The sequence below is a fragment of the Lonchura striata genome, chromosome 9 (genome assembly GCF_046129695.1).
Source record: "Lonchura striata isolate bLonStr1 chromosome 9, bLonStr1.mat, whole genome shotgun sequence".
NCBI lineage: Eukaryota > Metazoa > Chordata > Aves > Passeriformes > Estrildidae > Lonchura > Lonchura striata.
This window is the reverse complement of record NC_134611.1, coordinates 22,612,734-22,734,629: the sequence shown is the minus strand read 5'-3', so window position 1 is coordinate 22,734,629 and position 121,896 is coordinate 22,612,734. Positions and strand designations below refer to the sequence as shown.

Genomic DNA, 121,896 nt, shown 5'->3' with positions numbered 1-121,896 from the left:
CAGCTGTGAGCCTTACTCCTACATTTGGAACCGATTTCTCGTTGCATACTATTAAAACAGGTACCCTCTCCAGGTCTAGGCTGCATCTAGGACCCTTATAGAAAATGGTGATAAAACCAATTACAAATAAATTTAAAAAAAACAGCCCCTGAATGTATCCCACAAAAGAATAGATTATTCAACTTTCTCAAATTATGAGGTTGTAACTCTAAAAATCACCTTAAAAAAAGACCACTATTACAATTTAATCCTACTCTACAGCATCATGCTATAAATAATTGTACTTGTCAGTCTGTAAATCATGAGACTGCAAGTATCTTCCTTTAGAACTGATTTGAAGACATCATCTTACGTTTCTCACCACCACATAAAATTAAGCTCCAGTTTATTTGCCATTTATTTGAATTTAGAAATACAGAACTCTAAAAAAACTTACCTCCTTTAGTATCTGGAGTCCACATCATCCAAATTAAGACCCTTGCCAGGCTGCAGCATAATTATCTTCTTTCATGGCCAGTTTTCATTCTTGTTGCAAAAAGGCACTATATGAAGCCCAGTCTCTCTGTCTGAAGTTGTACTGAGATATTGCTGTGGCACACAAAGCAATGGGAAGTGCTTATGGATCTGACACATTGCATAAGCTTATGTGAATTGAACAAATTTATTATTTGTCAAATATAGTCAGTGGTACTGAACTTTGTGTAATATGCTGAGATTATTATTCATAGGGTGAACAGCTGCCTGTGGCTGAAAGGTTGTAAACAGGACAGACACATAGCATAGATTAAGATTTCAGAGAGAAACAGGTTCAAGGAGGTAGTACACAGAGACAAACGTGTCACAGGCCAACAGAACTGGACAAGTGCTTACAGAAACACAAGAGCCTGGAACAGCACAGATGGCTCAGACTGCCACCTGACAAGCCACAGTCTGCTTTCAGTATTATTCTCAGGTTCACTTTTGTACCACCACACATTAAATCTACTTCAGAATGTGACCCTGTAAAAAACAGCAATCGTTAAAACAATTAGCAGTCAACTCAGTGCCTCGTTCACTGCTCTGGAATCAACACTCCCCATTAAAAATCGCTATGGTCCACTTGGTCACCTGCAATTTGATGTACAATTCAGAACTGGGGAAGCTCTGTTTTAATTTAGTCAGTAACTTCAGAGAAATACCAAACGCACAGGCAAATCTGGCAGAACGCGGCCTTCACGTGGCAGAACGAGAGCTGACGTCTCCCTTGTACTGCTACATTAAGCAACAGGCGTACCAGCTCCCAAGTCGGCACAAACCCCCAGTACATTTTCCTCGTTACTGTTTGCAGGCTCGTTTGAAAAGGAAAACAAGCTGTCAGCTGGGGAAGGCTCCCCCGGTTTTCCTGAGGGGAGCGGCGGGCCGGGCGCGGAGCCGGGCGCGGAGCCGGGCCCCTCTCCGGCTGCCGAGGGTCCCGCCTCGCCTCGCACGGCAACGCGCGCAGGGCTCCGGAGTCCCGACTGCAGGCGCTTCCCAGTTCTGCCAGCTCCAGAGCAGCTTTCAGGAGAAACGTGCCACTCACAGCGACATTTCATCCATCCGTTCCTGGCTGAGCTGCTTGAGGCGCCGTGAGGGCTGAGGTGGCAGCTCTGACCTTACCAACGTCCCCCAGCAGCTCTGGGACTTGTCATTTCTACACTTCCTTACCCATTTTTCAATAGAATATTTACTAAAAGTATATGCAATAGAATGATAAACTTCTTCCTAAAGAAAATGCTTGAATAGAGAACTAGAAAAAAAATTACTATTTTTATAAAGCATGGAATGAAACGAGGACTGTACAAAACATATATGCAAAACATACACATGTATATGCATATATATGTATACCAGGCACCTGAGCTGTGAGACTTCAATTACAAACCAGAGCTGGAAAGTGAAAATGCCTTCTCCATAGTGATAGGAATGTTTACCCCAAAAGTTAATCACTGTATCACTTGGGTATCTGTAAATCAGTTAATTAAGACTGTTGTCTTGGTGAATTTGCAATACTATGACTTAAATTATATAAATATTCATAGCAGAAGGTCTGCTAACCCAAACCCACTCAAACTCAGATAGGACAGCTGACACTGACACCAACATAAGAATCCCAAGTTTATGTTTTTTTTCCCTAATAAGCTGTTGTTTTTCTATTAAGTGTTGTTAGCATATTTTAACCTGAGAGGTTAACAATCTCTCCTCTATGTAAAATTGCAAGAAATGAACAAGTAACATCAGCTGAAAAGACTGACTTTAAAAAAAAAATCACAAGAAAAGGTTAACTCTGAATTAAAGAGTTTTATTTTGTGCATTTCAGAAATGAATAATGACATTTTTTAAAATCAGTTGTGTGATAGACAGACATGTAAAGCTCATGTTTCCATTTTACATTACAACATGCAGTGTGAGAATGATACATTAGTTTACTTGAATTGTCAAGTTAATCATCTTTGAATAAATCAAGAGCTATTAACTGTGTGAACATTGGTGATAGTTAAAATTATTTCAACTGGGAGGAAAATAATTCTTAATATAACATAGATCAAGAAGCACCACCTAGAACACAATGGATGCACAGTTCTTACCGAGTTATTTAGTTTATTTCTATTTTACCAATTATTAGCTTGCATTACTAGAAGCCTTTGAGTATAAAATATAAATGATAATGATACAGCTCAGGATCAGTAAACATAAGTCAGCTATTTTTAGGGGATAATGACTTGATCTATATGGATATCAGCTCATTTTATGTTAGAGTTAACATTGTTTTCTTCCCTCTTCATTTTTAAACTGTCTGGCTTGACAAAGTGTTGAGTAGCTTTTTGAGGAAAAAAAATAAGAAAACCCCCCAAAACCAATAAACCACCCTCCCATAAAGTTAATAACCTTAAATCTTACTTTTGTTGCTACTTAACAGCAAAGTCAACCAATACATATTTTTTCCTATTTAAAATATTTGTCACTAAAACTATGCTCAACAAATCAGTGCAGAAGCAACATTATAAATGGGCATGTTTAGAAGTTTCATAGCATATGTATTTTTGTGTATACAGTGGTGATTTATCTTTCAAATTTTACTATTAAGGTAGGAAAAACCCTAGCAGTGACAAATATGCAGTGTCTAGCAGCAGTGCAGGTTGCAAAACTGGAAAGCAATCTGTACATAGCATAGAAAAATTTCTCATGTTTTTTTTTCCCCAACACTTAAAGAGTGTTACTGCCAATTAATATATTTTTGTTATCTGGTGGAAATCTTCAACAGTTATAGCTCTTAAGCTTCACTTCCAATTTTAAAATGTTTTCATGAAGTAAGAAAAAATTCTTTTTCTGCCATTTGGTTCCTGCTTTCTAAGTTACAGGAGCCATAAAACATACCTTGAAATTATACACAAGAAATAAGTACCCAGGAAAACAGTAAAGCTGGTGAAACAGTAGGACATAAACCTCAATATAATAACCAAGAGTTTTGGAAAATTCAGTGCAGTATGAAAAATACTTTCTATGCTTCTTGCACATTATTAAAAAATTAATCTGTAGCTGACATTTCAGTAACATTTTTGATCAAATGACATTTCTTATGCACTGTGTTGAGAAAATAAAAAAATTTCAACCCATATACTGCAGCTCAAAAGTTCAGGTATAATATAGACATTACCTTTCCTAACTTCTAAGGACTGAACACTTCAGCAAGGGAGTTAAAATCCTTATTAACCTTTCAAACAAATAGGATATGAGATATAGCCACTTACAATTCACCTCCTGAACTGGTTAACTTGCCCTTACAGTATCTACCTGAAATACATCTCCCCGAACAAGACAGCATGTGCGCACTGTACTTTAGACAGAATACAGAAACTTCAATATACAGATATGATAAAATCTTGATCTGTGTTTTAGTGCATTATAATTACATCCTGTATTTATTTTTTGCACAATTAACAGAATATGTTCAGTAACATTCAGAAATAGTGCTTTTGCTTTTCTGCCTTGTGATGTGTGAAGTGTTGTCAACCCCAATCTCTGCCTGTTTATTGCACTAAGGTGGAAAAATTGCATGAAGAGTTTGAGAATTACCAGCTGCTCGCCTCTCAGTTTGTGAACCCTGAACTTAATAAAGACATGCAGGCATCCAAATATGAAAAAAGACATTTTGCATTATATTCACTGGATTGTTCCCAAAGGACACCACACAGCATGCTTATTGTTATTGGTGCAATTTCAGAAGGCCCAGAAGCCTCATATTCTTCTCGGTGATAGTAGGCTACTATGTCTTTCCATTGTATTAAGTGTTTTCACCTGATTAATAGAGCTAGGATTTTCCCAGAAAAGAAGGGCTCAGGTGACCCTATCTCTTCAATAAATTAATCTAATAAGCAGTCAAGCATTTTGGCCTTCCCTAACAAACATATAGGCTGTGCATTTGTATGCACACTTCTTTTGAATTACCCATGGTGAAAACCAGATATAAATGAAAAAACAGGTTTACTATATGGCTCATGGTATTTAAATAAATCTAAAGACAGATTAACATAGGATGTTATCTCATTATTGCTTAACTCTCAAAGTGAAGTTTTCAATATTTTATATATAACTTCAGAAGTTGTTTTATTACAGTATTCTCACACTTTATTTCTGTGGTTGCTTAGTATAGTGGAGTGTTCAATTGAACACATACAAAAAAATCCCCATTATACAGTTCAATGGAGAGATAACATATTATTCCTTCATGATGCTAGAGCACAAAGCATACCAAACTTAGAAAGTCAGAGGTTAGTCTACTCCCTCTTAAGCATGCATTTGCAGAAACATCCATTTACTCTTTAAGAGACGAAGAAAAGAAAAAACATAAGAGCTGTGCTACTTGTTTTTAGCTCAGGAAGGAGCAAATTTACTTGGTTACATTAAGATTTTGTTTTGAATAGGTTAAAAAGCCAAAGCTACTTAAAATTAAGTTTGTGCATATTCTTAAAATTGCTCCTTACTAAAAGTTGCTGCATCAAGTGTGCACTGCAGTTTTATTTTGTTGTCATGCCCTGATTTTCAAAACACCTAAGCCCCACACAGTTACAGGGCACAGAAGCTGCTGGCATTCAGCATCTCTGAAAGTCAGGACACAACTTAAGTGATTGTGCTGAACAGTTAATTTCCCTTGCAGTGTAAGCCAAGTGTTCATTTATGCCCACTAGTAAGACCACAGAAGTTTCACCAAATCAATCAAAATAAACTTTTACATGTCATAAAGGATTTCAAGGATAACACCAATTGACCAGGCCTGAGTTTCACAGCTAAAAGGACAATACTGCCCATTCTCATTGGTTAGTTCTGGAAGTCCTTTCCAGGACGATCTGATAAGAGAAAACAAAAATGAGTATTGTTGTTAGATTATAGATTGGAAAAAAATGAACAACACGTCATTCTATCTGCTGCAATTTTAATCTGTCACTACTTGCCCTTTTTAAAAACAAACTTTGTAAAACATAATATACTTTGTTTTTTTTAAAAAAACGAAATCACTGTCATTTTTTCTGAAACTGATTTCTTGTATGAATTAGGATGCTAATTTTTGTGTAAGATTTATTTCACCCAGTATTCATGTGGATAAGTATTAGGAATTCTGCAATCTGTGAAAGGCACTAGATCTCATCTGTATTTGAAATGTGACTTGAGACCTGCAATTGCACATATCTTTTCCTATCTAGAAAAGAGATCCTGTTTATACAGTAGATCTGTACTCTTACATGGAATTGGATGGCAGATACCACTAGCTTGGTATTTTAATATTTTATATTTGTGTTTGCTGTTACCTTACCTTTCAAGATGAACATAGTGGCGAGAAAGAACATTCTTAATCATAACTACAGTTTTTGCATATATCTCTGGACCAATCAACCTAGAGAAATAAAGTTTGGCACGGAGAAAATATCCAATTGGCCACAGCCATTCCTAAAAAAAGAATGAAAGAGATGATTACCAAAGCAGCTGGTTTGAAAAGATGACTACATTTTTTTCTAAAATTGAAGGAAGTAGCTCTTACAGGTCCTTGGTGATAATTAAACCCTTTGGCTACATTGTAGTTGTCATTGTCAAGAGCATTATCATAGACTCCACAGTACACCATATCACTGCAAGAAACAAAAAATGTATCATGCAAACAAAATCTTAATTAAAAATGATACACAGAAAAGGAAAACAGAAATTAAGCAAAAAAACTGTCATTTACATTTAGTGATGATTAAGTTAGGGAGGTCTCCAACTGGTTCTGTACTTTACATGACAGTGAAATTCCAAATAAAGTTTAAATTTGTAGGAAAATGGTCAGCATCTTGAAAGGACTTAAGAGTCATAATTTTATCCTTTTACTGTAACTGTAGTGCTGTATACTGTATCAAACACTGTACATCCCAAGATGCAAATTCAACATCTTTGGTATGATACCAAATTTGACTTACTTACTGTGAGGCATCCAAAACCACCCCAGCCATTGCCAATATAAAGAAATCAATTATAGACTTCTAGAATGGCAAAACAATTGCTCTGGAAGCACTTCCTGCAGCCTTATTTCATTGGTATAAATGAAAATTTCACACCATCACCACCCCTGCCCTACATCAAATAATTCCTACTGTTGTGTTTATTGTCTTTAGGAATTACCACTTGATCTTATCTCTACTGTACTTACTCTGGGTCCAAGGTTTTCATGCCTAATGGGCCAAGAAGCTTCTCCTCTACTATCTGCAGAGCCTTCCAAGCTCTCTCGGGTGTAAACAACTCAGGGGCCTAACAAAATAATAAAGATTTAATGAATGTTTTGTGCATATACATACATAAGGCTGTGTATACAAAGGCAGAAGACAACAAAAAGCCTGACTTTTTGCATTACTGAATCAACTTCTGAAACCTGAAAGTCAGAGTAAGCAAAAAACCAGAAGGTACCCAGTGCTTTTTCCAATTTTGATTTTATTTTATATACCCTCAACAAATATTACTGAAGCTCTTTACAAATCCAATGAAGACAAAGAATCCTTCCTTTTTAGCCAATTTGATGGGAAAAGCAGCCTCTCAGACTTAGCCATAAAAGATATTCTGAGTACAGTGAACATGGAAAATTGGCAAGTCCTGTCTTGACATAGTTTTAGGAGATAGTCCAAGATGGATGAATATTAAAAGCATGGGAAAAAAAAAGCTGCTTTCAAGAAGTTATTCCATGCAATGTATGTTCCTGATAGAATGTCATGCAGATGGACCTTAAAATTTTCTTTATAACTGAACTAAGCTTGCATTTAAGTGCACAGCCCTCCTCCCACTTCCCCACACTTACCACAACCATTGCTATTGGAAAATTTGGCCTGAGCTGGTAATCACACCATGGACTCGAAGCTCCATAGCTGTCCTTATAAATTCCACGTTTGTGTACAAGATCTGGGTGTTTTTCATTAGGATCTGATGGATTCTCAGAGACAAAGAACAGCTTTTCAAAGTGTCCTTGAATTTTCCTGTCCCACTCATCATATGTGATAATCTCCTCCTTTCCTACAAGATGTCACATATGGTGTTAATTTTCTGCAATAAGCCACGGTGACAACAGCAGAAGTATGCTTCTTGAATTTCTGACACTTAATATAACAAGAACAGACCAAGAGCACCTCTCTCAGTTTGGGATTCCCTACATTTAGGCCAATTGTACAGGTCACAGGAGCAACAGCTCACTGAAATTTCTAGTGAGACTAACACAACATCAAAGTCTCCACAGGGTACATATTCACTTGGGCTGGTTAAGCTTAAAGTAACTTTATAATTAGAAGAGTACTCCCTCTAAAAGATAAGGGACTTCCTGTGATGTTTATATAAATATTCCCAGCAAGGGGTTTTCTGTGTTATGAATACTGGGGGCAGGACAGAAAGAGAAAATAGTGTCCTGCATCATTTTACTTTGCATTCTTGTAATGAATGCTGCAATCATCATCATACATAGTAACCTTATCACTTATACCCATTTTGAGAAAAGGGATTCATCCTTTGAAATTCATTTGTAATCCACAGAATAAACTATTTGAAATATTGAGAAGATGATATAAACTTCTAATACATTTTTATACTAACAAAAGGATTTTGATCATACAAGATACTTTCTCAAGTTTTGCCCTTTTACCCCTAAACCTTCTTCTGAGGTTATATGATTGCTATTTCATTGTTTTAGTTATTTTTACATCTCAGTAATACAATAACGAGATGTGCCTGTTTTTACCGTGTCTTTTTACAGTGACTCCACGAAATGGAAATATGTTTTTCCTAGATAAATCCATCAACCAGCGAACTGACGACTTGCACAGGCCAACTATTTCCACAGCAGAGCCATCTCTAAAATAATAATGATAAAAAAACTCATTATTTACTGTAAGAATGTTATTAAAGTTCAATGAGTAACTGAAAAATTTAGATTCATAAGTCTCTTATTTAGACAATTTATTTTTCTCATTTTCCTACTATTCCCCTCTTCCTCAGTCAGGGAATGAACCTGATTGTAAACTGGGTAGCAAATACGTTTTTCTGCCTTTCTTTGAAGTGGTATTACCATACCCAGCTAATTAGCACAAATGGAAGATAATTTTATACCAGTGACTGTAATACGAAAAAAGGGTCAACCCCAAATATGGTCCTCTGGTGTTAAAACTGTGTTCAATGCAAAGCTTCTCAAACGTACACACACTTCTGTAACTTAGGTCATAGCTCTGCCATAAGAGACTACTCAAGTCAAAAGTGAGGGATTAAGATTAGCACTAAGTGCACTTCTTGGACTTGCTTCTTTTTTCAGGTAATACTCACATAATCAATATATGCAAATATTTCATATTGTATCATACTCAGCTTTACTGTCTACTTGATGGAATTTTCTCTCTCATATCACCAACTCAGGCTCTTTTGGAAAGAACCTCAATCGCTCTTGGTTCCCAATTAAAATGCTTGACTTGTCAAGATAACAGTTTCCTCAATTCTTACCCATGGAAGGCAATTAATTTGAAACTGATACTGTACAAAATTCAAGCAAGGATGCCTGCAACAGTTTGTTAGCACATAATAGAGAGCCTATTTAAAAATGTTTAGTCTCAACTCTGAAAATGTAGATATTGTAAATATTTTTGAATTCAAACTAAGAAGTATTCAGACAACACAATTAACAATAATATATAATTCATATGAGAAGTTTGAATAACAAAGTACTGCTAGTACAGCAAGTATACAGTATTTCCTAAATTACATTTTACTACCTGAATTCAGAAGTCAATTCTTGGCATGGAGCTAAGACTATGACAGAAGCCATGGGCTTCACCTACCCAAAAACACAGTTTTTGACTTCAAATCAGTACACAGAGAACAAATTCCATAAACATTTTAGTAGGTAGAAATGTTTAGAACATTTGAGAGATAACCTCTCAGATGTGTCAATGGAACTCCTAGTGGTTCTGCAGAAGAATTTAAGTTAAAAAAAGAATTAAACCCCCCCTGCCTAAAGCCTAGCTTTCATACCTTGGAGTAGCTGGAATTCCTGTGTTGCGAGCTCTGTCGCTCTCTCCCATTTTATCCATCCAAGTGCCACAATTGAAGCGGTTCCCTCCAAAGACAAAGCCAGTTTCATGGTCAATGCCTGCAGTTACATTAAAACCTGGCAAGAAAAGAGTATCAGTTGTTAACGTCATTTTTTAGGCAAAACAAAACTGCAACTACCCACACTCCCAACCCAAACTTCTAATAAACAAAAAGACCTTCCAACAAGAGACCTGAAGTATGTTTCTGAAGGCAACTGTACTTTAAGTGAAATTTTAAAGGTAATATGCACCATAACATATGACCAGTGGCTAACAATAAACTATTATTGAGGCACTTCAAAAATATTACATATATCTATAAAGAAATACAGTTTTAGTTACAATAAATATATATTGAAAAACATATATCCTCAATAGAGGATTTCCTCGAAGAGGAAATAAGAAGGAAAAGGAAATACAAAATACAATCATCAACTTCTGTTTTGCACAGCAAGTGTTCTGTGTATGTTACCTTCATCTCTCATCTTTTGGTCAATCTGAGGACCAGCATTCCTTTCTCGGAAATTTATGCCTTCCATATGTCGTTGCATTGCTTCCTGTATTACTTCATAAAGTGGCTGATCCTAGATTTATTACATGTTTGGATGACATGTGAAAGGCAAAATGAAAAATTAGTAGAAAGCATTTCTTAAGCCTTTAGTTTATATGATATTCCAAAACAACTCCCACACCAAACAGTTTTTTAAGACAAAAAGCAACAAAAAGATTTAGAAGCTGATGGATTTTTTTTCCTCCTTGCACTTGGTCTAATCAGGTGATGCAAGAAGTGCCTAAAATGTGGAATTCTTGTGCTATTAATAAAATTTCACTATAAACACAAGATAGCAACAGGTTCTTGTAGCTAGAAAAAAAATTACATCCTTTCATTAAAATATAGTTTTGTTAAATAGTTCAATTAGAAGAACTTTTACCACAGTGCCTGCAGGTTGAGGAGAAGAGTCATCTCTTGGGTACATCCTAGAAACAGGACACCTGAGAATGTCTAATCCATTTGGAACAATTTTACAGTATTCCTGGATACACTGAAGCCACCACCACACAGCATCACGACAGTTGTATCTGGCATGTGTTCCCCCACCAAGCAGATTGGGAATGAGACCATGTCTTAAAGTCCCAGCATATGCTAAAATGATGTTTCTAGAACAAAAAAAAAAAATCAGTCTTAACTAAATTGCCTTCAAGGCCATTGTTAGACTGAGTATCAAGTACAAAGCATACAGGGTTACATTAATAGCAAGAAGACAAGCAGCATTTTAAAGACAGATTCCGAAAGTTTGCTGTTGAAAGCTACACATTATCCAATTTATCATGAACTTCTTTTACAATAAAAACCCACCCATTCCCTAACAAATTCCTGAACATGATACATTTACATCAATTTGTACAAAACATACGTCATCTATATTCATATGGAAAAGATAATTTGCTTTTTAATAGGTAGCGATATAGATCCTAAATCCAAATCCCACTGAGGTCACAGGGAAGGTTTTTATTGACCTTGTATATGATTACCCTGGTATCCATTCTGATGGGTGGGGTGGAATGGGGACGGAGGGCAGGAGTAGATGGGAAATTCCTATTAAAATACAGAGAGGTGACAGCAACTGAGGTTATGAGAAGTTTCATCTGAGAACCGTTGCGCATACCATGCAGAAAACATGGATTCCAACTAGCTTTAAAAGGCAAAATAAACATCCTAGTTGACTGCAGATCTCTCTGCATAAGAAAGCTAACAGTTGGCTAAATGTAAAACAGCATATATACATGCTGATTTACACCAAGTAATTTTTATGTTTCTATTATGTGCCAAGCTCCATTCAAATTAATATTAATCAAAATATCAAATCCATCTGGCTTATGTATGGCTCATTTATCAGGTTAAATATTTACAGCTACCAGATTGCAACAATGCACAATTAGCTGATTTCCAGTATCAATAGACAAATACTAGCAGTTACAAAAGCATCATGACAGACCTGCATTCACACTTTTCTGTTTAGAACAGAACTCTTCAAGTTTTTATGTAAACAATTCTGAAATTATTACTCAGTAACAATGATGCAAGTACTAATGAAATAATCACTTTATTCAAGGACAAACAGTAGCACTACTGGAGTTAAAACTACCTTATCTCTACAGATCATCAGCTTTGTATCAGTGCTAAAAAGGCAAAAGACTATTTGAGTAGTATTTTTAATCCCACTTAGAGGGAGCTCCCAAATAGGCTTAGTGCTGATAAAGTTTTATACTGCACACGAACTGTTTCAAACAGCTTGTGCATCAGCTCAAGTTTTGAGAGCACTGTTTTTTCACAACTCCTACAAAACCAACAAGAAGCAAGGCTAGGCCAGTCTTACCTTGCTTCTAGATAGCGCCCAGTAACTAACATTAGACCTCTTAGTGCAATAAAAGTATCCCTTCCCCACGAACGAAAAATTCCAGAAGAAAAGTGAGGTAAACCTGAAAAGAAATGTCATTATTCATCTAATTAATTGATATAGCAGAAATCTCCAAGCACACATGTATAACCAGAAGTAAAAAAAACCCTCCTCATTTACAACTTTTTCCTAGATTAAGATAGTTCAAATTAACTATTTCCTAGACAGAGTTCTTGATAGAACTAAATACACCCTATTCTAGAATAATGTCTTCTAGAATTTCAAGATCACACAAAAGCATTTCTCATACCACTAACAGTGACATTTTAATGTTTATTAAATCATCTGGCAACTGAACCAAAAGTTAATTAAAAGAAACAGAAAGAAAACTAACCAAAAAAACACAACTATGATTGGAACACTTTGTTGGAAAGAGTTTATGCATGAGAGTTGTGGCCTCTCAGCAGCATAAAGAGGTTGAGACTCTTATCAAACACTGTGAAAGACATCCTGCTTCTTTTTTCCAGCAGCTTAGAGATCTAATTCTCCAATATGACCTCCACATCTCTGAAAATTTATAGTACATGGCAGCAGCACTTGAGTGACAATCTGCATACAATTAAAAAATCTCAGGCACAACTACCAGTGAGTATGTGAAAGAAATATTTAAAACCAATCCCTTCAGTATAATTAATCTTTATGACCAGTTTAAGGGAACACTGTGCCTCTGCTTCTAAGTAACACTGAAGCAGGCAAATGGAATGTTTTTAAAATCCAGAAATGAAAGGCAATAAAGCTACACAATAGTGATGGCAAAAAGAAGAAAAGCACTCCACTGAGAGAGATGTCACTCCATCTGTGGATGCTTAAAAGTTTCCATGGCTTCAGAAAAGGAATGACCCAACTCAGAACCAAAATAAACTCATTCTAAGCCACAGAAGATAATACTTTGGACATAGGCAAATGCCCATAGGAAGACTGCCAGATACTGGCAGAACATTTGGAGGTATAAATACTACTTGCTGACTGCTTTTATGCTCTTTCGTTTTGGAGACAGTTTTAGATCAGGAGTTCTTCTGGTCTGATAATGGTTCTTTCTGAGAACTTGTAAACCAAGTTACAATTCAGTTTTTAAATTCACATTTATAAAAGATAAACTAAAACCCCTTACGATAAGTATACTCATCTCAAGCAAATTTCCTGGAAAGGAAAACAACATTTTTGCACATCTCTGTATATGGTAACAACAAATATGGCAAAAAAAGTCTCTAAATAAAGCATTTATAAATAAAGCTCTCCCTCACAACCCCCACGAGTACTACTAGAGAAAACTCCCACACTTTTAATATGAGCAAATCTTTACCTTAAACAGGAGGCAAAAGTGAGTGAAATTGCTACATTTTATACAGTGTTTCACATATGGTTCTTAAACATGATGCAGAAGATTTTAATATAGTTACTAAAAGCAGTTTAATTGTTTTGGAAGACTTCTTTTTATTTAAAGGTTGTTCTCACTTACCAGCTGCCAAGGAAACACAACACTGTTCTTTCTGATTTGTAATCTCATTCAGCCTATAGGGAACATCATGTAAGGAGGGAGACAGATCTGGCAGACAAGAGTATTTTCCTATCCCACATAACTGGATTGAACCCAAGGAAAGGTGCTTAACAAATGTTGATCCATTCTGGACAAAGCTGTAATTCAACAGAATTACATTAAAATAACTTTGCATTCAACAATAGCAGTCTATAAAATGTACCCTTTTACATTTACAGAAGGCTATGACAAGCATTACATGTAAGAATTGTAAAAAACTAGCAATTAATTAATACTAGCATTTTGCACAAACTGATTTTTTATCCAAGATCTAATTTGTAAATCACTAGTTTTCCTAAAGTGGGTGCCCAGTGTTAAGAGCCAAATCTTAATTGATAACTGCCATGGAAGTGTTTATAACATGTACTTCTACAAAACAGTTAAAAACAAAAAGTTGTTTTGGTTTAGTTAATGCCTATACACACACCTAAGATTTCAAAACTATGAACAAAGGTTTGTCAAAACTAGTAAGTATTCTTAAACATCACATTTTTACATATATATACAAAAACTGCGAATCAAAAAATCTGTTAAGGCATTCCCTGAAATAGCTGATCTCCACTCCTGACTAATTGATCTCCAAGCATTTTTTCATAAAATATATTATGTTCCATGATTTCACAGCCATATCAAATTCTATTCCCATTTTAATGCCCGTTTTTACAAAACAGGATCAAACAATAGCGACTTGTTCAGCATATTCACAGCTAGAATGAAGCCTCCATGAAATGAGTTTTTCTTCCCTTTGCAAGAAAAAAAGAAACAGACTCTGAAGGTTTAACAGTTTTTTCAAAAAATAAGCAGAGTGCTCAGATAATGGGGAGTAATAATGGAGAAGCACTGAAGAAAGCATCAGCATCAAATACAATCTGGTATTTTCTTAGTTACCTGAACTTTAAGGAATCATTGCATTGGTACTAAAATTATAGCAAAAAAAAAAAAAAAAAAAAAAAAAAAAAAGCTTCCAAAGCCTGTCAAAAAAGATACTGCCTTAGGGTTTCCTCCTCCTATTGTGCAATCCCAACAGTAGTTATAAATTGAAATCATGGATAGATGTCTGAACACTCAGTCTTCCAAACCACCACTGTTAGAAGATGGATTTGATAATTCTCTACCAATTTTACCCTTCTACATTAGAGGACTATGAATATATTCAAATTACATTCTCCAGCAGATAAAATTTAAAAGGTTACGATGTATACAGATACCTTTACAGCTCTGATAAAACGGCCAAGCATACCTCGACATCTGATGCCATCCCATATCCAGAAGCGTTGTGTAGGCTCCCACTAATATGGCATCAAAGTAGCATGGGATGAGATAACGTGGAATTCTCTTTAGGTAGACAAACATGGCCTTCAACCATTTACCAACCTATTAAAATACAATAGAATTAGAACTTGATCCATCAAAGTTCAAAAGCCAGTGCTTTCAGGATCTATATTGATACAGTTTTTGTACATGTATTACACCCCAGTTATGCTGTGTCCTACTGCTCCACATTTTCTTAGAGTTAATGCCTTTTAGCTGAAGAGTAGTAGAGAAAAATGTGTATTGCATCTATACTAAATGGGCCAAAATGTGAAGTATAGAAGGAGACTGTATTTTGCTAATCTTATAGTCAAAAAGTGAACTATCAAGAAATTGTTATTAAAACTAAGTAGCAAAGAAAAATTAGAACTCCAAGGGCATCACTATAATCCAAGCACTGGAAGGAATTTTTGCATTGCTACAAAGACAGGGCTGAAGAGATGAAGTTCAGGACCAGGAATAAAAAGTTATCAGAGCTAAATTATGTAAAGCCACTAGAGAATATGACTGCAGGTCTGTGTCATGGATTCAGGATTCTAGAGCTTCACATGTTTTTACCACTGCAAAACATTTGACAGTTGAAAATATATTTATTTCCTTCTAGCCCTGCTAAGTAACATTATGACAACTTTCTGTAAGTACCTTAAGATTTAAGCCTTGCAGATAAAGAATGCACAAAACAAAAACATCACGATGGACAAAACTGTAAAGTTTAGTTTCACATGACTTAAGTCTGTGAAACAAAATGAAACATTACAAATTAATAACTCAAAAATAGATAAAAAAGCAATAGTCTTTGAAGAGCAGTAAATGTGGCAAGAATCAGACTAACTTGTTTTTTAGAAAAGCTTGGTTTCACAGGTCAGATTTAGCTTCGCTTCAGTACATAAGACTGTTTCAGCCATTCTTCTACTTTGTATTACTAGACTTCAAGAATAAAGTGAAGCAACAAAGTTAAAGCCTTTATTAATGTATTTGTTAGGTAAGTTACAAAAATGAAGTCTTGTGAAATAAATAAAGCCATGTTATTTATTTTCCATGAAGGAAAATAAACAAAGGACTGCACTGTAACACAGCTATAAAGAAACCCTGAATCTCAAAAATTCCTGTCTTCCAGTGCTTGGCTGACTGCAACTGTCATACTGATGTATGCAGTAATATTTAGGCACTGTCTTGAAAGTACTTTCTTAAAACAAACAAGCAAACAACTCAAAAAAAAAAAAACCAACCCAAAACCTAGCAGAAAGAAAAGATATGAGTAATTTTATTTTTTATTTGAGGAGAAGTAAAACAGAGGAACCCCTGCAAGCCTTCATGCAAGAGCTAACAATACCTTCATGCCCTATATATTTTTCATTTCCCTTTTGCAGTCTATTCTTAAGGAGAAGAGAAGGCATTGAGGGAAGGGAAGGAAAACATATTAATGGTTTAATCTACTAGAAGGAATTGCCTAGACAGGAAATATGTTATAGACAGTCTAAATTAAAAAAATATATCAGTAATTGAAAATGAAAATAAGTAGCATTTTAAAACCCCAAAGCTACCAAATAAGTGTTTTTACTCACTTCTGCACAGGCTCCAGCACGCGAAATCAGACGATTACTGACATAATCAATCATCCAGTCTCCAGATCGTAAATTATCACAAAATGGATGACCCAAATCATTCTTTGGTCTAATGTCTGCCATCACTGACATTAACCCTGAAGATACAAACCCAACTGTGTATTAAAAGACACATCATTATCACAAAAAGCAGCTACAATGTAGGAGCAAAAGGTACATAGCAACAGATGCTTTAACTGGATTGCTTCTCTCCATCTGCATAACAAGTTAAGCTACAACCCAGTTCTAGTTTCATCACCATAAATCCTAGAAACTTATGAAATCATTGGAAATAACTAGCATGATGGAATTTGTATGTTTCATAAATGACAGACACTCTTCAGTAATCTGATAACACCTCAGCTTAGATTAATGCAACTTTTCACTGGAAGCATATTTATTCTCCTTTTATTTTAAAAGTCAAGGCACTGGTGTTAAAACACATCCTGGGCTGCAGTGTTAAGTTTCAAAGCATTGAGAGAGAGGGGTTTTGTTCTAGTATGAGATTTCCTGGGTACAACACCAATTAGTAGCAAGGTCAAGCAGAAAAAAATTACCTTTTTTTACCAAACAATAGCAGCAGCGACACAGCAGCATTATGATGTGATCTAGATTGAGCAGTTATCACTTACTTTTTTTACTTGACAGAAAAAATAATGCTTAAACTATTACCTTGGAGGCCTGCATACTTTAGGGGTGACCAGTTTGGTATATTGTAACAGCCTCCACCATCTTCCTGTTCTTCTGCCTCACATCTATACAGCACTTGATTTAGTTCAGCCAAAGTTAGCTTAGATGCAATTCTGAAAAAATAGGGGAGAAAAAAATAGAACATCAGTAAGGAAAGAGAGAAAGGATTTCACAAACAATTCTCATTTCAGACTTAAATTAAAATACTAAACTATATATAGTTCTCTCAATCCTTTATTTTGGAAATTAGAAGCCTATTTTTTCGGGTGTTCAAGATGCTCTCAGATGTTTCAGTGTTTATTCAGAAATACAGTCTTATGTACAATATCACACACAAACAATCACACCACAAAACTAAGAAGCAGACCATGTTAGAAAGTCTACTTCAGGCAGCAATTCCACAAACTGTGAAATTTTTCAGTATTGGCCCCACTAAGTATTATACATATAAGATGATCTCTCAGAGTTTTCACTGCACTCTGACAATTCAAACCCCATCTGTACCGCCACCACCAAAACTCAACAACCCTCAGTAGATGTACATAATATTCTCTGCTCCCCTAGTAGCTCTCTGGTGCTAAGACAGAAACTTAAAAGACTACTTACGAAGAAAACGGCGTTTTTAATATTGGTGCTGAGTGATCATCAGGAAGACTTCCAGATTTAAAATGAGAGCTGAACTGGACCAAATGATTGCGGAGTATCCCCACAGCCTCTTGTGCCTTTGGGTCCAGACTAACTCTGTAAATAAAAATGCATATCTTGTAGAAATACAGCACTTAGAAGAACTATTCTCCAGTCTCCCATCACTCTCTTCAAACTCACACAGCCATCTGGCAATTATAATAACATACCTGAATACTATTACACTTCCTGGTGTTAATCTTTCAAATTCAATTTCTTGAACAAATTCATTTGGCCCTTTTATAGCAGTTCCAGCTTGCTTTATGATTTTACTGTCTTTTATCTTAAAAAAGAAAACAAATTTGCAACTGAAATCCACTGTCTATTTTCTAATATAAAATGAAACAAAATAAAAAAATATTACATCAGAACATGGATGAAGGAGGCTAATTACCTGGATATGCTCTCTGAGCTCCATTGTGAAATTTGGCAATCCATTTATAAAATGTAGATCTTTTTTGTAAGGACTAGCACTTCTCTCAATAGTCCTTGCCTCAAGTACTACTTCGTCTATTTTTCCTAGAAAAAGTTAAACCATGTTGCAGCTCTTAGGATACTTGAAATTCAAAAAGTGATTCTTTTGAAATTATGAAACAAAAACTAAAATGAAAAAGCTGGATATTCAATATCCAAGTCTTAGTCGTACAGCAGAAGAGAAACATATGGCAAGTATTTTAAAGACCTATAAATATATTCACTACACACTCCTATGCTGTACTATATTTAAAATGGTAATATTTGTTATTTAATAATAAATTAATCATAAAATCAGATAATGAGAGAATAACAACCTGTCTTTTAATGGTCATCAGCTTTCTTAATTTGCCTATTATCTTTGTGCTAGACTGCTCTCCAAATTGCAGATACAGATGGTTTATCTTTAAAGGGTAACAATTTATTATTAATATAAAAATTCTAATTTACTCCATCCTTTAAACAATTCACAGACATAAGGTATGCACATCTTGTAAATAACTTAAACATAATGTGACTGATTTTAAAACAAGCACACAGATGCACTCAAAGAACTAAGTATATTTAAAAAGCCAGTTTGGAAAGCTTCTCTTCAGAGACATGTCCAGGTAATGTATAGAAATCATTACACTGTGCTACTTTAAAGTACAGTAAATACTCCACATAATTAATTATGTCTTGCATACATATACCATGTATTAATATAAGTACCGCATGCATATTGTCTTTACATTAACTTATTCAATACGGAGCTCTTATCAAGATATATTTTCAAGCTACAAATTTGCTATATGTGCTTGAAAGCTGAACAATGGAATAAATAAATAGGAGAAAATTTTAGCCTTTTTCCTCAGTATAACAGAATAAAGAGTAATCCCCCAACTCCATACCATTAACCATCTCACTATTAACTATTACTAGTTCACAAACAAGACCATAAACCTCCCTCCCACACTTTAAGGAGAGCTTGCAGCAGGAATATACTCAATATGAATGTTTTTGAAAACCCTAAGCACTGCAAGTCTGTTATTGGTTCTGTAACCACTTCTAGGACATAGGTCTTACTACATATAAAAGGAGTGTTATACACTGAAAGTTCTCATATGGAATTAATGAGCATGTGCTTGAAGTTAAAAAGCATGAATAACTTGAAATTTTTGTACATGTCAACAGTTTTTGGAAAGAAGTTTCTTTACCTGGGATACACATTTCAGGTACTTCTTTACTGTAGAAACAAGTTTTAGGATCCCTGAAGGCAGTTCGACACACAGCCACCACCGACTGGTGTGTGTTAGGGCAGTGTCTTGTCACTGCAACTATATCTTCATCAACTTGATCTACATACACCTAGAAAAGACATAACATTGCAATTGTGCTCACTCAGAGCACACATATGAAGAAATCACAGTGCTACCCTCACTTCTTGCCTGATTAAAGCCTTTAGCCCCCAGCTCCTGATGCAGCCTGTTTATGGCCAGCCTTCCTGCTAGAATTCCTGTCTGGAAATTAACTTCACCAGAGGTCAGATGTGCTGCTGGATTCCATTTTGCATAAAACCTTTCTTCAGATACTACAGAGATCTGTAAAAAAAAAAAAACAACTTTAAGCAAATATGAACAACTCTGGGAAATAAAAACTACCACACCTTGAGGTCTGAACTGTATAATAAATTCAAAGTTGAACAATCTGAAATAACACCAGACACCAAATTGCTTGGAATTTCAAATGAACAACACTAAAATATGTGTTCTAGGATGAGAAAAAAAGGTATTTTTAAAGGTAGCTTCGGAGTTGAACTGGAGACACGTACCTGGTGTGGTACTAGCTCATCATAACCTTTGGTGCTTCCTGTAGCACAGCATGCCATGGAAACAATCATTGCACTAGGAAGAGCATCATATGCAGATCGGTGCTGCATCAAAAAAATATAGGTAATGAATAGTGAAACCAAGAAAATTCAATCCTTTCAGTTCAGCATACAGAAGATACACTCAATCTAACAAAGAAAGTGCTAATGCCATGGTCATAATTTCTTCAATTACAATACAATTATTGGAGAAAATTTCTGCAAATTAACTAAGAAAAGCAACTTCAGAAAATCATCAAAATAAACACTCCCTGCCCACTACTTTCTTTCATTCCTGCCTGTAAACAAGTTCAGAAGAACAGGTCAATAAGCTGCTTACAGCAGCTTGATGAAAGACTCAAACCAGCTTATTTAGTAACTTTATATATTTCTCCCTTGAAAGACCAATCTTGAATGTCAGAAGGTATTGTTACACACTGTATTTGTTCTAAATATTGTTCAGGTTATCCAGATTGCATCAAGCCCTCCCACAGTTTGAAATGTCACTCCCGAAAATGTTAAAGGTAATTTTTTTGTTTGTTTATATGCTCACCTGAATTGGACATTCATTATCATGTGTAATATCCATAAACAGTGCATGAGCAATAGCTGGCATCAAAGGCCTCAAACGTGGCTGCACGAAAGATCCGACAGGCTCACCTCCAAACCGATAGACCAGCCGCCCCTCTTCATGGCTATTGTAGGCAGTCATGGCCTCTACAGAACAGAATACCTAAGTGTTTGCATAACAATAACTACCACACAGGACAGCACACACAAAGGTGTTAATGTGGCATTTAGAAGTTGTTATTTTGGTTTGTTCAATCATTAAAAAATCAAACACATATAGCCATATTCTCCAGTGTGGAAACTGGAATATTCAATTTACTATAATGTATTAAGGAAGAGAAAGCTAATGGGAAAAAAAGATAAAGCAGAGATCAAACTGATTCTCACAGGCTTTAAAAAACTCATGCAACAAAAATCAGACAAAATGCAGGACTTACATAGCAGAATTGTGCTACAACTCCTTTTTCCTTCACTAGATCAAGAGTAAAACATTTAACCTTCTGTAAACTAACAAAGGAGGCCTTCTCTTATTTTATGGCGCGTACTTTATTTTTTGCCTATTATCAAAAAAGTCACAACACAGAACCTGTACATCTGATTATATGGAGTATGAAATTTAAAGTGCATAATCCAGTAGAAAACTTTTTCTTGGAAAAAGCATGTCATCTATAATCTCTTGTTGGAAAGAGACCACACAAGCAGCAAGCCTACCTCTTATTAAGGAGGTAATGCCCAGCCTATTCACAAAGATATTGTCCAGCTCCTCATTTCCTGTGAACAGTTCAGCCACTACATACAAATCGGCTCGCAATTTTCTAGCTGTGTCCAGCATGTACTGCAAAAAGCACAGCCAAAAAAGCCACAGAAAAGGGAAAGGTATATACAAAAAAGGACAAGTTTCAAAGCTAGGCAGGGATAGGACAATAGGAAAATGCCATGCAGCAAAGATAAATAGAAAGCCAAAATTAAGGAACAAAACAAGTTGTTACACAGAAGAGGACACACAAACATAAGCGAAACCAAGAATTGACATACAACACAGGAGAAGTTAAACAGAACATGAAGAAAAGATAATTGCATAAGCAAAGAACATGAATATATAAGAAAAATAAAAAAGCATACCAATGTTAGTTTCACATTTAAAACTCCAAACCATACATGACAATCCTACATAATTTTCAACTGCTTATTGTACCTCTAATCAGGCTGGTAATTCCCAGGCGGTTGACAAAAACATTGTCAATGTACTCACTGCCCGTGAAGAGTTCAGCTATCACATAAAGATTAGGTCTGACTGATCTGGCTGTTGCTAGCATCTCCTATAGATTACAATACATTTTTAATGCAAGACATCCATTATCAGCTATGTATACACAAAAATTAACATAAATGTTAACAGAACATAAACCATCATTCAATATATGCAGCACATTAAAAATATTGATAACATGAAAGTTTCAGAAAATCATGGTTATATTTTACAGATATTACTTATGGATTGAGTAATTCTAGGAATTTTTCCATAGATTTTAAGCTAACTACTACTTTGTCTTAAAACAAAACCTTAGCTCAAAATACAAGAGCAAAGGTTGGATAAAAGAGATACTTATTGAACTAAGAAATCTGAGCAGCACTTCAGGGTAAGCCTTTGCAGACACCATTCCAAAAATAGTTAACACTGAACAAAAGAATGGCAGAAGTTTTGAAAAGACTGCATTTAGGAGCTACTTACAACTTGAAGGGGCAAATCAACTTGTTTTAGAAAGCTCTTCATAGGTTTAGGTAATGTCTGTTACAAAGTTAAGACTAAGCACTAACAAGCTGCACTACTTCAAACGTATTTAAAGCTAATTTACTAGGCAAGTACAACTCTGGGACATAGTCAGCTCCCTGGGAAACAAGAAGCACTAATCTTAGCAATGCACCTGCCAGATGAAACTTGTTGCAGGAGCTCATTACCAGCTTTTAAATTCTGTGAAGTTAACCACTTCCTGTTTAATTTAGCAATAGCAAAATATATGTGGCAAAAAAACCCCAAACAAACCAGACTTTCAATCAAGCCTTGGCAATGGCTCCAGCTCAAACTGACATACTGGATATTGGCAGTCATTGCACTACAACCACAGCTCAATGAGGGAAAAGAAAGCCAAGCCCATCCACGTCCACAATATTTCAGCTAAAGTAGAGAAGTAAAAGATACAATAACTATACCACTCTACAGTTTAAGGTAACTGAAGCCATTTCTGAACATCACCAGACAAGAAACCTTCATTTTATGCAATGAGGAAGATTCATTCCCACTTAAACTCTGCCACATAAGTCCTGCACTGCTGCTGTGAAATCTGCAGGACCTATTTCACAGACAGGCAGCTGCTTTATAACAAACATACTTCATTTTGCGTACCTCAGCTACATGAATAGGTGTTGAGTGACAGTTGTCCAGACGAACCCCATGGAAATATTTGGCAGTGATTTCAGTGTATTTTTTCATATGTGCCCAGAGGTATGGGCAGTCTTCAGGTTTATTACCATAACGCAGTTTCACACTGTCTCCCCAACAAATGAGCTCTCTTCTCAAGTACACATTTGAACCTGTAAAGGAAATAAATTGACTTCAGTGTGTGTATATATATATATGGAGACAGACAGAGAGCATAGAATGTGCACCAAAATGAAAATGTGGCATTTTCTACTGCTGGAGAATAGAACAACACTGTAATGAACAGTAAAAATCCTAACAAAAACCATATCAACTCAAAAGTGTATAAACACTACACTGATGTAAAATTTCACACTCTTCCATGGGAACATTTAGCTTCTGTAGTGATACTGCAACAATTCTTCAGATTGAACTAAACGCCTTTTAATTCTTCAATGTAGTATAAAAACTTGTACTTCAGAAAACGAAAAAAACATCAAACAAACAAAATCAGTAGTTTTGTTTTTCACACTGGTCAAATTCAAAAAATAACCTCACTGTGTTATCATAATCTGTCACAGCCCCAATTTACAATTTTATCTTCTATTAACAACAGACTGTGATGAATTTCCAAAGCCAGTAAGTAAAAAAAGGGAACTGTAAATTACCACAAATTCCCAAAACTCTCACATAAGCACAGACAACCCTTTTCTTCACTAATAGCAGCACAGCCAGACAGACAGAAAAACTGTTTTCTTTGGATGTTTTTCAAAGGAGCATTTAGAGAACTGACTGCATTTGTTTTGCAATTCCTTTACAGTGCCTTTGTGTACCACATTTTCACATTGTGTTCAGTTAAAATAATGAGTGGCATAAAACAAAGGCATAACACAAATATAAAGCACTCAAAATCCTGTAGCTGAGTTACAAGCGAAATCTCAGTAATGGAAACGAAGAATGCTAACTAAAGCCAGTGACTGAGAGGAAAAAAAAAACAAAAGTCTGCCTAGAAGAAAGGGCAATAATCTGAAGGAAAGTGAACAAAAACACTCTTGAAATATATATTATCTCAATCCTTGAGGATAATAAAAGTAAATAAAATTTAGTGAAAGGGGTGTAGATTACTTTGCAGAAATGAAATGTTTGCTAACTGCAGATCACTCTGGAGTATCACCAGATTAGCTTGTAAAGCAGACTCAAACTTTCAGACAATTTTTAATTACAATTAAACTGGCCTTTGTTTAATTTAGTTTACCAAGTGAATGGCTACTCTGAACACAAGGGTTTTTTGCATTTATTGAGTATCAACATTGTCCCCAAAGGAGTTAAAATGCAGTATTTTACTGCATGGTGATTTCATGCCCTATTTTATCTTCACAAGTAATCTGCATACGTAATTTGGATTAACTGGGTCATCTCTTGACTGCCTGACTGCCACTCAGCAGACTTTTCAAGGATCCAGTTTTTGCTCACTAATGCAGTAAAACACTATTCACCTTTTCATTGCATTAGTTTTTCTGCCACACTGTCATTGTCTCATGGAAATGCCAACAAGCACTGGTGTTGGAACAAAGTACAAAGTAAGCAACAAAGACAATGACAGAAGTGGGGAGGCAGGACATCCCCATTTCAGTGGCAGAAAGCTGGTAATTCCCCTCTCAAATCTTGTAAAACTGTTCCTCAAATTCCAGTTCTTACAGTTCATCTGTATGCTGAATGGGAAATTAAAGTGCTATAAGCTTAGTATCTGCTATGCTGCAGCTTCATAGGAATACATCTGGAAAAAAACACAGATTAAATAAAATCCTTATTGCTTCAGCTAGAGTATCAAATGGTTTGTAAGAATTCAAATTTATTTTACAAACCTGGCTCTGCAAAGTTTCTAAGAGGATCATCTCCCATAACCCAGCCATTATGAGCCATGAAATAACAAGCTTTATCTGGCTGATGTATCATAGTTTCTTCTTCCTCCACAGTTCGCTCTTCAAATGGATATGTAAAATACCTATGGAACAGACAGGCAATTAAAAGAGAAATCAAAGAGACAAGCATCAAACACGTATGGTAACCTAAGCTGCAATTCATTGTCTTTGAAATTAAAGTATCTGCTCTAAACTGGCTTGTACATAATACAGATAAAAAAAGAGAGCAACTTGCATAAATGATGGAGAGTTTTCTATTTTGAAGGAAGCTTTGAAGGAGCAAGAACAGATGGTGCCACTATCTTGGTGTCAGGTGGTAATGTAAGAGTAAAGCCATAGCTCTTTAGATATGAGTGGCATCAAGTACATTAAACATGAAAGGTGTAAACTTTCCTAGCTCCATTCCTCTTCCACCTACAACAGCAATTTGCACTATGTAAGGTTTTGATGTGTTCTGAATATTGTCTCATGCTTTCTGATCACATTTGTTTCTCAAATAGTGATTGCTGTTGCTTAAAAAAATCCTGTCAATTTGCTAAGTGGCATTTGTCCGTGTCAAAGAAAACATATTTCTACATATAAATGTATACTTTTACTGAACTTTGAACTTGCTTTCCCTGGACAGATTCTAATCATTTCCAAACAAACAAGAAAACATGTATATACCTGGTAACCAAGGGATGTTTTCTACTGATAGGTCCCAGCTTAGGACCATGACAAGCGATTCGTTCATAAACCACAGTCCCCACAAGGCAATTGACAGCCTGGAAGTAATTGAATTATGCATTATTGAAATGCCTGCATTTATTTGCAATTTTAAACAATTCAGCATTAAAACAGTAATTTCAACACCTGTTCTTGATGGTGACTAGTTTGTCTGTATTGCTCAGCATTTAGTTCCTCAATCCTCTTGCGAAACCAGTTACAACATTCTTCTATGGCAGCTGGTCCATTGCTTATCAGGAGGACATTAAAAGCAGAGAACAATTAGAAAAAAAAATTTTAAAACATGCAGCATAAATTACTAAAAGGAATCAAAACCTAATTTTTCCTCATGTCTGAAAAAAATGTCTTTTTTGGGCTTTGTAAGTTTAGCTTCACTTAGATTTTAACTTGTAATCAGTAAAGCGGTACCTGTGCGGTATAAATGTTGCCAGTGCTATGTTCATATCTACAGTACAGCCAAGCCGCCTATAATCAGGGTCCTGAACTATTTCAAGATGTTGATTTGGATCAGATTTAGTGCCCATTTTGCCTGAGAATAAAGTAAAAACAGGAATTACATTTAACAGACATACAACTTTTATAATTGTAGCATAACTGAGATGCAGGTGGATGAAGGTATTGAAGGGGTCTCTGAAGATATTCCTAGCCCTCAAAGCATTCCTGTATGCTTAAATCAGCACAGTGGATGTCTCACATAGCAAAAAATAGCATTATCTTTTTTTCTGTCTAACTGTTGAGTTTACCAATGTCTCTTGAATTATAAATATATTATTCACATGCTTCAGCAACATAGTCTTCCTTTACCTTGGGTTAGAAGGGTTTTAAATTGCTGAACAGCTTTGTTAACATCCACTTGGAAAAATTCCCATAGTTTCAGTTTTGGATATATATCTTCATAAATTATTTTACGCAAACACTGTAAAAATAAAAATTGCATTAGTTACTAAGGTTGTTTGTTAATATAATTAAGTTTTTAAAAAAGGGGGGAATAAGGGCTTATTTCACTAAATCTATCTGCAAAGCGTACACCATTTTTTGTGCATTTACACAACCCCAGAGATATTAAAGGTTTGTTCAGCTACTTATGCAGTTCATGAGCTCATACTTAGTTCTCATTCACTTACATTCAAGTGCTGATCATTTTCAATCAAGGGAGGGACCCCTTTGGCAATACACTTTCCATCAGCCACCATACCGGTCAAGTGCCACAGAGCTCTGTCCAGGACCCAAGCTGGCTTCAGGTGAGGAGAATTTACAAGGTTATACCCACATTCAGGATGTATCCTGAGCCATTCACTGTTAGTAGCTTAGTGAAGAAAAGAAGTGGGGAAAAACCAAACAAAACCATAAATATATAAGCTGAACCGTTTGTTGTATTTTGTAAACATCTTAACATCAAGAAGCTGAGGTATTATAGCACATATAGTTCATTCACATTTCAACTGAAGTTCGCCATGTCAATAGAAAATTTTATCTTGTGCAGAAGCATTATTACTTATTTTTTGGTCAAAAATACAACTGCAGAGACTGTAAAAAAAAGTTTTTGTTAGTTACATAAAGATATGCAATAGTATCACCAATTCTAAAACACACAAAAAAATCAAATTATGGTGCAAGAAATACACCAAATATTGAATGCAAAATCCTGATATTCTTGAGGTGCTGAAAGTCAATCACACATCCCAAACTTTGTATTATAAAGTTGTTTATTTTTTAATAATCTTCATCCTGTCAAGATACCACACACAGCCAGAGAGGAAGAGTGCACACACCCAAAAAATTTAATGCAAAATATAGTTAAATGGGCATTTAAGCAAGGATTAGCTGTGATACTTGTGTCCATAGAAAGAAGCTGAGTTGTAGGAAGCAACATCACTCAGTCTTACGCAGCAAGATGAGAGCACTGTCTGGTGCATGCAAATGGAACACTCATTCAGGCCAAACACTACACTCTGTGTCTATCTGCCAAGCTTTCCCTGCAGCATCAACAAGCACCAGAAGATATGCTGAACATTAAAAATTAACTTAGGGAACATAAGGAGCCTTCACTAGAACACAGGTGTTGTATTCTAATATAGACAGCACGCATGCAGCAGTACAGGTAAATACATACACAACACAGAATTTTATTTTGGAAGTGTAATAATGAAGAAAAATACCAGAGTTAATTTCTTTCTATTTTTGCAACTCTTTTGCTACACTGTTTAAATGCAAATAAATTTAATATAGTCTTCTGAATGAATATTTCAAATGGAAATACTACATTATAAAACTGAAAATAAAAAGAAAACCTCACAGAATGCCCAAGAACAAAAACCAGGTTTTCAGAAAAGCTGATAGAAACAGAAGTAGTACTTCACATATGGGAAAATACATAACAAATTATTATATTGAAAACATGAATGTGTCCAGAATTATAGCAGAACAAATAACACTTAAAATCCTAAGTCTGCTTAGTTCAAAGACTTAAAACAGAAAATGTCAAAGTGAAAAAGAGAACTACTAGTTCAGTCTATAATATGAACAGCTCTTCTGAGCACTCTTGTACATTGGATCTCAAGATATGGCAAAACATCATTATAAAGTCAAACCATTTGTGGAAATTAAAATCCTTGTGGTTTAAATACAACCTACTACTAAACCCACCATGTTTTAAAGTTATGTAAAGCAATATCAAGTTAGGCTGATAAAGGCTGTTCCAGGCCAAAAAGATTATTCCCTCCTGCTCTTTTTTCTTTATCCTTTACTAATTCTGAAAAAAACTTTCTTCTGCAAAAAGCAAAACCAGCTTGTTCTATTCTTCTAACACGAACTATAATTTACTACAAAGAAATTTCATAAGTAAATACAAATAATTCTAAAAATGCAACATATAATTTAAACCTAAAGGGTTAGCATTTAAAAAAAGTCATTTATAAAAAGGCCTTCCATTAACTCTGGTACGGAACAGAAGGATGCTTCCTGATCAGAAGGCAAGTTCCAGTGATTCACAAAGTAACACCAAGAGAAATCTAACTCTGCAGAAGAAAAATTATACAAAACATCGCTGGCGATTACATTTCCTACAGCTAAGGAAAAAAGAACATAGCAAAGAGTGTGTGTATAGAATAAAGTAAGCATAGGAATATGGAAACACCAAGATGAGGAAATACAGAAAACTTTCTAAAATTAACTACATTCTTCTTATAAAAACCTGAAATTATTCTCTTAACTGACTAACTAATTTTTTACATGAATTAAACACAAACCTTACTTGAAGGTAAGATTTTTCTCAAGTGCTATATTGCAATTGTACAACAGTAGCCTCTTGGGAAAGAAAAGTAATACATAATTTACTTCACTTTACTTTTACTACTTTATACGATTTATTACAGCCATGGAAAGCTCAGAAAAGAAAAAAACCCAGCTGTCTTTTTTCTGTCTCCTGGTGAAAAGTAAATGTAAACATATTTCTTATTTGAATATTCCCAGTTACCAGAGAGGGTTTGCAAGTTTATCCATGATACTCCTGCAAAGATGCCAAAGGCTCAGGGACATTTTACATCAGCTCATAACTTCACTTTTCAAGTTGAGCCACAGATGCTGCCCTTCATTAGAGCCTCACAGAGATATCCAGAGCTGGTTCCCACTGTTCCCTGCTGTGCCCACAGTATGGGCTTTGCTCCAGGGTGAACACCAAACACCTCAGCTTAATGCCTGATCTTGCAGGTGATGCTGCTTGGCTCCCACAGGAGCAGAGGGGAAGCAATGCCATTATTATACAATGGTCTCCAGTAGAAAGCAGAAACTACCAATAGACAGAACCACTGTAAGCTCAGGGGTCATTAAGGCAACAATGTCATTAAGGATACCTTGCTTGATGATCTAAGAGCCACAATCATCTGAATATTTCTATCCTCTTAGAAGACACCTCTGAACATCTTTTCACCATAGTACAAATGTTGAGTCATCCATCCCAATGAAAATTACATTAACTCTGAATGTAACCTGAAAAAGTCTTTCTACAAATGTAGCAAAATAACATATTTTCCTTCTCAAATATATTCTGGTGTGTAACTATTACAGTTAAGATCTTTCTGTCCATCTAAAACCATTCTCCTTAGTAGCATTCAAATATACACTGTTCAAAAACAAGAGGATCTCAAGCATCTCTAAGAAAAACTGGACATCTAGTTGAAAAGTGTAAGACATTTTTTTATCCCTAGTTGAAAAGCTTAAGCAAGTTCTTATCCAGAATTGGGATATGTTTAAAAGCCTGATTCCTTCATACACAGAGCCAAAAACTATAATTAGTAACTTCTCAACAAACAGACAGGGAAAGCACTGTGTTCAAGGCTGATTGGACAGGAATGTTTGGCAAAAGTCAACACCAAAGAACTAAAGCAAATAAACCTTGAAATTCACAAATTATTTATTTTTAGATATTTTTGAGCCTCAAAAGACATCAATCTAAATAACCCCTTGTAGTAGTCCCTGCTATGAGAATGGTAATTATCTTTAGGATCGCAGTATGTAGTAGAAACTGCATTACAAAGAAAACTCATTCTCCAAATAATCAACAAATTATTAAGTACTACACTTTAAATTTCATCAGGTCACACAGAAGAAAATCCACTGTCCCTCACACAATTAAGAAATGTAACACCTTTGATGTATTAACATATCTATGCTTAAAAAAAAGCTTCCCCCAAACACAAAGCTCTCTTCTTTCTTCCCCCAGGCTGAGCTGTAACATTTTCCCCATTACTTAATCCTACCTTCTTGTCCTAACTCTTTTTCTAGTCTGCACATTAGACCCATATTAGAGCAGTTACTTTTATGCAGCTACAAGCATAATACCCTGTTTAACAAGAAAGTACTTTGTTTATGCTCAAACAATTCATAATACTGACTCTGTTTAAATATATGGGAACTGCACACCACAGATAATGAAGATAGGCATACCATAGAGTATAGTACTATACTACAGATACACAATTTTCTAATTCTTTTTAAGAAGGGCTCTCCTCACTCTTTCAGTAGCAATACTAAGTTCTTTTATACCTGTTACAGACATCTATCAGTTATAAATGCAAGGAGTTGTCCTGGAATTGACAGACTCAAAGACAAAGACAATAGCATTGTTTAAAACAACTACTAAAAACGGGTTCAAGAGGAAGAAGTTAAGGGAAATAATGAAATCTAATTATAGGACACACAAAAGTTGTACCAGTATGATTGTAGACTACATCTGTGATGCAAAGCATATTCCATTCATTTTTCAGTTTCTCCACAAGCGCTCCTATATCACTCCAAGTGCACTTTTTATTATGGTTTGAAAATTCAGGGTTTACTTCCAACTGGTCAGCCAATGAATAACATGATCTAGACAGTCCAAGTGTCTGTAGTGGCGTAAAATGAATCATGTTGTAACCTATGAAATAAAACTCAGTTTATTTAATGAGAAAAAAACCCCAATCAAAGTTAAGTGAAAGAAGCATAATAAACTGCACTTATGTACTTAGAGCTACTGTTTGGAATAACCAATGTAAATTAATCTGAATCTTCCCCTTGAAATTCTATGTAACACAAGCTTTAAAAACCATCCTGTCAGTTTTACAAACTTTCAAGTCTATCTGAAATGAAAACAATAAAATAAGTGGTTTCCCATATTAGGAATTCCCTGAATTTTTGCACTGCTGCCAATATTTTAATCAATTCACTGACTTAATCTGTTAGTGAAATTGAATATAGTAGAAAACATATAATCAACAAAAAATCTATTGTTTACACTGAAGCTCTTCTGTGTAACTTTGAGTTTTGACCATAAAACAAAAACTTCTATCCTTGAATATGTCTATTAGCATTACCTGTTTCTCTTGCCACTTTAAGCCTATCTTCCCATTCATGAAACGGTCCCAGACACTTAGCCAGGTATGTCTGGAGTGTAACACAATCCAAAGGCAGCACATGATTATCAGCTCCAACATGCAAAATGGGATCCACAACTATGTAACCACCACCACTTTTTTCATTTCTAGGAAAAAATAATTTTCATTGGTATAATTAACACCCATTTTACCAGTCTATTTCAGAGAGAGAATTCAAATAGCATAGGTTTTCAGAAACATTGTAACCCAGTACAGGGCCTGGAGACACAGGGGGAACAGGACTGCATGACACATGAAGTAAATAGTACACACTGAAATGTTCATCTCTTATGCATCATCTCTCTGCTTAAAACTCTGGAAAAGTGAGATACCTTTGCTATTTTCTGAGATGGGAGTTCTGGTTCCTCCTTTTGGCATATGGAAACACAGAAAGCACAACTGCCTATCTATTACAATGTAAATCTACATTTTGAGCCCCATCCTCAGGAAGGTACCTAAGCTAAATGTCTTAAGCCTGGAAGAATTTAACCACCCATCATCCAGAAACATAAAATACCAGACTACAATTATTACAGATGGTGGCATTCTCTTCTGCAGCTGTCCCACTAAAACAAAAGACAAAGTAAAGGATCCAAGTAAAGAATGCCAGAACCTCTGTGCTAGATAAAAAACAACCCTCAAAGTCAATGAAGAGAGTACAAAATAAACATTGAGATACTTAGAATGCTGATGAATTTGAAAACTTGTAAAAATAGATCAGTTCTCCAACATTCACAGAAAGTTGATCAGTTTGGTTCTGTGTGTTCTCCAGAATACCTCTGCATCAGAAAGTACTAGACAACCACCAGTTACTGTCTTTCATTGGTGGATTTAATTGGTCCCTTGGTTGCAATTTGAAAAAGGCATGGAAAAAAAGGGGGTTTTTCATGTTAAGATGTAGACCAAGGGAGCAATTGCATTTGGCTGCAGGTATACAAATTTCACTTACCCAAGACTAAAATAGTACTGGTATGACCCAGAAATTTGGAGATCCAGCTTGCAGTATTTGTCAGAGTCATCTTCTTTTCCTGTGGGATTGTGCCATGACAGTGTCCTGAACTTGTGGCGATCAAATACTTCTCCAGAAGCTGGATAATTTGTATACACAGTAACAGGCTTGCCCTGAAGAGTTGGGCCCAGTCGGAATTGTAGCTCAAAACCTCAAGAAAAAAAGAAAAAGACAAAAGGTAAAATCACTTGATCAGGAAGACTAGATATTTCTAGTCTCTTATTACAATTCCTAATTTGCTACTATATTAATAACACCATCATATCTACTAAGAATTTCAGCACAATTATAAGTTTCTACAGCATAGAATCATAAAACATCCTGAGCTGGAAGGCACACACAAGGACCACTCAAGTCCAACTCCTGGCCCTGCACAGGACACTCCAGGAATCACACCATGTGCCTGAGAGCATTGTCCAAATGTTCCTTGAACTCTGTCAGGTTTGGTGCTGTCACCACTTCCCTACGGAGCCTGTCCCAGAGCCCAGCCACCTTGGGGTTGAAGAACCTTTTCCAAATATCCAACCGAAACCTGCCCTGGCACAGCTCCAGGCCACTCCCTTGGGTCCTGTCACTGTCACCACAGAGCAGAGATCACTGTCAGCCCCTCAAAAGGAAGTTGCAGATTGCAATGTCTCCCCTCAGTCTCCTCTCCTCCAGGCAGAACAGGCCGAGTAACCTCAGCCATGCCTCAGTTTCCCCTCAAGGCCCTTCACCATCCTCACTTTGGACAGTCTTTAATAGGTTCAAACTTTATATTGCAGCACTCAAAACTGCATTATCTCTCCCTTCCTTCCTAACACAGTTCTTTACATGTATGCTTTTTCCTTACATGGCACCATTCATCTTCTTTGCTACACAAAGTTTTGAAAATAAAATACAGCAAAACACCATGATCATCAGACTACAGACAATTTTATGTAGATTTTGGATTACATAGTCTTTAAGTACTTAGATGTACCAAGTCTATATAGCAGACATGAAAACATCTGAAAAAAATTAGGAACACATTTACAACCACAAAATATTTCAAATACCTTCATTATTCACTGAAGATTCACTAAACAGGTACATTTCTTATGTTTTAACTGAAGAATTATGTATACTTGTGTGTGATCTACAATATACAAATGGTTAAACTTTCAGAGCTCAACAAACTAAAGGAATCTTGAATGTGTGCTTCAGGTCTCACACACATAGAAAGAAGCTCAAGTTTAAGCTTAAGATACTTGTGATAGTGAGAAAAATTTAAGTTAAAAAATTAGAACATAAAAGCATATGTACTCTACTGAGTTAGACATAAAAAATTATGTTTAGTCAGGAGGTTTCAGAAAGGTATGATGTTCACTATCACAAGTGGCCAAGTACAGGGTTCGTTCAAGTGAATGAAACAGATGTAAGTTCTTATACAGTACATGCCAGTCACGTAGCTAAGTGCAGTAAATCATCTTCTAGCCCTAGCAGTCTACAAAACTGGGAGTAAAAGAAACCTGAGTACTTGCAAAAAAAGGGCAAAATTATTAGTACACAGATAATGAATGTAATGAATGTACACAGCTAATGAATGAGAGTGTAAAAAATTCTGGACACCAAGCTACAATACCTTAAGCTGAAAAAAATGACTTGCTTATTAAGTAGAATAATGGGGACTAATACTAGAGTTCAATATCTGAATACATTTAAATGTAAGTGTTATCCAGCTTTCTGTTTCTCTTATTAACAAAATCACCACTGCACCAAAACCCACCAAGAAAAGCAGCTGTTTTCAGATCTGAATGTCTGTCAGGTAAAATGAAGCTCATTTGAATGTAATACATATACGTATAAAACCAGTTTTGGAAGGTTAACTATGTTCTCTTCAGTACTGGCCTGACATTTTGATACAGGGATTACTAAAATTAGATCACAGGGATATATGCCACTGATATCTTATTTCCTCTAAGAGTTATACTGACAGCAGAAATGCTATGCTCAAAATTAGCTATGCCCTCTCAGAGACTGCTACCAGCAGGGGCACTTTGGATATTTGACAGCCATGCACTTCTGCTTCCCTCCTTTCAAGAAAATTTACACAACTTGATGGATAAGTTAAAAATGGAAATTAGGATCAACTCTGCACTTCTTCACTATTGACATTTCCTTATATTAGGCTGGTCAGAAGATTTTGGAATCAATATAGTTGAAGAAAACTTTTATTCTCAAGAATCAATATCTTGCTCCTTTATGTTCCTAAATTAGTAATACGCCATAAAAAAATCCACAAAAACTCTTACTAAAATGTTTTTCAAAGACAAGGGCTTTAGTTTTATAGTCAAAATTTGCTGACCAGCACAACAGTAGACCAATTAGTGGATGGTTTTTGGTTCTGGACTTTTTTTTTACATATAGACTTAAAAGCACTCTCAGGAAGAAATAACATCAAGTTCTTATATGTATGCAACAAGATACATAGCCCTGATAATATAGCAAATCTGATAACAAGATTTAGGAGGTGCTAAAGAGCTTATATTCTGAAGCACTACCTCAAACCTGCAGACTTTGCAAAATGCAAGTATTACCAATAGATTTCAAAATTGCAATATTAAAACATGGGGTGCTGCATAAGAAGGAAAACACTGGAGACCTTAACTTATGAGGACTTTTTCAGGTCACTGAAGTACAGGCTATAAAAGGAGAAGGAAAAGGCCTGTCTGAAAAATGCTTTGCGCTTCAGTCCCATGAAGACTGACGGCTCTTGGCCAATCTGCTCTTCATTTCTCAAGAGTTTAACGAGTCAGATTAAACTGAGTGTGAAGCCCATAGAGCTCTGCAGTGGAAACAAATCAAAACAAAGCAAAACAACCCACAACCAAACCGAAACCAACAACACCTCCCATACATCCCCAAAACCAAAATTTCTCCGCTTCAGGACGAGTTCTCCTTCCACTACCATGCAAAGACGATGACGAGGTCCTGGCCATTTCCTTCTCACCTAGCCCCAGCATCTCGACCTACCCTGCTCCAGCCTGAAGAGCGTCTTGTCCAGCTTCTCCATCTCGCCGAGGTGCAGCAGCCGCGTCTCCTTACCGCCCGGCATGGCTGCAGCCGCCCGTCCGGCGCTCCCGCCGCGCCGGCGCTCTCAGCGCGGGGAAGGAGAGGGAAGCCCTGCCGTGAGGGAACAGACAAAACCCCGCGGCTCAGCGGAGACCCCCGGCAGCACGCGGCCGCTCAGGGGAGCCTCACGCCGCCGGCCGCGCTTACATGTTCCCCGGTCCCGGGGAGCGCGGAGACGCGGCACTGCAGGCAGGGCGGAGGGGAGGCGGTACGGGACGAGCTGTCAGGCAGAGCCCAGCCCTGCCCCGGCCGGGGACCGCCGCCGGCAGCACTCCGGAGCAACTCCCGTCCCACAGCGCGGCCCGGCCCGAAGCCAGAGCCGAGGGGTGCCCCCGGGAAGGGGAAGCCTGACACCTGTCACTCTTCGCACCCGCCCCGGCGCTGCCGGAGCGCCCCGCCAGGCCGCTCACGGCCGCCCCGCCGCCCTCCGTGGGGAGCGGTGCCCACCGGAGCCGTTCCACCATACTCACGAGCGGGCCCGCAGAGCGGCGGAGGCGCCGCTCCCTGCGGAGGGCGACGGCTGCCGAGGCCGAGCGGAGCCGGGGCTGGAGCTGCCCGCAGCGGCCGCCCCGGCCTGGCTCGGCGATCAGTAACGCACTTGCCCGCAGCCGCGCTAGCACCGCTCCTTTCCTGCCCTTTTCTTGTCTTTTTTTTTTTTTTTTTAACAAAGTTTATTGGTTCCGCGGCAGCCGCGCTCGGAGACGGGCGGCGCCGGCGCAGCTCCCGCGAGAGCCCAGGACCCGCCCCGGCGGCGCTGCGGGGCGGCCGGGCCAGGGCTACCCCGCCGGGGCTACCCCGCCCCTCCGCTCTCGCCCGCTCCCCGGCGGGCCCCGCCCCGCCCCTCCGCTCAAGGCCCCGCCCGGCCTCGCCCCTCCATTCTCGGCCTCGCCCCTCCATTCTCGGCCCCGCCCCTCCATTCTCGGCCCCGCCCCTTCATCCTAGGCACCGCCCCTCCATTCTCGGCCCCGCCCCTCCGTTCCGCCCCGCCCCTCCGTTTTCGGCCCCGCCCTTCCCGGTCCCGTTCTTCCGCTCTCGGCCTCGCCCCGCCGAACCGACCCCGCCCCTTTGGCTCCCAGTCCCGCCCCTCTGCTGGCGGCCCCGCGAAGCGCGCCCTGAACGGAAAGGAACTTCGGGGATACCTTAGGGGTTCCCCAGGGTTCTCCCAGAGATACCTCAGGGCTACCTCGGGGGCTCCCCCCGTGCCGCTGTTGCGGCAGCGAGCGAGCCGGCTGGCTCTGCGCGAGCCTGGCCTTGCAGCGCGGACAGCGCGGCGTGCGGGTACCTGTCTGCTGCCGCAGCCTCTACAGCCGCAGCCCCACCAGCGCCTTCACGCTCGGCTGGTGCGCACAGGCTCGAGAGGTGTCCCTGCGGAGCCCGGCCACCTGGGTGCGGAGCCCTGTGCGGTTTGCCGGGCACTCTGCTGAGGGCTGGGTGGCTTTAAAGGTTGCCCGGAGTGTCCTGGCCGATGCCTCTGAGCCCAGCCGCTCCTTGCGGTGACTGGAACGCCGCTCCGCCGAGTTCCCTCAGCGTGCCCGCCCCGCTGCCTCAGGGCCGGCACCCAGCGCCGGGCGGCCGGCTCCATCCTGATAGGCTGCGCTGCTGAAAAAACATGATGTCAGCCAGAGTTTAAGTGCTATATATAGTGTGTGGACAAGACTACAAACTCCGTGGATCTGTCTTTGACCAAGAGGTAGCATGGTTTTTAAAAAAATCCCAAACAGCAGAACAACACCCCCTCGCCGCCTTGTTTTGCAGCATACTGTCATCCGAAGTGCTGACCCCATGCAGCCCTTACCATTGTTTTGTATTGCAGAACACCTGGGACAATTGCTCCAGGCCTCTCACACTGCACCCCAGTGTAAAGGTCAGCCTTGCAGCTTTGGAAGGTCAGTCTATTTTTATTGCCTAGAAATATGTTTTAAAAAAAGTGCTTCTCAATTTACAGTCACTGTGTTATACTGAGTTCGTTTTTTCTTCTTTTCTTCTTTTCGAAGTTGGTGTACTTTGTGGCATTGGAAGGAGCCTGCAATTTAGACTTTACCGTTTAATTCTAGCCATCCCATCACATACCCTTATAAGTGTATTTTACTGCAGAGTGTTTATCCAATTACAGTGCATTTAGGGAAAGTCCAAAGGTTTTGATATTAATGGAACCACTTCCACTCATTTCAAGCTAAAGTTTTTTTTATAATTTAGTAGCTTTTCTCCTTAATTTTCTCTTTCACTTGCTCCTCCCTCTGAAAATTTCAAAAAATCTATTTGTTCCTCATTACAGTTAATGTTTTTTGGTATTGTTGAGAAAAGTTTTCATGTTGGTGTAGGTGAATAGGTCAACTTGTCTGCCCTTGACATATATTAGGTTTCCTAGACAGAATGGAGCAAAAAGGAAAAGCACCCCTTTGAGTGCAGTTCCCTTAGGATTCACCTCATCAAGGCTCATTCAGATTTGATACTTACAATCTGAGGTATTTCACATGGCTATTTCCTGCCCAGTAGAATTCTCCCATTGTCCTTTTCTTTTCCAGCCCCCTTATTCTTTACTCAGCTTGCTGGCCTATGTTCATATACAGGACAGACTTGCACCCTGGCTCTCCTGGCATGCTGGCTGTTTCCTCTGAATTGGATGTGTCCCAGAAAAGAAGGTAATACAACACAGTTCTTGGAAGCCGTAGAAACAAAACTGAAGTAACTGAAAGAAATGTGGACCATCTTTTTTCTAGGGTCCCTGCAAGCTTTAGTAACTTGAAGTGACTGCAGTCACTCAGTCTGCCACAGAGATTTACACAAGTGTCTTTTCCAGGCCATGCTGTTGTCCTGTCACATAGTAAAAATGGGCTGGGATTTAAAATTTCATGAGCTGCTTACATAGCGAGCAGCTCTAAGAGAGGGAGAGCAAATAATGCCTACGTAGCCAAGTCCTTTGCATAAATAGTTATCCTAAAGTGCATGTTGAATATTTTGTGAAAAGCAAGACAGGAACCAAATGGGCATTATTGAAAGCAATTTCTGTCCTGTTACTAAGTTTTAAAATGTGGCTCTTTTGATTTCCTTACTCCATACAGAAACTCGCCCTACCTTTACTAGGTTTGCACTGGCACATTTCCTCTATACTATGCATTGACACAGATTTTGAAATGGAACCAGGTTTATGAAAAAGATTTTTTTAGTGTCGTGGACAAAAATTATTATGAAACCAAGCCTGAGACAGTTATTTTGACATAATTTGTGACTATAACTAAACCAGATGTCAACAGTGTGAATAAAGGTCTTGATTCACTACACAGAAAAAGGTTGCCCAAGTACTGTGAAATCACTTAATAATTGGTATAATTTATATATTTATAATCACTTAGTATAATTTCATTTGCTTTCAAATCAGTATAAAAAAATACTGCTTCAAAGATAATGAATGTTGCAGGTCTCTCAATGAGGTAATCAGGAACAGGAGCAGACTTCTCTAATCCGTTCTCCATCGTCATCATCTCTTATGTTGGCCCATCCCTTACAGACTTTGGGTCTGTGTTCATTTAGCACATGTAAATTGAGCAGTTTTTCTCTGTGTGGAAACCATCAAAACATGAATGCACAAGTGCTACCTTTGAGCATTGCACTTTTGTCACAACCAACACCAACTGAGCATTTGCTACACTGGCATCTAAGGGGCAATTTTCACAGTGCCATTTTATCCTGTTTGCAGTTTCTCTGTGTGTGATTGTGATATACCACATACCATATCAATGTTAATCATCAGGAACTGCTGCATAATTTTGCAGCAGTTTCAAATCTACTCATACTAGAATTCTTCATTCCTTTTACATACACCTTCCTAGTGGTCCTCTTTTCTTTCCTCCTGTTTTGCAACACAGAACACTTATCCTAGTAGTGGTGTCAATACACTTTGGGAGCTTTTCACTAGGTGTCACATCTCACTAATGTCATATTGCTTATGCCTGTTTTAAAAGGTAAAAAGTACTCTGAAGTTGAAGTACTTTCATGATGGCAGTAGTTTTTTATGTTTAGTAAAAGAAAAATATTTCCCAATAACAACAGTAAAAGCCAAGTAGCACACAGACAACTAAGCTGAACATCTTACTAAAATTAAAAGCAGATTCCTTTGGCCTGCACACAGGAAATATGAGACTTTATAAAATTTAAAGTGAGCACATTTTTTTCTCAATGCTCTACACTCATGCCCTGGGAGTTCATTAATTAGCACTGTGTTATTTTTCCAACAATAAGAAGCTTAAGAGGTGTTGAGTCTTCCGTCTAGCTTTTGTTTTCTAATGGAGATTTCTCAACCAGAAATGCAAACTTAAAAGAAAGTTCCTTTTCTTTAAAAGTATATCTCTGCAGTTTGGTTAAACTTCAGTCTTTTCTGAGTTAGATCTTTGCTATGCAGTGACTGAAAACAAGTGCTTTCTTAGACAATTACATGCTCAGCAGAAATTTGGGTATGTTCTTAGACATTAGAATCTAGTATTGAGTGAAAACGTTAGTGAGAATATTGATGTAACCACCTATAGCTTTTTTTAAAAAGTCCCTTCTAAATGGCTGAAAGGATTGCAATAGCCTGATGGGCAGTGAATAAATGATAGGCTGGAATAAAAATGTCTACTTAAGTCAGAAATCATATGAGATGGAGATGCTAGGACACAAATCTCTTTAGTTTGTCCTTGCTGGCCTTTCATGTAAGGAAGTGTTTGACCTTTCAAAGATTAACATTTTGGGTTTGTTTTCAATTCCAGTTTGGCCATTCTTTTACTGTGTGCCCTCAAACAATCAATGCTCTAACATCCATGGAAAGTTAATTTTTAATCGAGTTTAATTTTTAATAGAAAATTGTAAAATTCAATGAAAATATCTTTAAAGAGGACCATATAAAATGTCATTAAATGTAGCTTTTCACATAAGTACTTTAGATACATTTGACTGCTTTAGCTAACCATCACATTAGTTTGATATTAATAATCTGCAAACATGGGGACTTGGCAAACAAAATTAAGTATCTGAATTATATTCTTGTACCATTTAACTTCATTAGGTGTAAAATTGATTCACATATACTGGGCCAATTTTTGTTGTAGAAGGAGAACATATCATACCAGTGTGCTGAGCCACTACCAGCACTTCTGTCTTCCTGTGAATTGTTCCATGTAACACTAGTGAGATACGTTGAGATTTAAGACTTCAGTGGATCTATTCCTAAATGAGCTGTAGCAATGTCTTACCAAGCAGATCTATTTCCTCCTCAAAAATAATCAGAGTGTCTCTTGCACACTCCTTCTCCTTTATGATGTTCCTTCCTAATATATCAAACTATACTGAGAATATCATTAATATTTTCCTGGTCATTATAATAATAATCCTTAAATCTTACCTAGCTAGGTCTTTTGAGTTCAAATGGTAACCAAAGGATTTTTCTTTTCTGTTCTATATATTTGACATCTGATTTTTAAGCAAAAAAAAATAAAAATTACATGAGGTTATCTGAAAGCTAATAATGAGAACTGTAGTCCTGCTCTGTAATCTTTCAGTGCTGGCAGAATTCAAGCCAGGGTAATTTGAACAGGCTAACATGGTGTAATATATTGCAGAAGGAAAATGTTTCACCAAATGTATGACTACCACAAGCATTTGTTTAAAAGATATTAAACATGAGCAGGAAGAACAAGGAAGATGATAAAACAGTGGTTGCTCTAAAGTGCTACAAAGCTGGAATTCAGACTGGCAAATCTTTTGCTATACAGCAATAAGACCACAAAAACATTTACAGTTGAACCATCTCCAAATGCTGCTACCAGAAAACAGCAGTCCTTTGTGTTTGTCTCATTGATATCATCAAGTCTTTTGGTTATCCACAAATTTAAGTGTAGGATTACTGATGAGAAGTAGTTTGCCCATTACTGGGCATTGATTCCTAGGTGAACACCCAGAACCTAGGAATTACTGTGCTTTTGTACAAACTGCTGCTGCTGTCCAGTTTTTTGAGTATCCTACATATGAAGCACCATACAGAGGTAGTGCCTCTGTATGAAGCACTACCACTTTCAGCTGGAGGAAAGTGTCTTGTAGAATAGAACGGCTTTGATATTTTGCTTCTGAGAAAGTTTGGAGCTTCCTTGGAGGTACTGGCTTCCAAAGTGACCATGTACTAACCTGGCTCTGCAGGAGGCAGCTTTCCATAGCCTGTCTGGACTGGGTCCCTTTACGCCTTGCTTGATATTACCCTGTGCTCATCAATGGAGGATTGCTGCTTACAGAACTTGAAAACTAGTATGAGACAATCTTCTCTCCCTTACTCTTTTCACAGCTCACAATGTTGGATATGCCTTTTACCAGCCATGTTATGACCTGTTTATTAACTTTTGAAAGTCTTTACAAAACTTAAGTGAGATTTGCTAAAGTAAGAGCTAAAATCCCTGCAGCCCTTCCCATGGAGAGTACTCAAACATCACCACATGGTCCCCCCAACAGGGGCATTGGGCATGTACTAACTGGAATGTTGCTACAACTGACATCATCCCTCCAGCAGGACTGCTTGTGCTTGAACCCAGAGCAACTGCAAAACCCACAGACATGCTGGTTCTGAACAAAGAATGCATTTAAAGCCATGAAGGAATCAAATTAGGAGCTGATGAGAAAAGGTGAAGAAATGGAAATGGGTTGTCTGAGAAAGGATTCCTGAGATGAGATGGCAAATCTTATTTGACCGATTTGCTACTGCCACCAGGTGGCTTGGTACAGTAACTGACTGAAAACTATAAAATGCGTTTTACCTTTAGGTAAACAAGTATTTTCATATAAATACGGTTCCAAGTCTAAATTTTTATGTGTGACATAAAAAAATTTCAAAATTAATGTGATTAGTAAAGAATCAAAAAATGCATACAGTAGAAGGGCATTTCTGAACATAAGGGGAATATTTTAATCTAAATTGTAAATTAACAGTAAATTGGTAAACTAGGTAAGTATGAAACAGTGCCAAATCTCAAGGGAGACTAAATTATTAATTATGGGGGAAAAAAAATCTCATCCTACATTGTGACTTTATCATCATTTATTTCCATTTAGATGGTCAGGATTGTTTCAATGACTCAGCATTCTCCTTTGGGAGTAAAAAATCTCACCGTATACAAATTGATTTGGTAGGAAGAATTCTTAATATCTAAGATAAAAATATTGTTATTAATTCCCTAATAAATCTTTAACTAAGACAATAATGCTAAAAATCTTGGAAAATGCTGAAAGCTTGAAAAATCTTCAAATGCATGGGTTTGTGTGTGTAGTTTACGCAAGAGAGAGAAGAGTAAATATTAATGCCAGGACTGTTATCCTCAGTGAAAGCCTAGTATCCAGCATGTATTTAGCCAATTCCAATGCACTTTTTCAAACACAATTCAGTATTTCAAAATAGGTAATGCTAGTAACAAAAAATTCTTTGATCCAGTTATCCATCATCAAAACAATCTGGTAGGGATGCAGCCTTTTTGCACATTACTTGATTTGAAATCAAGTGATGTTTTATGGTTATAACCTTGCCAGTAACATAGAGTTCAGTGCACATATATGAAATTTGAGCAAGGTCTGACCTAAAATGGCACAGTTTTGCTGAATAGTTAGCTTAATACCTAAGAGGAAAGTTGATTAGAAGGACTCACATGGAAACATGGGTTCTCTTCAATGGCTTATTGTTTTCCATATAACTTTGAGCTTAAAAAATAGAATAGCTATCAGTATAAACCTTGGACTGCACAATAGTTAATTTCCAAAATTATATATATTTGCTTAATTGCTTTCTTGGTTCTCAAGCACAAGAAATTCCCCTTTATATACTTGGAATGAAGTCTCCTCTACGAAATTCCTGTTGCTTTCAAAATTATAAGCTTTCACTTGATTCCTTAAGTGCCTATAATAAACGATGCAAAAAACCCTCATCAGCTTCTTTTCATGTTAGATGTTGTTTCATTTGTTTGCCACTTTATCCTCTGACACAGGTCAATAGTAGGTTACACAGCTTTATCTCTTCAGGCTTGCAGGAAGATTCAAACCCACTCCCCAGCCCTCTATGTCTCTATCTCATTTGGTTAAGCTAGAACATCGGCTTTGAAACAAATACAGAATTATTATGAACACATAACAGTTGCAGTACACTTTACAAAGTAGATGCAACTGTGGACTTTTTATAGCTCATATACCCTAATGCATTCTGTTTACTTTATACTGGATATGACCCTTAACAAATTAGCAAGCAGTGCCCTTTCATAGAAACATTTTCATTAAGGCTGCAGAACTATTGATTTTATAATTTTTTTAATGAGACTGTTGTGTTTGAAAAGAGCCCTTCCAGACAGATTGATGATTGCCCATGCAGAAGTATGGGGACCTGTACCCAGTAGTTACAGAGTTGGTTTTCTTCTCCCTAGTTCTCTTGGTGTTATCTTGGTTTTCTTGCTTTGCAGCCCTTTAGCAATAGCTAACATCTTTTGAAATAAGAGAAGCTATACAATGATAAGCAAAACAGTATTCCCTCCCTTGCCCTCTTTACTTTTCACAGAAAAATTATTTTTTCCTTCTTAAACTCTGATTACCATTTCCAACAGAATTGTAGCTTGCATTTTCATCCATCTCTGTCTTACTAATAATGTATCTGTATTAGGTAAAAACACACAGTCACATAATGAAGCATGTATGCAGTTAGGCCTGCAGTCTTATCAAACTCTTTCATATACGGGAACTTTATGAATGTAGCTGTTAACAGAATTTTTTTTCCCCCCCAGCTAGGGGGAAATAGCCATATTTCACTTCAAGCTATTGCTTATGCATTGTTTCTTCAGTTGCTGAACACTGAGTGAGATCTCAGCATCCCAGTAACTACCACGAGCAAGACAATACAAGTAACAGTCAAATTTTTCTGATTGGGCAAGGTAATCCCTTACTGTTTTTCACGTTAAATGTATTTTTTGATATGTTACCACAGGGTACCTCTAAAGGTTAATGCTGCCTTTATAGAAACTGAGAAAAGAGTGAATACTAACAAAACATTTCCTAGTCTATTTTAGTAGATATTCTTTCTAAGAAAATATTACCAAATTAATAGTACTAAGATCTCTAGAACTGCTCAGAACTACTAGTAAGCAACTGAATCACAATAGCTCTCCACTAAAGGTGGTTTTTAACACAAACACTGTGGGAAGGCAAAATTCCCGTTGGATTTCTAAGTAATTGTCCTTTTGTGTCACTTCCTGAGCAATTGAGAACTTGGATTTAAACAATACAGAAGTTAGAGAAGCCTGTGTAAGCAACTGCAGTTTCTACCAGCAAAGCCCCAGTTACAGCCAGTATTTATTTGCTTTCTTGATAAGAAAGGCCTGACTTTGCAAGCCTGTATATGCGACCACCTTTCGGCCCACGAATAGCACCGCTAATGAGCTCTGTAAGCTTTGGCAAGGCCAATCTCTCAGTAAAACTCTAGCTGCTAACCAGGACGTCCCGGCAGGTTCCCGGCGGGCACACGGAGCGGCTGCAGCGCTCCGCGGCTCCGCCCCGCCCGGGCCGCGCCCCGCGGGCCCCGCGCCGCCCGCCCCGCAGCCAGAAAAGCGCCGCGGCCGCGGACAGGCTGGAGCTGACCAAGGGGCTCCTTAGCCTGCTGCGCTCCCCCCTCGCCCTTTTCCGCCGTAGTAGTGCTGGGCAGGAGAATGAGGCGGCGTAGGGCTGAGGAACTGCTGTGGCCTTCGTAGTAGTGCTTTGGTTAAACTGATGCCAGTGAGTGCTCCAAGTGGGTACTGCAAGTTTTTTGGAAAGTGTATTTGCTTAACAGGACATCTGCAGCAGGTATGAAACAAATTAAAATCTGGTGGCGTCTTTAGAGCACCGTGTAGGTGCTGCCTTTCATGCAAGATTTCTGAATTGCTTTAGAGAAAACTTCTAAATCTGTCTGCCTTAATGAGTCAAGGTAAGCTATAGCTTATTTGTCTGGAAGCCATGCCACCCACGTTCCTCTGGTATCTTTTTTGCTTCTTGTTGTGTGAATATTAGTTTCTCATTTTGTTTCTTTGTTAACGTGCATAGGAGATGGCTCTATGAAACTATGACAGTAAATGTGTTCATGCTATAGTTAAAGTTACTTGTTGGGATAACAAACTGCATCTCTTTAGGTTAGTCTCCAACTTTGGGCTCTTCATATAGATAGAAGTTTGCAAGGTTGAGTTATGAAGATTCTATGCAGAGCGTCTGCTCAAGTAAAATAATTAAAACAAACAAGTGAACAGGGTGAAATCCTTGCCTCCTGTTCATTCTTGGTGAGATATGTGGAAAAAAGAGAAAGCTGCCATATTGTTCAAAATTGTTTATTCTTCTTCAAAAAGAAAGCATCTCTTTGATAGGGAGTAAATGTATAATGAGCTTTAAAATCATGCTGCAAATTTATGTCAACTAATTATTGGAGGAAGAAGGTATCAAAAGTTGGTTGTAGGTTCCCTCTGTCTGCCTGCCCTTAACTGCAATAGAAGATAATTAAGTAATTACTTAGTTTGAAACTCTTTGGCATCTGGGGAAGTATCTGACGAAGCAAAGGAAGCTGCAGGGTTAGTGTTTCATTACAGCTTCATGCATTTCAGCTGAATTGTGGGGAAGCTTATAAAATATGTGCCTGAAGTAAAGATGCTCTCATAAACCGTACTTATTTTGTGTGTGTACTGTTTCTTTTTCAGACAAGCTTCATGAATACAGTAAAGGTTAATACAGTTAGATCCAAACCAAATAGAAGATATTACAAAATCATATAAATTGTTTTACTACAAGTAGAGAGCCAATGGCAGTTTTACTCAGGATTCGTCACTGTAACAGAAGGACTGGCTGTAAGGTAAGTACCTACACTCAAACTGTTACAAAACATAACTTTGAAACATATATGCCTTTGAAATTCTCTTTCCTAGAAAGAACACAATGCTGAGGTGTGTATTTTTGTGCACATGGGGGTGTGTATGTTTATATTTTAAAAGTAATGAATTATTATGAATATGTTTTCTGTCCTTGCTCAATCCAGCTGTCATGACATGACCACCTTTAACTAAACAGAAGAGGCCAACCCAAGCTCTTTTTATTAATTGAGAGGGATCTCTTGGACAGCAAGACTGTCTTCTTTCCCTTTGTAGGGGTTTATTTCTAAAGCAATGTGTCATAAATCCTTATATTAATATTGCTTATTCTCCTTCAGGTGGTTCTTTCCTTTTTTGTTCATTCTCCTGTCTGATAGTGCTCAGGAGACATTTCTGGCAATGGTAGTTTTGTACCTTTGAGCTGGCAGTATGTTTGCCTTGCCTGTGGTCTCATCTCTTCTTCCTCTCTGAAGTTAGTTTTAGATTTCACATTATGCAGCTGATGAAGTTTAACAGCTGAAAGAAGATAAGTTCTTTGAAGAGATCCTGAGTCGAGTGTGAGCATTGTGTTCATGAACTATTGGGCTACCTGCAGGTAGTGTAGGAGTTGTTTTCAACACAGGAAGAAGTAACTTACTGCTCTCTGTTTATCCAAATATTTTTCAGATTTTGGTGTGTTTTTTTTTTTTTTTTATTCTATTAATCTCTACTTAATCTTTTTCTTCTGCCAGCTTTTGAGTCAGTTTAATCTGACAAGAATATTTCTTGTTTCCTTTGCATCCGTACCACATCCTATGCTACTTAAAGCAGAATACTAACTTACATTTTTTGTCTCTGTGATATGCAGCCTTATCTCTTCTTGTTTTGAAATTTTCTCTGGTACATATAGTTGTACTGAACATTAGTCTTTATCTTTCTATAGGCGTCTTTAGCTTGCATATAAAAAATGAATTAGATGTAAACTTCTGACAGTTTGGACAAGTGTTTGAACTAGAAGGAAATACTTGAACTAAAAGATATGATCATAATGTTATCTTGAATATTTGGGAAGAGTTGAGTGTTGAGAGAGACTAGAATTTTCTGGTTCTTGAAACCTAACTGTTTAACTCACTCTTACCTCTGATTTTCTTCTATTTAGTGGGGTAAAGATGCTGGGGAGCCCATATGTTGAAGTACAAATATAGCATGGCCTTGGAAATTCTGGGTTTCCATGTATGAGAACTTTGGAAGATTTCATGTTGATGACTCCTGTTGTGTAATATAATGATGTGCCTTGTCTTCCTTTGACTGCTTTTTAGGTATCAAGAGTTCAGTCTGAAATGGCTCTGTGTATTTCTTATCTTCATGTCCATCCATGCTGTCAGGGAGCTTCAAAACCTGTTACTTGTTATCACTTGCTGCAAAATGGGCATGGCTCTTCCAGAAGGCAGATCAACTTGCCTGGTCTGTGTTCCACTAGAGCTGATAACTCACTTCTTGTGCCTGAGGACTGAGAGAAACTTTATCTCTGTTCTTCTGGCCTTTTGGCTGTGGAAACGCCTTAATTTGTTGGCTAAGGTGTTCTGGAAACCACAGTACAGCTGTAAGCCCTGCATGCTACTGGAGCAGCAAAACAATTGCCACAGATTTTATGAAAACAGTATTGTGGTGGGGTAAAACACTGTGTGATGAAAGCTGGGTTATGGGTTCATATAACTGTTTTAGGATCTGGAGTCCTACTATCTCTTGTCTTTCATGCATGCTGATCCCTTGACAAGAGTGTGACAAGCCAAATCCATTGTTTGACTAATTGTCTAGAGATCCAATATCCAAAAGGAAGGGCTCAAAGGAGAAGTCTTGTGCTTGTCTGCAACAAACATGCATATTTCTTTGTCTACATCTTCATACCAAATTCTCACTCTTGCATGTATAATTATTTCTGATGGTTGGCAATTTTAGTTTCCCTGCAGAAAGAAGAACTTTTTACTAGGGAATTATGTGTCATAAGTGAGGAAATAGACACGTGTTGTGGAAACAAAAGGCAGTCTATAATGATGCAAAATCTATGATTAATGAAAATGGGCTTAATACTAGCTGTATAGTTCTTCAATACTGTTGACTTTTATGTAGCTGTGAAGCATATAAAGATGTTTAAGGAACTTGATTTTTTTTTTTTTGATAACAGGAGAGGGATTGGTAAAAGACACTTTAAAAAAAGGGCTGTCAAAATGCATGGAGGCAAATCATCCATCTAGTGAGTGGATGGATGATTTCTATCCACTCACTCCATGGAGGAATCCATTGACAGCCTGTAGATGGCTTGAAATACAATATCTGAACATTCTAACAATGTCTGGCAGTTATCAGAAGCAGAAGTTATTCAGAAGCTGGGAGTGGTGTCTTCTCATGAATGCTTTTTTTAAACATAGTTTTGTATTCTACCATTCAACTGATTTCTGAAGAGGCGTGGTGACCTGTAATGTAAATATTTATTATGTTTAATTGCCTGTAAATTTCATTTTTTACAGATGGAGCTGCCTGGTGTTGCTGTTTGGATATTTGTTTGCCTCTATGCATCTGTGGTTGGCTATCCAAATGGGAAAGTAAGAGAAGCCTGTACCAGCATGGTACCCTGTCATGGTGGCTCTCCTCAGCTGTCACCTGAGCATGCCATTACAGTGAATGGGACTGAATTTAAACCAGGGGACAACATAGAAGGTATTATGTCAGTTACAGCTGAAGAGTTTAATTTATTGTTTTTATTACAGTATGTCTTTCCTCAGTTTTCTATACTGGATTTATCTAAGCAGCTGAATCTTGTTGAGGTAATCTATTAACCATTGTTCAGTACTTGTAAAATGAGCATCTGGTAGTCATTGTTGAAATACTTCCTTCTTCTTCTGGAGTAGAGTTAAATTTCCTTATTCTTCTTCTTGCTTTAGTTCATCTGTCTGGACCAGATTTTGAAGGATTTTTCATACAAGCCCGGGATGCAGAACGCCTGGATGGCCCTGCAGTTGGTTCTTTTGTATTAGCTGACAGGAGACATTCTCAGCTGCTGACGTGTGGTCGTACCAAGGTAGAGAGTCCAGTGCCTTACAATTACTCAGTGGGCACTGAGGGGCTTGTACTGTCTCTTTATCCTCTTGTCAAAAAGGGGAGCATTTCCTTACTAAGAAAATCTCACTATTTCTGTATAAATGCTGCAGGGACCTCTAGCTCGTTGCTGGGGTCTTCTGGATTGAAAGCTATTCCTTTTAGTCTTGAAGTTTGTTAGTATGAGTAAGTTGCTATGCTACATCTCACCTGAGCTGATCATGACTGACTGGGGAAAAGCCAGTTGCACTGGGGTAGTGCAGTGTCTCTGTAGGTTTTAGCTGCAGCCTCTGCTGACTGTCTTAGGTAACAAAATGAGTATCCACTGTCTAACTCTTGATATGTGTGTATTTTCAGAATTCAGCTGTCAGTCACACAAGTAAATCAAGAAAGAAAGACATAAAAGTTTATTGGATTGCTCCTGAAAATGCTCCAAAGCATGTACAGTTTCTGTAAGTAAACCTAGTATAGATTCTAATTTATTAGAATGCAGACAAAGTAAACTGGTACCATTTTCTGTGTCAAATATTGTCCAGCAACTGAAAAGTCCTTGGGTCCAATGGCCTGAAAAGCAATACCTCTTACTTGCTGCAGTCTGTCTTAATGCAAACACTTTTTCAGGAAGAGCTTGAAGGTGATCTTTTTTTTTTTTTTATTTTTTTAATTTTTTTTTTTTTTTTTTTTTCCTCCCAGGAAGAGTATAAGGGGATTTGAAAATTGGTTTCTTTAGTCTTTCTAGCTACCTTCTCACTTCTCATACCTGCGATATACATTGTCAGGGATCTTTCTCTTTGCTGTACCTAACTATACTCTATATACTACTTTTTGTGAACTACAGGATAAAAGCATTGCAACTCTTCTCTGAAGTTCTAATCTGTGCCATAAGCATTAATGTTTCTTATATTCACTGCAGCATGTAGTATTATGTTTTAAAATTCTTTTTCTAAGATTTCAGATACTTTCCTACTTCAATCCCTAAAATGGTAGAGGTCTCAATAGAGATGAGGGTTTTACAAATAATTTCTGTGAACTATTGATTATTTTCCTTTTTTTTTTTTTTTTTTTTTGATTTTTAAAGCAGCAGTCAGCTATAAATATATACAGCAATGACTGTGTGTGTTGTGTTTTTTAAGAGCCACAGTTGTGAAGAAATACAGGATTTTCTGGGTAAAAATTCCGGGTCCCATTGTTTCTCAGCCTGATGTGCTGTCCCCAACACCATCTTTGCATGCAACATCAGAGGCTATGTCAACTTCACACCCAGTTTCCTACATATCAAAACCAGTAAGTAATGATAAATCTAATCAGGCTATGTTTAATGAAGGGAGGTTGTAGACAGGTGGGGGTTGATCTCTTCCACTGGGCAGCAACTGACAGAAAAAGAGGACACAGTTTCAAGCTATGTCAGGGAAGGTTTAGGTTGGATATTAGGAAAAAAAAATTCACCGAAAGAATAATAAAATACTTGAATTGTCTTCCTAGGGAGGTGGTGGAATCACCATCTCTGGATATGTTTAAAAAACATGGCACTTGGAGCTATAGTCCAGTTGTGGTGTTAGGGCATAGATTGGACTTGATGATCTTAGAGGTCTCTTCCAACATCATTCTGTGATTCCGTAATGCTTGTGATGAATGGAATTTCATTAGATGACATTGATGCAGCCTATTAACAGAAAAGGAGAGATGATGGATGAGTAACTGATATCTAAGGCTAAGAACATGACAGCTACCTTTAGCTGAGTTGCCTGAACTTTGCAGGGTCAAATCTCCTAATGCTGCACAAAGGTGAGAAGATTAACAGAACATTTAGAAATTAATGATCAGAAAATGTTGTGTACTTCTCATGAGAGATGGGAAAAAACTTAACCTGGTCTTGACTAATAACTTTCTATTTAGCAACTGCAGTCTCAGAAGCTTTCCCCTCTGAGTTAATCTGTGTTATTGAATCTTGAATGGATCAAGTAAGCATTGCTATTTGATCCAGGATAACTGTGACTTAAAATCAGTGTATTTTCTCAATGTGTATTAGTGGAGTTTCTACTTTAAGAAACAAGCAAAAAGCTGTAGTACCCTTATTTTCTTTCTTATCTTTCAGCTGATACTACCTCTCTAAATATTAGACCAGAGGAAGGTTTTTTTCTGAAGTTCTTACTGACTTTTTGAAGTTAGTATATTGTAATATCTTCAAAGTGAAAATTCAACTCAAATTTATCTTGGAATTCACCATCATTTTACTTAGTAGTCCTAGAGTAATTGTAGACATGGATTAAGAGATTGGTGTGTAGACACAGATATTGTTCCTTGTATGCTTTCTTCTACTATGGGTAAAAAGGAGGAAGAGAATGGAAACTGTCATTGCTCACAATTTTTTTGTTTGCTTAATTGTTTAGTTTAGTGCATCAGGTTGTGGAATTACGAAGTTCTGCATTAGGAACCCTACAAACTGTGATCCTGGGAGTGCTTCATGTTTTTTTCTATCCTTCCAACAAGAGGAGAGTTCAGTTTTTATTGAAATGAGTGGTCCAAGTGAAGGATATATAGCATTTGCATTTTCCCAGGACCAGTGGATGGTGAGTGTTTTATTTTATTTTCTGTAGTTGCTTTTGTGATGTTAGTAAAGTTTGAATAGAAATGCATATGGAAAATGGAAATACTGTCAGATGTCATACAAAGTGTGACTCTCCCATAGGGCTAAAACACAGGTTGTTTCTTATAGGTGAATATTCTTTTTTAGCTCAGGACTGAATAACTGCAGTAGAATTTCCCTATATATATCTTATGGCAGAATTCAGCCTGTCTGACTGAAATTCCTGGTTAAATCAATCTCTGTTTATTCACCCAGAAAATCTTACCTCTCAGCAACTGAGTTGTTATTTAGAAAACTATTTGCATTTGATCCCTGAATGTTACTCTTATATAAACAGTCTTAAAAATGTTGAAAGATACTTGTCTCTGACTCATGTTGAAGTGAAGGGAGGATGCTGTTGACAAATGGGCTGCTTGTTGTTGCACAAAGGAGATGCTGTTTACATTCATCTCCCTAGTGCAGGAACACTTGGTTCTTAAGACTTTTTTTACAGCTGTGGAGGAAAAAATCCTACAACTGAAGTGGATTTTTAAATAGCTCCAACATCCATCTCTGTCTTGTCTGGTCAATTTGATAAATTTTAAATAATTAAAGAAACTTCTGATAATATGGTTGTTACTCTGGGAGTGGAGTGTGAATCTTAATGCGTGTTTCTTTCTATGTGTCATCTCTATGACTTAATATGGTTTCTTAGTAATAATATTGATGTGCTTGAAAAATGGGAACTAACAGCTTGATAACTACAAAATCTCTCAGGTCTTGCTGCCTATATTAAATCAAAGACCTTTTGGAGACTGCCAGCAATGTTTTTTATTGGGCTATAGATACTTTTATTTTCAACTCTGCAGGGTGGTGATGATGCCTATCTGTGTGTTAATGAGGATCGCCACGTTCACGTGAGCACTGCCCATCTGAAGGAGCGAAGTCATCCTCTCTTGGATTCAGAGGTATGTTTTAAACAACTCAGACACTTTCACAGATGTAGTTTTGAATTAATGCATGCTGCTGCTTTGTACTTTTGTTTTGCACAACAGGTGTAAATACTGAGGTGGATCCATAATTCTCTAATGTGAGATTGCTTGGGCTCTTACTTCCCAGTAAGTGTTAGCTTTGGAAGTCTAAATTTGATTTGTGAAGATAGTTACATGATGGGAGCTTTGTTTTCTTAGAAACTTTATCCCTTTGCTAGAACTGCAGCTGTTATGTCCTGAGTTAAACATTGTTACAGGCTGTAAAAATTAGTGATAATTCAAACCCTAAGTTGCTATGTTGACTTACGACATACCTCTTGCATGCCAATTTAGAAGGGATCCCCCTTCCCTGGATAATTTGCATTTTTTCTTTATATATCAGTGACACTCTTGTCTTTTAAGCCAATTACTTAATACCCAGTCTTTTCAGACTGGTTTAGTATCTCCTGTTTTACAGAATGCCCTTGAAGATGTGTCGTGGAGGCTTGCAGATGGCCTTCTTCAATGTTCTTTCAGAAGGAGGATTCGTCTCCCTGCTTATAAAGGGAGATTTAATCTGGATACCAGTTACTACATCTTTCTGGCAGATGGGGAAGCTAGTGAAGGTAAACTTGACTTACATATGGTTTTTCTTTTAACAGCTTCAAATGAGTTAGTAACCCTTCTGTAAGATATGGCTTAGATGAGAATTGGTGTCTGAACTAAGGTTTTGAAGCTTAAGGCCTTTAATTCAATCACCTTTTCTGCTTCTCTGAATTATAGGTTTGCTTATGGAAGTTATTGCAAATTTGCTAAGATATGTATTGTATTTCCTGTAGCTGGGCGAGTTGCATTTTGTGCATGCAGTGTGCAGGATGGCTTAGATGATGTTAGGCTCTTATCATATTGTGCATTAGCTTGTATGATTATGTGCAGTGGTCACAACAGGGCTTGAAATCATGAATGAAGAATGGGCACACTTAAAAGTGCAGTGGCTTTCATTAGCAAGAAATAAATCACTCTGTCACTGCTCAGGTGGACTCGTACACAAACATCGTCGACAGCCCCTGGTCACCAATGGACTGTACAATGTCACAGGCCTTCCTCTGGATATTGGCGGTTCCCGTGCCCCACGGCTTATCAAGGCTCATGGTAAGCTGCAGTTTCTAGTTTTGTCTCCCAGTTCTAGAGTTACTGAGACTGGAGGGTTATTGCAGAGTTGGTATTCACTCTTGTCTTTCTGGCGTTTGCGTTGTATATTCTGTTGGCTAGCAAGATCTGATATTCTGGTGGCAGAGCAAAGTTACTAATCTTTTGTTTCAAGAACGGTGTCGGAAGATATTTTTTGCCCAGGAATTTTTTCTCCCCCACTACTGGACTTTAATGCAAGTCCATGATTCAACTGCCACTCATTCTTTGTCACACAGATTGTAATAATATCATCTTTCATCCTCTGTCTGTGTAGGTGATAGAATGGTTTCTCTCACCAGTATGTACAAAATGTATTAGCCTGTGTGAAATGTGCAGTAGCCAGAGCTGCTCTGTTGTGTTGTGTTGGAAAAGTATGACTATCTTTTGCATGGATATTTTTGTTCTCTAGCAAGGTAAAGGCTATAAAGCTGTAGCATGATCCAGGGGATACATTTTTAATTCTTGGTAAATTCTAACCATGTGCATATTGACTAAACAATTACATAGTCTTGGAAGTTGTGCACTTAAGTTACCTATCATTTACCTTTGTTTTTTCTATTTTCAGGAGCACTAATGTTTGTTGCTTGGATTACCACAGTTAGTATTGGTGTTATTGTTGCACGATTCTTCAAACCTGTCTGGTCTCATTCATTCCTACTTGGAAGGGAGTTGTGGTTTCAGGTGGGAAAAAAATCCATATATCTCTAGCTGTATTTTCTAGCATTATTGCAAGCAGAATTATAAACCCACTAGATCCAAGAAATAGACAAAAAATGATTCACATCTTTCTTTAATCTTATAAATTAAAAATCAGAAGTTCATCTACTTTATTGGTAAAGGTTAAGTCTAAAGTGGGGATTAAGAATATCTTTTAACTGTAGGTCTACTTAATGTCTTCTAATGATGTATTAAGTATAGAGTTTCTAAAAGCAAACTTAACTTTTCTAGGTGCATCGTATGCTTATGTTGACCACAGTCATGCTTACAAGCATTTCTTTTGTGCTGCCTTTTGTGTACCGAGGAGGTTGGAGCCAAGTAAGTGTGTACTTTCAGTCTTGTTTAACTGAAAGGTAAAGGTGGGACTAAATGAATGAGGAAGTCCACTGCCAGCTATTGTGACTATTTCTAACCAATTTTCTGTGAAAGCTGTTCTTAAATAGGCTGATTTCAATTTCTGGCAACCCAGAAGAGGAATTCTGTCTCCTTTAAACTACAGCTGAAAAATTTTGGTGTTTTCCTTCCTTCCTCTTTCTCCCAAATAACTACTTTGCTCACAGTTTCCTTATGTACTATTTTGGTCTTATTGTTTCCTTAGAGAATATTATCTTGGGAGGGGAGTAGGATGTGGTGGCTGACATTAGCATTGTAAACCTGCTGGGAATAAGTGTCTTTGTCAATCTAGACATAAAGGTGAGTGATAAGCTTGGTTTGGAGCAATAGCTAGATAGAGATTGCATACATGTTGCTATCACCTGTATTCTGTTTGATGCAAAGTCACATCAAAAGTTGGAAAGTCCAGAGAGTGTCTGAATTCAAGGTGGAAGAATATGGTGACAGATATGAGCTAGGGAAATTGAATAAAACATTTTTGGGTGAAAGAGAAGATCAGTACTGGAATGAGTTATAAAATAGGCCTATCCTGGAGACACAGGGTTGAGGCTAGAGAGCTTGGACTATGGTTTCTATAATGTTAGTCTGCTCTTCAGCTGGTGGAATTTCTCAATATAGCAAAAATGTGGGACAAGCCCTGAGCAGACATACCAGTGTGTCTGCTACCAAGGCAAACAATCTCCATCCAGCTGCTGGGCAGCTTATTGTGTCCTGTTGCCTCTGCTGGTGCTGCTCCATTGTAACTTACTAATACAACAAATACAATTTGCAACTTCTTGGTGTCTTTTCTCTCTGTTTATATAGATATGATATTTAAGAAAAATGTCCTCTGTTTAGCAAGCAGGTTTTCATCCTTATCTTGGCTGTGCTGTGATGGCTTTGACAATCTTTCAACCACTTATGGCAGGTTTCAGACCATCTCGTCATGCACCAAGGTACAACTGACTCATTAAATTACAGCCACAGGAATTAAATGTGACTGTTTCTTTTTACATTCTTTTCACAATGGAAAGTTTTTACAGTTTGAAAGTAGGCAAAAATGTTCTTTGATTTCTGACCCCTTCCCCCAACAGTGTAATCAATAAAATGTGTTTAATTGTTTTACAGGAGGCAACTGTTTAACTGGTTTCACTGGAGTACTGGTACAACAGCTAGAATATTAGCTGGTGAGTAAAAGTAATAGTTGTAACTCCCATTTAACTGATTTAAAGGAGCTTTGCCCTTTGTCTGAGCAGCTGTTCATTTAAAACTTCGATGTACATCTATTCCAGGCATGTCTGGAGATCCTTTTTCTTGGCCATCTTTTGTGTGAGTTTTAAAGGGCTATTGGATACAACTTAGAGAAAAAAAATTGACTTTAAATCCAAAGGAATTACTGACAGATCTGAAATTCTTCTGTAATAAGGGCCTGTCCTTATCTTCATAATTTTTTTGTCTTGGAAGATATGAGAATAGTGTTGTTACAGTAGCATAGTTCAATGTTACTGAATGGGAGACAGGAATTTCACTTAAAGATCCAGCAGCTGGGTTTAATTCTAGTAATAGAGGCAAGCTTCCACAGCAACCTTAAGCACTAATATTGTGATGACTGGTGACTACCAAAAAAGCCCAAAACAACCCCACTCAAACAACCCCCTATCCCCCCACAAAATACCTCAACAGCCTTCAGCTGTGTGAGCTCCTTTAACCTTGTTCCTCAAGCAGTTTTAGGTAATTAATGGGAAATCTTTTTACAAAAGCATTGAGGAAATGTTTAAAGCACACAGGCACAATATTCTTATTGGGTTTTTTTATCTTGTTTTTACTGAATAGTTGTGACTATGTTCTTGGGAATGGATCTGCCAGCACTTGACCTGCCAGACCCATGGGACACCTATGCAATGATTGGCTTTGTAGCTTGGCATGTTGGTACTGATGTTCTTCTGGAAATACACAGCTACTGTCTCGTTCGTAAAGGTACAAACGCAGCAAAACTGAGAATGAAACCAGTGTGGATGGAACTTCAGGAGGTGTTCTTTGGCCTCTTACTTGGAAGCTGAAAGGGAGTAACTCTTTAGTAGTGTTGTATCTTCTGTAGACAAATGAATATGGAAGAAAACCAGTTTTTAAGACAAGAGTTCTCTAGAAGAATGGGGTTTGTGCCATTTTAAATAGTAGCTTCTTGTTTCTCAAACCACAGTTCATTGGGGACTGAAATGTGCAGACTGAGATATGTAAATATGTTCTGAGACTTACTTTTTGCTATGATTTTGATCCCAGGTACGTATGTTAAGTCCAGATTAATTAATGCAGATTTAATCTGTATTTAAGTGTTGATAAACTGCTGTTATTGCAGAAGCAAGTTTGCATGCTTGCCATTTTGACTGACTGGGGAAGGAATATGAAGTTCTGACTCCAGTATGTGTAGGGAAGAGATGCATAGTAACTTCATTAGGAATTGTTGTCTTCACTGGCTGGTGTCACAGAGAGGAGATGACTGTACATGTGAATGACCTGGGTCTAAAGCTGAAATGAGACAGCTGCAGAACTGAAGAAGTGTGATTAATTAAGAGTCTGTGTAAGGTGGCATGTGGAGAAGGAGTGATTATAAAAGATGTGAATTTAAATTAAACTGCAGTAATTACTTCCTAGAAGTAGGGAAACTAACCTGAAATGTTTGGACAATGAGTGTTCTCATGTTGGCTAATGAAAATACTTCTTATGAAATCCAGTTATCTTAAAATATAAAAGGAAAGTGTTAGCTCAAAACTCTGTTTTGATTATTCAGTATAGCAAAAGACATGTTTTTTGACTTCAGTGTTCAGAAGTTTTGTAGGTCAGCACCAGTATAATTTTTTATTTTGTGCTGTGAGCATGGTATTAACAGGTCATGAAATGTCAAATGAAACTCCCAAGTCCTTTTCAGATTTGATGCTGTGTAAGACTTAGTCACAGGATCAAGACTTCTGCAGTATAAAAATGAAGCCCCCCCTTCTTGTTAAGGGCAGACTTGACTTCTGTTTTTCTTCCCATGAACAGTTGAAGTGATAGAGGATGACAGAGTACAGATACTGCAGTCACTCACATCTGCAGAAGCAGAGGTGAGTCACAATTTGGTAACTAGCTACTGTGAAATGGGATGATTCTTCATTTAAACCTGACTGTTCAATGACTTTTCTTCCCCTTTTCTTGCAGGGTCGTCTGTTTAAACAGATTGTTTTAACCATCTATGTCATTGGAAATTTAGTATTCCTTGTTACCTTCCTGATAGCAATCAACCAAGTATGAAACAAGTATTTGAGAATTTTGTGACAAAATACTGTGCAGCTGAGAAGTCTGCAAGGAATACTTCTTATTAAAACTTCTTTCTCAATGTGGTCCTGAAGATGTAATTGAACAAGAACAGCACATGTATGTCATGCTCAGTGTTAGGGAGATCTGGAATTCAAATCTAGAGAGAAATCCTGCAGTCCTACAAAGACCATCTCCTGATATGACTTTTAATGGGAACCTTTGCCTGAGTAGGGAGTGAAATCGAGTTAACTCGATTGAATCTTGTAGGTGAAGACTAAGAAGATGTGTTGTAAATGTTATTTTTATTCATTTCCCTAAACCTTTTGTGAGTATTATTGGGGGAACTGGTAAGATATGACTGGTCCAGATTAATCTGTTCATTTTACTTTCTAATATGTGATATGCCAGCTTCCTGCTCTTAACAGTTTTGTGCATAAGGAAACTCTCAACCAAACAAACCTTGAAACTTGGTAGAAGATTGTCACAAATGCAGGTTGATGCATGAACTAAATAGATAAAAGTAAAATGCAAAAAGCACTGTCTGCTCTAAGAACAGTATAAGGTGTTTAAGAACTTCAGTCCTTCAGTAAAACCACCACTTGCCTTACTCAAAATACTGCTCTGTCTCATCCTTCTTGGTGCTTCTAAATCATAAAAAGAAAACTTGTTTACAATATAAATGCACTAAAACCTATAGTAACTTCTCTAAAACTCAAACCAGGAAGAACCTAGCTGTGTTTATGGATTTCTGCTTTACTGTCTTTGGTTGCTTGAGGCTTCTGAATTACTTAGCTGTGTGAATAAGATGGATTTATGCCAACTGTAATGGAAATGAAAATACTTGCTCTGGAATGCCGCAGTTGTGTTTGTGCTATTGGGCAAAATGTAAATTGGGAGCTAGGTTGTCTTCAGGAAAAGCAGCTTCTGATAATGTAAAGGGAGAGTCCTTTGATCTGGCATATCTAGAACACAGAACTATAAGAATTCTATAATAACTCTATTCTGAAAGAATATTGGGGGGCAATTTTTTAGTCAACAAAAGGTTTCTTCAAATATACGAACTAGGTACAATATGTTGTGCACTTAGAGTGCTTTGCACTTGTATTTTGTGGCTCCAAATAGCTTGCTCCCACACATCTTCATTTTTCTTACTGAAAAGTATTGATTTTTAGTTGTAGCAATTCAAGATATGTTTTTCAGCTAGGCATACTAAGCTAGCTGGGAATTAAGATGTTGGGAAGATTGGACAGAATAGTTGAGTAGTGAGGCCTGACTTGCTATAGACTTTTACATCGACATCTCTACAAGTGTGGCCAGCTCTAACATACTTGTAGGTGTGTGTCAGGTGGTGGTTCTGTGCAGTTACCAAAGCTGTCTGGTCCTGTCTCTTCCTCCACCTTCCCAAGTCCATAGTGCAGCCTGTTGCGTGGACAACAGGCGATATTCAGGAAGATACAGGTGACATTTGTTTGTAGTCAGTGATCTTTTTGGCTGCTCAGATACCTGATTAGCCATAAGGGCATTTATGGAGCTGGAATGAATCCCTTTGTCAGCAGCAGCTGACTGTGAGTGAGTCCAAGTTGAATAATCTCCCTTAGGAAAGTCATGTGCAGGGTGGGAAAGGGGAACTATGAAGAAGTGAGTCACAACCCAGGCTGAAGGATGAGCAGCATGGGGCCAACTGTGTGGGTGTGATGTTTTTTTAGAGAATTCTTATCTCAAAAAGCCTGGGAATCTCAGGCTCATCTACTGCTAAAGTTTGGGACTCTTTCATCTACTGTGAATTTATAGAAGAAAAATCACTCATAATTGATGGCTTTTTAAGTTAAGGTTAATGCCAGATTCTTTCTATAATAAAATAGCTGTACTGAGGGTTTTTTCATTTACAGATGACAATGAATGTGGGTTTTAAAACATGAATGTAAATATCTCAATAAAAGTTATTGTCCCTTTTAGTAAGGTGAAAATACTGTCAAAAGGAAACTAGAAAAGTCTTGCCTAGGAGCAAAATGGATTGTCTGGTTTTTTGTACATATTGTTTTATAAATTACAGCTATGTAAATCCTTCCTGGAGAAACCACTATTGAAATTGAATGTTAAAATAGTTTCACTTCTTGAAACAGTTTCTTTTCCTCAAGAAGAAAAAGGTTTCCTTGTTTTGTGTCTAATGCAACTTTTAAATTGGCAAAATTGTTGATTGTTCTGGATAAATTTTTTCTTCCCACTGCTTGTAGTATGGTCTAGTTTCTTATGGGAGCTCTTATGTACAGTATTGTAACTTAATTGAAAGACTTGCTTATTTTACATAATTTCTGTTCACACTGCCACTCCTGCCCTTTAACTGCATAACTAGTAAGAGGAAGTAATATGTCATTGTATTCCAATATCTTCCGAAGTTTTTTTGGGTACTCCTTTGAAAAAAATCTGCAGAAGGGTTTGTTTGATATTGGCAGGAAAATAGATGACAGGTAGAAATTTGTGATTAGTCTCGCAAGTTGTTTACTGTTTTGATTGTTAGGTGCAGCCTCCAAATACTCATAATCTGCTCTTGGCTTAGCTACAAATCATGTTTCTTTGCCTGTGCTTTGAACAAAAATTACTTGGTGCAAATGTAATGGGAGTTCACAGCTACTGTTTTTTGCTTCAAGTAGTTTTTAGTTGACATTTTAAGCTGCAGCATGAAACAGGAGGTGTATTTAATTTCTCCTCCTTACACTGCGTGCTACGTTGTTTTCTGTTTTTTCAAAAATCACGAGATGGGGAGACATCCAGTTCTGTGTTATAATGGCCATATTTTTCCTTTACCCAGGGAAGGCTGAGGAGAGCTTGCCTGTTTTGTGTTCCTAACACTATGTGGCGCCCTTGTTCAAATAACAGCACTTCTGTTTTGCTTGCTTGCTATAAACTGTCCGTGAGAGGTTGACATATGAAGGTTTTCCAAAATAGGAAGTGTTCCTAAATGAACTAATTGGAAACATTTTCAGAAACTCAGTATTTTAATTCAGGCCATCTCATACAGATAGATATTTTGGAATGGGTGTTTGCTTGCTATCTATTATTAAGCTTTTGTTTGAGCAGGTATGGATGGTTTTCTTTTGTCATGTGGGTATATCCTTATTCAGACAACTGAAGATGAACAGCAATTGCCAAGGAAAAACTGCAGTATTCTGCATTTCCACGCAGAAATTAATACCTCGGTGGTTTTGGTGTAGATTGAAGTAAGAAGAGTCCAAGTGAATGGAAGGGTGGTTAACAGGGATGATTAGCAAGTAGCTCTGAGAAATTCTTTGCTTGCATAAATCTGATTCTGACTTCTCCAAGGGGTTTGTGAGAAGGGGGAAACGGTTGCACATGCCTGAGAAAGTGGCACAGCAGAACCAGCACAGGACAAATTCTTCAGATGTGCTTGGAGCCACCTGTTTTAGTTCATACCTGACCTAGTTCAACCACTGTCTAGCTTCTGCTGGTCTTCCTTGTGCTGTGCAAAAGTGACTTTACATAATGTAAACCACAAAATTGCATCACTGAACCAGCTCTTTATGACAATCATCCCACAAAAAGGATACTGCACTTAAGAAGAAGTGCAGCTTCAGCTTTTCTTCAGAGAGACTTTTGTCTTGTGGGGCCTTAGAAATCACTTGGCTTTAATAATGAATTAGAGTTTTGCATGGCATCTGTACTGACTTTTGAAAAGATGATTTGCCACCTTGTATTTCTGTTCTTGTTGATACAGGATGCAGGAAAGCTCTGGGGCTGTAGCACTCAGATGATGAACATTCCTACTTTCCAGTCTTTCCTTTAAACCACTTTGACTAGTATTGTGATGATAGTTGCTCCCTTTTCCACACTACTTTAAGTTTAATAGTACAGGTTGTTGGGGAAGCAGAGGATGAGTGTCCATAGCCATCTGCTTCTGTTACAAAAATTGTTTGTGACTACTTCGTATCACTCACCTGCTCTCATTTTTTTGGTCTGTCCTTAAGAGTTGAGGCTGAAGCCTTCTGCTTTCACAACCAGCAAATAACAGAAGAAGCATAAGAAAAAGATCCACTATAAAACAACAACAAACAAGAGGATAGACATAGAGGAAAAGTACTATAATAAAATTTATTTGTTCTTATTTACTATTTCATCTCCAGGTAACCATTTCTGACAAGTCTTAAAATTTGAGATTATTACCCACATCAGACTGGGAGCCACCAAATGTTTAGAGGCTACAAATCAGTCAATTACTACCATCGTGCCTCAGTTTGAGGTAGTAACTTCAGTTTCCTGCTTTGAAAAGAATACCAGCAAAAACTTGTGGCTTTTTTTTTTGTGCATAATTTGAGTCAGCTATACCAGAATAACACAATGTGAGCTTTATCTGTTTAGTATTACAAATGAGGCTAAGACCTAGTTGAATTATAGCTGTTCTTCTGATTTGAGTATAAGGGTGCAATGGGCTATGAGGCACTTTTTCTACCCAAGAACTATGTACTGGAAAATCTGACTTGGACATGATCTCTGTAGGTGTGATTGAACCTGGTTTTAGGGCCCTTACCTCCTCTATCATGTGGAAAGAATTAGCCTATTTTTTGGTGGGAGCCTTGAAACTTGCTGGAGAACTGTGCCCAGCAGTGGCTGCACCTGTAACAGATCTTTGTATTCAGCTGCAGGACAAGCTACTGGCAACTCAGTATTTCTGGTGGGAGGCTTGCCTGATTTGAGCTCCCCAGCTCACTGAAACCTAAACAGTATGGCTGTGTGAGTATTTTTCTGTTGCTGAGGGTTTTTTGTTTGGTTGGGGTTGTTTTTGTTTTTTTTTTTTGATGGACAGCACTGCCTGTCTGACAACCAGTTTCTTGGAAAAGCAGAGCTTTCTCAGCAGGCTGGGAGGTGAAACCATGCTCAGGAGGTCAGGCTGTTCATATTATGCACAGGATTGATCTGTGAAGTTGTGGGTGGGCAGCACGTTTGTGGGATGGTGAAGAGAGCAGAGTGTGAAGATGGCTACACTGTCATATGTAACATGAAGGGTGACTGTGGAGGTCTAGAAGGGGGCTAAATATTTCAATATGCTGGCTTAATTATTTTTTGTCTTCTGCTGTCGCTTAAAAAGGAATGCTTTACATTTTATCTAAGGTAGTATAATTGGAAAGCACATTTTATATTTACATGTCTTCCCACTCTTCTCTCATATTTTGCTTTTTATTAACCAATGCTTTTACAAAAATAATGCTGGAACAGCATTTTCAGTCAAAATCAGATGGATTGGCACACTTTATTGTGAAAACAATGTCCCATGAAGTTCCATGGAGATGGGTGTTTATCTGCTCTGTGTATGCAACGGCAGCATATTTCTGATTGTGAGAACAGGTATGCGCACGTCTTCATACTTGTATGTACACTGCATTTATGGCTTTAGGTAACTTCCCACTACTTTTAACAAATTCCAGGATGTGATATGTGTGCATGTGACAGTTGGTCAAATTGGAAAGTCTGTTAAAGTCCATTGCATTATGCAGAGGGCAAAACAGCCCATGAAACAGAGTAGCAAAACAAGCGTTATGATCTAGAAAAAGTATGTAGAAGAAAGTCTTCTTAGCTTTATCTGCTTTGAGTGGTAAATTTAACTTCCATGTCATTACAGCTGTTAAAGGACCTTTTTCCCCAGCTTTGCCATTCTCATCCTCAGAGCTGCAAAAATAAACAAAACCATTGCATTTTAAGTCTTTATTTCTATTTCTGAAGCAAAATATCCTTATATAGAAAAATGAATATACATACCTCCGGTGGTTAATCCAGCAGAATAAGCATTGGTTTAGTGTTATAGAAAGAAATCATAGAAGGTGTTAGTTCTGGTAATTTTGCAATATAGTGAGTATATTTAGAAATTACTCCGTAACTGCTATTTAAAAATTAGCACAGCTCCTTTCTGTTTTGTGTCTGTCACCTTCACTAACACATTATACAGAGTTGGTTTTGCCCTTGACTGGAAGCTGACAGATTAAAAGGATGCACGGATAATTAAACCAACTTTGTTTAAACTAAACTTCTTGGTGGGAGCTGTAACTGTTTGGAAACCTTTTCCTTTTCTGTGATGCTCAGAGAAAACTTTGCTTTCTTCCCAGAGTTGTGAGTCAGAGTGGGAGTTAGTCATGTTCCTGATTTTTTCTGATGCAGTAACAGCACCTGTATAAACATCAGTATGGCTATTGTCTGTAACTGGGTATAATGGGGGTAAGTTTGAAAGGGACAGCAAAAGGCCAATGATTTAATGTGAAGGTTATTTTTAGAACAGCAATATAATGCTGTTGTTTGATATGTAAAAGCCTCCCCCCAGCACATTGTTGATCTGAGAATGCAATGGGAATAATCTCTATTACTCTGACCTGCTAGTTTGAAGAGTCACCAAAAATAGTGTGTCTCATTCCTGCACCCTGCATATGTCTCTCTGCTGAGACACGAGGGGTCAAAGCAGCTGTTTACTTGATTTACACATGTCAGCAAGTGTCCAACTCAAGCTATGTTTTGAATGCTGAAGTTGATGCAAATCATAGAAGCATCTGAGTGTAACTTTATATCATAGAGCCACTGATGTTAACCTTAGCTCTTACAAAGACACTGTGTACTTTTTACAGGCTGAGGAATTCTGAAGGATTTAAGCCCTGGTCATGGTTTGAGAACAGTCATTTTGATGCCTCACTTATAGCTCATAGTTTTGTTTTGTCTTGCTCTATACATTACAGGGAAAAATGATGTGCATGAATCTTCATTAAAAAGGATTTTTTATTTTACTTTCTTCAGCACAAATGGAGCTGTCTCCATTGTGTTTTTGAAGGTCGCAAAGATTCCAGTGGTAGAAAAAAATAGCTAATCTAGACTAGCTAGCTGCCAAAAGCCTTGGACCTTCGTGTCCCATGAGAGCCTGTTCCACACTGTCAGTATGTTTTGCTGCTTATTCAGCTTTAGTTTTGCATTTTCTTATTCATTTCACTATGTCTAGCCTTTGTTCCCTCCCAAGGAGTTTTCATTTCCCTAATAAGTATTGTATCTTCAAAACATTTGTGCTTGAATTCATTTGCCTGAAATTTGAAGAAGAAAATAAGCCCTAATAATGCAAATATGTCTGTACCAATTATAGTGTTGTCATCCTTTTCTCTGTATGGCTTTCTGAGGGTAAGTACTTTGAGATATCGGTAAAGAAAGGAGCTTGTGGGAGAAGGAAAATTGCTGCCATGTGGAAAAGGTATGTCCTACGTCTTTGTAAGATTGTGAGTATGAAAAGCTCCAGATTTAATCTGATCTATCTCTGTATAGATTGGCACATGGAATAATGCCTCTGCTTCCTTGTCCTTGGCCATTGCTAACTAATTCAAGTAACTTGTTCTGAATGTTCATTTCCTTTCTAAAGAAAAACTGTTACATGAGGGGCCATCATGCTGGTCTCTCCTCTGCTTCTTTGTTTTCCATTGTCTTTCAGAGTCCTCAGTGCTTCTTTAATGTTTAAGTGCTGTAAGTGCTTCCCAAAGCTTTAGTTTCCAAGAGGATTCATTTTTCTGTTTTACTGTTTGTTGTTTTAGTAATGAATGATAAGCTACCAAAAATAGACTCCACTCTTTTCTCTAGTGGTGTTTAGGGTGAACCTGATAGGGTGGGCATCAATGACTGGTTTGAAAACAATATATTTCTCTAAGAAACAGCTCTGTATAATACATTGTTCTAGAGCAAGAGGCTTTCCTGGTTTTGTTTCTCTTTTAGAAGTCTCAGTAGGATTATAGGGCTACTTGGGAAAGATTGAGTCACTTCCTGGCTTTTTCCACTGATCAAAAATGTCCCAGGGAGTGGCAATAAATAAGTGGAGGGCTAAAGAAGAGTATGGCTTAGTTCCAAATTCTACTAGGCATGAAGATACTCACTTGGAGGCAGTGCTGACTGGGGGAATTTTTTGAGGTAATTGCCAAACTGCTTTTAATTTAGCTGGGATCCATTTTTCCCAAGTGGCCATTTTCTTATTGGTGGGATAGTTGCAAGTAAATGGCTGAGACCAAACACAGATTTACAGGACAGATTCTTGAATATCTTTGCTATATTTGTGCTTAGTCCTCTTTCCTGAAAGTATTTGTTTTTCATTAACCTCAAATGAGAGAGAACCCAGATTGTTTGTGAAGTGTCTGAGTGGAAGGGGGAAAACGTAGAAACTTGAGATGCTTCTCCTGAGGGACACAAATAAGCAGAGGTTGGTATAGATAAGGGTGCTTAGCTAAAATCTCATGGCCTGTGTATGGCCCACCTGAATGGTACTGCCAGCTTGTAGTTACTACTTGGACAACTTTCTAAGGATACTTTCAGGAGCACCCACTCTGTGCTGTGGGATGAATGACCTGTTTCAGTGGAAACCTGCTGGTGGGTGAGTGTCCCTTCTCAGTTATCCTATATTTATGTGACAGGACCATCCCCAAAATATAATGGGCTAAAGCAGCTTCTGGAGTGGTTTATCTTATGTGTACTAACTACTGTTTCCAGTTGCTGGCATAAAAGCTGCTGGCAGCAGCTCTTGGTGCTGAAGAACACAGGGAATTACACAGATGGCACGATGGGTGCTTGCGGAAAGCAAAGGTAATGGAAAAGTGTAGTGGCCTTATTGATCAGAAGGGATGGGCTGCGCTGCAGTTTCTGGCTTTTGTGTGCATGACTCTATGATATTGATACTCCTAAAAGCTGAGAGCCTTGCTTGCTGAACAGTTCTTCCCAATCACTGCCTACTGATGCAAAAATACTTCAAAGTTCTTATATGATGCAAAGATCATCCTCTCCTCCTGGTTAATATAAAGAATACCTGGGCTGTCAATTCAGCTTTACATTTTTGCTGCAAATTCTCTGGAGGGAGAGAATGTGGAATCGGGACCCCTGATCTTCCAGTAATTCAACCAGAGTGTTCTTTCCTTCAAGTGGAAAGTGACTGCAATCTGCTGCTCTGTAAGTATACTTAAATGGAGTCTAATCGTATGTGTTAAAATGCAACATAATAATAGAGAAGAGTTTTCTATGTTTCTGGAAGATTCTGCTATTGCTTTCAAACTTTTATTATAAAGTTTTATAGTAAGAAATAGATACTGTATGTATTAATAGAATATAAAAAATTATTCAAAAATAACTTTGTGGACTACTGAATTAACAGTGTGTAGTGGTGAAAACTGATTCATTATCTTTCAGAAGCTATAAAAATATCTAACTCGGGTTAATGGAAAAAATGTTAAAACTTGCATAAACACTATCAAGACAATGTTGGCAATGTTGATTCCTTAAAAATACAAAGTAAAGCTGATTATTAAGTAGTCTTTCTTATTTAAGGTGTAACTTGGATGATCTAGGAAGTTGTTGGAATGGAGACAGGCAGAAAAACATGCCAGTGAGGGAGGAGGAATTGTTAAGTAGCAATGCTGTTAGTTACCTACAAGAAATGGAAACTAATTCTGCTAATTTTGGTAGCATTAATGGAACTTGGAAGAATACCACTTTTAATCTTTCGAGGTTATAGGAATGGAATTTCTCTAATAGTTTATTTTCCAAATTTTGATATGGTAACTAGTGCATTGCTGAAGACAAAATAATTCAAAAGATTCAAAATGTAGATTGGTATTTGTTAACAAACAAGAGCAAAAAATTATTATTAATAGCATATTAGTCTGAAACAATCCAAACAATGTAAGTGATACAGTTGCCAGGAGATAAAAGCAGTATCATTTTGCTACATGAGCAAGCAGCAGTGACATGATTTTCCTTTTCTGTTACCTGTTAGAGAGGGATCTTCTGTACCATCTCCAGACATCTGGCTGTGAAGATGAGCATGGTGTGTTGGTGAGCTTAAGCGTTCCTCTTGCTCTTGCAGGGAAATGGAATTTTTATGGGGTATCTTGTTCAGGCTTGCACCCAGACTGCTCACAGGATTTGTCTGTTGAGCTTCTGTGGTTTTCCTGTTTGGTGGCTGATAAACTTGACTATAATGGCCTATGGGATGATATGCTGGTTTCTCAGATTTGCTGTCATCTTCGTCATCATCATCATCAATGATAACCAGTTCTGCATGGATAACCCCGTCGTATGGGGACAACTTCTGGCTTGCTTCTGCATCGTCATCATCAACACGCTGGTAACCCATGAAAACCATTGTTACAGGTTCAGATTCATCCACGTAACAGGGTACAGCCTGGACAATGTTGTACCGAACATCTTCCTCATCCTGAGGTGCAGGGGATGCTGTGTTAGGAGGACAGGGATTTAAAAACCTTGTCTCACCATGTTTTTCCCTTGTATTCTGGTAAGGTTTTAATTCCTCAGGTGCAGCATTTCTTTCTTCATTATGAATCATTCTGTTCTCAGGATTAGTATGCACTTTCTTCTCTGTATGGGAAACTACTGGAGAGGGAGATTTTGGTTGTATTACCTTTGGAAGACCAAGGCCATTCTCTTTATTTTGCTGCATAAAGGGCTCTGTTTTGGAGGGGAACCCTGTTTGATGATTGCTAAATCCATTCATCTCTCTTTTGTCAGTGTCTTCTGGTTTTGGTCCTGGGGCTAGTTTGTCTATCTGAGGAGTAACTGGCCTGCAGAATTTGTTTGCAAAGACAGGTTCATGGTACTCTGTGGGAGACTGAGAATTTTTTTCAGTTGCCTGTCGTAGCAGGTCTTCCACTTCAACAGGAGCAAGTTCATCCATCCCATTTTGTGTTGTGGTCCCATTTGAGGACACTGCATACACTGACTTCCTGCCATCATCATAGACTTTAATTCCTGTCTCTTTAAACTCCTTTGAGGGAAGAGGTATTGTTGATAACACTGTGTTTTCTCCGGTCTTCATGTCTTTTTCAACCTTAATTTCCATGGCAAACAATGCTGTTGAAAGAAACAAGTGCTTAAACTGGTAATGCAGTAGCTGCAAGAAATAAAGGACTTCTGACAGTGATAGAGAACAACTGCCAGAATGAATTATTAAATATGTGAAATTATTACATACACAACCTGTATATTAGATTCTAATTTTGGATGTCCCCTTTTTCCTGTGGAAAAAAGTGTTTTAATTCTGTGAGGAAGAATCAGCTGCTGAGACAGTTTTCATTACATGATAGACTGAAAAATCCAGATTTAGCCTTGGCCCCTGGTGTTATGCTGGGCAATAGCAGCTGAAGAGCTCCATGTGCTGCAAAGCCAGAGAGTCTTGGGTACTCTGAAGGGTTAGGAGGCTTTGCAGTAATTGGGAAATAGCTGACTACTGCTGGCTACCCAACAGCTGTAAGTGCAGATAGAATATGTGAAATGAATGATATGAAGGGAGTCTGTACTTAGTTATGACAGGCAGAAGAATGAAGTGCTGGAAAGAAGTGTCAGTGGTGAAAAGAGTTATTCTCAGTGGCACATACTTTACACCACTGTCTCACCTCTCGGTTTTGATGACCTAGCTGGTAACACAGCTTAAATGAGAACAAATGTCTCATATCTATAATGTCTATTCTTTGCTTAAAATGTGTTATATTCAATATATAGGAAGCTTTTGTACATATTGACACATTCTGGAGTTACTAATAAGCAGTACCTTTTCTTTTTTCTTCATCATCCATGTCAGCATGTGCTGTACTTCTCAGTGCAGAAGGTCTGAAATACTTGGGAAGGTCGGGGATGCTGGCATATATGTAGTCTGCTGCCTCTGAGTAAAGAAGATCCACAGATCCACAAAGCGTTAGTATGTTTTAACTTACTTCTACAAGAACCTTTTAAAAAATATTCTTTTGACTAAACGTACCTTTTTCAAATCCAGCTTTTTCAGTCTTCACAGACTAGGTGGGAAAGAGAACCATTAACAATAAATGTGATAGTTACTTTTAAGATGTTAACTATACAGTGCTTTAGTTTCCCTGATAGTTTTAACCTTTTGTGTGCACAGCTTCATACAGAGAAGAGGCTAAAAGTGAAATGTACTCAGTTGGAGCATGGTGAGTGAGAAAGTGAAATTTCTGTGGTCTTTTGCCAATATGATTCCAAGTCACACAGGGAAGGACAAAAGTATTATGAAGTGTTAAACAGTGACCTGGCCTCCCACTGTGGCCCAGCCTGGTTGGTGTCAAAGATTTTTCTACAGGTCCTACTTTGGCTTTCCAGTTTTACTTATCTCCCTTCAGAGAATACAGTGTGTGTGTATGCAAGAACAGCTGGAGAACTGAAGTTTAGTTTCATCACTGTATTTTTTGATATGGTTTAAGAGATTTAAAAATATTAAAATTACCTTTTGACAAAGAGTTATGGTTGATAACATTAGGATGCATCATAATCTCTGTCAGGGACTTGGTGGAGGACATGATGCAGTTTAGCTGGGCACGTCACCAGAACTAGCATAAAGAGATCAGCTTCTCTACCTGGTCTGTACCTGGTGTGTCTGTCTCTGGCTGAGATGCAAAGTTGCTGGGTGTCAGTGGCAGTGCTGTTTTTAGAGATGAGTAAAGACAGGAATTGCTCCCCCACCCCCATAAATAAGCAAATGGAAGACATATGGGCACTTAAACAATGTAACATCTTGATCCCTCTTGTGGTTGAACTGTTGTCACTTCAGACAAAAGCTCATGACCACTCATGGGATCCAGCTAGTTCTCCTTTCCCTGGATATGATGATGATTGAGTAATAAATTCTATTTCTAGAATAATATAGCACTAACCTTTATTATGTCTTCTGTTGTTTTCTCAACAGACTTCAGTTTCTTTAAAATTGCTTCTTCCTTAGCTGAGACTTCCATTTCTTGTCTTTCCAGAGCCTCAATTTCCTTCTCCAGTCTGCAATCACAGTTGCATTTGATTTAATACCAGGCAGAGAACAACACTGTGGAGTTGATGCATTGGGAATATGGACATTAGTAGGGATGGTAAGAGCTACTTACCTTGACAAACTTTGCTCTTATATGAAATCAACTTATGGTTTCATACGCATTGGGAAAAAAGTTGTGAAATAGTATTTTTAATTAAAAAGAAAAAAACCCAAACCCAACAACAAACAGCCATCCACATTTAAACATGAACTATTTTGCCAGTTAGGACTTGGCTGATGGGTTAGCTTTTTTATTTTTAAAACCTTTATTGTTATGTAAAAGGAATACTGAGGCTCAGAAGTAAAAACTTCTTTTGGGCTATTGGCACTTGCTGGAGGTTTGTATGTAACAGCTCCCTTCCCTGCTCTTCTTATGTGTTAAGTCTATGTTGTGTGGTTCTTACATATTAAATCTGAGTACAATAATTAAGGTATCTTTTTTCCTGATCAGAGTTTTTATTTTCTTAGTGTATGACAAACACTTCTAGACAGAAAGGTCCAAGATAAAAAATTGAATGTCTGTGTCAGAGAAGGATAAAGCTATTCCTGGTTGTCTGGATATAAAGCACAATGTTAAAGTATCTTGGTCAATTTTTCTCCCTTGAGTAAGGCAGTGACTTAAGCAGGTGGCCTGTTTCCTATTTTTTATTCCTTCTAATCAAGACTCCTTTTTTCTGCATAAGTGCATATTTGTTGGGTTTGAGATGGAATTTGCCTTATTAGCTGAGTAGTTGGGAAACCAATTTTCCGTGAAGATCTATAATCCAACTCCAGATTTAACTCTGAAGTGGGACTTGAACTGAATGCCTTATGTTATAGGTTAATGCTGTATAACTTTCGTCTCTTGGTTCTTTTTAAAAGAACTTCTTTTAACTTTAAGGAATAAAAAAAAAAAAAAAGGAAATTTAAGGGCTTCCATATTTAAGTGAAATATGTCTTCTATCATTTTTTTTTTAATCCATGCTGGAAATCAATGAGTGTAGACCTAAGGCAACTGATACCACCTTTTGCTGAGAGCAGTCAGAATAATTACAACTAGCTGATCTGAGACCAAGTTACATTACAGGGTTATAGAAGTGTTGGCCTATAACCCCATGGGAAGAAGTGTTGGTTTTTTGTTTTTGATTTTACTGTGTGCTAGGATTCACAATATTATACACAAAGTCACATGAATGATTAAAGTCTGCCATCCCTTAAAAGTAATCAGAAAAGCTGCATGCAGGTGTTCAGATTAGCATTATTGATTTCCTTCTGTGTGGCTGAGGAATCTGAATTACATTATGGCTGTTGCCTATTTAAACTCAGATATTTGGAGCTGCACTAACAGGGTGCTATGTGGACTTTTATCTGTTGGTGACAACATCTCTTTTTTGATGTACAAAGGTATCACGGACCTTGGAGCAGATACCGGGGGGAAGGGAACCCCTCTTCAGGATGAAAGTAAAAGCTAAAAAAAATATATTTAAATCTGCTCACACTTTGGACCTGAGCTCTGCAAGATGGCCTTAGAACCCTGATCAAAGGTACTGATTACAGTGCTAAAATTTAAAAAAATTTACAAGAGAGATGAATATTTTTGGATGCTATAAAAGAAAGTAATAACCATGTGCCATATTTTTATACTTCTAATGAAACAGTCTTTGTTTAATATGTTGAGATTTTTTATTGATATGTTTATTTTTAGATCTTGATCACAATATTCTCATAATTTGAAAATCATTAAAAACTCACAAAAGCATAATGAGCTGAAAAATCATTAACTTATACTGTGGATTTATTTCAGTCCTGGCTCTAAACACTCCTAGACACACAGGTGTAAGAAGAGGAAGAAAAATCTTGGAGATACTTGAAAAAAGGGAGGTGGGAAAAAAGAGAAAACACAACCCCTAATAAATCAATGATAATAAACTGTGTATTTACCTAGGTGATCAAGAAACAAATTGCAGTTTACATATGCTCTTTCAGCCATACCAACACCCACTTTGTATGGTAATTAAGAGACCTGATTCAATACTCAGTGGGTTTAGAGAGAAATTCACATATCCATGTAATGGGAATTGCATCTAAGTACCTCTTTTGCACTTATACTTGCAAAACCAGATTTTATGGTTCAATTTCAGAGTATTGTGAGTGTGCACTCTGGAATTTGTGGAAAGAAAAATTCTAAGAGATGCAATTTGTATAGTTCAAAGAAACTGAAGCCCTTATAACATCATGTGGTTGAAAAGTTAGGCCAGGATCTTTCTGATGTGTTTAAATGTTTAGAAACTTCTAAGTCAGTCACATTTTTATGAAGTTATATCTATCACAGTTTGTCTTGAAAGGGTTTAACAACTATTCTAGCAATTATATGAAGCTACCTTTTGTACAGCACTGCCTTTTTAGGCAAGAAATTGAAGTATATATTAAATCAATCCTTTGAATATTTGTTCTCTTTTCAAGTAGCACTGAATATTTGAGAGGGGAAATAAGTAGTACAGAGGTGTCGATGAGAGAAGAAACCTTAGAAGTCAAGACACTAATTGAAAGGTTTCTCTGCCAAAGTGGCAGCTGAATTAAGAAAATCTATGGAGATTTCCTGGATGCTGCTGGCTACCAGCTGATCTGCTGGAGTTGACATCACTGCCACCCCATTAAAAAAAATGGCTTGAGAATGAAAAGCAGATATGACGATACCACTGTGAAAAATTCTAGACTGAGGAGAAAAGATGGCTTAGCAAGCTGTCACATGTTTTGAGGGGAGTCAAATGCTTTAGCAGCTCTGTAGTATAGCCTTGAGTCTGCTTTCATGCCTCACATTATAAGCAATTGACTAGACCTTCATTATTTTGCATTTTTAAATATGTTGTTTAGCAACTAATTCCATCAAGAATGAGTGTTATTAGCTGAAGATTAAGTGAGAAAACAGGACTCTTGATTCAGCTTGTACCCTGACCGAGGATGTGCTCTCTTGGTTCACTGAAGCTTCCAACTTGTACAGAGGATAAATAGGACAGATAACATAAATGCTATTTCTGTCTGTAACCAAAGCATTCAGCCATTTGTCTCCAAGGTGGCTCAGGCTGCTTGCTACTCACTGGTTTGCCATTGATACAAAGAATGGAACTTCTCCCTTTTATTAAAAAAATGCTCAAATCTGAACTGATTAGCAGACATACATCAGCTCAATTTGACATTCAGGAATGTTTCAAAGCAGAGATCCCATTTAGGAAGATGATGGCAATGTCATGCCACTTCTGTAAATAAACTGCCAGTAATTGCAATTGTTGTCTCCGCAGAAAGAAAAAGAAAAAAATACTTGTATAAGGGTAATCAAAAAGTCTTTAAAGTAATTAATAATTTTTTTTTATCTGAAGACAAAACATACAGAGAATAATCAACAGAGTGAACTGAATATCTCCAAATCAAGTGAGTTTTAATAGTCAGATGCTTAGAAGAAAGAATTCTACTGAGCCTTTCAGTTTATTTCTACTGTATGATGTGTCTACATGATCAGTTTGGCAATGTTTGATTTACAGGGCAGGTCAAAGGTCAGACAGGCTTTTGTTAGCTTTGGTGATAACTGTGGTGTAGCAAAAGCAAAAAAGACTGTATGATGCATAGTTTATATTTATTAGTGGACTTTATTCCTAGGTTTCTGTATCACTGCTGGCTCGTTTGAAACTGGCCTGGGTGTGTATAAACAAGTTGTAATGCTATTTGGAAGGCAATGTGATGTTTTTTCTAGATGTCCTTGCTAAACAGCTATTAGGGAGTGGTAGGAAATTTAATTTATAGCAAAAGACATGTGAATAAACCTGCCTAAATTCTTAGGTAAAGCTTTGCTCATGGTCAACAGGACTTTGAATCTAATCTTTCCTCTCACTGCTTAGAGAAGGTCTGAACTTCCAGTGGTCTGATGGGGAAATGCTTGCTCAGCACCATTTTCTTGTTGCTTCTTAGCCTATTCTAGCCCTAGATGCTGTTCTATTCTGGTACTCGGTGTCTTACAGGCCCCTCTTGCATGCCTTCAAAATGACATCCTCCTGGGATATTTTCAGGGCTTGCTGTCTACCTCCTACCACTGCAACAATGAATCCTACAGAGATGTGTAAGAAGATGTTCTGCAGAGAAAAAGTGCTTTTGAGCAAGAAGTCAGCATAATTATAGGACAAACTAGCACAAGGCTGCTACCTGTCAGCCAAGAGAAATATTATCTGTGTCAGAGATGGAGGGAAGAGGATGGGAGATCACTGAAGAAGGTAATCTGGGTGACAGCTTTGCCAATAGAGTGTGTGTAGGAGAGCAGTGTAAGCAAAGTAGAAAGGAAAATGCTATTGAATTGAAATAGAGGAAGAAGCCTTGAAAAAGGATGATTAAACTTTCCAGAATCTAAAGGAACTGGAACATTTCATCTTTTCTGTGGGTGCTAAAGGATAGTACCAGTCAGTATGCCTGGACCCAGGAAAGGAGCTAACTCATGGAACCCTGTCCATGGTAAATAAGAGTCCTTCATGAGACTGTCTCTGCAGTTAAATGTTAGTCCTGTGTGATAAGGAAGCACTAGGTGATGAGATTTGTAGAAACATCTCTACTGAAAGGTAAAAAAAGGACTTTGCTATAGCAAAGTCCTGGGACTCTGGCAGAGTACAGAGCACATAGAAAACTGAGGATAAGTGTTACTAATGGGGTTAGGGAGCATATACACTTCTGAAGGGCTGTTATTGTGGAAGTCAGATATTAAAGGCTATGCCAGGGCCTAATGAAACTTGAGAACTTTGAAAATTTATTGTTAGTTTGAAGTTCTGATTCAACAGTTGCTATCTTAGAGCAATCCCCATATGTTGGGGCTTACAACTACTGAATACAGCATGGAAAGAATATCTGGAATTAGAGAAACAGATACTCTGCAATATAGTTATTGTGCAGTTTGTGACAATTTACAGTATGGAAAATTGTATTCTGTATTCTCTAATTCTGACTGACTAGAAAACATGACAAGAATTGCTTTACTCTGCATGTGTTTAGCACTTGTTGATACTTTCATCTTTTACAAAATAAGGTAGGACTTGTAAGAGAAGACCATTTTAACCCAGTCACAAGGGCAGGGGTACTTCCCTACCTGAAAATGTCTAGTTCCAGCTCATGAGTCCGTTGTTGGTCCTCCTGATTCTGCTTTTGCATTTCTTCTTCTTCTTTTGGAGTCATGGAACTGAAGCCGTCCAAGAGCCATTTTTCTCGCAAGGCCTTTTTCTGATGGGGAAAATAGACAAGTAAGTGAATGCTGGAAGTTAGGCTATTTAACCATTTGCTGTATTTGTCTTGATGCCACAGATGTGATCCACAGCATTGTGATCTATCCAACATACTAAACTTTTGTGTTTTGAGATTGACTTAAAAGCAAAGTCTTTAGGAACAATGTCCCATGTTATTAGTTCATCTAACAAAAATGTAGAGTATGTCAGCTGCTATAACAGATTAATATGGGTAAGTGGATCCAGTGGTTTGTGTGTTTTCAATAAAGCAAACCAGTTGTACAACCATACATACAACAGACTCATGTAAAAGGCTCTAGTCAGAAGCACAACAGTTTTATTTCAATGGTCCTAATTTCTGGCATTGCATAGCTTCTGGAAGGAGGTATAAAAGATAAGTTTCTGTAAATAAGATTGTATGGGAGTAAGAGATCTCTAGGGAGTTAGTGATGCAATGCTACCCCTGGAAGTTAAAAGGATCTTGTGTACTTATGTTAGTGAACTCACATTTCAGCTGGTGAAGATGTGTGGGGTAAGAGGGGCAGTGGAAAGGTGGAGCATGGACAACTGGTGCCTGGTTAGTGTCTCAGCAGATCTGCTGTGTATTTAGAGCTGCTGTTGCAGGGGAAATCCAGAGCTTAGGTATTTAGGTCCTGACCTGGTTAGTACCTGTGGAGTTCTTTCTGTGCAGTGGTGGCTTACAAATGGGTGTATTGTATGTGCACAGGTAAGTGTATCTCTCTCAGCTGTGTTTCAAATTCTGAAAAATACCATTGTATCCATTGATTGCTTCCTACAGCTGCTTTACACTAGGAAAGGTGGTACCTGAAAGTCATCAGAGCTCAAAAATACTCCTGGTAAAATAAAAAATGTTCTTGGAGATAAATTCATATTTGCAGGCTGAAACTTGTAAACCATGCCAACTTTCTTGCACTCTTTTCACTCCTTTCAATCTAACTCAGGGGCATAAATGCAGTTGCTGCCTTGGGGAAGGAGCTGGGACTCTTTAGAAATACTCTTTCAACAGGCAAAAAAGGAGCACACATATAAAGTCTTTAATTAACCATGAATGTCCCAGTTATAATTTAGATTCCTTGAGCTGTCTAATTTCCATATTAAGTTTTTGGTTTTCTCCCCCCATACAGTTTTGTTAATTACAGGATGTGGATGCAGATTACATCGAATTTTGACTACTGCTGCTTGAGGCAGAGTGTGCCCAGCACTGCTGCCTTAACCTCAGTTGCTGCTTGCAGGGCCTGTTGGAATCTCTGCCTGCATCCTGTATTGAGTCACTTCAGCTGCTGCTTCCTGCACTTTTCTATTTATTGTGTACTTTCCATGAGGCTATTACTGAGGCCCAACTGGCAGAGGAATATATGTGTAGGACCTTATTGCAGTCAAAAGCAATTTTCCACTTGACATATAATGTCATAGAAAGCGTGTCTAAAACAGGCTGGGTGAGAAGTCTGTGCACTCCATGGTGCTTTTAATTTTTTTTATTTGTGGGATGTAAGAGCAATGTTTACAGTTGCCTTCACCTGCAGGACAGTATTCTGTCTCTGTCAACACTGGATGCTAGGAAATCTTGGTAAACACAGGTTGCTCAAAACTGATCTCCTGAGCCTTGACTCTGTCTGTAGAATTACTTTGCAGCACTTCCTGGTAGTTGTGTTCTAGGCTTTAATGAAACAAATGCAGATTGTAAGAGGATATTTTTTACAGTATCTGGTAGAGGCAGGTAGCCTGATGTTAGCACAACTCTTACAGATCACAAGACAGTGTATTCTCAAGCTGGAGGGCATATAGTTGTTAATACCTTTTTCTATCGAGCTGTTTGGATTTTAATGAGTAGGGCCTCTAGAAAAGTGAGGCTTTCATCTTGGCTGGAACATTGTTAGTCTCCAAAAATAAATTGGTAATTCCTTGTAAGGTTTCAAGTGGGGCTGGCACTACAGACTTCAGAAACCAATATCATGTATGGAAATCAATAAAAGCTTCTGTCTGTATAAGGTTAGGTTCAAGAAAACAAACTCCCTAAATACAAGCATAACACAATAGTGTTATTTTTGCATGTTTCTAGAGCAGTTTGCTGCTACTCCCAGCTAAATGCCATGTAATCTTTTTCATTTGATTAGCCAATTTTGAAAGGATGACACATTGTGTCATTTGGAAACAACATTTTAATAAAAGATGGTTTCAGGTCTGCTCCATCCAGGCAGCAGCACAAGGCTGTGCAGGAGCAGCTGTTTTGGGCCTGACAGGTTTTTTTTTCTGCTGTCTAACATTTCCTTCCGTGACCAAGTGTCTCTAACTCAGAACCAGGTTGTGCATGTGTTACAGCACCGGCATGAAAACACTTTCATTTTGCATTAGGCTCCATGTTTTGAAGCACAGGGATACTTGTCCACTGTGATGTGATAAAAACCTGGGAAGGGCGAGAGTGCTGGAAAGTAATCACTTTGTTTTGTGGTTCATGGTCACATCAAAAGTACCATGACAATATCCTGCAGCTTCTGTGAATAATTTACAGTGTGTGCTCCAGGTATAATTCCACTGCCATCCTTAAAAAGGCTGGAGTAGCATTGAGAGATTCATTCTTCACTGGAAAGCAAAGGTGTTTTGAGTTTGTGGGACTTGCTCTCCCAGGAGTATGGCAGTTTACCTTACAACATTTTGGGGAAGGCACAAATAATTTTCACTTTTTTTTCCAAAAAAAAAAAAAAAAAAATAGTTCAACACTATTAACTACTGGAAGGAGGAGGTGTGTGATGAGCACCTACAAGGTAGCACTAATGGAATTCAGGCATGTCAGAAGCCTGAAAATTAATAAACTGTGGAAGCTCTTAGTACATGCAAATCAGAACTGACTGCACTTTTCAAACAATTCTGTCTAGTCCTTTCCCTTGTTGCTTCAATGAGAAGGACTCCAGGGGGAAAGGAGGATTAGTTGTTGGTGCATCTAGAAATACTGGATAAAATTACTTCTATAGTCACACTAGAAGGCCCCAGTACCCCTTGCAGTTCTGTGAAGTCCTGTCCAGACAAGAGTATTTTCTTGCATGCCCTCCACTTCTTTTGAGAGAAGTGCACATGTATGGAATAAATGTTCCTTCTCCACTTCTACCAAATAACAAAGATCTTTCATGATGCCTCATGTATTTCTAGTAAGAAATTTACTTGGGGGCAGCAAACAAAGTAATTGGGAAGCCAGAGCAGGGATTCCTATTTGCAAAAAGGAAGCTAAACCTTCCTTTTTTTAGGCAACAAAAACAAACATACCAAAGAAAAGCTCCAATTAAAAAACAAACCAACAACCTTTTGATAAACCTGTTGCTAAGGGTTATAAATAGGAAGGACAAAATGAGGAACAGGATAGTGCTATCCATCTAACAAGAACATCTCTGGCAGTGAGATTTACTAACCTGCAATAGTCTCCTAGGGGACAGGTGTGAGTTGTGTTAATAGATCATGGAGCACTGGATTTCACCATGCATACAATGGTATTTGTATAAATGGGTGGAATCAGGCTGAATCGCTAGGGAAATGACCCCTTAATAAAATTTGCTGCAGTGTTGAAATGTTTTAGAAGTCTAAATCTGTTTTAAAGCAATGCATGCACTGGATCCTTTTGTTGTTTGTCTCCATTGAAATACCTGAAGTAGTCTGAAGCAAGAATGTTCATTACAGGACAAAACTTCTGGGGTATAAAGCAAAAGATGTTCATGTACTGATATGTTTGATATTAGGTGCCTGTCTTATTCCTGAGCTGGAAAAAGTAGTCTACATTTTGTGTGCTCCAAATAACTAATGATATGTACGTATTTATACAGCATACATGTGTATGTAAGTATATATTTAAAGTATATCTTTAAATGTATGCTTGATTCTTCTTTTCCAAGTGAATAATTTCCTCAACAGATCCTTACTTTGCTTTGTGTATGCAATAGGACTGATTTAATTTAAAAGCTTTTCTGTATCATCTCTGTATGATTTCTTATACAACAGGCAGAGAAATCCTCTGTTCTCTTCCAGAGTAAAACCATTTCAGTAGTACTTTTCCAGGAGTGTTTTAGCCTCTCTAAAAACTCCATACAGTTTCTTCAGAATAAACTCAAGGTTGGTTTTTGCTTTCCTAACTTCTAAAACTCCTCTGAGCCTATCAATTTTGGCTATGAGCATGTACTAAGTCTGTAAGGAAACTGCCCTAGGGCTCTGTCTGCACACAGCAGTAGTGAGGATTAGCTGGTTGTCTACAACAGATCAGTTTATCTCCCTGTAAAGAAGGGCAAAAGAGTCATCTAGATTTATAGACATGGAAACTTGAAATATAACTTTCAGTACTCAATGTAGCCATGTACCATGATGGAGGGGGTCACATGTTTGCTACTCAAAGGTTACAGGACTTGCAAAAGATATTTTCCTCCCTTTTAGACAAGATGTTCCACAAAGGGCCAAGCCTGTCCTTGGACTAACTATCTTCCAATAAAACCTGGGCATGGCTGTGTTGGCTTGCCTGGCCCAGTGAACTAGTTGATCATGACTTTTCATTTTTTTGGCTTGACACAAAAGAAGAGGGTGGATGAAACTCAGGATCTGGTATCTGTTTTGAAGAGGAGTCTGTTTTAAGTATGCTTCTCACATTTGCCAGAGGAGACGTGCCACGCTCCTGGTGTTAGAGTCAATATATCTTTCTTGAGACTGTCTGCTCAGATAATGAGAAGAGTATGTAAGATACCAAGTCTTGCATATTTCTAGAAGTACAGATTTTGTCTTATCTCTCTAAATTACATGGACTGCCAAACTGCTATAAATGTTTTAAGAATAGTGGTGTTGCGTAGAGATTATTGTAATTTCAGTTCTCTACAGAGGTGGATCTTTAGGTTTCTTATACCTTTGGAATTTGTAATCCTCAGTTTACTAGGCCATATTTGAGAACAATATTTTTAGCATTTATACTTTGTTTTTGAATATACAAAGAAACGGCATTATTTTACTAAAGAATAATTAAAGAAGCTAACAAAAGCCTACAGCCAAATAATTAGGTTGGATTTTTTTTTCTAGGAAAAAATGCAATTAGACCTCTTTATTTTGCTGCATCCTGTACCAAGTGGGGTTGCTGTTGTGGGACTGGGGAGTGAACACACCCAGTCTGAAATACGAAGCTTAATTTTCATCTGTGAGTTTTTCCTGGTTATGATCTCATTTTATGTCTTGTAAGTGATCAAGTAACATTAGCTCCCCAGTGTAATTTTTTTCAAAGAGTGATGCTTATTAAAGTCAAATGGAGTCCTGGCAGGACTCCACAAAGCTATGAAAATTTGACAGTAAAAGCACGACTTAAATGCATGAAGATTTGCATTCCAACATCCCCAACCTTTATTTATGCTGTATGACTTGAGGCCATCTTAAGTTACATAAATCTAACACTTTACTTACCTTTAAATGTTGGTGTTTCATTTTTTCCTCTTCTACTTTTAGACGTTTCTGTGTAATTTCTTCTTGCAGTTTTCTTTTGTCCTACAAATTAGGAACAATAAAACTTTGTTTAGAGAAATTACTTGTTAATAAAATTATTATCTAAGTGTTGTTCAGTAGGGTGAAATCAATCCATGCAAATAATGCCTTATTATAAAACTCATGTGATGTTCAGGCAGTGCATAATTCTTTGCAGCAATAACTTGATCCTACACAGGTATGATTTCTACTGCTCTTTCTCCAGAATACACTTAAATGTGTTAATAGCCACAAAGGAGGGATGATGCAAAATAAAAATTTAATCCTGGCAAAGGTAGGGGGCAAAGCCAGGAAGAAATTACAGTTGAGCAAAATTGTATGTGCAGAGTAAGACTAAAAATGGGTCCTGACCAAAATTCCTAAGGCAGCCCATACAACCTTTAGAAGAGGAAAGAGTCTGCATGGTCTACACTGAGCATGAAATGGGCTGTCAGTGAATCCATCACTGAGTTTATGTACTCTGTGGCTAATAGCTGAAATAACCAGGAATAAACAAAGACTTGGAAATTTATTTTGTTAAACAAATAATAGTAAAGATGAGAAAAGAGGATTGTAATATACTTCATATATGTTGTTTTCTCAATTAAAAATTTTGCTTGTGCTCAGGCTGTTTTTGTGGCTGCTGATCTTTAGAAGGATAAACCATGTGTAGTGCTGGTCTATCCTAGTGTTGCCTTAATCCTTTTTATTACAGATTAGAGAAAAAAGGAAATGGGTGAACAGTGTCTGAACACAGGCCATGCTTGAGCCTCTCCTGTTTTTGGATAGCACTGTCACCTTGTGGCTCCTCTGTGTGAAGCCAAACACTGATTTAGTACCTTTTGTCCTCAGCAGACAGGGGAAAGAAATCATGCCAAAGGAAAGTAACTTTAATAAGATGTATTAATAGGCTATTGTCTTGGTCAGCCTTAATGCTATAAAATTCTGTTGTTGGGCATGGCACCTTGCCATATGCCAGTCAAGAAACATTTGTGCTTGTTTCTTGATACATTTTGGGGAAGTATCTTCTGTTGTGCTGTGCAGAAATGTTTATTGCTTGAAGGCTAATCCTTTTATCCTTTCAATTAGAACAGCCTGACTCTGTTAACAAAGTGGTGCCTTTTTAATAAGGAGTCTGTTTTCAGACCTGTTTTCAGGTTTAGGAAGAGGTTAACTTTTTCACAAACAGAGGAAGAGCCTCACCCTCTCAGCCCACCTATGGAAACAGCTGTGTGTAAGGACTGCAGAAAGTCAGTAAGAAGTGCTGGACATAAGGCTGGGAGTTGTTCTCCACCATTTCCCTAGGACCTGGGATTTGGAAACAGGAAGAGCCGTGGTGTGCTTGGCTGAATCACTTCACTGTTACTGGAAATGAGAAATTAGCAGTGGGGCCACAGGTTCTGGGGATGCTTTTCTGAAGGATAGATAGGAAGTGGAAGAAGCCCCACAAGCTTTATGGGGACCAGGGGCAGGGCAGAGGCTGGCCACACACTCCTGATACTATGCTGGGAATTCCTAGGTGAACATCAGTGTCCCTGATCTCTTGCAGTCTGCAAAGTATAGCAGTTATTTATAAACACTTGACAGTTTTTCCTTGATGGTGTTAGTCTGCCTTTTTTAATACTCCCTACAGAACAGGTGGGGCTCTTTTCCCAAAATACATGCTATTTTTATCTCTGAAGTGGTTTTGTGTTTTGCCAATGCTCTTTCATACAATTTACAAAGTTACAGATTTAGGATCACTACAATACGTAATTTTTCTGCGATGACCCTTGTGTGAGACTTTATCCAAAAGCTGCTATGCTGGATTTTTCTTAGCGAGATTGATTTTGAAGACAGAATATCTAGTCTCTGATCTTCAGACTTTTCCTTACTCAGGAAGTATTCCTGATCTCATGGTATAAATGGCCTTTAAATAACCCATCATTAGACAAGCAGTGTGAGAAGAGCTTGTGTTTACAGATTATTACAATTCTTAAGGAAAACTCTTTTTGTCTTTAATTAAGTTCTGGATAAGATTCTTAGCCAGAGAATGAACTTTTACTTGCTTTATACTATTAAAAAATATTTTAAATCAATTTGAATATTCTTTTTGTACCAGTGGAGATGTAATAAGATTTTGGGCAGTCTGAAATGAGTATTTGTATATAAACTACTGTGCATTAAGAAAACTGAGTATAAAGGCATAAATTAGTGCATTTTAAACTGCCTGCATAGTAAGGAACCTATTCAGTAAAGAAAATTTTGCCTGTTTTTTTTTTTTTTTCAGAGGTCCATATTTCTTTTATGTCCAATGTTTTTTCTCTGAAATTTTTCTTCTTGTATACTCTGGTGTTCTAGCATGCTTTAATTTCACTGGTAGGTATTAAATATGCGTTATACAGTTATCCAAACTAAATCAGCTGAAATAGATTGTCCTTTATATGTCTAGGCTCTTTGTCAATATAGTTTAGTCTAATTCCAGAAGCTAAGAAGTATGAGGAATATTTTTGAACCTTGTGTGCCAAAATAACTTTAAAAACCTGTTAGAACACTTTCTACCATGCATTCTGCTATGCTTTGTCTGCACATAATGTCTTGCTTTATGAAGCTTTCACTATACATCTAATGGAATAAGTGTTTACTCCTGGATAACCAAAGGAGCCCTGATTCTATTAGACTTCATGCCCTGACCCTGCAGATGATCATGTTGCTGGCAGAAGTCCTTGAATCCTCTCTTACTGTGCTCTTGTTAATGTGAGCAGGATTTGCTTTTTATGACGCAGCATCTTCAGCCATTCCTTTCTGCTGTGCATCAGTGCAAGGTAAGACTTGGTATTAATTTTCACTCCTACTGAAACATGTGGGACTCTTTCCTGACTTTTGTGCACAGAAATTAATTGTGTTCTAGACTGGATCTGTCTGAAAGAAAGACAATGGCATCCACAGAGCAGTATCTTGTGAAATATCTTGTCTGCCAAGTCCATTAGTTTGTGTCATTTTTCTACAGTGGTGCCAAACATGGTGGTCTTGGTCCCCTGGCAAAATGCCACATACTGTCAAATTCCATGGAGCAGCTAATGTTTTAACTAATATATTTTTATTTTCATGTAATTTTCCAGACACTAAAACCCATTAATCATCCAAAGTATTAAAGCTTTCATATCTTAAGGTATGAACGTCTCTCTAACAAAATGAAGGCATTTTATTTTTTGCTTTTATATTCGAGATATATCAGCAGCAGGTGATAACTACATAACAAAGGAAAAAGTTTCCTTTTCAGAGCCATGGGAGCATCAAAACATTTAATAACAACACCATCATGAATGCAAACAATAATCATGTTTTCCTTTTTGTTTTCTATATGGAGAAAAGATTTGCAAAACACTTTGAAAACTCCTACTGGTTGTGTTGCTGTCAAGGAGAGAACAGACACCAATAAGGTTCAGTGCAGTGCTGGAGTGCCCCTTGCTACCCTGTTAGGTCCTGTACACAAAACATCTGGAAGGCAGCACTTGAAATTCCCAGGTACTTAAGCCAAACCTCCCCAGAGCCACAGAGGAGCTTGCTATTGTAACTGCAGGGTGTTGTTTCCCTGGCCAACTCTTACTGCAGGTTGTTAGTGCTGATAACTTCACCTTATTCAGGCTACTTCGTTTCTGCAGTTGGAACACTCCACATGTTCCAACTGAATGCTCTGGACTGATGAAAGTAGGGAGCACGTTGCTCCTTTACACATCAAGTGTAATAAATGAAGTGACAGGCAGAACCCAAATACAGTTTCCTATTTCTTCTAATGCAAGATACTGGAAGCTGCCCCAGTTTCTTTTAAAAAAACCTGCTTCAGTATTTGTTTGGAAGCAAAGCTGCAGCTGGAGGATGCCAGCCTCAGTATGTTCTTAGGAGTCCTGATCAGCCAAGAGTGCTGCCCCATTCCTGCCCCTGGATCCCAGGGAACATAAAAAATTGTGAGGCCTGGGCTTCTATGGAGTGCCAAAACTGTTATCTTTTGAGTCCATGCACTAGAGACAAAGTCCAGGTTATGACCCTGGTTCAGGCAACACTGCAGTTAAACAAACAAATGTACTCTAAACCCTCTAAAACATTTCAAATACCTTATTGTGGTCTTGTGTCAAGTCTCAAGTAAATACAATAAATGATCCTGTTGGCTCTTATCAGGTGCCATAATTAAAACTCAACTGAATTAAAACCCAACCTGTTAGATTCCCAAAGATTTTCGGATATGCCTTCTTACATTTATTTTAATTCCAATACTACATTTTTTAAATTCTGCCCACGATTTATTCTTCTAGTTGTATTTCATAACTAATCTGTCATGTTAGGAGTGTGACAAATACCTTTATTTCCATTATTTATTATTAACTAAGAGAGTGAGTGATCCTTCTGGAGGTTTCCTTTCATCTCAGAGGGCCAAATTTTGTTTCCGTTTAAGTCTTTTGTAACTGAATAAGTCCAGTTGGAGATCAAATCAGAGGAAGATTTAGCTTCAGCCAATTTTTATAACATCAGATTGTATTAATTTAAAAATAGTTTAGTTGTTCCCATTACACACCAGAAATCATCACTTAGATTTCCTTTTAGAAGAGAAACTGAAAATGTTTTCTAATGTCTCCAGCATAAACTTCAGTGAGTCTGTCCTCTGAAAACTGTTAGGTAGGAATTTGCTTAATCCAAGCTTGTCCTTTTTTACTTTTCTGACAGTAATACTTTTGACAGATCATTACTAATTATTGCATTTTATTGCACAGTACAAATGAAAAATTTCTAATCTCACATTATGAAATGTGAAAATTGATTTGTTCTGGAATTCTCTAGCTGCCTTCTGACCTTCAGGCAAACATTCAGTAAATGTGTGTTTTAGGCTGTCTAGTAGTGATTTGCACACATACTTTCACTGCTTTCAATTTAATTTTAAGGTGCAATACAACCACTACAACCCATAATAAAGTCAGTACAGTCAACTCAGCTGTCTTAAAGTAATACTTTATAAACTAGAATTATTAAGTAACAATTTCAAAAAGATATAAAGTCTTTTCCTTTTCTGTCCTGAGCTAAATCATTATTCAGCAAACACACAGCAGCTCATTACTAATATTACTTCTAAGCCTTTTTTTTTTTTTTTTAATAGCAAATTAGAACCATAAGCACTTACTGTTATGGCCTGGAATCTTTCTTTCAGCAATTCGGCTTCCTCCATTCTACAAATCAAAAACAGACAAGTAGTGAAGGCACACAGAATGAGACCATAAGCAAAAAACCTCCTGGTGGGGCTACCAAAGGAAAAAAAAAAATAAAAAAAAAAAAATCTGAGGTGATTTGATCCAATTCCAGAGCAGAGAGAGGCAGAATTTTTGACTTGTCAGAAGAGTCCCTGAACAGATGAGCAGATCAGTCCAGACAGACACATGTAATGAGGGTGTGGAGAAGAGGCAGACAGGGAGAGTGCTGGCATGAGTTGACTGACAAGTTGGAACAGTGGAACACAAGCTCTTTTCCTTCAGGAGCTGCCAACTCTTTGTTTTAATGTGCTCGGTTAGCGTGCCACTGCTTCTTTAACTGTTAAATGCCCAAAACACTCTTAGAGGGCCATGGTTGAAGTAAATTTTTATTATGTTTCTATTTATATTTCCTTTCTTTTTCTATGATTCTGGTGATAAAAAAATATTTTATATGTATTAAGTTTATTTTAACTAATAAAGCTTATTATTTAAATTATTGATATTATTTCTCCAGTATGTTTTAAACTGTTGCAACATTAGCATTGTAGATGGCATGGAGTTGTTTTTAGACGGCTGTTTCAATTAGTTTTGTAGATGAATTTTTTAGAAAAGCTGTGTTCATAGCTGGAAGACTTTTAGAACTGCTAACCTGAAGTAAGATAAACTTTAAGCAGTCAGGTCTTTCATTAAATGCAAGTGTTAATCTGTGCAATTACTGGTCAGCTATCTGGGACTCAGGGGAAGCTTTGTCTAAGTAAGGATTTCAGGATCATCACTGCAGTGTTACCGAGATGAATCTAAAATGCTGGTGGCTTTCAGGCTGGATTTTTATTCAGTTGACTTGCTGCAGACTTCTGCTGAAAACAGCATTCTGTGCCTTTAGGGAGGGTGAACATTTTGACCTTTCCATTTACCTGAGTGAGAGTCAGCCATCCAAAATCAATCTAGGAAACCTGCAGAACAAGTGGAACTGCCTTAGTAAAATCCAGTTGCGGAAAGAATTCTAAGCAAATCAAACAGCATAAAGGTGTAATATGAATCTGGAATCCCCTTGTTACCTTCAGTATCATGTAACTTAAGTCTTGGTAAGGACACCAGCAGAAGAGTCAGTCAGCATGTTTAGGTTTTTCCTGCTAACTCACTGACATAACTCAGCAGGATTTGGTGACAGGGTTTATTCTACATGTTGGTACAGTGACCTGAAGTTTAATGGCAAATCAAGCTCATTATTAGCAAATTATAAGATGCTACAGAATTGAATACTTGATGGTGAAATTGCAGCCTTACAATTCAATAGAAACCAATATTTAATTTCAATTTCCTCTGTTTTAGTATGTCATCACTCCTCTGTATACATGAGCAGATTTTCCCCCTCTGCACTGGGGATTAAGGATTTCATTAATGTTTTCTTTATACTCGGATCCACCCTGAGGTTTTGTTCAAACTTGCAAATACCCCATTTTTAATCTCCAGTGAAGAGTTAATTTCTATTTTTAAAATATTAATATATGCTTTGTTCAGCATCTGAAATTTAAAGAATTACAATATTGAAATAAATGCCAAGTTCAAAGGCAAGTATATTGAGGTATATCAAGATTACATGGGAGTTTAAGTTTGGTTTAGGGATAAGAGAATAAATTCAATCACCCTGTGAAAATAAATCTATTGTTGCTGCAGAAGCCAATAGAGAGACAGACTTTCTGTTCAAGCTTTCATAAGTTAGTATAGCCTGCCTTACCAAACATTGAAAAAAACCAAAACCAACTTATTTTACTTTTGGCCTCTGTGAATTTCATCTTAAAGTGTGTAGGTGGGCTTCAGAATGTTTAAAAATAATTAAAGCAGCAATGGATTACATTAGGAATAAGGATGTCTGTTTTGGGCCAGAATATGTACTGTGAAATAAATGGGATCTACACTCAATGGCTGGAGGAATTATTCTGTATTTCAAGATCAAATTAAAATCAATGGGTTTGCATTGCTTAGATTCTTTATGATCTAAAATATTCTCCTAAATTTATGCTTGAAAATTATTTAAGTGTTTTTAAAAAACCTACTTGTGGATGTTATGTAGTAACAGACTGGGGAAGTGTTTAACATGTCTTTCCCTAATCTAAACCAGCAAGTTGAGGTAACCTGAAGAAGCTTTGTAGAATGTTGCTTCTGTTTTTAGGTGACCATTATTAAGAAAATATTTAAAATCCACTTTATATATTTTAAATTGTTTGAATAATATATATTCCCTTGTTAGGCAGGACTTGTTGTTCAGTCAATAGGTTGTTTTCCAGTTATCTTAATCCTATTCTAATTGGGATTTATGTGCAAGAGAAGAAATGGACCAGCTGTCATTTTGTCTGCCTGGTAAGCCTGCCTTACCAGGAGGAGTATCTATGGAGTAAAGGTTAGAGCAGTGAATCTGAACAGCTGTGTTTTCAGCCTGCAGGATTCTTGGAACAAGGTTTCTCAGAACCTGCCTGCCAGGAATATATCCAGAGGAAACTATCTACCTATTCTGCAACTTTAAGAAAAAAGTTTCTTTTTTTTTTTTTTTTTTTTTTTTTTTTTTTTTGGTTGAATAGATTCCCTGAGTGATGCAGAAAATGTTTGTGTATCATATAATGAGTCATACAGGTTGAATTTTTTGGCTTCACTTATTTGTTTCCCTTTTGCACTGTGTACCTACTTTAGGAATAATAATGCAAATTTGCAGCACAAGGTGAGAGAGTTCCATTATGAAATCTTACAGAAAAGGGGGTGCTAATTTAGAAGAATACAATATCATGAACCAAAATCTAGAAGGACAATAGAAGCACTTTAACAGCTGAAAATACAAGTTCTGTTCATTTCTGGAGCAATGCCTGAGTCCTGGAATGGTCTTCAGAACTGTACTGGCTTTCCCTGGCCATACTCTACATCCAATATCAGCCTCAGTTCTACTCTTTTTCATTGTACTGGGATTTCTTTTGAAACACAGAACTAGCCTAAGGTACAGTGGGATATAGATTATTGTTGTAGCAAACAATTGCTTCTGAGAATAAACATTGCATTAAGGTTTAGGAGAAAGGAACTTTGACTTTTTCAAAAAGTGAGTGGAAGTTGATTAGTGAAGTGAATGGAGTTGATTAGATTGTTATCAGCTGAAAACATAGCCTACACTTTCTGGAAAGAGTGGTTGCTGAGGTCATGAATTCACATTTTCTACATCTTAACTAGTTTGATAATTTTGTTTTGTGATGAGCTTCCTTTGGTAAATGTGTTTGAAACATGAAAACTGTGTTTTGGACTCAGTACAAAAAGGAATTCTATATGCTTACAGTGAACAAATGTACTGCCCCTATGTGTGTGTCTGCATGTAGCCTTGACTCTGACAGCAGGAATAGGGAGGAGATAAATTGCATTGAAGGTCTCTCAATAGAAATGTTTACTGCAGCTATCCTGTCAATTGGCCCAAAAGTCTGTTATCAGAGGTGCCTCAACTGACTGAGAGACAGTGTCTTCTCCAGCTAGAACCACAGTTTTACATTTTACAGGTGGAAAATAAACCAACAAGAAATAGAAATTTGAAAATGTAAATAAGGCTCACACCCCTCCATCAAATTATATATTTGAAATTATTAAAAATATATAAACAAAACATCTGCCAGCTCTCAGGAGGGATTAATTTTTGCTTTGAAGGCCAATTGTGGAGAAGTAATGCCCTACTAGGCATTACTAACATAAAGAACTTCTTGGGTCCTCTCACTGAAACTAAACAATATCCAAATATCTCAGATTTATACAGTTTTATGAAGCTAAATTCTACCTCATTTACTTGTTTAAGTAGATACACACCCTAAATCTCTGGGAGGAAAAGACTTGGACTATTATGTTTCAGTTGGTACAACTCCCTTCCTGTTGCTATTCATAACTATAAATATATTACTTCTTTAAACTCAAACTAAAAACCCTGCTATTTGTCATCATCATCAGGGTTTTTTAGCACATTGTTTTTTTATTCTATGGTACATCTGCTGCTCAGGCATCTTTCAATGCTATGGAGGGTTTTGGAATGAAGCACAGGCTTAGGTGTCCCTTGTGTGGTATGGGTCTAACTTATGTTGATAAGACACAGGTGAACCCAGCTAAAAGTGCTATTGTGCTACATATGGACTATCCTGCCCCTATTTTCTAAAATTACACAGTGAACTTTGTTGAAATATACCAATTATTTTTTTAATCAGTTAACAATGTTTTGTGTAGCATTTCTCATATTCCCAGATTTCTGTTCTTAGTCTTGTGTATTTTATGAACTTCTGGATGTGGGAGGCTTTCCAAAGCACCTTTAACACTCTGTTGTGTCTCATCTAAAAATCTTTCCAAAGCACTCTATTGTGTCTCATCTAAAAATCCCACTTCAGTGAATAGTTTAAGTGCAATTACTGTGGTGATATCAAATGGGAGACTCTTAATAGAATGTGTTCAGGTGCCCAGATAAATGATAGTTTTGTGCTGGTTTGGGGAGTTTTCAGGGCTTGTTTGTTTTGTTTTAAATGTAAACTGAAACAAACCTACAGAATCTGAACTACTCAGGATGAATGCCTTAAACATATTGTGGAATGCATTGCTTGCAACTTAGCATTTTCCAACTGCTGCAGATATGCACTTCTAAGAATAGGGCAGAGTTTTAAATCCTACCCAGCCAACTGTGTGGGGAATTTTTAGCAGGGCTCTAATCTTTAGTTATTGCATAGTTTGGTAATGTTTTATTAAGTGAAAACAAATCACCCCATAACCAGGGACAAATCCTGCAAAAAAAAGTAACAAAACCCAAACAGGTAGTGTGCTGTCCATAATAAGGAAACTACATCTCATATTCTTCTGATTCTTATTATGTTCTTGGCGAGCGCAATGAGAAAAGTTGTGATGTTTGGATCTAGGAGACTTCAGTAAGATGGCAGAGCAAAATTAGGGCCTTGCAGATCTATTTTTGTGAACACTTAGTGCCAGGTTTACCAGTGCCACTGTACCAAGTGCTGCTGGTGAAAGCCTTAAAAGTACAGATAAGTTGTTCTAGAAGATGAGCTGAAGTAGGAATTCCTTATGAGAAAAGCTCTTTCTGCAGCTGGAGCTGGGCAGGGTGTGGTGTAGAAGAGGCAGGGACAAGACTTCACCAGGGAGGTGGCAAAGCCATCGAGCAGCTTGCGTGGGTTACGTCAGCTGGTCCCTTCTCCTGAGGCATGGGCAGAGCTCTCCCGTTGCTGCTTTGAGAAGCTGCCTGTAGCACTGGAGCTCAGACTGTTCTGCAAGATGAGATGAACCTTATCTGATAGCTCCCAGCAGAGCAAAGAGGAGTGACTGCTTTCTCCTCCCACACTTCCAGCCACATTTTCCTGTCACTTCCCTTCGTCTGATTAATCTGTGAAGCAATTATATTTGCCATTCTGTCAGGAAAGTAATTAAAAAGAAAACTTGAAAACAAACCTAAATCCCCAAATCCATGAGTATCCACTGTGTCAGTGAGCTGAATAGGCTCAATAGCAGATGACAGGAACAGTAGTATTAGGGAGTAAGAACTCTAATTCTTATCAGGAGACAAGCAGCAAGAGAAGAAAGGTGTAGGAAATGTGACTTCTGGCAGCCACCTTGCAGGCCTCAGGCTTACCTGAGTGGTCCAGGGACCATGAGAGGCCTTGTGCTGACATGTATGATAAGCATGTATGCTTAGCTATTTATCTGAACCTTGAAACTGCTGTGAAAACACGATGACTTCAGACTCTGGCAATCCTTCCTGTGCTTCCAGATATTCAGTATCCTCCACTGTGGGTGGGCAAAAAATATCCCACATACAATTTGTTTTGCGTAAGCGTTTCCAAGTATTAATGGAAAAAAAAAAACCAACGTGATAAGATTATGTAAAACTTTATTGTTAGCAGAGGTGATAAAATTGTTTATGTCAGATGATGAGTGTTGCAAACACAGGCCTAGTTTCTTCAGTGAAGACCTGTTGTTTTTTGCTGAGGAGTTTGTTATTTGGAAGCAGCGACTGAGGAAAAACTCTCAGCTTGTCAGTCACTCAGATGTTAGCGTCAGCTGTCCCCTGTCCGTTCCCAGAGCAGGGAGGTCACCTCAATGCCACGGGGCTCTGGCAGCTGACGCCGGCTGTGCGGGGTGCCAGGCGTGGCCGCGCAAGCAGCTGAACCTGAGCAGCCATCAGGATGCCTGTGACAGTATGTCACCAACTCTTATTTTTCAACAGATTCAAATATTTCTCTGCTGCTTCACACAGCGCTGTACATTTACTTAACCCTTTATTTGGAGTGGTGATTATTAACTAGGAGCAAAAAACATGATATAACAGTTTCCTTAATTTTTGTGGAATTTTTGTTTTGATTGTCAGGATTTCAGACCTGTTTCATAGGTACATTTTTCTAATCAGAAAGATATTATTGTTCTTATTTTTACCTGGATCTGAAGTGGATCCTCTTAGTGGTATTCTGCTCTTTGCTTGGTATTTGCTCATGGTGAAATTTTGGAAGAATTTTTTACTGATATACTGGCTCTGTGGAGCTGAAGGAAGACATCCTGCTTCTGTCTCCATGTACCATATTCCCACAGTTAACGTGGCTGTCTGCCCATTGAATCTGCTCACTAAGCTGGCTGAGAACTAACCAAGCTAAAAGGTGGTTATTGCTATGTTGATGAGTCAGATCATTGCCCAGGGAAGCCTGATGAGTGCCAAAATGTGGTCAAGAGAAAAGATAGAAGGTGAAACTGTGGCTGCTGGAAAATGCAAAGGAGGAGGAAAGAGCAGTGGAAGTGGAGGGACAAGTGGGAAGAAAGGGAAAGTGGTAAACTGTTAGATAAAATGTGGTGTTAAATGTAAATATACCTTTACAGACTACGTAACACAATGTGTGGAAGCTTTCTTTTTTTCCTTTTCTTCCCCCCTGGAGGCTGAATAGGCCTTTGAAACACTTTCATCAGATCAAATGTTAATATCTTATTACCATTCATGGATGCAAAGAATTATCTGGTTGTATGAAAGACTATTTTGGGGACTATAAAAATTCTTTTCTAGTCATATCTTCTAAAGATGTGAATGGGCTCTTTACCCAGTGACTTAAGGAGAGCCAAGCTAATCTACATGTGATGGCAATGCTTCATTACATATAATTTCTGAAGAGTGTCTTTGCATATTTCTCTGCAGCCTGGCGAGTAGGACCTGTAGTTGGTTTGGAAATCCATTATTGTATTTACAGATTTTTCACTGTCCAAATGCATTTGGAAACTGATGGCCTGCAAAGGCTGGAGTTAAATAATATTTTAATAACCTATTTCAACAAAATCTTTGAAAATTTGGAAATACCATTGTGTGTAGCTTGTAAGTGAAATGACTATTTGAAAAGGGTTTGATGCATTGTGTTAATCTGGAAAAGAGGCTTGTCAGGTAATTTCTCATTTCACTGACTATTACAATAGCCTGCTGCCAAATGGATCTAGCTGTATTGTCAGGCAAACAGCTGATGCAGTTACAAGACATTAAGAAATTTGTTCTTGGGGTTTGAATTAGAAATTTAATCCACATTTCTTGCTTATAGTCACACTGAGCTGAGCACAGTGTTGGTGTTTGAAAGAAAAACCAGGAACATTACAACCACTCTAGTTAACATCTATCATCCTCTTATTTTGTTGATCTGGTTTCTTATTTTGATAATGCAGGTCAGGATTGTAATCAAAAGTTGTCATTATATCATGACTCCTGAATGCTTGTATGACAAGTTTTATATTCTCAGTTTCCAGTGGGCTGCCATTAATGGGAGAAGAACCAAAACATGAGTAGCAGGCACATCAATCTCTCCTTTCAGTGAAGGAACACCACACATCAGTGTAAGTGGTATCAATATCTTTTCACATAGTCTACACTTAAACCAATAGAAGTTAATAATGAATTTATTTATATGTGTGTATTGTTTTCTGCTGAGATTCAGGAACATTCTTTGTAGAAATACCCTTTCTCCAATTGTATGAAGTAATTGGAATGTTCATATTAGTACTTGATTCTCTTAGGAGACAGCCATTTAGATTAGTATGGCTTGGAATTTATACCATAAATCTCAGAAATTGTTGCAGTAGTTTGTTGTTGATTTGTTTAATGTCATAGCTCAGAAATGGAAAAGTTAAAAGTTAGATGGGTCAAAAACTTTAATAACACAAATTTAGACCCCCAGCTGGAAGAGGGAGGCACTTTGGGGGAACCTAATGATCTGTCTGAAGGAAATGGGACCTTAAACACAGCTGAGGGATCTTAGCTCTCTTTAGTTCTAAGAAATGTCCTACATCAGTGCTGTATTGTTCTGAAGTGATTCTTTTTACCAGTTTAAGTGCATGGAATATATTTCACGGTTGACACAGTTTCACTTCATATGTGTCACATTTAGAGAACGTAATGCCTTTAAACAAATAGACATATTTCTTATATACTCTTCTAGCCTCTCATAAATTTAATAATTCTGTAAATATTTCAATAAAATATTGACAGGTCACAGTTTCAGGTTTCTATTTTTAATACTTGTTGCATCATGGTTGGTTAAAAATATAAAGAATTTGCATTTTTAAGAGTGTCCCTCTACCACCAGATATTGAACAGCTTCTGCAAATAAGAGATCTCTTGGGGGATGGCAGTTCTTGGCAAAGGCAGTAACTGACTTTTAGTAACCATTTGACTTCAGGGAACTTTGGAAAAAAGTTTCTGTTCCTGGGAGATCTGATCACTGCCTTTCTGCAGCTAACTGAAATAATTCCATAAAGTATGTGCTTGAGTTCTCAAGAAGTGAAAAACAGATTAGAAAAGGAGATGTTTCCACATGTTATGATCACAACTCCTATCTATGATTAGGTTAGTTTCTCTGTGTTCAGTGACTCAGGGACTTGACCTGACAAATAGTTATGTTGGGGGTTTTCAGAGCTGTGTGTCTTATACTGGCACTAATGGGGTTTTCCAGGGCTGATCTCACACTGCAGCTGTGTACTACCATATACAAATTAGCAATTAGAGTTGGCAGTGTTGGCAGTGGAATGGTGGCTCCCACTAGGGGCTTCAAAGTAACTCTTCCTCCAAATCCTTATCCCTTTGAATGCAACTTTTTTTCCTTAGTTGCCTTACTCTTATGATATCTTCAGCAGAACTGGCTGCAACACCTCAGGTCCTGGCTTGTACTTTCTCCAAACTGATAATGCCTGCTTTCCAAAAAACCCTTGTGAGAGCCTCAACCCCTTCCACCTCCTCCTACTTCAGTTAGACATTATCCTAATCCTTGGTCTTTCTCCTGTCCTATATTAATCCCATAAACCCTGAGCAAATCTGCCTACCTCTGTCAGTATTTGATGAAGAAGGTCCAGGGGACAGCTCCCAGTGTGCACCATCTGCACTGATAGGCTGCAAAAAACTGATCACAGCTTGAATGTCCACATTTGCTTGTCCCTAATAAGCAGTTATGAAATCCACAGAGCAGCTCTAAGTGCTCATAAGATGTTCTAATTTTTTTTTTTTTTTTAATACATATTGGCCCTTTTGGTTCTGTTATGTATAATGCTTGTAGTATAGGACTGTCTCTGAGTTCATGAAATTTAAATTCCAGTTGTGAAAACAGCAAGAATAATACAAGAAGGGGTGTATAGGTCAGATTTTGAAAGCATGACTCAAGCAAGTGGGATTCTGTCCTGGTTACATAGAGATTTCAATCAGAAAAATATGACTGCTGATTCTTCTTGTTTCTCTTGCAGAAAATTACTTTGAATTATCCAATTAACTTTTTCTTGAATGTACTTATCCACTTGTGATTTTCTAATTCTTGGAGGTAAAAGCTACCTGTAGTAGAGCTTGCCAAAATTATTTTATATAAAAGGCTAGAAGTTGACAAAAGCCCTCCTCTGCTAAAACAACATATTGGAATTCTTTTTCTGTTCCATTCCCCCCCCCCCTTTTTAATGCTATTTGCATCGTGTCAATGAGTTCTAAAATAGTTAGATCCTACAATCTATTTTCTTACATTATCATTTTAGTTGTATTTTCTAAGTCTAGTTTTTAATTTAATTTCCTTGTTTTTCCTGAACATTTGAGTTGTTAGCTGACAAACTTTTGCTCTGATTTGCAGGAACACTCCTGGCTACTGAGAACAATGTCTAATCTCTCTAATTTTCAGTTTACCTCTATTACTAGATACTCTCCGTTTCAGAAACAAAGGTGGGATAGGAATTAGTTTCATGCTTTGGTTTATACAACTTTGATTATTTAACTATTTTGTCACTTAATCATTCAAAATAATTGGATCCTCCTGGGCATTAAAAAAGTTCATAATTTATGAACAAGGTGCTCTCTCTTTCCATGTGTATGTGGGATGATTAATAAAGTTTCCCATCTGTCATGCATTCTAGAATGATAGGCTAAATTAGCATTATGTCTGGGTTAATTTCAGCACTTCAGAAGTTTACAGAGAGTCTCTGATGGCTTCTGCCTCCAATCTATTTAATGACAAGACTTAGAATTGCAAAAAAATGCTTTTGAGCATTTTTCTTTTAAACCTTGGTTCACAAGGCTCATATCAATAACAAAGCCTTATGTAGGCATAGCTGAAGATTTCTATTTTCCTTCACACTTCTGCCATCATGAAGGCTCTTCCTTAGCAGTGTTTCATATTTGTTCACTGACAATAATGTCTGAACATGGCAAATGGACCTTTGCTGTGGTCCTCTGCAATACTGAAGTAACAAACTGCTCTAAATGTGTTTTGTGGTTGTAAGAAAGTGAATCTTACTTCTTTTTGTTAAGGCTCATATGTGTAAGAATACTGTCAAAAGCAGGGCTGCGTGTTTAGGAAGGATGAAATTCTTCAGATTAAGGCATTCCCTGACACCTCAAGATTCTGAGGAGAGTTTGGGAGTCACACTGAATCATCAGATGAATATTAGCTCTGATAGCAGATCTGTAACTAGAATGGATAATGTTCTAAAGAGTTTGGGAGTTCCTGAGTTAGGGATGAGTTGTGGGGAAGAGATTTTGCTGGAAATGTTTCAAGAGAGATGCTGAAATCTGACTGGAATGTTATGAGAAGAATAATAGAAGAATTTAATAGAAAATATGTTCTACAAAACAAGTAAAACTCATTAAATAGAAAGTTAATTGGCTCTTCAGGAAAACACAGTTTCTTACTGATTGGAAAAAAGGCAACATGATAACAAAATTCAGTGATTGGATTTGGAAAGGTGAAATTCCTGCATGGGAGATTTTTAAGAGGGACAATAGTTCCAGGGCAGTGACAAAAGCAAAGTCATGAAACCTATCACAAAATCTGAGAACATTCTTAGCATGCTCAGGAAATTGGCTTAATCAAGAGTAATTTAAAATTTATCTTATTGATATTTTTTTCAATTTCTTTTAGATTTTTCACATTTCCTGAAGAAATTATTAAAAATCTTAACAGTTCAGAATTTGCTATTTGTCCAGGATAGGTGATTGTTTTGGCTGTCAGTATTATAATATAATTTACTGTGCCAGTTACAGAACGTATTTACAAGACGTGACAGTTGCTTGCAGCCTTCCTTTTGGAACTTTGTACATTTTAATCAGTAACCCAGAACCAGAGATTTTCAAATAGAGACTAAATTTGCCATTCTTTTTTGGTGTCATGAAGGAAGAAATGCGAGTATAAAGATGCTATCTTTTCATGAACCAAGGAGAATTGTGAGTGAATCTGTGTAAGTCAGGAAAACCAGCCCTGCTTCTCTGTGTATTTACTGCTTCCCATCTGACAGATAGGCAGGATGGTGCTTTCCTAGCTCACAGAGAAGTGTGCCATTGTTGAATATGGACTGTTCCTTGCACAGCCATTTAGATGATGTTTGAATTTGGAGTGTACCTAAAATGATGGTTGTTCGCTTGGTAAAATAATTGTTGGATAAAAAAAAAAATCACTTGAAATAGCCTTTTTATTTTTAGATTTCCATGCAAAATAACAATTGCAACCAACCATAGTAATAATGGAATACTGCCAAAACTGTGCTACCAAAATTCAGGCCAGCCCAGCGCAGAAGAGAATGGAAGCATCTGCTTGATTTTTGTTGAAAACCCTGGAACTCATAAGTGAGTGCTCACCATGAAGTGTAAGCTGCCTCTGTTTCAAAGGATGTCTCTGTTCTAATTTGTGTCTGTTGCAATAAGGCTTCTGTGCCTTATTGGTCTCCAGAACTTTACCTTTTAACAAATTATTTTGGATGGCATGTACCCAGCAGCAGGCTAATGTGCTATAGTCATCATTAGCAAATGTGCTTTGCCCTTGAACAATCTCCTATGCTAATCATTTTATGCCATCACCATCCCTTTTCAGGAGTAGCTGCCCTTGCTAAAAGCAGCCTGACCCTGTGGATTTGCCAGGGGGAGGTCCTGTCATGTGATTTAGTCCCTCTTGAAAAAGGTCTCTGTGTGTGGCTTGGCTGACTTCTCAGTTCATTGCGTGCTGACACTGAGTGTAGCAGGCTGACTATCTTCACAGAGGGCTATAGTTCAGCTGATCTTAGAGGTATTTTCCAACCCTTAATGACTATGATCTCATCTGCTGCCCTTTCTAAATGAGCAACCAGACTGATGTCATGCTTTAACAGATGATGGCGCTGGGTTTGGTGATGAGGCCTGCATATTACTAGAATGTGTATCTAGGAATGTAAAATCCATAAATATTCTTCTTACATGTGTATCTCTATAAATTAACTGCTCCTTCCCTCAGAGATCCGACCTCTGACAAAGTGCATTCTGTGCAGTCTCTTACCATCACTGTTACATATTGAGGTCCAGTCCAACTGGGAGTTTTACAAACATTTGGACAGTGGTGTCAGTTGTGAGCTTATAAACTAAGAAAGTGAAAGGGGTCTTCATAAAAGTCTTGGCATTGAATCTGTGATGCCTTGTATATGGTACCTTTCTGATAATATTAGAGACCTTATCAATACCAGGCAAAGTGTGCTGTTAGAAATCATCTTTAATGTACTTTAAATAATGTAACATGATTCAATGATTACTGCGAGCAAAGCTCATGTAAAACTAGCTGGAATTACTTAGCCTTCTACTCCCTTAACATTAGCTCTAACTAGATAACTCCTTTTCTAATTCCGCTGCCTATATTTATTCATGACAATAGCCTAGCTTAGGGTGTTTATGGTGTTTTTTCCTAACAATACCTTCCAGTCTGGGATAGATGCAGAACATTTCACTGCCAGAGAGGTTACAAAATTTACTGGGAAGGGTAGAGCATAGTGTGTCATGGTTCCAAACACACAAAATATGCGAGTAAACTGATGTTTCTAATGAATGGTCATAGGTAGTGGGACATTTCTCTGGGCTTTAGTACTGACATTGAGCAAGATGAAGGGAGAATTAACCTCAGAAATTGTATTTTAGACCAGAAAAAGAAAAAAATTAGGAAAGCTTAAAGGAAGCCCGCTACTCACTTTTGATTTTGTTTCATTTTATTTGTGGTACTACTTCATGTCAATGGCTAACTTATAGATGTACCTTTACACCTCTGGTAACATTCAAATAGATCATGCTTGAATTCCTGGAAGATATTTAATTGTAATTGGAACCTCAATGCATAAACCAGGGAAGATATCATGAAGTTCAGAGATGATGATGAACACTAGGAGAAAGTTAACTGATACATGGAAAAAGTTGCTGAAGAAGCAGTTTCATGATCTATAGTTTGGCCTTTTGTCTGGCCTTCATCAGGTATATAATAACAAAGCTTGAAAGCTCTTTGATCAGCAGTTCAGCTCCCACACTGGGAATGAGGCAGGGCTTGCTCAGCTGATAGCTCGTTCTGACAAAGAAACTGAGTTACAGGAGGGACATAGAGCAGGAGTTGGTGTGGCATCAGTGAAAACAGTAGTAAACTTCTATAAACCACTGTTTGCAGGAGAAGTAAGAGCATGGCCAGGTTAACCAACAGCACATCTAGTATTACTTGTTCAGCTGCAGCAAAGGAAGCACTTTCAGAAAAGGAAACACAGAAACTGGCGCTCCTCCTGGGATGAACCTGCTAGGGCTTGTAGAGCTTGGCTGTCTGTGGTGGGTGGGGAGATCCTCGACATGTTCTGTCAGACCCTGGCATCTTCACTGCCCATGAAAGAGGGCTGTGTTGTGTTCTGACAGGTAAATATGGGATGGCACAGTAGCTGTGTGGAAACAACATAGTGACACAATCATCAGACCACATGAAACTCATGGAGAGCAGAAAGACACTGCTTGAGATGGCATCTAATGTAAAAGAGATTTCTTCCTCTTTTGATGTCCTGATGTGATAATGGTTCTTTCTGAGGGTACCAGCAGCCCCCTTTGCTTTCTACACTGGATTGAACTAATATTGCCAAGGTAGTGTCTGCAGGTGCTTTACACCATTACTCTGTGACCTGTCTGGGTACTAGCACACACTTCATAGGGACTGATTGTGATCCTTTCAGCCTGCAGCATGGGGAAATTGTTGTTAACAACTCAATGTGTCTAGGACTTAAATATATGGAACCTGAAACTTATGAAACCACAATTTATAGAGCCTGATCCTCTGTGTCTGATCACCAGTTTCCATCTAGTCAAGTCCCCTTGAACTCATGTGAAACCTTCAATTTTCTGTCAGCAATGCACAGAATCGGGTCTGTCTGTGAGCAGCTTTGGGGACTGTCAAGCAGCATGAGGTTCTAAAGAGCTTTAGTCCTCTGAGGTACAACATAAAGTTTCCTCCTGGGGCTTGGGGCGGGTGGGAGTAGTTTAATTATTTGTAGAGATCAAATTTATTACAGAAGGTTCTGGCTGTGCAATGTAATTTCTTTATAGTATCCGTTGGGACATTGCAATCTTGGGCTGTTAGAGGGGCCAGCCAAAGGGTTTAGCACCTCATCTGCACTGAGGTAATTAGCCAAAGGAACATTACTCTTGCAGTGCTCAAAATTGCCTGGAAAGATAGAAGTAATTTTCAGTGGCATGCTTAAGGTAGTTTTTGGCTCATTCATTGACTCCTGGGGGTAGTTTTCTAAAACAATGTTTCTTGTGAGCATCTTTGTAAAAACACATACAAATAGAATCTTTATTCCCCTAGCATTGACTTTGTAAGGAACATTGTCATTGTCTTTTGTTACAGAGAGATGTTCTAGAGTTATGCTGGGAGTAATAACCTGGATTTAGGCTTGGAAGCCCTTGAAAAGTTCTTGGTATATGGGAATTAATATTTTCTTTCTGGAATTCTTATTTCAACAAGGCAATTTCTGTGTATTTTGTTAACAGCTTCAAAAGAAAGTGTTTATTAAAAAAAAAAAAATTCATGAACTTCAAGCAAAAATACCACATAGGGAATGGACTCTTCCATCGTTATGCTCATTTTTGCATGGATCACAATGCAAATACCAAAACAGCAGTGATCCATTACTAGTTTAAGCATCTCTGAATTCTAATTCTTAAATAGAGTAACATGTTAATAGAGTTTAGTTATGTTTCACTGTGCAAAACAATGCCTTATGAAGATTAATTAGAAAAAAGTCTCATCTTGCTGTAAGGAATTTGCTGACTCTTTGGACTCCATTGAGCAATCCTAGGGCTTGGTAATATCTTCGATGCAGGAGCTGAGGAGGTAAAGAGCACCTAGAATTTAAGCATTTGTTGTTCAAAACATATAATTACAAAATCTGTTTGGACAGATTCAAGTTCATGCTTGTTGCCTGGAGACAGAGAATATGGCAAATGACAGCTAAATATTAAGTCTATAGGGGACTATTTGGGCAGGGGGCAAATACACAAAGCAAACTGCATTGATGTGCTTCAGTATATTGAATTACTCTGCAGTGCAATTGGGAGTTTCTGCCAAAAAGCTCTTTTGAGAACATAAATCTTTGATTTCTAGCAGCAGCAGCATTGACAAACGACAGCCAAGACACACATCATCCTGGGTATTATGTAGTCAGTTGGGAGCTCTATACTTGTTGTATGAGGGAGAAAGGGAATAAGATTACCCTGGCATTTCCTGAGCCTTTTGGGTTTTGTTTTTGGCTAGTCAGCCATTACCAAAACAAACAGGGCCAAATTAATTCCTTGGGTACCTTTGAAGTCAGAGGAGTTATAACTGTACTAAGTCCCAAGCTTCTTAGTATAAAGACTGCTGAATCTCACAGGAGAATCCCCTTTTCAGAGCCTTTCTCTAATGGTGCAGTGTTTAGCATGGCTTTTCATTTTTCATGATGAGTCATGCTGCTGCCTCTTCAAAAGCTGCATTTGCAAAGACGCGGTTTGTCTTTTTCAGTTTTCAATGAAACATGAAAAAAATCTCATGAAACAAGAATCGTGCCTAGGCCTAGCAGGATGCTCTGGGAAAATGAGGAGATGGGTCAGCTAGGGCAAAAGGCATTTCTGTGACAATGTTTTGTTTCTGCCATTGTATTTAAAGGTCTCTTGATGCCCAAAAGACTTCATAGGGTTCCTTTTACTATTGATTCCTATGTCCTTACCTCATCCTCTCTGCTGCTTGTAAAAAGTCATGGTAGGCTTGATATCTTTATAATCTTTCACCTAGGTTGCAGTCAAGGTTACTAGCAGGGAAAAATATTTGTTCTCCTTTCCCCTAACTCTTAATGTAGGGACTTATTTTATCCGTACCTTTAGCTGATACAAAAATAGTGGAAGTTGTTTGCATAAATATTTGTTTGATCCCACTGGGAAGAACAGTACCCACATTCAGAGTTTTTCCACTAGCTGCCTTGTGATGGCTTTTTCTGGGGAATTGTTTTTTCTGTACCTGATAATCCCCATGGTAGTTTTCTCCAGTATCCCAACTTTAGCATCACGCTATAATGATTTCAACAGCACTGACTCACATCTCTTGCAACCTAGAGCAAGTTGGGAATACTTGACATTCCAGTTTATATAGCAGACAAATACTTGCCTTTAAGTACTTGCTTCTGGGAGACCATCACAGTGAAACTAACTGATGGACAAGCCCAGGCTTGGAGACAAATGTTTGTTAATTTTCCTACTTTATTCTCTCTCATGTAACATCTGCTGTATTTTTCAGTTTACTGTTTGCTCAGCTAGTACTGCCAACATTGGCTGTTTCCAGACTAATGGAAACTTTCTTCTGAGTGAAGCAAGATGTAATGTCATCTATTTGAAAATGGAAAAAATCTATAATATTTACATACAAAGATCTTACCATGATTATAGAAACAAAGCGCTGTTTGTGCCCAGACCTCAAATACATCTTTGAAATATCTGTGAGCTGGAAAAATGTTTAGTAATGTGAAGGAAGATGAGTGCTCTAAACATCTCATTATGAAATGCAAAAGGTTTTTATTTTATTTTGCTTTTGTGCTCTTTATTCCCACAGGATGGCCTTTTAAAAAAGGAAATGTGGCCAACAGAAAAAGAAGGCATTGAAGTATAAGCACAACTGTAGCCTGGATTATTGGCTTGGTCTTATCACACTCTAGATAGAGGAATTGAAGTGAATGGATTCACACCCAAATTCCATTGTAGTCATCAGCAGAAACTTTAGAACTGGGCTCAAGGGCCACTTGTCCACCTCCATGTACAGCTGGTAAAGTGCAAGGATCTCTGAGCCTTTGTCGTGATGTACTTTTAGTTGGTTCATCCTGGGCTATGACTGGGAGTGGGTCAGGTATTATGGGTGCAACCACAGTGACAGAGATGTCTGTAACCTACTTAAGAGAAGTCTTGTGTAATTTTTCTGACAGGGACTCAGGATCCTACAAATCTGGCCTTTTTTGTTCTCAAAGCAACATTTTCAGGCCTCCCAAAAAAGCACAACTAGTGTTTATTCCTTTTCTGCAATTTGCAGCCAGAGTTGCACAGAATTTTGTTCAGGGTAGAAAATACTGCTATCTTGAGTTATTTCTCAGATTCACTGACTGTATGGAATAACTATATAGTCAAGGCACTTTTGCACATTTAAAAATAGAATTGCACAAGTGAAACTATAAGTAAATGGACATGTAAAATATAATCCAACTTTCTGTAACAAGCTTTAGACAGACCAGATTTCATCATTAAGTATTAAGATATTGTGTTCTACCTGCCTTAAAATCAGATTAGGAAATGGGAGTGGATTATTCACTGAATACATTTATGTATATATATTACAGAGGGAGACATGATTTTCTGTTGCTTTTATGTGGCATTTGCCAGAAAAGTACAAGTAAAAATACCAGCAAAAAGTCCTGGTTCATATAAGTTGATTTGCATATTTATATAGACTATGTGATTGCTAGAATGGGTTGCTTTGTAGGAATAGTGTGACAAATCACCCATCACTTGGTGTCTGGACCCCAGCAGACATTTTGAGAAAGAACTTCCATTAGCTTCTATTTGTTTGTATTAATTGGCAGGCCTATCAAGTGTTTGCTGTGTCAATGATCTCTCCAAAGTCTTTCTTATATGTGTTAATTGCCTGAAAATTATTTTGATATGCTCATTTCAGGGGCTATATTGTAGACTGAAAGTAAATACAATGTTATAAAGTAAACCTAGAAAAAAATCACCTCTTCTTCCCTAATTTTTTTTGTTCACAGGTCTGTTTTGGCTATTTCAATCAGTGCCTGGCTCATCCAAAGTGGAAAATTACATATGAATTTGAGAATTAAGCTATCAGCCTAGCACCGCTGAGTTAATTTATACCTCAATGAATCCATAATGAAATACTTTAACCTGTTGGCACTGTTTGACACACTTTAAACATTAGACTAATATTATTACCATCTACTAAGCACGAGTCCTTCCCAAGCTGGGAATATTTCTTATCAAATGTGGGTAATCTTTCCATTGAAATCTCTCTCAGGCAACAGCTGGAGTGGGAGTCTCCCTAGCTAATGGCTAATAGGTAACTGCTGCTCACTGGCAGCTTCCCTTCTGCCTCCCATCAGCCTCCAAGAAACCTGGCTCTTGGAACCTCCTTAGTAATCAGTATGGACAAAGGTACTTCAAGGTGTGCAGGAATTAAAAGGAATAGGAGAAGTGTGTTGGCTTTAGCATAAGCAGAGGAATACTTTCTAAAATTATAATATGTGAAGGCTTGGTGCTACATGTAGAGAACTCTAAGTAGGAAAACCCCTTTAGCCACTCCTTTGTAGTGTTTGCTAGGAGTCACATTGTCCTTTGGCATGTATGGAAATACATAATACTGGAGAATCTGACACTGTATTTCCATTGCAGATTATGAAATCCCAATGGAATTTCAAAACTTGAAGTGTCTAAACAAATAGAAGCATCTCTCTTAAGCTGTGATCATGTTCAGTGAGTACCAGTTTACTCTGATTCAAATGCTTTTGTGAAGTTACTCTGTTTGCTACAAAAGTATACCACCTGGAAGCAGCTGGAAAGGTGTTGAGCTATGGGCTCAACTGAGCCCTGCTGAGTCCAGCTCTGTAGCACTGCTGGAAATTATGTGTACTGGCAGCCCACAGTGGAACAGGCTGTTACTGCTGTCACTCTGAGTCAGTCCAGGCTTTCCCTCAACACCCAGCCTTCCTCCCCTCCCCTGATCCCTTTTACCTTCAGAATTTCATGGCAAGACTCTTAAGCTTTTTCTTTCCCACTTCTAAGTGCTTAAATTAGTGAACTCGTAGAGGCTCCTGCTGCTCTGTGTGCACATAAACCTTGCTATCAGTTGCAGAGCTGGTTGTGACTGATTTGTACAAGTCCCAGGCTGAAGGTGACACAGACAGTGCCAGGCAATCACAGGGTTTGCCCTCTACCTTTTGCTCTGTAGAGCCATGTTCTGTCACTTCTGACACAGTCCCACCAGGATTTTTTTGAAAATATTTTTTTCTGATGGAAACTAGAAAAAGAATAGTACTGTAGCACTGCTGAAAATCTGGAAAACATTTTTGTTTGTCTAGGTCATGGATTTCTGAGAGGAATTTAGCCAACAGAAGCACACAAATACTGAGACAATTTTATGTCTTTTCCACAGGAAAAAAAAAAGGCTATGGAAATCAATGGCCATTCATTGGACTAAAGTTGCCAGAACTTGATCTCAGCATTCTCTGTGCCTGAGGGTAGGTGTACTGTAATTTTTATAATAAGTGATATTTTTTAAAACATTGTCAATACAAATCTTCACTACATTACCCTGCATCTGCTTAACACCTGTCCCAGGAACTTAGTGGAGGAGCTCTTTGTTGAGGTAGATATCCTGAGATTAAACTCATTTCATGCCAATAGTTTTCAGAAGTTTGTAGAAAATGTCATTCCACCAATTCCATGTGCAAGCTTCACCATAAAAATAGGGTAGATTTCAGAGTTCAGCAAAGCACTCTGGAATTGATACCTCGTTGATGAGCTTTGATTTTCCTTTCTCATCTTTGTGTCCTTTCACACAGTGTGTTTGGGTGCCTGGTGTAAGCATCAATATTTCTATTGTGATGTGCATGGTGAGTTGATTGACAGTGGAACTGAGATCCTACATTCCTACGTAATCTGCATGGGAACACTTTAATTTGATTTGTAATTTTACACATGAAAGGAAAAGCCACGTATTTTATGTTACGTGTATGATTTAAATGAAATAATGAACAACAACTGCTATAGTGAAAGCATGGGAGAAACGTGGTCATTCCTCAACCAGTTCCTAATTCATCTGCCTGTTTTCCTAAAACAGACAAATATCTCTACCAAAACAGTGAATGTCCAAGGCTATAATTTACCACAAGCAGGCAAAAATCACTATGGTTAAATTTCTTCTCTGAGACTTAAATCTGAAATGAATATTCTGCCTATCACTATTAAAGCAGCGTGTGACAGAAAGCTAAGTGGTCAGGGGAAATGTCTCCATGCAAAAGAAAAGCTCTGTCTGTGCAGGCATCTATGGAGAGGTTGGGGGCTAGGGAGGGGAGGGGCAAAATACAGCAGAGAAAATCGAGATTGTCCTTTTATTTCAATCTGAGGATATCATTTGGAGAGGCAAGATGGAGAAGATTAAACTTACCTTTTTTCAGCAACTTAAAAAGAAGGTTAAAGTGCTAGAGTGTTTGAAAGGTGAAATAACCAATTTTGAAAGTGAGAAAAGCTGAACAGGAATTGCAATTTATGGAGGTTAGGGACTGAGAAGTTAGGTCAGACAAAATCTCTATGAGAGTGTGACTTCTGATAATGGAATCATCACATGAGACAGCAGAAAACTCGGTGTGGGGGGTGTTTACTGCAGTCCACTGTTGGATATAGCTCTGAGGTCTGAAGAATATGCACAGAGCAAAGCAGAAGTAGTGTTTGCTTATATATTTGTTGTGCATAAATATATTTGTTACTTGGTGATTGCCCTCCTTACACTGATTTTTGATGCGTTTCCTGATCATACAGAATGTTTAAACAACTAGAACTGGCTAATTAGACTTGCATATTAAAATAAATTATTCTAGTTCTGACAATGAAAAAGTCTGGTTTAAATTAAGGCCAAACCACAGGATCTGGGTATCTATGTAAACTGGAATTATTGCTATGCATTGCTGCTTTACTGATGGCCAAATCAGCACAGTGACCACTGTATTTTTCTGTATTCAAAGTCACTCTAATACTATTTCATGTCACAGAAACAGGTTTAGAACAATTAGATTAAAACCACCTACATTTCAATAACACCATCTTCTTCCTTCTCTATCTTCTCTTTCTATCCTCTCTCACCATTTTCCCCTTGTCTCTCAAGAATAGCTGCAGACACAGGCACACATATATTTTAAGATTTGTGTAGCTCTGCCTTTGAAATAGGTACACATCCATTGTGAGCTGGCACAAATGCATTGAAGTTATAGCACATTCATAGAAATAGTTCTCTGTCCTTTCCTCCCACGTCTGAAGGCACAAGAACTCATACTCCAGATCCACATCATAACTGTAGATGTATAAACTAGAAAGTTTTTTTTTAGTAAATAAGAAAAGCAGAACGAAGAGCAGGATGAAAATACTATGTCAAGACAGATTTTGATAGACACATTTCTTAAGAAAATAGATTTTTAAGAAATAGTGACCTTACCTTTTTTGTTGTTGATGTTCAGAAAAGAAAGTTTGAGACTGCATTTTGATATCACATTTATCAGCACCACTTTGCAATTGACAACAAGGTAGAGGACTGGAAGCAGCAAAATCTGAGATTATAAATCCTTTTGATGCTATGTTATTGTGCTTTCTTCATGCATATATCTATCCAGGTGAGGTCTTTTTTGGGGTTAAGATAAACAGATGGAAACAGATATTTTAAAAATGCCCCTGTGGGCTAAGGAGTACTTGCTAAAGACTTTTCCTCTGATAAATCATTTGTCATTGAAGGGACCTACTTGTCTTGTATGTCAGTTAAAATCTAGTAAATTTTTAACCTGCTACGAGACCTGGGGCTGTATGATTACAGTGGGTGTAGCCCTCACTTTGGCATTTATTGTGGCCCTTTGTTCTGGATATATCCTAGCTAAATTAGCGGGTGAGGCAAAGACTGTGATTTATTGTAATTTCTAAACAGATAAAAATGCTGCGCAGATGCTAAAGGTTGTTTTTTTTTAAAAATATTATAAACTTTAATAAACTGTTTTAAATGAAATCGCATCTGGACAGTACTCAGGAAAAAATACAACAAATGCATTCTAAGATGGAATTTCTGTGATCAGGGAATTTTTTTAGAGATACAATGAGAATGCTATATTGGATATGTAATCGATACATGGTTTGTTTGATGCAAAATTACTTTGAAAGCAATAATTTCATGGCACTGTTGGATTTTCCTGTGTCAATTTTCACACCTCTATTTATCCATTTAGTTGTGTGGGAAGAATGAGAGGCAAAATGGCTCTGTTTTTTGGCAGGATACCCTCTGAGCCATATCTCATACTCTGCAGGATTCAACATACACTTCCATAACAGAGAATATCTCCATCAAATCTTCAGGACACTTAGCTAAAGTAATACTTATTTTGAACTGTTCAAACTGTATACAAGATAAATTGAATAATCTGGAAAAGCTGCTTCCCTAAATAGATATGTGAGGAACAAAGAGCTAAAGAAGCAGGGAGATAATGAATAGGTCAGAAATGTGAGGGGCCATAGCCTCCTTGCAGTGGAGCTTTCAGGGACTGGTAAATCTCTGAACTATAACAGAAAGGTGTAGTCTTTTTAATTCTTTCCAGTTTGGCAATGTGGGATCTCTTTGCTCTGTGGAAATATTCAAAGGCCAGCTGGGATATTGTTATATGTTCTGTAATATGAGTAAAAGTAGGTTGGCCCAGGCTTTGGTTAGCACGGCACACCAGCTGTGTGGCAATCTGAGTCCAAGTCCCTGTGACTTGGCTGATCCCAGCTGTGTTCTGCAGCAGAGTGCCCCAGTTCCCAGAGGTTCTCCTGCTGCCTGATAAGGTTACCAGCTTGAAATAAGGTCTGCTCCTTGCTGATAAGGGAGATCTGCTGACTTCTGAGACTCACTAGGCACGGAGTCTGGCCTCCTACCAGCAGAGCCTGAAAGCTGGTGAGCTCTGTCATGGTACCACCTAGCTTTTCTTCTTGACTTCTTCCCATCTTTTGGATAGATAAACATAAAAGAAGTGGAAAAGGTTTTGTAGGTGTCCACTCTTCACTTGACCAGGCAGAACTCCTACAGATCCTTTTATTCTCCTCTCTATGTTGCCCTAGTTATTTTTTTCTCTAGGAAAATATAAGAACAATACATTAAATACCTATAAGGAAATAATTTGAAAAGAAATTAAAAGACTAATCTTTAACGGCACTGTGTATCAACTCCTTTAGTTGAGATTTGCATCTTTAGATTACACAGGAGCCCAAATACTGTGATTGTAGAGGCGTTTCCTTTAGAAAGAGCTCCGTGCAGTGGAGTCCCACCGACTGTCAGCAGTGTGTGTCTGTGCGTGTGTCCGTGTGTCTGTGCGTGTGTCCGTGTGTCTGTGTCCGTGTGTCTGTCTGTGTCCGTGTGTCCGTCTGTCCGTGTGTCCGTCTGTCCGTGTGTCCGTCTGTCCGTGTGTCCGTCTGTGTCCGTCTGTCTGTCTGTGTCCGTGTGTCTGTCTGTGTCCGTCTGTCCGTGTGTCTGTCTGTCTGCGCGCAGTGCAGCGCAGCCGCGCTCCGCGGGCTCTGGCGCGGCCAGCTCTCTCCCTCTGGCGGCCGCTGCCGCTCCCGCCACTTCAGCTCATTGAGTATTTCCCTCTGGAATGGTTTTTTAAATGATCTCTGAAAATACACATGTGGAATTGTTTGGGGTTTTTTTGCTACAAGCCTATCAGCATATTTAAAAGGGGGTGATAAGTTAAAGAATGATATAAATGTATAATTTTTATGTATCCCTTATATATACATTTTTAATAAGGACTTACTGTGTGCCATGTTCAAGTGTTGCAAAAGTTTAATTCTGGTCTAGTGTGAATGATTTGGTCAATTTTGAGTAAAAAAAAAAACCTGAATGATGATATTAAAACCAGGATGAGGAGGCAATGAACTTATACAAATATTGAGAAAAGACTGGAGTGGAGTCTTTTCTCTTTGGTAAGAAAATTTACTTCCATAAGATTTTTATTTTTTTTTTAATTCATGAAAGCATTACCTGCATCTATGGGGTGCATAAGGCAGGATCATGCTGTCAGTGCTCTACAATCAAATCGATGCACACATGTGCATTAAGGGCCACTGACCACTTTGACTTTATGTTATACGGAGACCTTTGTCTTGATATAGCAGTGTCTGTAGCTTGAAATTAATATTATTTGCTGGACTACAGGAATTTTGTTTGTCTGGAGAGGTGATTTTTATTCCTAGGTCTGCTACACGGTATTATAGATGTCATGATACTTTCTTGCTTACTTTCTTTTGATTCTCGTTACTATTGAAGTTTGACCCAAAACCACTTCAAAGCAAAAGAGCACCTTTTCATCCTCTGTTATGATATCATCACTTTCACTGTCGTTCAGTGGAACATCTGAAACATTCAGGGTAGCTAATGCTTATGCTTCCTTATATTTTGTGCTACTGGCCAGGTCTGGGAGGCAGAAGCAAAATGTGTGGAGTCTCAACTTTTCTATATAGTTCTGATGTAGTGCCGCCTGAATCAGTCAAGAGCCATATGTATTTAGACTTCCTTAAAATTGGGTAAAAATATTGAGATATTGAAGCTCAAGTTCACAGCTTGACTTGAAGTCTCTACAGATTTGTAAATATTACGCATGATCACTATAACTGAGCAACTGCAGGGGATAAAAATTGTGTTTATTTTGGCACCAGATCACCATTGACATTAGCAACTTTGAAATTCCTTAATTAAGAAACAAATTCTTAAGTGTTACAAACATTTCCAGATAAATATACACATTTGCTATTGTCTTCTAGCCCTTCGCAGAATGCTGAGAATAGATTGTTTTGGGGTTTTGTTACTATATTTATTTTCTGTCTGAATAAAAATAATTTTGTTTCTATTGAGGCATGTCAAGATAGCTATAATTAATTTTGTGTGATTAGATAAAAAAACCAAATAATTAAAAAACCAAACAAACAAAAACCAAAACCAAAACAAACAAAAAACAACAACCAAAAAACTGACAGTGGTAAAGGTCTTAAGCCTATAAAAAAATCCTGATTTTGCTTCTGTCACCTGAATGTCACTGGAGAAACATCCAAGACACTAGAGGAGACATTGCTTGGTGCTTAGGTCTGTGGCTTATGCTGCATAGAAGCTCTCATTTGATTTAAATGTAAAAGCAATTTTTTCTCTTAAAGGAAGTAAAATTATCTTAAATTGCTTCTTTCCATTATCTTTGATTTTAAAAAATTGCCTGCCTATCTGTTTGGCTTTTACATAGCATCACTTTACTTTGGAAGATGCATCCTGATTCCACTTTCACTATTGCATATCTGACAATAGGACAAAATAATTTTTTCCTCTGTATATTGTGCTGTTAGGATCTCGTGCAGAAGAATTTATAGTGCATCTAGATTAGTCGTTTATTTCAGATCAGGAATGTGTTTCTGAAACTAATCTGCTTGTCCCTGGTAAATGTACTTTGATTCATACCATGGAGCAGTCTTGGGGTGCTTTATTGGATCTCTTTCAGATTAAACTGAAAGGGCATTTTCCAAGAGCATTTTCAGTGCTCACTGACTGCATTCAATCCCTAGTGAGACCAGATTTGTTCTTTTTTGAGTTAAACCCTAATGAAATATTCATGGTAGCATGTCAGGTCATCAGCACCAACTGTCTCTGCACAGCTCTGTTTCTAGAGAGCCCCAGTCCTTGCTGATGTGTACATGGCCTCTGGCTGCTTATGGCTCCTTTTAGCAGAGGTGGTCTCTGACTCTTTGGCCTTGAAAGTGCTCATGGAAATGTCTCTTAACAATTACTCTTTTGTGGGGCCACACACCCAATTGCACTTCTCTGTGTTAGGACGGAATAAGGAAGGAAATCAATTCTTTACCAGAGTCCAGTGTGAGATTTTGCTGTATAGATGTCAGATTGCTCAGTGCTGAGTTTGTGCTTTGCTCAAACTGGACAAGCTGGAATCAGCTGTGTTTGGATTCAAATTATCCCCAGAATCAGAGCATTCCCCAGGTACTTTCTGGAGCTCAACTTCAGGTTTGCCCCATCTACAACAGAAGGGGAGAGGAAAGAGACACAAAGGGAGATTGGCAAGTGACAAAATAGATCATCCTCTCTTTAAGTCATATAAATAACCAGTTCTGGAGTCTTCTGAGACAGATTTTCACTTCCATGTTCTTTCTTGCCTTTCCAAAAAAGAAGTTATAGAGGCTGAACTTAAGATACCACGTTTCTTCATGTAGTGTTGATAAAGCTTGACTTTAGTGAGACTAAAAGAAAAGTGTATTTCAGTAATGAACTAATGTAGTCCCAATGGAATGCTTCTGGACTGACAGGGACTTAATAGCAGGACAGTGTAGCAAATTTCTGGATTTTAATGAGGTAAACAAAATGCTGCCCTTTATATGATAATGTTAATAAGCTGAACTTGGCTAAATTAGAACAGAAGCAGTTTGCAGACTGAGATGTAGGTTATGCTGTGGAAAACACTAAGCTCTACACAAGTGATGTAAAGATTTTACGTATAAATCGTAGCCACACATTAGGAAATTGAATTGTTAATGCTTCCTTAAGTGTTGGTGTGGGTATTTTGTATTTATTTGTTGGTTGGTGGTTTTGATTTGGGCCTGTCTATCCTGTGTGTTGTTTGTGTACCCCTTCCACCTTCTACTTCCCTCTTTTTTTCCTGTTCTGTAGATTGCAATGAACTCTGGAATAGAAAGTGTATAAAATTAAAATCTGAATGGATTGAGATCAAATATCCTAATTAAATGGGAGTACCTGGTGCCTATAGGACAGGTCAGAGAAGTTTTGAGTTGATCCTGGTTTTCTATATTTTATCATGATTCAGCACTTGTTTTAAACTATGTTTGAAGCTAGCACTCATTAATATATCTGAGGTTGATGTATCTCTAAAAATACCTAAGAAAAGAAAATTATAAGAAAATTATCCTCTTTAAGATTTTAGGTAATTATTCTCTAGAATTAGGATAATCTCTGATTAAAATACTCTCCAGTTACAACTTCAGTCCAAGCAAGTGGCTTGAACTGAGCTAACAAAATACTTGATGTGCTTCAGATATGAAACATGCTAGTAACTTTTGTTTCTTATTGGAGTTCCATAGCAGGAAATAAGTTTCACAGAGATGGTGTTGTAGAAGTGTGTTATTAACTCCTCTTTTCAGTCTAATGAAACCTTGAAGAATTTGGACTAAAACGGAGCTGTCTTAATAAACAACATTTAAAAAATGGTACTATTTACCAATCTGATAGTTGCTTCAAATTTTTGCTTTGTTAACTAGAAAGCATTAAAAGCTCAAAACCACTGTGAAGGATGTCATAAACAAAAATATTAATGAAGTGTGCTGACCTCCAGGTATATGTTCCCATGTATACATATGAGGGCTCTTTAACTGACAGCTATTAAATCTTTTGGTTATAATGACTGAGTTAGCAGCCGCAGCTGTTGGCTGGCATTCAATATTGCCAATATTTTTCTCACTTTGCGGTAAAAATGGGGGTGGGGGGAGGGAGAGAGCCTTGATCCAGTTTTTACTAGTGGGAGGGTGCTTAAGATGCAAATGAAAAACTCCCCTATCCCCTCTTTCAATATGTATAGCAAGTGTGTTCAGCCTGTCCTTGCCTTCCCCTGTAAAAAGAGGTTTGTTGAGACTGAGCTCTGCAGATTTCTGTGCTTCTCAGTGGTTGTGCTACAATATAAAGATCAGAGATCTCATTCCCCTGTAAGGACACCTCTTTCTTCTGCAGCAGAAACTCATTAATTTTAATACACATGGGTGAAGCAGCTGAATGGGCTTTAAGGTCTCCTTCATAGCAGCATGTTCTGTTGCTTCTGCACCACTGAGTTCATTATTGTTTTATTAATAAAGCAAGGAGGAATGCCGTGTGTACAGTCCTAATGCTGTCTTGCTCAGGTATCACAGGGCATCAGCACTCTTCAGAAGAGAGCCTGCTTGAAAACTGAAATGAAACATTCTTTGTTTTGTTTAATCCCTGAGTGAGGAACATGGGGCACATATTTCTCTGTGGTTTGCTTCTTTGTTTTCTTCTTACTCTATAGCTACACAGGTCAAGGCTATGAAAACTGATGGTGTAAGAAATAAATACAATGTTATATAGGGCCAATATAAGGCTTGTCTTCATTTCTTCTACCAGCAACTGTATGAAAGGTGTTTCAAGCCTCTAATATTTAACAGTGCTGACTTAGTACTTTTAGAGGTACATATTTACTTTCTGTGCTACTTCATTAGGATTGATGCTTCTTTTAAACCTTGGGAGCCCAGTTCCACTTCTGTCAGTTCCCAGGTGGGTCTGAAAGTCTCAGCCCAGTTCAGCCAGGATGCCTAAGGAGACATTAATCCAGTATTCAGAGCAGTGAAGATTTTTAAGGGAAGCACATAGTGGTGCTCAAGACCAGCATGTATTGTTTGAGGTCCAGTTCAGATTTGAATTCAGAATGGAGGTTTCATACAGCTGTCCAGTCATTTTGTCCCACTTCTGTTCTGTCATTACAAAAATGAATTGCAAATACAGAATCTGTAAGTTTCAGCACAGTCATTTGAAGTTAGTACTCAGGCAAAATAAGTGGTCAGTTCTGCTTATCTAAATATTAGGCATGTTTCTACTTTGTCCATTAAAGCAGTGTCTGTTTAATGTCGGTTTTCATTCTGTAGATTTTCTCGGGACTTGGATGTGGAAATTAAAATCAAGCAGAAATTGTTATTATTTCTAAGACTGAGTTTCCCATCTTCTATCTTTTTAGGTTCATCTCTCCTTAGAGTCCCTATGTAAATATGCCCTTTTTTCCTGGTCTGCCCCAAGACTTGTTCATTCTAATTTACAGGCCTCGAAGTCTCCTTGTATGCAGGAATTACCATACCTGAAAAATGTGCATCACAAGACCCAGCAGAGCCTTATTTAACCTGCCTCTCATGTTTCAGAAAAAAGAATGAAGGAAAGCATATTTGAATGTCTCCCCATGCTGTTGTCTCCCTATGGTGATTGATCAGTGTCCTGTCAAGAATTGCATGCAGTGATTCATGTGTTGTGCTTGCTTGTTTGCTGTTCCATGTTTGACAGAAATGTTCTTTGCAGCATCCTTCTGTTTTGCTCTGGGAGCTGTGGTGTGGCTGGGCAGCAGAGAGGCAACCTTTCTCTCTTGGCCTTGTTACCTGCAGAACAGGTTAGGTGAATCCTTTAACAGGAAGACAAAGCAGATGAGCATGTTTGGCTAGGCAGACTTTTGCCTGGCATGCACAGAGACAGAGGGCTTCTGTGAAGATCAGAGTAGAGAAAAAGCCAAGCACTGGAAATGCTCCAGGAGAAGCCTTTCCTCAGAACCCAGAGTGGTATGTTGCAATCTAAAGATGAAGCAAAGTTTATTGTATGTATTATTCTTCCCCATGTCTGTATTAATGGCAATGCTTTCACAATTTCCTCAGAGTTTACCTGCCATCAGAAACCCAGAGTTTAGCCAGATGAATGTTTCTGAATCTTCCACAGTACTCTGGCTGCCAGATGTATGAGAAGGAGCTAAAGGTTGTGATGTCTTGGAAGCAGTGTGGCCTTGGATCCATCTAAGGCCATTGGAAAGCTTCTGTCATCTTTTATCATTGCCCCATCAGGCAGAAGATAAGATTTGCCTTAGAGTAAATAAACGGCCTGTTTATATTTAAGTAAATCACTGGGAGATTTGGTAACACCCTTTTCTGTGGGAGGAGAGGTGTTTTCTGTGCCCAAATGTCTGCATTCCCTGAGTTAGGAAGGTATAGCCAAGATACTGGTGGCTGGTAGGCTAGAAGTAACTGGCTAGCTATCAAGAAATCTCTGCTAGGTGATTAAAGAGATTTAGAATCAGAATGGTATGTTGAAGTATGAACAGACACATAAATTAATATCCTCCTTCCATCTTGAGTACTCAGGCAAAGGGTGCTGCATGCCTGGCCCAGAGTCTGGGTAAATGTTCTGGCAGTGGTAGCTGCAGAGAGATGCTTCCTGTTTGAGAAAAGGTAAATTCTTACTGTGAGACATTATAATGAAAAGCATTGAAGATTCTTACCCGAAGAGACATTCAGGCCTGGAGATAACTGAGATTTAGAAAATGTGAGATTTTATGAAAAGAGCCAGATGATGGCAGCATAGAATGCAATAGAAAACTGGGGAAATTCCTGGGTTAAGTAGCATGAGACCTGCCCTTGAAAACTGAGTCAGGGATCAACCTTTTCATCTAATCCTTCACTTCAACAATGGCTTTGAAATATAGGTTTATAGTTCTGGAAAGAAGAAAAGAAAATAGTGATTTTTTTTTTTCTATGTGACTGTGTTGATCTTTCAAAAGCTAAGCAATAAATCAGCTCAGAAATCTTTTCTATGTGGCATGACAGATAAACAGTTCTGCTTCACCTGTTCAGACCCTGAAGTCTTGTATTCTGTCCTTAGCTGCATAAATTTTTCTAGCAAGTCCTACCCTCCACTTTCTTAATTTCTTGTCATCAAGACTTATTCTATAGCTACGGAAGCCTCCAAAGGGTAATTCTGAGTATATCTCTAGATATAATGGGAAACATAAACCATGCTCATGTTATTTTTTCAAGAAAAAACCTTAAAAACACATCTGCATGAAAGATGATTTACTTGGGCAACTAAGAAGCTAGTATCTTTTTTTACTGTTGTGTGACAGAAAAGTGCTGTCTCTATGGAAAATTATCAGCCTGCTTCTTCCTGGAGCACTGTTAGTGGTATTGGCAAAGGTCAAGTTGATCACTGGGAAGGGACTGGTTTCTCCAGATCTACTGGTCATGGAGGAAGAGAGTTGGGTATTTATCTTTTCAGAATTGCTTCTGCAGAAATATCCATGCAGTCCTGGGGAAGCAAGCATGTGGCAGAACACTTCCAGGACATGCACTGTTAGGAGATGGGAAGTGAAGACAGTGAAGCAAAATAAAGTCAGAGCACATTCACAGCTGCTGTGAACATGACTCACATCTATGTTGATACAATTTAGGAGTGAGATTGCACCTCTGTTTGTTGGTAATTCTCAATTGTGGGAGAATTTCCACAAGCCAAACTGTTCCAGTAATTTTATTGTAATATTTATTGAAAATGTTTTCATCACAAGCTTATAGAAGTAGTTTCCTGGATAACCAAAAGATAAATGGATGTAATGCACTTAAACGTTGACTGCTTTTTTTTGACAACAGAGACCACTGAATTAATGCTTGTGACATCTGCAGACTCCTCAGTCTCCTTGGGATTTAATTAGAAATTTCAAGGACATGAGTACTTTACAATGCTGAACATTTACAGAAAGAAGTGTTGCTGCAAAGAGGAATGGAGACTGTAGCAGCTTCTGGGTGGAATGAGGTGCAATAGGTTTGAAGTTCAGCTGATTTCTGGGATGGCAAATTCTCACTGCTGCTGTGACAAGCTCTGGCTCTACAGATCTTGGTTACTGTACCTTTGACCCTTGGTTCTAAGCAGAACTGGATCATTTGCCTGCACTTACCTCTGCCACATAGAAAGGAGGTAGTCTATAGAAAGTGAGGATTGCCAAGCCCTGTTTTACTAGGCTACTTTGAAAAGCACAAAGAACAATACAATAATGTTTGTCCTTGTATTTGTGATGATGCCATCCTTGGGACTGCACTCATTGTGAGTTTCTACCTCAGCACTTGCAAAAGAAAAGATTCTTGCTTATTCTGATTCTATTAGCTGTCATGGTAAATAAGAACATTTGAGCTAGGGGGAAAATAAAAAAGTGGATGTTTCCTTTTGAAACCTAGCCAGGACAGCTCTGTGTTATGGCAAGAGAGCAGGCTTCATAGGAAAGTTGACTCTCATTTCTGTTCCTGAGCTATCTTGCAAAAATAATAGGAGTCTGATGGGTTGCTCTGGCTGGTAAAAGCAAATTCAAATAATTCAGTAGCACCAGTAAGGAATTTCTGGAATCCCCATAAATGGAGAAGTGATGTACTTCTAGCCTATGGGGAATAAAACAGAAAGGAGAAAATGAAGAAAAAGAAAGAAACAAGGTACCTACTGCTTCTTACTGTCCAATGCATGCTAAAATCCTTTCCAAGAGAGACAAATTGCTTAATACCCATACAGTGCTTTGAAGATCTAAAGTACAGTAAGTGTTATTATTACTACTTTTACTACAGCTAAGAACTGAGATTGCTCTTTTAATGGATATTCTGAGTTTGATCTTTAAAACATTGTATTAAAAAGGCCTGCATGAATTTTTTCTGAAAAGGAAAGAATGATATGGTACATTTATCAACACAGTAATAGAGCATTTGCAATTAGACCCCCAGCTTTATATGGGCTTGAAAGAAAGGAATTTCTGAGTCAGCATGTGGTGCCATTAAACATATTTAAGGACAGTTTAATAATAGTCTTTTCACATCGTTTTAGTGCGTATGACTATACAAATAAAAAAAAGGAAAATTGCTCCTGGGGGTAGGAGTGCACTGTGTTCATGTTATTCCACACCTCTGACTGTAAGTAGTGCCATCAGGAGGGTGTAAAAGCATGACCATGAAAATGGGCATCATAATTGTGGAGTGATACTGCTAGTGCCAATTTTTCAGGAATGCTAAGCGGTTGAATGTCAGGCATAAGCACACAGAATTTCCACACATGGCTGTTCCCCCTCAGATCTACAATTCCAATAATGCAATCTTTGGTGTCTTTCCTAACCTATAATTTTCAAGTACTGGTGTGTCTGCAGTATAGTTTTCTCTTAGCTGTTACTCCTTTGAAGTGAACAGGAATATCTGGACAATGGATCTTGGCACAGTCAATTTTAAGAGTTTCAAGAGCTTCAAGAATCTCTTTACTCCTAATTAGCAGCTAGTTTAATATACAGAAGTTTTGCAGCTGTCACATGGCTATACTGAAAATCATTGCACTCATGGTTACAAAATGCTGCAATGCTGGAATCAGGAGAAGACCTGCTGGTAATTTACTATAGAATCAGTTACATTTTCTTTATCTTTGCTGTGATGGAAGGACACTATGGCTGGGTTATGAGGATAAATGTGGTATTAAGACTGCTGTGACTTTGTGTGATCAAGCCTGGATTACTGTGGATGGGCAGAAGTTCTTAGAAAATCAAAAGATAGGACCTGGAAGCTGAAGTTTCTGGATTCTTTGAAAAGTCTTGTTTCAAGAGTCTCTTTACATAAAACTACGTTTCCAATTTTATTTTAAGTGCAGTGAATGATTTTGTAGTAAGTTGTTCTGGGAGCTCCATAAATATACAACATAAATGATGTTGTATGTCTACTTAATATTTATTTGATTTGTTGAGCAGCATTTAGAATTGCCTTCTTACAGCAGATAAACATAATATAAATATATGTACAGCACATTAGATAGACTGGGGACTGAAACAAGGTTCAGCCTGGAAGTAAGGTTGGAAGAAGGTAACGTTTTCAAATAATAAACCTCACTAAGGAATTTTATATAGTTTCATTTGAAAATTATGACTGTGTTCTTTGCTGACTCTGATGCATATTGCAATTGATCACATTTTCTATCTCCTACTGTTCATCTTCCTCAACATGGTTAGAAAGAAAATTATATT

At 37.9% G+C, this 121,896-nt stretch overlaps 3 protein-coding genes and 3 long non-coding RNA genes across 9 annotated transcripts; 4 read left to right on the top strand and 2 right to left on the bottom strand.

The window, feature by feature from the left end:
* Positions 1-2,301: 2,301 nt before the first annotated feature.
* Positions 2,302-37,339, bottom strand: AGL (amylo-alpha-1,6-glucosidase and 4-alpha-glucanotransferase). 2 transcript variants are annotated; one of them, XM_021525328.3, is made up of 34 exons: positions 37,138-37,339; positions 35,757-35,906; positions 32,703-32,913; positions 31,694-31,860; positions 31,054-31,257; positions 26,969-27,150; positions 26,649-26,760; positions 26,253-26,373; positions 25,971-26,073; positions 25,785-25,882; positions 25,062-25,201; positions 23,182-23,369; positions 21,973-22,096; positions 20,761-20,924; positions 20,172-20,273; positions 19,789-19,941; positions 19,558-19,708; positions 18,282-18,406; positions 18,058-18,170; positions 17,810-17,944; positions 17,186-17,316; positions 16,475-16,611; positions 14,839-14,972; positions 13,521-13,696; positions 11,981-12,083; positions 10,535-10,760; positions 10,075-10,186; positions 9,544-9,679; positions 8,264-8,376; positions 7,337-7,548; positions 6,698-6,795; positions 6,053-6,140; positions 5,828-5,961; positions 2,302-5,363 (listed from the first exon to the last, which is right to left on the bottom strand). In XM_021525328.3, exons 2-34 carry the CDS (start codon positions 35,836-35,838, stop codon positions 5,246-5,248), a joined length of 4,593 nt encoding a protein of 1,530 aa, XP_021381003.2. In that variant the 5' UTR covers positions 35,839-35,906; positions 37,138-37,339; the 3' UTR covers positions 2,302-5,245. The 2 variants fall into 2 exon arrangements, with proteins under 2 accessions (XP_021381003.2, XP_021380988.2); XM_021525313.3 differs by lacking the exon at positions 21,973-22,096 and adding an exon at positions 21,489-21,612.
* On the top strand, positions 37,334-38,620 carry LOC116183900 (uncharacterized). The gene is made up of 3 exons (XR_004148605.2): positions 37,334-37,545; positions 37,669-37,741; positions 38,381-38,620. It is a non-coding gene; the product is annotated as an uncharacterized LOC116183900 (long non-coding RNA).
* Positions 38,621-49,239: 10,619 nt separating this feature from the next.
* FRRS1 (ferric chelate reductase 1) lies at positions 49,240-59,054 on the top strand. The gene is made up of 15 exons (XM_077785242.1): positions 49,240-49,429; positions 49,654-49,790; positions 50,165-50,259; positions 50,941-51,091; positions 52,198-52,377; positions 53,243-53,341; positions 53,823-53,970; positions 54,380-54,496; positions 55,101-55,216; positions 55,484-55,570; positions 56,483-56,580; positions 56,753-56,811; positions 57,458-57,601; positions 58,664-58,725; positions 58,820-59,054. The coding sequence occupies exons 1-15, from the start codon at positions 49,240-49,242 to the stop codon at positions 58,910-58,912; spliced, it is 1,776 nt and encodes a 591-aa protein (XP_077641368.1). The 3' UTR covers positions 58,913-59,054.
* Positions 59,055-63,011: 3,957 nt separating this feature from the next.
* PALMD (palmdelphin) lies at positions 63,012-110,059 on the bottom strand. 2 transcript variants are annotated; one of them, XM_021525350.3, is made up of 10 exons: positions 109,749-109,776; positions 88,614-88,652; positions 87,633-87,678; positions 82,424-82,504; positions 76,855-76,985; positions 71,608-71,722; positions 70,701-70,734; positions 70,494-70,604; positions 68,696-69,796; positions 63,012-64,597 (listed from the first exon to the last, which is right to left on the bottom strand). In XM_021525350.3, the coding sequence occupies exons 3-10, from the start codon at positions 87,675-87,677 to the stop codon at positions 64,554-64,556; spliced, it is 1,662 nt and encodes a 553-aa protein (XP_021381025.1). In that variant the 5' UTR covers position 87,678; positions 88,614-88,652; positions 109,749-109,776; the 3' UTR covers positions 63,012-64,553. The 2 variants fall into 2 exon arrangements, with proteins under 2 accessions (XP_021381025.1, XP_021381014.1); XM_021525339.3 differs by lacking the exon at positions 88,614-88,652 and having other exon boundaries at positions 109,749-110,059.
* On the top strand, positions 71,722-74,487 carry LOC110467926 (uncharacterized). Of its 2 annotated transcripts, none has more exons than XR_004148606.2 (3): positions 71,722-71,811; positions 73,137-73,276; positions 74,298-74,487. It is a non-coding gene; the product is annotated as an uncharacterized LOC110467926 (long non-coding RNA). The 2 variants fall into 2 exon arrangements; XR_002464942.2 differs by lacking the exon at positions 74,298-74,487 and adding an exon at positions 74,199-74,243.
* Positions 76,906-107,732, top strand: LOC110467931 (uncharacterized). Its single transcript, XR_002464943.3, has 4 exons — positions 76,906-77,005; positions 95,472-95,565; positions 106,934-107,014; positions 107,694-107,732. It is a non-coding gene; the product is annotated as an uncharacterized LOC110467931 (long non-coding RNA).
* Positions 110,060-121,896: the final 11,837 nt, after the last annotated feature.

Coding starts and splice junctions, on each gene's coding strand:
- PALMD (XM_021525339.3), bottom strand. CDS start 109,792: ATGCAGTCTCAAACTTTCTTTTCTGAACATCAACAACAAAAAAG. Junction 82,505..87,632: donor AAAGATTCCAGGCCATAACA/GTAAGTGCTTAT, acceptor CCTAATTTGTAG/GACAAAAGAAAACTGCAAGA. Junction 69,797..70,493: donor TGATGAAGAAAAAAGAAAAG/GTACTGCTTATT, acceptor TTCTTTCAACAG/CATTGTTTGCCATGGAAATT.
- FRRS1 (XM_077785242.1), top strand. CDS start 49,240: ATGGAGCTGCCTGGTGTTGCTGTTTGGATATTTGTTTGCCTCTATGCA. Junction 53,971..54,379: donor AGATGGGGAAGCTAGTGAAG/GTAAACTTGACT, acceptor GTCACTGCTCAG/GTGGACTCGTACACAAACAT. Junction 58,726..58,819: donor TCACATCTGCAGAAGCAGAG/GTGAGTCACAAT, acceptor CTTTTCTTGCAG/GGTCGTCTGTTTAAACAGAT.
- AGL (XM_021525328.3), bottom strand. CDS start 35,838: ATGCCGGGCGGTAAGGAGACGCGGCTGCTGCACCTCGGCGAGATGGAG. Junction 25,202..25,784: donor AAACATCCCTTGGTTACCAG/GTATATACATGT, acceptor TCTGTTCCATAG/GTATTTTACATATCCATTTG. Junction 5,962..6,052: donor TTAATTATCACCAAGGACCT/GTAAGAGCTACT, acceptor TTCTTTTTTTAG/GAATGGCTGTGGCCAATTGG.